The sequence below is a fragment of the Micropterus salmoides genome, unplaced genomic scaffold (genome assembly GCF_014851395.1).
Source record: "Micropterus salmoides isolate LMB-PRFRI ecotype aquatic unplaced genomic scaffold, ASM1485139v1 Ms_hic_scaffold_17, whole genome shotgun sequence".
Lineage (NCBI taxonomy): Eukaryota > Metazoa > Chordata > Actinopteri > Centrarchiformes > Centrarchidae > Micropterus > Micropterus salmoides.
The window spans coordinates 4,242,797-4,386,254 of record NW_024040817.1 but is presented as its reverse complement, the minus strand read 5'-3'; the positions used below and the strand labels follow the sequence as shown (position 1 = coordinate 4,386,254).

The following is a 143,458-nucleotide window of genomic DNA, read 5'->3' as shown; positions in this document are numbered from 1 at the left end:
GAGAAGTTCAGTAAAGCTGCTTTGAGTTCAGCTTCATGGTTAAACAGGAGAAACGAACAATAAGATTGAGTCTTTAAAGTGATTTAGATCAGTCCAGAGGAAATTTATATCTACTACAAATGTTCAGACACAGGAATTAAAACCTTCGCTGATGATACGATATTTAATATTTGTGTAGAAACTTACTTCCAACATCCAGTCTGGTTCCTCCACCGAACGTGTACCACAGTGATACAAACTGATTGAGTCGTCGTACAAAAACCTCTCACTGTAGAGAGACACGGCTCTCTGACTTTGAACACAACAAACTCAACAAAAACACTTGCTGTTTTTAAAAGAATGAACTATTTCATGTTATATTTTATCAAACAGTGACACAGTTGTTCAGAATGAATCCCATTTTTACATATATATATTGTTCCATTGGTGTGAAAGTCAAATTGATCCCTCTAGAATGAAATGAAAGCAGACAGAAGATGTTGTAAAAGAAAATCTTTCTGCAGTCATCAAAGCAAATGTCCATAAAAATGATCACTGACACATTCCTAATCAATCCTCTGGTAAACGTATTGATCCATTGAGAAGCAGCATCATCAGAGTAATCCAAGTCCCTGTTGGAGTCAGTCAGAGCATTTCCATAGAGAGCCACTTTGCATCAGCAGCACCATGCTCCAGTGCTCTGGGAGACTTTATAGTCCTGAGAGTTGAACACTGGATGACTGACAGCTGTCCTTCATGACAACAGAAGCCACAGAAATCCTCCTCATCAAAAACATGACTTTGGTCTCCGTCCTCATCTGGACTCTCCTCTGCTGCTGCTTCACAGGTAAAGTCCAGAGAATCAAACTCCTCTCCTCTATGAACATCCGTCCCTCTGAGATGAAGCCCACAAAACCATGACGCTGCTTTATGTGTTTGTCTCTGTATCCTCAGAGTCCAGAGGCCAGATCACAGTGACTCAGCCTGGAGCAGTGAGCTCTGCTCTGGGAGCCTCCGTCTCCATCACCTGTAGGGTCAGTCAGGAGGTTGATGGAGATTTATTAGCCTGGTACCAAAAAAGAGATGGAGAAGCTCCTAAACTCCTCATTTACTTTGCTAGCACTCGAGAATCAGGGATTCCAGATCGTTTTTCAGGCAGTGGATCTGGGACTGACTTCACTCTGACCATCAGTGGAGTTCAGGCTGAAGATGCAGCAGTTTACTACTGTCAGAGTTATCATGTTATCAACAGTCAGGATGTGTTCACACAGTGAAAAAGCATCGTACAAAAACCTCCCTCAGTCAGACTGAACAGAAACTGAACTGACTGCTGCAGCTGGAAGCTACTGCAGAGACTGATACAGTTCACTGAGGACACACACACACACACACACACACACACACACACACACACACGACTTGTGGACCCACAAACCACAGCTGACTGAAAACAGCAAGCAGAGGATCAAACTTGTCTGATGGCTCTTAAATTTCCTTCAGTATATTAATTAACTGCATTTTAAATTCACTTGTATCAACCACTGTCCACTCACCAAATATTCATTTCCAAACACATGCTTAGCCTGGTTCCCCTGTTCTCCTGCAAACATCCCTCTGACCTCCATCTGACACAGTTGACACAACATGAAGGTAGAAGTACATTACAAATTCACAGAATTGAAAACATAAACTATATGAACATATACTGATTAATGTGGCCGACCATAAGTCCAAAAAACAGATCCCTTTACTATCTTCTACCCCTACACTTTATACAGACAGACACAGACACTGATCTACAAACCTCTGACAGTTTGTCTAATATTATAAAACTAAAGGAAAATAATAACTTGTCTTATAGCGTTAAAGCTTTTTGAAGCACGATTTGAGTGATCTTAGGAAGAAGCATCCAAAAGCTGTCTGCCTGAACAATTCTACAATGTTTTACTGCTGGAATGAACCAAATGGGACACATTTTGCTGCCTCTCCCACTGCTGGCTGTTTCATTTGTCTTAGCTAGTAGGACATCATCTGTGAGCGCTGGATCATCCAGATCATTCTTAAGCTGGTATTTCACATTATCACACATCAGTCCTGTCCCCACAGCTCTTAGACATTTCCGCTGGATCAGTTCAGGGCCGTATTGGTCATCTGTACCAGGCTCCCTGGATGAAGCTAAGAGTCTCTGTTTCAGTTCTATTGCCCTAAATGGGACATTTTGTGGAGACTCATTACTGTCTTGTGTAATACACGCCTTTATATCATCACGCCTGGATTACTGCAACAGCCTTTTTACTTGCTTGATTAAAAAAAATAAAAAATGATCAACTCCAGATTGTCCAGAACTCAGCTGCCAGGCTTTTAACCAGAACAAAGAAATATGAGCACATCACCCCTGTTTTAGCTTCATTACACTGGCTCCCAGAATATTTTAGAATAGACTTTAAAGTTTTATTGATTACCTTTAAAGCTCTTCATGGCCTCTCTCACTGTTATATCCCTGACCTTTTAGTCCCATACCCACCTGCACATATCTTGAGATCCTCGGGCAGAGGTCTTTTGTCCGTTCCAGAGTCTCGACTGAAAACTAAAGGGGACAGTTTGCAGTCAGGGCCCCGAGGCTCTGGGACAGCCTGCCTGAGGAAATCAGGGCGGCTGAGTCAGAGAACTCTTCTTCTTCTTTGTTACGTTTTATGGCGAGTGGCCCCAGCGTTAAGGTGCATTACTGCCACCTACTATGTATGAGTGTGGACCAGACTTTCTATCCCTTGATAAAAAAATAAAATAAATAAACAAAACAAAGTTAGAGTTATTTCACAGTTCACTAAACTCTATTGATCAATCCAGTTTCTTTCAAATAATGAAATAGTTTCCCTACCTCAATGGCAAATACATTTTTTTGACTCAATTCTTCCTGTCCAAGCTGTCTGATTTCCCTCCTTAATGTTTCTCGTTCCCAAGAGAATTTTTGACAGTGAAGAATTACATGTTCTACTGATTCCTCCATTTGACAGTGTTCGCATAATCCTGAAGGGTTCTTGTTTCTTAAGTGCAGTGTTTTATTAAGTCTAGAACGCCCTACCCTCAGCCTTGTCAAGATGTTCTCCTCTTTATTGATTCTTCTAGCGGTCCTTCTTGTGCCCACATCCTGCTGTAGTGTATAGAGATGTCGCCCTGTATTTCCTGTATCACTCCTTAATGATGTTTCTTTTGATTATTCCTTTGGCTTCAGATTTACTGAGTGCTACGCACAAGATCTCCTCGTGTTTCAGAGCCTGTTTTGCTAATGCATCCACACCTTCATTTCCCTTAATCCCTCTGTGAGCTGGGGTCCACATAAATGTTATCAGCGTGTTCATATTTTTAATTCTGTACAACGTCTCGTAAATCTCATTAACCATATCTTGCCTGCTGTCAGATGTAAATGACTGCAGTGACATTAATGCAGAGCAGGAGTCTGTACAAAGAATAACTTTTTTAATTTGTAATTCTTCTATCCGCTGTAATGCTGTTACAATTGCCAACATCTCGACTGTATATACGGATAAATGATCTGATGTTCTTCTTTTAACAGAAACATGTAAGGCAGGAATACTGAAAGCAAAACCGGTTCTGCCTGTATCAGGATCCTTGGATCCATCTGTATATACCTGGACAAATGTTTGATATAGTGTCTGTAACCTATCTTCAACCAATACTGTAATATTCCCACAACCCTTTTCAACCTGCATTATCCCCAGAAAATATAAGTCAGCTGACACTGAAGGAAACATCCAGGGTGGTGTTACGGATAATGGCACTGTGGGATATATCTTCCTTGACTTAATGTCATGTCTCCAGCTATTTCCTCACATTTCCATGCAAAACACCCTTGCTTGGTCCTTTCTCTCTCCCAACATGGGAGAAGTATCTTTGTTGTAGGATGTCGGTCCTCAGGCTGCCCTTGCAGATTTACCCAGTAGTGCATCATTAACTGTTTATATCTAATATTCAGCGGCATTTCCCCACCTCAACCTGAAGAGCAGACACAGGAGTTGTTTTTACAGCCCCACAACAGAGTCTCAAGGCTTGAGCTTGCACCACCTCCAACTTCTTTAATTAAGTTTTTGCTGCCGATCCATAAGCGATACACCCATAGTCTAATACTGATCTAATCAGCGCTATGTTAACATTTTTGATAGCAGCCCTACTTGCTCCCCACTCTGACCCTGTTAAGCATCTCATCACATTCAGTATCTTTTTACACTTGGTGTTTATCTTACTGATATGTTCATTCCATGTTAACTTATCATCAAACCACATACCCAAAAATCTAAAGACTTTTACTTGCTCTATCTTTTGCCCATACATCTTTAACTGAACATCGACCCCTCTCTTTTTAGTGAAGACTACGGTCTTAGTTTTCCCAATTGCAAACTTGAATCCCCATGCAAATGACCATCTTTCCACCACATTAACTGCCTCTTTTATTTTACCCTTAATATGGTTAATGTTCTTTCCCCTTTTCCACAAGGCTCCATCGTCAGCAAACAGCGACTGTCCAATGTCACCCTGAACTTGAGAAAAAACATCATTAATCATAAAGGAAAAGAGTGTAGGGCCAATGACACTGCCCTGAGGAGTACCGTTCTCTACCATATACCTTCCTGATACAGCTGTTCCGATTCTGACTTGTATACTTCTCTCAAATAAGAATTCTTTAATCCAGTTATATGTCCTACCTGTTATTCCGATCATTTTTAATTTTATCATTAATCCCTCCTTCCAAACCATATCATATGCCTTCTCTGCATCAAAGAACGCTGCCATTACAGATTCTTTATTAACTTTCCTTATCTCTGTTTCTAAGTCCATAACAGGATCCATAGTTCCTCTACTCCTCCTAAATCCACTCTGATGAGGTGATAAAATTCCTCTGCTTTCCATGTAAAATGATACTCTTTCTGTAATGATTCTTTCCATTATCTTTCCTATATGTGACGTAAGTGCTATTGGCCTGTAGTTCACTGGACTTGACGAATCCTTCCCTGGTTTCCTGATAGGAATAAGTATTGATTCTTTCCACCCAGCTGGCAATTTCCCCATTTCCCATACTTTATTATAAAAACCTAGCAATTTAGTAGATGCTAAAACACCTAAATGTTCTAACATTACACAGCAGATATCATCCTTCCCCGGAGATGTTAGTCCAGATCTTGCTATTGCCCTCCTCATTTCCTCCATAGTAATTGGAGCATCCATTGTACTGTTAGTATCAAACCTATTTTCAAGTAAGTCACCATGCGCTGATCTTGTCATTGCCCTTGCTCTTTTACCTTCCTCCGTCAAGATATCGGAACTATGGATAAGAGTAAGTGCCTTCGCTATCATCTCTGCCTTCTCTTCATCAGACACTGCTGCTTCCTCCCCCATCTTCAGTACTGGATACCGCCATTCCCTTCTGATTCCTCGCATGTTCTTAATCATGTTCCACACATCTCCGACAGGTGTTGCTCTACCAATTTTACCACAAAAGGCCTGCCAGCTTTGTTTCTTTATATTTAATTAAATTGTGAAAATTATGGGTTCTTCTTAATAACCTGAGGGCTTTATTCCTTTCTTTCACTACTTTCCCACACTCATCTGTCCACCAGGGAACTGCCTTTCTCTTCATTTTCCATTTACTTTTAGAAATTGATTCTTTGGCAGCTTGTAGTATTACTTTTTTAAGCTTTTTATCAGTCTCCTCTATTTCCTCATTTAGGTCAATTTTATCCATTTCTATCTCACATATATATTTAAACCTTTCCCATTTTGCACTGCTAAATACCCACTTCCCCACTAATTCCCCTTGCTTCTTATTTTTTTGTAATAAAACACTACACCATACTGGAAAATGATCACTACCTACTGATGTTTCTTCTGATCGATCCCACTCACACATTCCCGCTAAATTCCTAGAAACTAAAGTTAAATCTAATACCGACGTGTTCCCTGTGTGCACATCTACTCTAGTCCCTCTCCCATCATTTAAGCAAACCATGTTCCTCTCTTCTAGCAGTTCTTCTATTACCTCACCATTTGCATCTGTTACTCCTCCCCATAACGTGCCATGTGCATTAAAGTCCCCACATACGACCATCCAGCCCCACCATTTGTGTCAGCCGCCCCAACTCTAATTTCCTACAAGGATTATAATAGTTTATAATTACAAGCTCTCCCTCACTTGTCCATATCTCTACAGTAACATATTCTTGCTCTTTCCCCCTACACTCATTTCTCTAAATGGAATATCATTCCCAATAAATGTTGCACATCCTCCCCCTACTCTATCCCCCCTATCACACCTAACAGAGGCATATCCTACTATACTAAAATCTAAATTTGGTCTCAACCATGTTTCCTGTACACAAATGACATCTGGTTTATTGGGGAGATTATCAATGTACTTTTTAAATTCCTGTCCATTGGCCAACAAACTTCTAGTATTCCATTGTAGCAAGAGGACCATTATTAATATTATCCAACCCATGCTTGCTCCTGGCTTGCTTGACTGCTAAGCTCATTCCTCACCTCCTCCCATGTTAACCCTATAAGCTGATATTTAGGTGATGAGCTGCTGCCTTTACGATTATCTGTATTCTCTCTGTTTTAGAGTTTAACCTCTGCTGTGAAAGTGACTAGCTTCTTTAAATCCACCATTAATATTCCCTCCTTTGCCTGATCTGGTTCTGTAATGGGTTGTCTTTCATCTCTGTTTCTTTCCTCACTCCCCCTACTCTTACTGACCATCTTCACTGCCTCTGCATATGTGACCTTATTCTGAATTTCCCTTTTCATCACCTCACATCCCCCATAAGCCACACTATGATTTCCCCCACAGTTACAACATTTTGGTTGCTCATGATTACAGTGACCATACTCATGATCTTCTCCACATCTAGCACACCTTCTTCTGCCTTTACATGCATTTGCTGTATGTCTAAACCTTTGACAGTTGTAACACCTCATTGGTTTCGGTACATACTCTCTTACGCTAGAACTCAAAAAACCTAGTGTTACATTCTTTGGGAGCATTTCTTCCTCAAACTCCAGTACCACATGCTCACTGTCCTTCCTCACTCCCTCCCGAGTTACCTGCAACCTTTTAGACTTCCTCCTTTTAGATTTGATTTGATTTCCTCCATTGTAACTCCGACTGGCACCCCCCAAATCACTCCTTTACTCCACTTACTTCCTCTTTCAATTTGGCTTGTACTTATTACTTTGAATCTCCCAATTTCTTTAATCCTTCCAGCCCGCTCTCTCTGTTCTTTGTTTTTACAACCGATCATTAAATTGCCATCTCTCAACACCTTGGCTACTACAATGTCCCCGACCTGGTTTCTCAAGACAGTTGTCAATTTCACCGGACCCATTGACGAAATTCCCCCTCCTCTCACCAAATCTCAGTATGATTTTAAACTCCAGCCCTTCTTGACCTTTTTGCTTTAATCTTTTCTTGTACTCTTCATTACTCCTGATCCTCTTTGTACTGGTCCCAGCAAAAGTATTTTCTCTTTTGTCCCTCATTTTCCCACCATCTTGACTTATCTCCATGCTTCCGTCACTATCGGCTATGTCAGAATCTCCCCACGCTGGCCCATTCTCAACATAGTTGTGCCTACCTGCTGTTTTCTTCAGCTTCTCCATTCTTTTTAGTTCTCCTCTTTTCCGACCTCCAGCTGCCAACCGATCCATTTTCCCAGGATCATCTGTCGGATTTTGTTTAAACGTTTTAACCATTCATCGCCTCCCCGCTGTTTAGCAGCAACCAACAGTTTTCCTTCTAATGACATCAAATGTATTGGCTATAACGGTACACAGTGATAACTGTCCAGCGTCAGAGAACTCTTTTCTTAAAACATACTTTTATAGAAGAGCATATTCCTGATACAGACACACATTTAATGAGGCAAAATGTGACATTAGTGAGGCCGTCCATACAGAAGCTAATTAGCCTACTTTGAACGTCAACAGTTAGTTAAATACCCCATTAATCCATATTTTTCATCTGTGTCAAAGTGATAAGAAAAGGACAACATTTACCTGTCCACCCTGCTGCATGTCTGTAAGTGATCATTATTGATTGTATAGTGTAAATAGTGTGTTGATAGTTCTATAATACTGTTTCTGTTCGTTTATAATCCTTTATGCTGCTGTGTCGACTGAAATTTATTTAATAATGTTACATCTTATGTTATGTCTTGTACTGTGCCTAGCAGAAGTCACTATGGCTTTATACTAAAATCGTTTGCATCTTTTACGTGCATTGATTATAATTAACCTGTGTTATGCCAGTTTAAAATGCACTCTCCTTGTCAAGGGAGGAGTTGTGAACAGCTGTGGGATCAGCAGGTAAGATTGTTCAGGCAACCCTTCAGAGCTACTTATGCAAATGTATAACTCGTGAAAGACTCATGAACCGTAAGTCATGGATAAACTTCTGGGTCGTGATGCTGTCTGAGGGACGACACTGACTGACTGAACGTGCACACTCTGAGTTAATGTGCTTGACACCACTGGTCATCAAGCACGAATTGTAGTTTAGACTGCCTTCATACAGTTTGCTGTCACGGCAGATATTTATGATTAAGGAAACTTTTTTAAAAATAATTTATACATAGTGGCAGGTAGCAACACGTAGGTTTCAGTTCTTGCAGCACTTCACTAGCCCTGGGTGTGCAGTTGCCCACCTCTCTTATGCTTTCAAGAATGGGCGTCATCACACCCTGATTTACTAAAAGGAGAATCACCAAGCTGCTCTCAATCATTGTTGAGGAGTCAGTCCCCACACCCGGTGCAACAGGTGATCTGAATGATCCTTTAATCAACCCAGAGGAACGCTGACATTCAGTCAAAATTTATGGGAAAAAGGGAAATTGAATGGCAACAAATACATAAGAAGGGACTGCAACATTCCTGATCACCTGGGGATTCTCAGTTACATCTGTTCTGACTTGCCAGGAAGCTTTTTCATCTTCACTTTGATCTATAAATGACTGAACAGTCCCTGTGTGCCCTGACTGTCTAAGTCTGAATCCTCCTCCCTCTGCTGAATGAATTCAACCCAAAGACAGTTTGAGGTCAATTTGAAACCTTCTAATTTGGTTCTTTCATGTCACAAATATAGCCTGTTTGTGAGCCAGCTGTCCCAGCAGTGAGGAGGAAACAGCATGATATGTTGAGGACAGCTACAGTTCACTGACTCTGTGTGTTTGCATATCTGTCCTGCCTCTCTGCTCCCAGCCGTTAAGAGGCCAGTGTTGATCAGTGGCTGTCCAGGCCTTTCAGAGCCACTGACACGCCGGCAGCACAATGATGATGTCACTGATTCTACTGCTGGCCACCCTGGGGCTCCTTGTTCAGGGTGAGACTCTCTTCTGAAAACTTTGCTTCAGGATGCAACCAGCTTCACCACAATGATGTTCTGCTGTGATGGAGAAACACTGAAACAAGCAGCATTTACCTTCTTCCATCTGTTCTCCATCTTAAAGAAATGAGACTCTTCTGTTTGGATGCTGATCATCTTTCTCCAAGCTGGATTTGTCTCAATAACCCTTCTCCTCTTTTTCATCTTTTCCAGGTTCATCAGGACAAATCATCCTGACTCAGTCTCCTGGATCTCAGTCTGTTGTTCCAGGACAGGCTGTCTCTCTCAAATGTAAAACCAGTGCAAGTGTTACTAGTTCTGGTTACAGCTACCTCAGCTGGTACCTTCAGAAACCTGGAGAAGCTCCTAAACTCCTGATTTATGCAGCTACAACTCGTCAGTCTGGAGTTCCAGATCGTTTTAGTGGAAGTGGATCTGGGACTGACTTCACTCTGACCATCAGTGGAGTTCAGGCTGAAGATTCAGGAGTTTACTACTGTCAGCAATATCAAAGCTATCCACTCACACAGTGATACAACGTCGTACAAAAACCTCCCTCAGCTGGAGAGGAACTGATCTGACTCAACAGCTGCACTGAAACTAAAACAGAGGTTTATAAAAATGCACATTTAGCCAATAATTATTCACATTAATGATTGCAACACTAAATATTCTTTAATATATAATATTCTAGAAGTTATACTTCTAATATGTTTATTAAAACAGATTTTGAACCATTCTTCTGAACATTAAAGCTAACCTCTGTTGAATTATGATGTGTGTGATATTCATGAAAACACAAGGACACACAGATTGTAAATATTATTTATTATTTCATATCTTACCATTTTTTCCGTGAATCTCAAATATACTTTGATGCAAAAATTAATTTCATTAATTGCAGTTAAATGACTAGTCATGTTTATAACAACGTGTATTTATAAATTAAATTGTGTTTTTTATTCCAGCAAACAAATTCATTTTAGTATGAAAGTAGTAAATCATTAATATTTGAATTGTTTCCTTTGGTCAACTTTTACGTATCTTTCTTCAGCTTGTATAACAGTGTAAATTTGCTGTCCCCTCAAAATAACACATCACACAGCCATTAATGTCTAAACCGCTGGTGACAAAAGTAAGTAGCCCTACACTCCTAAGTGAAAATGTGCAAATTGGGCCGCCATGGCGCTCAGCGGTCCCGTTGTGACACCAAAATGTGTGACCTATCAGATTCTGTCACCCAAATGAGAAGTTAAGCGCCAGAGGCTTTGTTGACGATGTGAAGGGGTTGCAGTTTGGTTGGGTTTAGGCAACAAAAGTACTTGGTTATGGTTAGGAGAACATCATCGTTTGATGTAGTCACAGAATCTGATAGGTCACACATTTTGGTTTTACACCGTTATGCTAATTGTTTAAACGTGTGTTGATAAGCAGGCTGTCATTTCATGAGCTACAGCTATGTATTTCAAAGATAGAAGCAGCAGAAGAAGGATAAATGCCCAAGAAGTTCTGCTGAGTGAGGGAGGATCAGATGGGGGAGAGATAACAGCCGGCATGGGTGCTTCTGTCTGTGTGTGCGCGTGAGAGAGAGAGAGAAAAAGAGAGAGAGAGAGAGAGAGAGAGAGAGAGAGAGAGAGAGAGAGAGAGCTCAGTTAATTTATTCTCATATAGGCTAACTAATGGATTGCTACCAAATATTTGATTTTTAACTTTGTTATGGCAAGGCTAGCAGACCCAAGTGCAGGACTAAGAGAGAGAGGATTTAAATAAAAGAGGAATATTTATTGCAGGGTAAAGGGATGCCGAACCGGGTTGATCGCTGCTGTACAGAGCAGGGGGGGAACCATAAGTGAGAGTCAAGAGTGAGAGAGTCTGATCCGAGCAGGTCCAGAGCAGAATCCGGGAATAGTTTAGACAGACTGGGGTCCAGGCAGAGAGCAGACGGGATGAGCTTATTTTCGGTAGCGGAACTAAATCTAACACGTTATAATGCAAAATTCACTTTTGACTTTTATTATAGCGACTAAATGCTCTTCTTCTACAATCGCCTAATATCATTTTAAAAGTGCTCATTATGTTGTTGTTTGTTTGTGGTAGCCTGGAGTTTAGGCCTACTTATTAATTTTAAAATGTAGGAAATTTGACTGTTTTGATCTGTAATTAAGCAATTGTAAAATTAATAAACGCCATAACTTCCACAGTACTGCTGTCCTCACTCAGTTTAAAGTGTTCTCACACAACTCAGGGCTTCGTTTTGTTTTCCCTTTGATGTGAACTGGAGCGTTGGATTATGTTCACTGCTGTCGGCGGAGTTCAGGAGCGTGAAAAAACCCACTCAATAATCAAATCTCGACATTGAAAATCAAATGTGTACCCAACAGTCGAATATTTGAATATTCACATATTCAGATCCAGCCCTAATGAATTTACATGACATTATGTTACATATTCTTTGTAAAATCATCCCGGAGAAAGATTTCTCTCAGTGTTTCTCTGGATGTAATATCCCTTGGGTGTGAGAGACTCAGGTTCGAATCCACTGTGAGACACCAATGTGTCCAAAGCAAGACACTTAACCCCCTCATTGCTCCAGAGGTGTACGACCTCTGACATATTGTAAGTCACTTTGAAAGCGTCAGCTAAATTTATGTATTTTGTATTCCAACAAAAAATGTGTTTTATGATTGAAACCAAAAAGGGTTTATGGAGTAAGTAAATCACTAAAATTTGAATTCTTTCCTTTTGTCATCTTTAATTTGTCTTTGAAGTTCTTCAGCAGGAGAAGAATGTTAATAGTTCCTGCTTAGAATAGCAGATTACTCATTTTATTTCTCACTATGCTGATGATATGGTGCTTTATATTTCAGGTTTGTAAATTCTATGACAGACATGTAGTTTTATATAAATAACACAATAAGTATCATTAAAGCATCTGTATTAACAGATGATAGGATGATAAATGATTGAGGGGTTTCTACATTGGGTTTTGTTCCAAAGGTTTATTATTACAGACAAATCTCTAACGACTACAGTAGCAAGTGTTTGACAGCCATTAGGCATTCATATTAATTCTGACCAAATGATTATTTGTATAGTATTATTGATAATTGGCCTTATACTGCTAACATCACTGGTTTGTACAAATCCAACTGTACTGTGACATTTTTAAAAATTTACTGTGGAGATATTACCATTATGTCAGCCCAGTTTCTCTGGATGTAATACATTCACCGATACCATCAAGAGAACATTTATTAAGACACTTTGATAATAATAAACATGAAAACAGCTGATTAGATGAAAAGGTCTTTATTATCTGGAAACACTGAAATAATATTGAAACAGTGCAACAAGCTAGTAAATCTTGCTGTTGAAAGATGTCAAATAAAAGAGAGAGACAGTTGCAGAGTGCAGAGTGAGAGCAGGAGCAGAGGAAAACCAGTAGCAGAGTCCCAGTGAGTCAGGTCAGGACTGGGAACACTGGTCTCTCCTCAGTGTCTCTGAGAGCGGAGTCTGGGAGCCCTGGGTGGCCTCACAGGTCACAGAGCCCACCTTCCTCCACTGGTCTGCAGAGAGCCTCAGGGTGCTGCTCCAGCTGTAGTGGCCGTCCTTCTGCAGCACCCCGGGGCTCCTGCTCTCCTCCCAGCTGCTGCTGCTGCTGCTGCTGCTGCTGCTGCTGCTGCCGTCCACCTTCCAGGCCAGACTCCAGTCTGAGGGGAAGCCCTTGTTGGCCAGGCACATGAGCGTGGCCTTCCCCTGCTGCAGCTCCTCGCTGGAGGGGGGCAGCACCGTCAGGGTGGGACGGGCATCACCTAGGAGAAGAACCAATCGGCTTAGAGGACGGGGACCACACAGCTGGTTTCTGCTCCACCAGTCACTCACTCACACATTGTTTCACTTCCTTTAAGAAACCTCTCATGCATATCAGCACAGAAAGAGTCCTCATATGAGCTGAAAGATATCAAACTGCACTGGAAATAAAACAACCAGGTTTTAAATTTGGAAATACAAAAAACATATTTACTGTCAAAACTCTCAAAAGGCAAAAGTTAATGAGATCCACTGTTAAAGGACATTATCAGCCCAAAATAAGAGACGACCACAGGTAACCTGTTCCTCAGACAGATTTAAAAACAGCATCAGAGAACTGTCAACATTATTTCAAACCGAGGTTAAAAGACAATTTGAGCCATTTTAGAAGATCAGAGATTTGGAAACATTTTTATCTTCATTCACACTATTCAAAATAATTTTAACTCAACTTCTAAACAGTTTAAAATGCAGAATTAAAGGCTGAATCATTTTTAAAGTACGAGTGTTGTTCTTTAATCTTTGCTGCAGTTCAAGCTGTTCACATTTCACAAATTAAATGGAACGTTTAAAGAGAAGTTCAGTAAAGCTGCTTTGAGTTCAGCTTCATGGTTAAACAGGAGAAACTAACAATAAGATTGAGTCTTTAAAGTGATTTAAATCAGTCCAGAGGAAATTTATATCTACTACAAATGTTCAGACACAGAAATTAAAACCTTCGCTGATGATACGATATTTAATATTTGTGCAGAAACTTACTTCCAAACCTCTCACTGTAGAGAGACACGGCTCTCTGACTTTGAACACAACAAACTCAACAAAAACACTTGCTGTTTTTAAAAGAATGAACTATTTCATGTTATATTTATCAAACAGTGACACAGTTGTTGAGAATGAATCCCATTTTTACGTATATATTGTTCCATTGGTCTGAAAGTCAAATTGATCCCTCTAGAATGAAATGAAAGCAGACAGAAGATGTTGTAAAAGAAAATCTTTCTGCAGTCATCAAAGCAGATGTCCATAAAAATGATCACTGACACATTCCTAATCAATCCTCTGGTAAACGTATTGATCCATTGAGAAGCAGCATCATCAGAGTAATCCAAGTCCCTGTTGGAGTCAGTCAGAGCATTTCCATAGAGAGCCACTTTGCATCAGCAGCACCATGCTCCAGTGCTCTGGGAGACTTTATAGTCCTGAGAGTTGAACACTGGATGACTGACAGCTGTCCTTCATGACAACAGAAGCCACAGAAATCCTCCTCATCAAAAACATGACTTTGGTCTCCGTCCTCATCTGGACTCTCCTCTGCTTCACTCAGGGTGAGGAAAATCATTTTTCTGTGATGTGAAAATCATTTGGAGTGTAGCTGAGTTTCACCTCACCATCTCATGTCCAGTGTTTCTTCTCTCTCCTCAGGGTCTGTTGGACAAAATCTTGTCGTGACTCAGCCAGCAGCCAAATCAGTGCAGCTGGGTCAGACTGTCTCTATTGACTGTAAGTCCAGTCCAGCAGCTGGTCACTACACTGGTTCACAATACTACCTGTCCTGGTACCAACAGAAAACTGGTGAAGCTCCTAAACCTCTTATCTATGCAACAACAAGCAGAGCTTCTGGAATCTCCTCCAGATTCAGTGGAAGTGGAGCAGGGAATGGAGTTGACTTCACTCTGACCATCAGTGGAGTTCAGGCTGAAGATGCAGCAGTTTACTACTGTCAGAGTCATAAATGGATCAACAGTCAACCTGTGTTCCCACAGTGAAAAAGTGTCGTACAAAAACCTCCCTCAGTCAGACTGAACAGAAACTGAACTGACTGCTGCAGCTGGAAGTTACTGCAGAGACTGATACAGTTCACTGAGGACACACACACACACACACACACACACACACACACACACACGCACACACACACACACACACCATGGTCTTGGGGGCAAGTCTTTCACATAATGCATTCCCTAGCCCCTTACCATAACCTTAACTAATACAACTAACCAAAAAACAAAACATTATATATCTCTTGCAAAACCCTTTTTAAAGTTCTGTTGTTGTTTTTCCAGTACACACAAACATCTCTGAGTGAGCACACAAAGCAGTAATTACATACTGATACTAAAATTGAAAATACACTTGCGATTTTTTTGCGATTAAGTTTTGTCATGCATGTAGCAAAACTCTCAAACACACAGGTGCCCAAATGTGTAAAGATGTTTGTTCCTCAGTTGTTTTACACAAAATAAGTTTATTTTGAAAGGGACTCTGTACTGCAGCCTCACCCATTGTAGAGACACTCAAGCTGATGATACAAGGGGCAACTTTTTGAGCAATATTGCTGGGCAATCTTGCTCGTGGCAAGTCTGACTATGTTTTGAACGGATAGCGGCAGTGCGGGCAGGTGGCAGAGTGGTGGGGGAAGGGGATTACGGTAGTAATCTTGCAATGACCATATTTACAATGTGGGTCTCCTGCTCTGGGGCTCTGAACAGTCGACCTGTTCCACCAGATACTGGTTTCCTTGACATTGTAAAAAACATTTGTCAGACAGATTGACAGATCCATGTCATCACAGTACATATTACTGAACCAGTACCAGAGCTGAACATCACCTACGATTAATAACTGCTTCTCATTTCAAAATAATTTCAGATGATACCTGCAACAGTAAAGCAGCTCAGATTTGGGGGAATCTGCTGCCCAGCCTCCCTCAAGCTCATCCCATGGTTGACAGCATGGTCAATCACAGTTGCTCTGATTTCATCAGTTGTTATGTTCCTGACTGCGCTTTCTCTTCCTGGTCCTCTTCTTCTCCCCCTATCCTACTTGATCTCGCCCTCTCCTCCTCTTCTTTCTTCACATCCTAGTCCATGTCCTCCTCTTCCTCCTCTAATTCTCACCCCTATAAAGCCTCCATTGTTAGCCAAACCAAATGTTTACCTGTGGCCTTTTTACGTGTAGTGCTCATTCTCAGATTTTATTTTCACGTGCTAATGTGGAATAATGTCACAAAACATTGTAATGTTTACGGTTTTGATATAAGTGTGATATGAGTGTGAAGCAGAAAACGTGCTTCAGTCTGGCACACTTGGTAAACGATTTAAATATAAATGTTGATGGTTTCACAAATGGAGCTTAAAGAATGACTGTTTAAGTGTTTAAGTACTCAGAGAAAACTGTAAGAGATGTATTCACTTAAATACTCAAAAAGGTCACACAGGTTTGCACTGTGAGTGGACTAGAAAGGCCATTTAATCCCAAACTGAATGAAGGGCTGTTTGTTATTGATCACATCACTCTGACCAAAACTCTTTTCAGCTGGGTCAGACTGTCTCTATTGACTGTAAGTCCAGTCCAGCAGCTGGTCACTACACTGGTTCACAATACTACCTGTCCTGGTACCAACAGAAAACTGGTGAAGCTCCTAAACCTCTTATCTATGCAACAACAAGCAGAGCTTCTGGAATCTCCTCCAGATTCAGTGGAAGTGGAGCAGGGAATGGAGTTGACTTCACTCTGACCATCAGTGGAGTTCAGGCTGAAGATGCAGCAGTTTACTACTGTCAGAGTCATAAATGGATCAACAGTCAACCTGTGTTCCCACAGTGAAAAAGTGTCGTACAAAAACCTCCCTCAGTCAGACTGAACAGAAACTGAACTGACTGCTGCAGCTGGAAGTTACTGCAGAGACTGATACAGTTCACTGAGGACACACACACACACACACACACACACACACACACACACACACACACACGCACACACACACACACACACCATGGTCTTGGGGGCAAGTCTTTCACATAATGCATTCCCTAGCCCCTTACCATAACCTTAACTAATACAACTAACCAAAAAACAAAACATTATATATCTCTTGCAAAACCCTTTTTAAAGTTCTGTTGTTGTTTTTCCAGTACACACAAACATCTCTGAGTGAGCACACAAAGCAGTAATTACATACTGATACTAAAATTGAAAATACACTTGCGATTTTTTTGCGATTAAGTTTTGTCATGCATGTAGCAAAACTCTCAAACACACAGGTGCCCAAATGTGTAAAGATGTTTGTTCCTCAGTTGTTTTACACAAAATAAGTTTATTTTGAAAGGGACTCTGTACTGCAGCCTCACCCAGTGTAGAGACACTCAAGCTGATGATACAAGGGGCAACTTTTTGAGCAATATTGCTGGGCAATCTTGCTCGTGGCAAGTCTGACTATGTTTTGAACGGATAGCGGCAGTGCGGGCAGGTGGCAGAGGGATTCCCAGTGCGTCACAAACTGACGACTATGGCTCTTGACCATACGTTCATGTGTGACGACTTGAGAGTGAGAACGGGTTGGAGGGGGAGAGTTTGGGTGAAGTATAGGAGAAGGTCCTAGCACCCATGGTACTGAGGTTCAGGGCTTGACATTAACTTTTTTTGCTCACTAGCCAATGTGGCTAGTGGTTTTTCAAAGTTACTAGTCACGCAGCATTTTCACTAGCCACATTTTCGTTGTTGGGAAATTACTTTTTATACGATTAAAGTTGACAGTGGCACGCTTAAACTGGCGTGCTAAAATGTACTAATATTGTCATTAGCTCTGATAAGGTTGTGTAAAGCTCCTTTTGTTAAAAAAATTGTCTATTAAGATAAACACATTAAAATAGCAGCTTCTTAAAGATAAAAACTAAAAACAAAATTCACCAGAAACATTGATTAAATCCTAGGCTAATTACTGTAATACAGAGTAGAAAAGTTATCTGCATTAGAAACAAAAAATGAAAAAAAATCACACACAATTAAGGCAATAGGATTTAAATGTTATGTATAGGCCTATATTATTTTTGTGCACTTTTGGAGTGTTTGTTTTTCCTCAGAGCTCTGACTGTATTTATGTTTATCATCATGAAGCTCTGCAGTAGCTCTGAGTAACTGGAGATATGAATTGAGTATACAGGTATTTATTTTCCAGATTATTCCCCTGCAAATACATCTTCTGCTTTCAGACATGGCATGAAAACTTTTTATTAAAACACAGAATCAACTCTAGAAAGGTAGTTGTGATATGACGATCTGGGGCTGTCCTGCTAGTAGGAGTCTGTTTTCTTTTATAAACACTAGCATGACGGTAATCATGAAGATATCTAGATTTTACAGCATTTAATGGCACTTTCTTCCTGCTTTTCTCCGCCTCTGCTCTGCCTTTTCTCTTTCCTTCGTTCTCCTGTGCATTTTCAACGTCTTGTTTACAGTGTTGTTCGTCAGTAGCGCGCAAGACAATAGGCTTCACTAATGGACCAATGAGCAAACACTATGTGCAGCAAGTACTCATGGGAGTTTGCTATTATGCCTTTTGACAAGACTACAATTTTTCAACACGCCAAAGTGGCTAGTGGGAGTGACTGTGTTACCCGCCACGGCCGAAATTCACCCGCATTTGGCGGGTATGCGGGTGTTAATGTCAGGCCCTGCTGAGGTCGATGGTTGGTAGTGCCAAAGACTTGTTGCAGAAGACCTCAACGAACGAGATGGAGTGTAGGTCTGAATGAGGTCAGACTGTGGAGGGCTTGAATGTTAGTAATAATGTTTTAAAGTTAATCCTTTTGTGATACAGGGAGCAAGTGTAGTTGAATCAGCAGAGGAGTGATATGTTCTGTGGACTTGGAACGTGTTATGATCCTTGCTGCAGTCGGTGAATAAGTATGCTAGGAATACCTGCTAAAATTGCACTGCAGTAATCAATGCGTGATGTGACCAAGGCATATCCTAGGACTTCCGTTGAGTGTTGAGTTAGAGCAGGACATGGTTTGGAGATGTTTCGTACGTGGAAAAAGGCAGTCCGGGATACGTTATGCATATGGCTGGAGTAAGACAGGGTACTGTCCAATATTACATCAAGGCTCTTAACCTGTTTCCAAAGTTCCTGTGTTTCCTTGCTGATGTTGGTTTTTGAACCAATGAGTAGTAGCTCAGTCTTACTATTGTTGAGTTGCAGGTAATTAGTTGTCATCCATGTCTGTATGTCATGTAGACAGGCAGTGAGTGTACTGGAGGGGAGTGTGGAGCTGGGGTTAGTGGACAGATAAGGTTGTATATCGTCAGCGTAACAGTAAAAATGGATATTGTAGCCCCGGAAGATGTTGCCAAGAGGGAGGAGGTAGATGATGAATAGTAGTGGTCCAAGCACTGAACCCTGCGGTACTCAGTAATGGACGCTGGAGGTTTCCGACCTGTAGTTTTGTATTTTTACATATTGTGACCTTTCTGAGAGGTAGGAAGAAAACCATTTCTCACTTCTCTATCAAAATGAAACTCTACAGTCAAAACCTTTTCAATCCTTTTTCAAAACAGCATTTTTGCGACAAAAGGATGCACACACTCTTTCAGGCAGGTAACAACACACTGATGTGCTTTATACAAAACACTGCTGTCTTTAGTACTTTGTATACCTATTTTCTCATACAGGCTTCTGTAAAATGTTATCATCTACTAACATTTCAATGAATACAAAAAATAGAAAGGGAAAAAAAACATTTATAGATTTGTTCTCCTTTGCAGGTTTTTACATTAGCAAAAACACAAAGAAAAGTAGAATTAGAGTACAGTAGTCAATACAATGTTACTGTAAACTACCGAAAACAACGGCAATGATATACAAAATTATTATTTTACAGTAAGGGATGGTTTATGGATCCTGCCTTCTGTTAGGGTCTGACCACATCACCTCATTCACATCACACGCAATTTCATCCCTCGGTAGACAATGGGGAATATTTCGTCTTGTGTGCTGTATCCAAAGCAAACCCGTGTCTCTGCATGCCACTTTCATTGTTTGCAGAAGAGGCATGTGGGCATGTAGTTGGTGGTCGTATGCCAACACCAAGCCAAAAAAGATTTCCTCAATTGGATAAAGGAATGGGGAGTAAGGGGGGAAATATACAACTTTGAAGCTATCGTGTTTTGTGAACCAGTCCTGGACCAGAGCAGCCCGGTGGAAACTAACGTTATCCCAGATTACAACAAACCTTGGCTGCTCTGTAAATACTGTAATGCTGAAATAGTCATTAGATAGTTGTGTACCTGTTCTCATTTCTGAAAGTTCAAATTATGAACACCACTGTAAAGTTACTCAAGTTGGGCTGGACGCTCAGTCCTGCTTCTCACATGATCAATAACTGTGTGTCTGAACTCTTCCTCCTTGAACTTGTCATCGTTTGTCGTCACCTGCCTTTCCCTCCTAATCCCCTTGCTCTCTGTCCATTGTTGGCTTCCATTGTTCAAAACAGGTAATCTGACCTTTGACCTATTTATAGGCTAGACTAAAGCAGTGATTGGTTAGTGATCTGTTAAGCAGTTAGTTGTTGCACGTGTGAGGAGTGGCTGTGTGACCTGGTGAATAAGTGCAGCATGTTGATTGGTTGTGTTTGGAAAAGGAAAGCAAGTGACTTCCTGTTGAAAGGCAGAGAAATAGCTTAATAGTTTGTCGTTTTGAGTGAGAGGTTTCAAAAATTGTGTGATATGTAAAGATTTTGTGTGTAAGCTGATGTAAAAAACTGTAAGCAGGCAGCAGTGAGGAGGAAACAGCATGATATGTTGAGGACAGCTACAGTTCACTGACTCTGTGTGTTTGCATATCTGTCCTGCCTCTCTGCTCCCAGCCGTTAAGAGGCCAGTGTTGATCAGTGGCTGTCCAGGCCTTTCAGAGCCACTGACACGCCGGCAGCACAATGATGATGTCACTGATTCTACTGCTGGCCACCCTGGGGCTCCTTGTTCAGGGTGAGACTCTCTTCTGAAAACTTTGCTTCAGGATGCAACCAGCTTCACCACAATGATGTTCTGCTGTGATGGAGAAACACTGAAACAAGCAGCATTTACCTTCTTCCATCTGTTCTCCATCTTAAAGAAATGAGACTCTTCTGTTTGGATGCTGATCATCTTTCTCCAAGCTGGATTTGTCTCAATAACCCTTCTCCTCTTTTTCATCTTTTCCAGGTTCATCAGGACAAATCACGGTGACTCAGTCTCCTGGATCTCAGTCTGCTGTTCCAGGACAGGCTGTCTCTCTCAAATGTAAAACCAGTACAAGTGTTAGTAGCTGGCTCAACTGGTACCTTCAGAAACCTGGAGAAGCTCCTAAACTCCTGATTTATTCAGCTACAACCCGTCAGTCTGGAGTTCCAGATCGTTTTAGTGGAAGTGGATCTGGGACTGACTTCACTCTGACCATCAGTGGAGTTCAGGCTGAAGATTCAGGAGTTTACTACTGTCAGCAGGGTGGCAGCATCCCGTTCACACAGTGATACAACGTCGTACAAAAACCTCCCTCAGCTGGAGAGGAACTGATCTGACTCAACAGCTGCACTGAAACTAAAACAGAGGTTTATAAAAAAACATTTAGACAATAATAATAACACTTTAAACAAAAAAGAAGCTTAAAATTAATTAATTACATCACATAATATTTTGGATTTGATCTAAACATTCATACTTTTAATACTTTTATTAAAACAGCTTTTTAAAAATGTATTTAATAAGTAATTGTATATGTATGATTTGAATCAATGTAACATCTGAAGTATAAGACATGAACACTACAATTGTGTGTGTATATATATATATATATATTTCACTTCATCTCAATTTTTCATAGAAACTTGAACATACTCATTTTGGAAATAATGGGGTGCACACTATACCGACTTTAAGATTTAAGTAATATTTTAGAATTCCGTAGTCTCATTTACAATGTCAAAGTCGTTAATATTATGACTATTTAGTTTAAACAGATGTGATTTATGATTGAAATGTTTCTACCATGTGTTTTGTTCCAAAGGTTTATTATTTCAGACAAATCTGTTATGACAACAGCAGAAAAAGTTTTACAGTCAAGAAGTCTTTCAGACTGACTGAACTAATGGCCTTTAAACTCCTACCATCACTGGTTTGTACTAATCAAACTGAAATCTTCATGGGGGAACATTTGTGTCAGCTCAGAGTTTCTCTGGATGTAATACAGTCACTGACACCATCAAGAGAACATTTATTAAGACACTTTGATAATAATAAACATGAAAACAGCTGATTGGATGAAAAGGTCTTTATTATCTGGAAACACTGAAATAATATTGAAACAGTGCAACAAGCTAGTAAATCTTGCTGTTGAAAGATGTCAAATAAAAGAGAGAGACAGTTCCAGAGTGCAGAGTGAGAGCAGGAGCAGAGGAAAACCAGTAGCAGAGTCCCAGTGAGTCAGGTCAGGACTGGGAACACTGGTCTCTCCTCAGTGTCTCTGAGAGCGGAGTCTGGGAGCCCTGGGTGGCCTCACAGGTCACAGAGCCCACCTTCCTCCACTGGTCTGCAGAGAGCCTCAGGGTGCTGCTCCAGCTGTAGTGGCCGTCCTTCTGCAGCACCCCGGGGCTCCTGCTCTCCTCCCAGCTGCTGCTGCTGCTGCTGCTGCTGCTGCTGCCGTCCACCTTCCAGGCCAGACTCCAGTCTGAGGGGAAGCCCTTGTTGGCCAGGCACATGAGCGTGGCCTTCCCCTGCTGCAGCTCCTCGCTGGAGGGGGGCAGCACCGTCAGGGTGGGACGGACATCACCCACTGGAGGAGGAGACAGAGAGACAACATGAAGAAAGTTCATGCACAGAGAAAATAAACTCCACCCTGTTGGTTGCAGCAGAGGAGGCTGCTGGTTCTGTTGGTCTTCCTCAGACTGGATGAAACTGGTCTTCAAGGTTTCACTTCCCTCTCTCAGCTCAGTAACCATGGCAACAGACAGGCATCACTGCTGAACCATGAAGATAAAGTTTCAGGCGGGAAACTCTCTCTTTATCTGAATTACCGTTAAACTTCAACATTTAAAGACTTTTATTTGTTCTTCAGATTTTTCAGCTCAAATCATCACTCATCAGAGACGGTGTGTGTTTGCTCTCTTCATTTACGCAGACATCACTAGTGAACCACGACAACAGACGGACTGAACTATATATTATAGTATATATTGTTCCATTGGTCTGAAAGGGTGGCAGTGGCGCAATGAATGAGACTATGCCTTTGGTGTGAGAGACCCAGGTTAAATCCCCCACTGTGACCCATCCACCATTGTGTCCCTGAGCAAGACAATGAACCCTAGTTGCTCCAGAGGTGTGTGACCTCTGACATGTATAGCAATTGTAAGTTACTTTGGATAAAAGCGTCAGCTAAATGAATAAATGTAAATGTAATGAAAGTCAAATTGAACCCTCTAGAATGAAATGAAAGCAGACAGAAGATGTTGTAAAAGAAAATCTTTCTGCAGTCATCAAAGCAAATGTCCATAAAAATGATCACTGACACATTCCTAATCAATCCTCTGGTAAACGTATTGATCCATTGAGAAGCAGCATCATCAGAGTAATCCAAGTCCCTGTTGGAGTCAGTCAGAGCATTTCCATAGAGAGCCACTTTGCATCAGCAGCACCATGCTCCAGTGCTCTGGGAGACTTTATAGTCCTGAGAGTTGAACACTGGATGACTGACAGCTGTCCTTCATGACAACAGAAGCCACAGAAATCCTCCTCATCAAAAACATGACTTTGGTCTCCGTCCTCATCTGGACTCTCCTCTGCTGCTGCTTCACAGGTAAAGTCCAGAGAATCAAACTCCTCTCCTCTATGAACATCCGTCCCTCTGAAATGAAGCCCACAAAACCATGACGCTGCTTTATGTGTTTGTCTCTGTATCCTCAGAGTCCAGAGGCCAGATCACAGTGACTCAGTCTGGAGCAGTGAGCTCTGCTCTGGGAGCCTCCGTCTCCATCAGCTGTAGGGTCAGTCAGCAGGTTCAGAGCTGTAGCAGTGCTTACTGTTTACACTGGTACCAACAGAAAGATGGAGAAACTACTAAACTACTCATTCGCTACACCAACGAGAGAATGTCGGGGATTCCAGGTCGTTTTAGTGGAAGTGGATCTGGGACTGATTTCACTCTGACCATCAGTGGAGTTCAGGCTGAAGATGCAGCAGTTTACTACTGTCAGAGTTATCATAACATCAACAGTCAGCTTGTGTTCACACAGTGAAAAAGCGTCGTACAAAAACCTACCTCAGTCAGACTGAACAGAAACTGAACTGACTGCTGCAGCTGGAAGCTACTGCAGAGACTGATACAGTTCACTGAGGACACACACGCACACACACACACCATGGTCTTGGGGGCCGTCATTCACATAATGCATTCCCTAGCCCGTCACCCTAACCTTAACTAAGAAAACTAACCATAGAAACAAGTCCTAACCTCAAACAGCCCTTTAAATTGTGGAGTCCAGCACCACACGTCTGTATGTGTGGGCTTTTATCCTCCAAGAGTCAAAATACTCTCAGTTAATATTGTTTAAGATGAAGAAGAACTGTCAAAACATCAACACTATTATAATATTTAATAATAATAATAATAATAATAATATTACTCTTGAAAATCCTCTGGTACAAGTAAAAGTCCTGTTTTTAAATGTTCACTCCAGCATCATCAGCTAAATCTAGTTAATCCAAAAGTACTAATTTGGGCAGAATGGCTCCTTCCAGAGTGTTGAAATATTGTTACTGCAGCATTTTAGTGTCACAACTGGTGGAAGTGGAGCAAGTTTAACAAGTTAATATGCTGTGTAAGGTATTTTAATTTGTGCAGTTAATCATACAAAATCTAATGAAAATGAACTGTGACTGTCAGATAAATCTAAAGTTAAAAGAACCATATTTGCCTCCCAAGATAAATCTGAGGGGTCGTGAGATGATTAATGGAAGATGAAAGAAGAAGAATCAAAGTTGTGGAACACAAAGCTTTGATTTTTCTGTTCTCCTCAGGGCTCAAACAGTTTTTGAAATTAAACCATGTGTGAAGTTATGAGGCGAAATGTCTTTTGTGGAACTGCTAACAACTCACAGACGTCTGAAACACGGGGCCCAACAACCAGGTCACAGACCACAAACAGGCCAAATCATTGTTTATTATGAGCTCGTCATATGTTTTATGTAAAATGTTCATCAAAGTAGCAATAAAGTATAAAACTATAAAATAGCAGAATATTTCTCTCTGAGAGGGAAAGTACAAGTACTTCAAAACTGAACTTAGGTTAAAATAAGTAAAGAAAACAATGTTTAAACTTAATTCAAAACAAGATAACAAAAATAATAAATATATCACCAGATAAAATTGTATCATTAAACATAGAAACGTTAGGTATACAGGGGGGCAATGCAGGCAGCGCTTCATATTCAGTAAGTTAAATTAAAAGGAGGTGGTCCAATAGAAAAAGGCAAATCAGAAACAATTTCAGGAATATTTTAAAGTTAGAGATTTGTATTAGCTCACAACTATAGTGCAAATTCTAGTATTACCAGAGCCGGCCCGTCCTAAACGCTCACTACGCACGTCGCATAGGGCCCCGCATATTAAGCAGGGCCCCGCCTTACTCTCGTGTCAAAGGTGAAAGCGAGTGTCAATGTGTTGATGGGAGGATGAAAAGGGAATCGATGTCCTTCTGGGCACAAGAAGAGGAAAACATCAAGGAGAGTGAATTGTGGGAACAGCAGTCCGGTAAACTGGTGTTCTCTCCTCTCAAAGTCTGATGTCAGCAGATCACAGTAAGTTAATGTGTTGGCTGCAGTGCATCTCTCTAGACCGTCTGTCTTGCTGTCCCAGCAGGGCAGCGCCCGGCAAATATTCATAACGTTTGATAAACGGCAACATGCAACGGTGTTTATAAACTGCAGCTTGGAAAAGAAAACCGCGCCACGCGTGAACATGCGTTTATATGAACGTAAGAAAACTTGCGCCTTCCTGCTGAGACCTCTATGAGGACCAGTTCAAACAATACCTGGATGTGCTGGCACTCCTCAGAGGCGCACATCATTTTAAAACAAGACAATAATAAAGGAAATGTGGGGAGCCAGTTTGAATGGGCCTGATGTAGCTGATGACATTTATCGTTATCTATAATTTACAGGGTCGATGCTGAAGTTTGTCAGTAGAACAGATGCTGGATTGTCAGCCGGTACTAGCACAGACCCAGTCCAGATGTCTTTACACACAGACCCAGGTGAAATATACAGTCAGCCTCAGGCAGTACAAGCAGCCACAGATGTACAGCCATCGACCAAATGAACCTGCAGATTGGCCCCCGGTCTTGGGAGACTTTAAGAGGACTGAGTTTGTGCGCAGAGGTCCATTCAAACCAGCACTGGTTTCCATTCAGGCTTATTACAGAGACAGACTGTTTTAAAGGAGGGAGGGTTGTAGTGAGAGCACTGCAGTGTCATTAGTGACTGTGCAGCAATGGCAAACTGTTTACATTGCTCATGATTCAGGTAGAAGGGCCCCATGGCAGGATTTCGCATAGGGCCCAAGGGAGGTCAGGACCGGCTCTGAGTACTGCTGGTAATAACTGTTGTTAGGAAGTCTGGCTGAAGTCTCTAACTCAACCACTGAGGGGCAGTAAAGTAAAGTCAGTGTCAACAACCTGAAAGGTTCCCTCTGTTAGAACGCTGCCTCAGTTTTATCAGCTTTAAAAAGACAAATGTTTGTGCTTTTGGAGTTCACCTGTTGAAGAGCTTCAGAGTCTACAGCAAAAAATTCCACCTGACTGTCGTGGAAATTGCATCTTGCTGGTGAGGAATTAAGCAAATAACTGAGTAACAACCAACCGTTGTCTTTGAAGCATTTATTAACCAAAGAGAATAAACAGAGATCCAGAGACCTGCTGCCTCGGGCAGCTTCGGGCGTCTGGCCCCGAGGTATGCACGAGGTGCAGCAGCATAACGTCACTGATTATTGGAATCTCCCGACGCTCCGACAGGATCGGTCAAGATGAACCGACAACAGCCTCTCTGATCAGGAAAGTAATTCATTAAAGCACAAACACGTGGCCTATAGAAAATCTATTTAGCATGATCCATCAGGGGAGCTGCCGTCTTGTTAAGAGGAGCCGAGCTCCCCCGTAGTTTGCACCCGGCCTACAATCTCGACCATCGGATAGCTGCAACAGGAAATCACATTTGGATACTCTTTTACTTATGGATTTGTTTTTCTGGTGCTGAAATGTTTCACCTCTTAACTGAAGTTAAAGTGCACTTTAACGCGCCTTACTGAGATTGTAATGGGTATAATATTACCGTTTGTTTATGCGTTATATTACAGCCTTACAGCAAAAAGCATTGTATCACAGAGTAATATTTATTTGTGTAGCAGAATAAGGATAACAGATACACTTTTTTCTCCAGGCTTATTTGACAGGGACACAATGATAACACATAATGGCTGTTTCCATCTGCTGTCCCTGGACTGGTTGTCACTCTAAAAACACAAAAGGATTAAGATTTACATGTTACATATAGATCATCAGCTCACTCATAGGCCTACACACAAGCTGACTGAATCTCAATCAGTATGTTTGCCTGCAGCATGGACATACACACAAGCATACATACAAGTAACAGGAGTTTATAGCCTGTCTAATACTGTAACAGCAGTGGGTTGGAATACTTAAAACAATCTTTCTACCAGATTGCTGGAATACAATAATGATGATCTAAGAGGGGATCTTTAGTCTGGATTCATCTTACAGACGCACAGAAGTTGAATGGATTTTTATTCATTAGCGTGATTGCAGTGACAGTTCAGTTCAAAAACACTAAAGAACGAGGAAGATGGAACCAGACGCGAGCTTTTATTTTGCAGAAGGTTGCGGATGGCACCAGAGGACAGGGCATGAGACAGGAGGCTCCAGGCTGCAGCCATACAGTCTTGGCACTATAGGCCCTACTGCTACGGGACACTGCTTCGTAAGCTTGTTCCACGCGGTTGGAGATTATCTACTGTGCATGCGCAAAACAGAAGTGGGAAATGAGAAAACAAATAAGGAAAACGTAAATTCCACCTATTATTTCCTTTTGGTTTCCTGGTTTATTCGAGCTGAAAGCACGGAAACAAACGTCAGTTTTCTCATTTGGTTCATACAGAAAAACCAAATATTGATTAGTATTTTCCTTTACAAGATTAAATGGAGTAACTGAATGATGGGATGATCCACGGACCATTCAGCTCGTCCATTTGTTTTCTTTTATTTCTTGCCAGTCTGTTTTAGAAATTGTGCAGAATCTCTTTTCCTTTGTCCACTTGTGCCCTTTACTTCGCCCTCTCCCCCTGTACTGTCCGTATCCTCGTACCAGGATGGATTTATACAGCACCAATCATTTTCTTTTGACAGTTGTCTCCGTGTTGATCTCCTGTATGTTAAGCATGCTCCTTCATGCTGTCTGTCTTCAATGATGTGACATGCTGTGAAATACAACTCTTCCTTACTCCAATTTCTCTTTATCTGACTTTTACTGGACCGGAGCACATTTTCTTCTTGCACCAGCAGTGGTGGTTAAGTTTCGGTTTCTCATCAGTTTAATCAGATCCTTAATTAATCTATTCTAATTTTCAGTTCTGAGCTTTCCTTGGCCTCACTTCTTGTCTTCATATAACCTACCGATCTGAATAGCAGTTTTTTACTTTTCTTTCCTCTGGACAGGGCTGAACGCTCTATTGCATTTCTGCTCTCCTTTCTCTCCAAACATGTCTTTAGCTGCTTCAATAGTTTTAGACTAAAGCTTCCATTTTGCAGGAAACCCACCAAAAATACCAAATTTTTCCATTAATGTTTAGGCTAATATTTTTTTAGTCATCAACTTCAGAACTGGGGAAGGTAATCTTGGAGTGGATTCAGACTCAGTCCTCGCTTTACTCTGACACTTGCCATAGTCTACTCTCCCTGGTCAGTCTCTACTCAGGTCCATAGCACTATTTGGGTCCACTGAGTTCGATTAAGTCTGAGGCGCTGCAAACCTAACTTATCAGCTGGAAACCCCCAAAACTCTCAGACACTACAGAGAAAACCAGGACACTTCTGTCTGCGGCCACTTTGATCCAGTTATACTCTGGACCCACTTGTGCATTTACAGGTGGAAAGAGGATCCTGCAATCTCTCAGGCACAAGATTTAAGACTCTTCCTTCACTCTGTTCAGTCTCACTTTCTTTATCTTTTAACTCAATTATCAACTCATTTCTCAGCGTATAAGTTCTTTTCCTTTCTTTCGTGGAAGGGCGCGAAGGTCAGGGCTCCACTGAACACAGCTTCTCCCTACTGGGAGGATTTTCCAAAAATAAGCCGACTTCTGTCCTTCAACGGAGTCCGAATCCCTCGTCTGTCCTCTCTGGGGTGCCAAATTGTCAAGGAAATTGCATGTTGCTGGTGAGGGATTAAGCAAATAATTGAGTAACAACCAACCGTTGTCTTTGAAGAATTTATTAATAAAAGGGAATAAACAGAAATATATATAATATAGATATAAAGATGTTTGTCCTCTGATGTCTGCAGATATTGAGACACATTTTGGACAACAGGGACTGAGCCTGATTAAAACAATGTGAAGATGGAAAACGTCCTGCTGGTTGCAGCAGAGGAGGCTGCTGGTTCTGTTGGTCTTCCTCTAATTGGATGAAACTGGACTTGAAACTGGTTTCACTTCCCTCTCTGAGCACAGTAACCATGGCAACAGACAGGCATCACTGATGAACCATGGCAACAGGCAGGTTTCAGTACTAAAGATAAAAGTGTGATGTTTTACTGTAGTGTAAATTCTGATCACCAAAACCATCAGATGTTGGTGGTTAACTGTGAACAGGAGAACCAGTTAGAACAGGTCAGCTGATAGTTAGTTAGTTATAACTTCTATTGTTAGTTTGTGTTAATCTGCATGAGGATGTTTTAAACAGCAGCTGTCCCAGCAGTGAGGAGGAAACAGCATGATATGTTGAGGACAGCTACAGTTCACTGACTCTGTGTGTTTGCATATCTGTCCTGCCTCTCTGCTCCCAGCCGTTAAGAGGCCAGTGTTGATCAGTGGCTGTCCAGGCCTTTCAGAGCCACTGACACGCCGGCAGCACAATGATGATGTCACTGATTCTACTGCTGGCCACCCTGGGGCTCCTTGTTCAGGGTGAGACTCTCTTCTGAAAACTTTGCTTCAGGATGCAACCAGCTTCACCACAATGATGTTCTGCTGTGATGGAGAAACACTGAAACAAGCAGCATTTACCTTCTTCCATCTGTTCTCCATCTTAAAGAAATGAGACTCTTCTGTTTGGATGCTGATCATCTTTCTCCAAGCTGGATTTGTCTCAATAACCCTTCTCTCTTTTTCATCTTTTCCAGGTTCATCAGGACAAATCATCCTGACTCAGTCTCCTGGATCTCAGTCTGCTGTTCCAGGACAGGCTGTCTCTCTCAAATGTAAAACCAGTACAGGTGTTTATAGTTATGGTTACAACTTTTGATAACTTTATTAATATAGGATTTAAATCATTTATCAAAGCTGTACTTTAATATTTAAATTAATATAATCTATGAAGATAAACAAGACAAGAACACTAGTTGTATATATTTTGGGTAATTTGATCGCACAATTTTTCATAGAAATGTGAACATATTCATTATTGAAATTAAATAACTAATAAATCTCAACATCAAGTATTTCACCAAACACGTATTATGATCGACCGATCAGTAACATTTTAATTATTTCCTTTTGTCATCTTTGGTTTCTGTGGTTCTTATTTATCTTTATTTTGATGATGTTTTTTAAGATTATAAGAGATTATTTAGACTTTAAACGTTTTATTACATCAAAAGCAATTACAATATTACAGTTATTACTATTTACACAGTTTAGAATGAACAGATATGATTTATCTTTGAAATGGCTCAAAATGTTGGGCCATAAAATGTTTTTTTATTACAGATAAATCTGTGACTATAACAGAAAAGATACTACAGTCATGAAGGCATTCATAATACTGTGATAATAATAAACATGAAAACAGCTGATTGGATGAAAAGGTCTTTATTATCTGGAAACACTGAAATAATATTGAAACAGTGCAACAAGCTAGTAAATCTTGCTGTTGAAAGATGTCAAATAAAAGAGAGAGACAGTTCCAGAGTGCAGAGTGAGAGCAGGAGCAGAGGAAAACCAGTAGCAGAGTCCCAGTGAGTCAGGTCAGGACTGGGAACACTGGTCTCTCCTCAGTGTCTCTGAGAGCGGAGTCTGGGAGCCCTGGGTGGCCTCACAGGTCACAGAGCCCACCTTCCTCCACTGGTCTGCAGAGAGCCTCAGGGTGCTGCTCCAGCTGTAGTGGCCGTCCTTCTGCAGCACCCCGGGGCTCCTGCTCTCCTCCCAGCTGCTGCTGCTGCTGCTGCTGCTGCTGCTGCTGCTGCCGTCCACCTTCCAGGCCAGACTCCAGTCTGAGGGGAAGCCCTTGTTGGCCAGGCACATGAGCGTGGCCTTCCCCTGCTGCAGCTCCTCGCTGGAGGGGGGCAGCACCATCAGGGTGGGACGGACATCACCCACTGGAGGAGGAGACAGAGAGACAACATGATGAAAGTTCATGCACAGAGAAAATAAACTCCACCCTGTTGGTTGCAGCAGAGGAGGCTGCTGGTTCTGTTGGTCTTCCTCAGACTGGATGAAACTGGTCTTCAGGGTTTCACTTCCCTCTCTCAGCTCAGTAACCATGGCAACAGACAGGCATCACTGCTGAACCATGAAGATAAAGTTTCAGGCGGGAAACTCTTTCTTTAGCTGAATTAACATCTTAAACTTCAGAGTTCAACAATTAAAGACTTTTATTTGTTCTTCAGATTTTTCAGCTCAAATCCAAACTCATCAGAGACGGTGTGTGTTTGCTCTCTTCATTTACGCAGACATCACTACTGAACCACGACAACAGACGGACTGAACTACTTAAAACAGTTTGAAGTGCTACAAATGCTTTTTCCAGATCAAACAAATATTCTACCAATACAGCATGTGATTAAACTAACTGCAGTGATATTATGATATTCATTGGTTATAGTGAGGATGTGACATGTCGTTAAATTCATCAATCTGGGAGGAAGACTGAGTAAAACACATTCAATGTTTCCAGATAAAACACTCACTAAATAAATTCTTGATAGATTTCTTCAGCTGAAATTGGAGATTATTACATTTAAATCAATTCAGTATATTTTGTTTCAGTCAAAGTGTTTCAACATAATTTCTTTTCAGAGGACAAAATTACAAATCAATATATTTTATTTAATAACTGTAGTTTTTAAGAACAATGAAATTATAAGAATGTACAAACTGTGTAAATGAACATTTTAGAGAGTTGAGTTTGAGTTTCTTGATCAGACAGAATTTTATCTGTATCACAGTGAAGTAATGGTCACTGCAATAATATTAAATTTCAACTATCAACCAACATCTTTAACTAAAGCTTGTTTTTATTCAATATAAAAAGAAAATATTAAATCTGAGTTCATGTAGAAGTCAAAAGTACTTACAGTTAACATCCAGTCTGGTTCCTCCACCGAACGTGTACCACAGTGATACAAACTGATTGAGTCGTCGTACAAAAACCTCTCACTGTAGAGAGACACGGCTCTCTGACTTTGAACACAACAAACTCAACAAAAACACTTCCTGTTTTTAAAAGAATGAACTATTTCATGTTATATTTATCAAACAGTGACACAGTTGTTGAGAATGAATCCCATTTTTACGTATATATTGTTCCATTGGTGTGAAAGTCAAATTGATCCCTCTAGAATGAAATGAAAGCAGACAGAAGATGTTGTAAAAGAAAATCTTTCTGCAGTCATCAAAGCAAATGTCCATAAAAATGATCACTGACACATTCCTAATCAATCCTCTGGTAAACGTATTGATCCATTGAGAAGCAGCATCATCAGAGTAATCCAAGTCCCTGTTGGAGTCAGTCAGAGCATTTCCATAGAGAGCCACTTTGCATCAGCAGCACCATGCTCCAGTGCTCTGGGAGACTTTATAGTCCTGAGAGTTGAACACTGGATGACTGACAGCTGTCCTTCATGACAACAGAAGCCACAGAAATCCTCCTCATCAAAAACATGACTTTGGTCTCCGTCCTCATCTGGACTCTCCTCTGCTTCACTCAGGGTGAGGAAAATCATTTTTCTGTGATGTGAAAATCATTTGGAGTGTAGCTGAGTTTCACCTCACCATCTCATGTCCAGTGTTTCTTCTCTCTCCTCAGGGTCTGTTGGACAAAATGTTGTCTTGACTCAGCCAGCAGCCAAATCAGTGCAGCTGGGTCAAACTGTCTCTATTGACTGTAAGGCCAGTCCAACAGTGCATCACTACACTGGTTCACAATACTACCTGTCCTGGTACCATCAGAAAACTGGAGAAGCTCCAAAACTTCTGATCTATTTAACATCAAAAAGATATTCTGGAATCTCCTCCAGATTCAATGGAAGTGGAGCAGGGAATGGAGTTGACTTCACTCTGACCATCAGTAGAGTCCAGACTGAGGATGCAGCAGTTTACTACTGTCAGAGTTTTCATAGGATCACACATTGGTTCTCTGTGACCGACGAGTTCACACAGTGAAAAAGCGTCGTACAAAAACCTCCCTCAGTCAGACTGAACAGAAACTGAACTGACTGCTGCAGCTGGAAGTTACTGCAGAGACTGATACAGTTCACTGAGGACACACACACACACACACACACACACACACACACACACACACTTTTTCTGATGCTCATTGTGTCTCCACCAGTTTTCCTCTTGAAGTTTAATTTCAGAATTTAATTTAAATTCTAATTTATTGATTTAAAAGGGACAGTGCACATCAATGAATGTCAAGGAAGTAAACATGCCAGATTTAGCCAAAAGGCTATTTTATATCTGTAGTCCTGTCAGTGCAAGTCAATATATACTAGACAACATAATGAAAATTTTACTGGCGCCAGACCCAGGGGTAATCTGGACCAGCAGCAAAGGTTACACAGGCTGGGAAGCAGTGTGTAGCCACTGTGGATTAATAGAGAGACGACCAAAGTTAGCGTCTTGCTCAAGCCAGAGCTCATTTATTTCTGACTACAATCACATACAGTCCCAGTCACATTATCTTTAAATCTCAGCTTAAAGTGTATCTTAAACTAATACTAAACATTTCACAAAATAAACAACAAATGACAATATAAAATGCATTTTATCTTGGGGAAAATAACCACTCATGACATCAAAATAATTGAACAGACATTCCACTTGACTTAACACATTACATTTCTGCTATAATGTTAACACTAGCATGAAATACACACACCTTTGTACACATTTCTTGAACATCACTCTCCTACACTTGCACTTAACCGCATTGCGTAACAATATGGCGGTACCGCGACATGCTAGTGTGTGATCAGCGAGGTGAAGTAGTTTGAATATGGTATCTTTCCCCTGACCATTTACTCACTACTGGCTGGCTAAGACTCTTAACAACGTCTAGAACACATTTTTGTCTGTTACAGAATGTTAATGTTAGTTACTCACACTTACAAAACTACCGTGAGACTGAAGTTCATGAAAATAACTACTGAACATGACGACGCTCGTCGGAGCTACAAAACGAAGCTTACTACACTTTACACACATCTCGAAATCATCTTAGAACACTACAGAGCTTTTTATACTGCATTCAAATTACATACTGATCCAAGCTAAAACATAGAAAAACGAGTTTTACTGTAATTGTGGATTAATAGAGAGATGACCAAAGTTAGCGTCTTGCTCAAGCCAGAGCTCATTTATTTCTGAGTAGCGCATGAGCGGAGTGTACTCCTCAAACCACAGGAGAACGAAAACAAAAAAGCAAACAACAATTTAGTCCTTTTATGTACTCACAAGGTTATTTCAACCATAAAATAAGAGTGTTAACTCTCTGAGTAATCACAATCTATTTTCCCTATCTTTTTGACATACCTACATTCACATTCAAGCTAAGGAACATAGGTGTCATTTACACTGGGGACGCTGGGGACACGTCCCTACCACTCTTATTTAAAGCATAATCTGTTAACAAATGTTCTGAAATATAGCTTGCGGTTAAATACCAAATGAAAACGCCTTTCGGGAGCTTGTAGCTGCAGTCTCTCTACTTGATCCAGAGCAATCCCAGCGCACAATCTACTGACGAGTAAGTGCATTACCTTAATGTTATGACTAGAGTATTAAAATAGATTATAACAAAAAATGCGGGGTGTCTGTTTATAGAAAACTAAACATGTAGCATTTCCAACCTACTACAAAAACAATAAACAAAATAGTACACTGCACAACAATATACAAAACAGTCCTTATGTTACAGTATTCATGGTTACCAAAGGAAACATAAGGAGACAGTAATCTGTTGTAGAGTTTGAGAAGTTATTCTTATGTGATGTTTTTAAAGTGCAGTTTATGTAGTAAAGTGCCATTTGATGCAATGAAGTCTTATCAAAAGTGCTAAAGAGGTGGTATTATGCTTTTTGGCTTTTCCCCTCTCCTTTATTGAGTTATATCTCTTTTTGTGCATGTAACAGGTTTGCAAAGTGAGGAAGCCCAAAGTCCAGCCCAAAGGGAGTTCCCATCTCCCACAGAAAACTCTGCTCTGAACCGCTCAAAAACTGCTCGTTTGTAGTCCAGCCCTTCACTTCCTTTACTTGTGACATCACAATGAAAACGCCTTTATATTTTACAGTTTTCGTATGGAAGTTGCTCACTAAATCCACTTCTGAGAAGTTTTGAGGTGAGAAATTTTGAATAGTGACAGTTTCATGAGAAGTGATGGCGGAACAAAAATATGCTTGCTCACAGAGCCCTCTGCTCCCGCCGTCACACAGACCGCTGCAGCAACAACAGCAGAGGAAAACACAGCTGGAAGCTTTTCATACCGCTAGAGAAAGTTGTGTGGATCGCTGGTGTGTGTGAACATTACGTTGCGGCAGTTGCGTGTGGCGTCGCTATAACGACAAGCTACGTACTATCTCTGGGTTCTATCTGCAATGGAAAATGGAGCAGAAATGTGGTGATTTCTGTAGTGGTTTATGGTAAGATGTGGAACAATGATGTTGGTGTGGTTGTGAGTAACTTATACCACCTGCTAGGTTACGGTCGCAGTCTGAAGCGGCTTTGATTTGGATCACACTACCTTGTTTCTTACAACCTGTCCTTCTCTGATTGGCTAGTAGTCCTTACCTGGGAACTGCGCATGTGCAACTCCCAACAAAGATTTTGTACAAGTAAGATGCATCACTCTGTAGCTCAAGAGCGGAGCGTACAACACACAGGGTGAAAAGAGGAGCTGCAGCAATGTGCAGTATGAGAAAAATATGGTGTTTTTTGAAAAATTAAACCATGTAAACCTGTTCTGGTACAACCCCTAAATAAGATTTTGAACCTGAAAATGAGCATAATACCACCTCTTTAAAGTGCTTAATCACTGTATACACGAACACACACATAGACACACACTGAAACAAGGTCAGTTAGAGACCACAGACTTGATGTGTCTTAAGCCATTGTTTGAGATGAGCCTTAAATGTGGGGTAGATGGGAAATGACTGACAGTACAGAATGTCCAAATGTTGTACGTCTGTAAGGCACCACAAAGTCTCCTCATGGAAGCCCTAGTTACAGTTCTGCCACCACCAGTTAATTTCAATTCAATGTATTCAGTTAATGGGGGTGGAGCAAGTCCATGTAGAATCTTTTATTTATATATATACACATACATACATACATACATACACGCACACAGTGTAGCAGGCAAATTTAAACTTTAAAAAAAATTCTAAATTAGCAAGTTATGTTTCTGCAGGATTAAGCAGTAATGAAAAGAAAATGGTTTTCTATCAAAGAGGTTTAAGGTTGTGACTGTATTAGTTTGAGTGGTAGAGGTTGAGTGGTTGAGTGGTATTTGTAAAATTACCAGTTTGTAAAACAATATTCAATATGAGAAAAGATCATTGAATGAGGAAACATTCTGGCTGCTGTTTCTGGAAGTGATGGTCTGATGTGCCTTAAATTGGAAAGATTGAAAATAACAGTTTTTGATTTTCAATTCATATGATTTTCAAAAGATGTTGTTTGATCCAGTGGAACACCAAGGTACTTGAATTCATTTACAATTTCAAGTTCTTCATTCAAGAACACATCTGAGTGTGTCCTTACAGTCAGACGTTTCAAAAATATCATGCAGTTTTTTTTGAGTTCAGAAGCAGACAAGACTTAGTGAGCCAATCCTGCAAACGTGTCAGTACAGACAGGCAATCACATCCTCAATACAACTCTATGGGGAAAGCCCGTAACGGCAAAGATGGCAGTTATCCCGCCCCTCCCGCTAGAAAGCCAATCATCTTGTTTTGGGGTGTGGTGTGTGGACAGAGAGGACCCAAATGCAGCACTCAGAGGGAAGGAGGTTTATTGGAGGAAAAAGGGTGAGAGGGACGTCGGGGAAGTACAGGCACGGGGAACCAAGGAGACAGGCGGCCAGAGAGCCGGGGAACACAGGGGCCGGGGAAGCGAGGAGAGGCGGGGGAACAGGGAGGACGCCGTGAGGGAAGTCCAAAGAGGAGTGGGCCAGTGGATGAGCCCAGCCGAACGGAGGACGAGGGTGAGTGTACCTGGGAGGGAAACAGACAGAGAGACAAGGTTAGGGAAGACAGCAACAAGGTACAGGGTAAACGTGAAAAAACAAGAAACATGAAAGCCTGAACGTGGGGATGGCACCGGGTATGGAGCAACGACGATCAAGCGAGGATGGTGTGGAAAACCGGGGTTGAAATACAGGCAGTCATGAGGTGATTACTGGCAGGTGTGGCAGGCTGACGAGGTGGCTGATGAGATGCAGGTGCGGGTAGTTGGCTGGGCTCAGGAGCAGAGGGAGAGAGAGAGAGAGAGAGGGAGAGAGAGCACACAGGGGAGAAAACACAGGGAGGCGGGCAGAGAACAGGAAACCAAGGAAAAAAGCGGAAAAACTGATAAAAAAGGAGGAGAAAAAACCAGGACACTCGCCGTCAGCCGGGCTGCCACCACAACACGTCTGCTTTTAAAAGCCAAAGCAGGAATCATATTTGAGCTAATCGTGTGGTTCCACTGATGTAAGCGTCTGTTATTCTTCTACTGCGCATGCGCAGAATTGGTGACACATGCGTAATAGAAGTATAACCGGTCGGGAAAAATGCTTTTTAAACCTTATTTTGGGGCAAAGTTGTCAAAATCTTACAGCGATTTTCATCAGATTTTACTGCAGATTCTATTCATGTAGTTTTTATGTCCCGTGACCTGTAAAAGTGCAGTTCTGGCTCTCTCCCCATTCATTCAGATAGGAGCCTGGTCTTGTTAGTCCAAAATAGCTGCCCAGAGGCGTTGCCAAGATGGCGGCCGAGTGGCATGACTTGCCTATAAGGACTTACAGATATCAGAGTTTGTGAGGCTTCCTGAGCAGTCTTTACTTGTGTAAAGATCAGTGTCGTTGCGTACATTAAGATGTTGATGTTTTCACATACAGTAGGTAGGTCATTTATATATAAAGAGAAGAGAAAAGGTCCAAGTATGAAGCCTTGGAGGACTCCTACTGGAAATTCAAGGTGAGGAGATTTAATATTATGTACAGATACACAGTGCGTTCTGTTTCAGATCGTTCGGAGAAGTTGAAGTTTGTTAATTTGGACAGTAGAATTTGATGATCGACAAGATCAAATGCCCTTTTCAGATCCAGAAAAACTGCACCAACAACAGCATGACTCTCTGTGGAAAGCTGGACTTCTTGTATTTTAACTCTAGTGAGGCTTCAGAGGAGGGATAGTCGTGGAGGTAAATATATAACTTTTCAAGGAGGAGAAAGTACTATTTAATAACATTGTAAACTTGGAAAGGACTACAGATTAGATGAGAAAAATAAAATTAAAATGTTTGAAATTATAGGCAGCAATAATTCTGATTAACTGTCAGGTTGATAAAACAGGCAGGTTAGAATGTGACTTCAGGGAGCAGGCAGGTGGGTGGGGCTGTTGTTTTGGGTGAAGGTCCAGAGTTTCATGAGTCAAGGTGAGCTGGCAGATTAATCAGGCAGATGTCAGGGAGAGATGATCCAGAGCGAATTGTGGCTGAGTGTGAAGGCCGGCTGGCAGGTCTGGTGTTAGACAACAGCAGAGGTTAGTAAAGGCTGGCAAGCAAATGAGGCAGACAGAAAAGCTCACAGAGTTACTGGTGTCTAGCAAGTAAGTTGGTAATAGTAAGTTGTGGTAGACATACAAGTATGACTTAACGATACAGCAGGGACTGGATGTGATGCCTGGGTCTTTGAAGGGAGGCTGAATGAGTAGATGATGGTCAGGTGTGTTGAAAGTGCTTGCAGTCAGGTGAGGAGACACACCAAACCAGGAAGGCCAAAAGCAACGGAGCGAGATGATCAGACAGACAAAAACCAAAACACACCACATTCACCCAAAGATTAAAACTAACTAAAAGCACACTCACTCCCACACCAGCTGTCACTTGCAGGAGTCATAGCAGGGAGGTGGTGTCATTATTAACTTGCTGTGTGAACACTTGTTAGTTTGCATTTGTTGACAGTTTACATGCAAGCCAAGCAAACAACATCTAACACCAACAGTGTTAGCCAAGGTAATAGGAGAAAGACCACACGCGATGGAAGACCATGGAATCTTCAACCTTCAAATTAACAGTAGCCATTGCTAAATGGAGAGCCACAACATGCAGGCCGAATGACACATTGGAGGACAAAGGTCTCTGCAACATAAGATCGCAGATCACATCCAACAACCTAACTTATGAGCTGCCCTCCAGAACCGCAGTCATACACAAGCTTTATGAAGCAGAGAGGGCAAAACATGCTGAGGAGTTAGAGATGACAGCGATGGTCGCACTTACTGGTGACCACTGGACATCACTAGGGAATAACAGCTACCTCTGGGTTACTGCCTATTCTATTGATGAACAATTTAAACAGCATTCAAATGCTTTGACCATCTTGAAAGAGGGGAGAGACATCATGCCGGACATTTTATGGATGAAGTAAAGCAGTGGAACATTGAAAATAAAAAAAGCACTCTCCTTTCACTTAAACATCTTTCAGTGGGTTAAAATTTCAACAAATTAGGAAATAAGAGAAATTTACAATTAATCGCAATGACCAAGTCCATACTATATATAAACTCCACCTGATTACACAAAATCAATTACATCAGCACTTCTACATCAAATGATTTAAAATATTCACAAAATAAAAAGCTGAGGCATCATTTTATATCAGTTTATGTGTATGCAGCCCAACACGTCAACACAGAGACCTGATGTAAAGTTGAAATAGTTGGAGTTCTTTCATGTTCTGACACAAATATAGCCTGTTTGTGAGGCATCTGTCCCAGCAGTGAGGAGGAAACAGCATGATATGTTGAGGACAGCTACAGTTCACTGACTCTGTGTGTTTGCATATCTGTCCTGCCTCTCTGCTCCCAGCCGTTAAGAGGCCAGTGTTGATCAGTGGCTGTCCAGGCCTTTCAGAGCCACTGACACGCCGGCAGCACAATGATGATGTCACTGATTCTACTGCTGGCCACCCTGGGGCTCCTTGTTCAGGGTGAGACTCTCTTCTGAAAACTTTGCTTCAGGATGCAACCAGCTTCACCACAATGATGTTCTGCTGTGATGGAGAAACACTGAAACAAGCAGCATTTACCTTCTTCCATCTGTTCTCCATCTTAAAGAAATGAGACTCTTCTGTTTGGATGCTGATCATCTTTCTCCAAGCTGGATTTGTCTCAATAACCCTTCTCCTCTTTTTTCATCTTTTCCAGGTTCATCAGGACAAATCATCCTGACTCAGTCTCCTGGATCTCAGTCTGTTGTTCCAGGACAGGCTGTGTCTCTCAAATGTAAAGCCAGTACAAGTGTTTATAACAACCTCCAGTGGTACCTTCAGAAACCTGGAGAAGCTCCTAAACTCCTGATTTATGCAGCTACAACTCGTCAGTCTGGAGTTCCAGATCGTTTTAGTGGAAGTGGATCTGGGACTGACTACACTCTGACCATCAGTGGAGTTCAGGCTGAAGATTCAGGAGTTTACTACTGTCAGCAGGGTTACAGCTTCCCGTTCACACAGTGATACAACGTCGTACAAAAACCTCCCTCAGCTGGAGAGGAACTGATCTGACTCAACAGCTGCACTGAAACTAAAACAGAGGTTTATAAAAAAAAAAAACATTTAGACAATAATAACAACACTTTAAACATTTCAACACTAAATATTCTGTATTTAAGCCAAACATTTATAATCTAATTGAACTATTCTTCTGAAATTCACAGAGTATCATAACACTAAAATTGTAAATTGTTATGATTTTATATCTTACAATTTTTCATAGGAACTTCAACATACTTAACGAAATATCATCTCAATAAATCTAATTTCATTCATGTAGTCAAAATGACCAATCATGTCTATAACAACATGTATAAATAACTTAGTTTGTGTTTTTTATTCCAGCAAACACATTTATTTCATAATGGAACCAAAAGGTTCATGGAGTAAATAAATCAGCAACATTTGAATTATTTCCTTTTATCATCTTTAGTTTTATTCAAGTGAAAAGGTTCTTTGGATACACAAACAATTACAAGATTAAAATTATTACCATTAAGACAGTTTTACCAGGGATTTTGTTCCAAAAAGGTTTATTATTACAGAAAAATCTGTAACGACAGCAGGAAAGGTTTTACAGTCATGAATGAATTCAAATTGATTGTGAAAAAATATGGAATTCTACGACCATCACTGGTTTGTACTAATCAAAATATAATGAGGAGTTATGTCTGACTTTAAAATCTCTCTCAATATTCTGTAACTTTAGAAATATATTTATGTTAAACTGTTGTTCTCTGGATGTGAAACAGTCACTGACACCATCAAGAGAACATTTATTAAGACACTTTGATGATAATAAACATGAAAACAGCTGATTGGATGAAAAGGTCTTTATTATCTGGAAACACTGAAATAATATTGAAACAGTGCAACAAGCTAGTAAATCTTGCTGTTGAAAGATGTCAAATAAAAGAGAGAGACAGTTCCAGAGTGCAGAGTGAGAGCAGGAGCAGAGGAAAACCAGTAGCAGAGTCCCAGTGAGTCAGGTCAGGACTGGGAACACTGGTCTCTCCTCAGTGTCTCTGAGAGCGGAGTCTGGGAGCCCTGGGTGGCCTCACAGGTCACAGAGCCCACCTTCCTCCACTGGTCTGCAGAGAGCCTCAGGGTGCTGCTCCAGCTGTAGTGGCCGTCCTTCTGCAGCACCCCGGGGCTCCTGCTCTCCTCCCAGCTGCTGCTGCTGCTGCTGCTGCCGTCCACCTTCCAGGCCAGACTCCAGTCTGAGGGGAAGCCCTTGTTGGCCAGGCACATGAGCGTGGCCTTCCCCTGCTGCAGCTCCTCGCTGGAGGGGGGCAGCACCGTCAGGGTGGGACGGGCATCACCTAGGAGAAGAACCAATCAGCTTAGAGGACGGGGACCACACAGCTGGTTTCTGCTCCACCAGTCACTCACTCACACATTGTTTCACTTCCTTTAAGAAACCTCTCATGCATATCAGCACAGAAAGAGTCCTCATATGAGCTGAAAGATATCAAACTGCACTGGAAATAAAACAACCAGGTTTTAAATTTGGAAATACAAAAAACATATTTACTGTCAAAACTCTCAAAAGGGCAAAAGTTACTGAGATCCACTGTTAAAGGACATTATCAGCCCAAAATACCTGACGACCACAGGTAACCTGTTCCTCAGACAGATTTAAAAACAGCATCAGAGAACTGTCAACATTATTTCAAACTGAGGTTAAAAGACAATTTGAGCCATTTTAGAAGATCAGAGATTTGGAAACATTTTTATCTTCATTCACACTATTCAAAATAATTTTAACTCAACTTCTAAACAGTTTAAAATGCAGAATTAAAGGCTGAATGATTTTTAAAGTACGAGTGTTGTTCTTTAATCTTTATGCAGTTCAAGCTGTTCACATTTCACAAATTAAATGGAACGTTTAAAGAGAAGTTCAGTAAGCTGCTTTGAGTTCAGCTTCATGGTTAAACAGGAGAAACGAACAATAAGATTGAGTCTTTAAAGTGATTTAGATCAGTCCAGAGGAAATTTATATCTACTACAAATGTTCAGACACAGAAATTAAAACCTTCGCTGATGATACGATATTTAATATTTGTGCAGAAACTTACTTCCAACATCCAGTCTGGTTCCTCCACCGAACGTGTACCACAGTGATACAAACTGATTGAGTCGTCGTACAAAAACCTCTCACTGTAGAGAGACACGGCTCTCTGACTTTGAACACAACAAACTCAACAAAAACACTTGCTGTTTTTAAAAGAATGAACTATTTCATGTTATATTTATCAAACAGTGACACAGTTGTTCAGAATGAATCCCATTTTTACGTATATATTGTTCCATTGGTCTGAAAGTCAAATTGATCCCTCTAGAATGAAATGAAAGCAGACAGAAGATGTTGTAAAAGAAAATCTTTCTGCAGTCATCAAAGCAAATGTCCATAAAAATGATCACTGACACATTCCTAATCAATCCTCTGGTAAACGTATTGATCCATTGAGAAGCAGCATCATCAGAGTAATCCAAGTCCCTGTTGGAGTCAGTCAGAGCATTTCCATAGAGAGCCACTTTGCATCAGCAGCACCATGCTCCAGTGCTCTGGGAGACTTTATAGTCCTGAGAGTTGAACACTGGATGACTGACAGCTGTCCTTCATGACAACAGAAGCCACAGAAATCCTCCTCATCAAAAACATGACTTTGGTCTCCGTCCTCATCTGGACTCTCCTCTGCTTCACTCAGGGTGAGGAAAATCATTTTTCTGTGATGTGAAAATCATTTGGCGTATAGCTGAGTTTCACCTCACCATCTCATGTCCAGTGTTTCTTCTCTCTCCTCAGGGTCTGTTGGACAAAATGTTGTCTTGACTCAGCCAGCAGCCAAATCAGTGCAGCTGGGTCAGACTGTCTCTATTGACTGTAAGGCCAGTCCAGCAGTTGCTCACCGCTCTGGTTCACAATACTACCTGGCCTGGTACCATCAGAAAACTGGAGAAGCTCCTAAACTTCTGATCTACTATACATCAAGTAGATTTTCTGGAATCTCCTCCAGATTCAGTGGAAGTGGAGCAGGGAATGGAGTTGACTTCACTCTGACCATCAGTGGAGTTCAGGCTGAAGATGCAGCAGTTTACTACTGTCAGAGTTATCATTATATCAACAGTCAGCATGTGTTCACACAGTGAAAATGCGTCGTACAAAAACCTCCCTCAGTCAGACTGAACAGAAACTGAACTGACTGCTGCAGCTGGAAGCTACTGCAGAGACTGATACAGTTCACTGAGGACACACACACACACACACACACACACACAGACAGATGATTTGTGATGCTCATTGCGTCTCCACCAGTTTTCCTCCTGAAGTTCAAACAGTCCTCCTCAACAAGCTGAAAGTTTCCTCAGATGAAGAGAACAGTTCCAGTGAAGAAGCCCAGTCAGACCATTAAAACCACAACAGCAGCAGAGTCAGCTCCACTGATGTAGAGACACAAAACAAATTCACAATATATCAAACATCAACGTCCACACATCACACTGAAATCTCAGGACACTGAAGCTCCATATCTGCAATGCAACAAATGTTTTCTGTGGCAGAAACACTGACGCTATTCTGGGTCACAGTTCACACTGTACATGTCACTGAACAACCTGTGATTGTCTAAAGGCAGAATTACATTTTGGTTTGGACACATTATTAGGCTAAAAATACAAATTACCAACAAAGAAAAACTAATGACAAAAAATATATATTCAAAACCCTGTTTTCACCTCCTGGACAAACAGATTGACAGATCTGACAGATAATGATATTTGAAGCAATTCAATGTGAATCAGATTCATTCTCTTCACACTGAGCTCTTCCTTAAAGGAGCTACGCTGCTCTTATTACACCGTCTCGATTCATGCAGATCCACTCGGGTATTAGACACACAGACCTGAACCATTTGGCAGTAAAACATGACACTACCTGACCTGATAAGACCAAATTAGTATAAAAGAGGAACCCAGTATGACTTGGGCTCCGGGTCAGGTCTCAGTTCTTCAGGATCTGTGAAGACCTCACATCATATCAAGATCGTCAGCACTGGTCTTTATATTTAGTGTCTGAGAATGTAAGGTGCTCCAACAATCAGGCCTTTAGTCTGTTAGATCCCAAGTTACCCCTGTCCAGGAGGTACTGCTCCAGATCACTGGTAAAAGGGTCAGATCCTCAGGCCTAGGGGTATTAACCTTTAGGTATAACTGGGAAGTGTTTAAGCTGGTTGTGAGGAGACTAGCCTAGCTTCTCACTGTCTTCATCTGGACGCCTTTCCTGTTTAATCTGAAACAGCACCTGACCAAATATCCCTAAAGCCAAATACCCATGCCCATTAATGGTAGCTCTCTTGTCATTGTTCAGTGTACTTGGTATGGTTGCTATGACAATATTTAATGGCCAGGAAAATAGGCCACGAGGATATGTTAATTTATGTGGCTGGAGCAACTCATAAGAAACTTTAAAGATGTTGAATACACTATACCTAGTAAAGTATTGCCTTGATGAAGAAACAATCTAAGTGTCTACAACTTGTACTTTAAATTAGGTTTCAGGATTTCACTCTTAAATTAAGAAAGAAAAATTGATTTAGTCACTTCTAATGTTCAGTATCAATATCATCATAACATTAGTTAATCAGATAATGTTTTACTTCAAAACCATCTTTCATATTCAATCATTTTACAGCTCATACATGTATTAAGTTTTGTGTCTCTAGATGGAAAGTATTTTACACTTCCCTTTACTCACTCACTGTTACTCACACCTGATAAAAAGTCCCATTTCCCATCATGCTGGTTTATGCATATAGAGGAATCTCAACTTTCTCAGTCTCATCTCTGTTCAGCTGCTGGAATTTGTGCCAAATATGTATTAACATAGAAATGTACATGTTTATTGACCAGGCACAGGTAATTTTGTGATAAAAAATGCACAGGTGTTTATCATCTACATACATATACAAATGAATTCCATGTCCCTTGCTATTAAGCAAATGCAGCATGTAAAGTCAGCAGAGATTGAGTCTTGCGGGACACCTAGAATTTAACTGACAGTAGATGATGAATGTGACCAAGTGAGACAACATCATGTCTGCCTGACAGATAAGGACTGAACCAGTTTAACACTGTGACAGTGAGGGCAACATATCTCTGCAGTCTACTTAGACGTGTCCCTTATTTTCCATCTTATTGAGGTAATAATTAGCAGTTCCTTAACCAAGGGTGTCACTTCCTCCAGTTTCAAACTTGCAATTCTGCAACCCCTTTTAAGGAAACCTAGCCTTGACTCCAATGACAAAAACTACAGGCTCATCTCCAAGCTACCATTTATTTCCAGCGTTTTAGAAAAATTGGTCCTCCTCGTACTTGAACACGTCAAACATCTTTGACAAATTCCAGTCTGGTTTTAGAGAACTTCATAGTACTGAATCTGCCCTGTTAAGGTACATAATGATATCCTTCTCTCCGTCATCTCTGATTCTAGTGCCATTTTAGTCCTGCTTGATCTTAGCTTAGGACAGAGTCGAAGATGGAATTCTATTCAAACGCCTGGAGGACAAAGTTGGTCTATAGGGCGCTGTGTTAAAATGGTTTACCTCCTACCTGAGAGAAATCATTTTTACTGCTATTAAATGTGGCATCCCTTAAGGCTCAGTTTTAGGCCCTCTCTTATTCTGGCTATACATGCTTCCCCTTGGCACTATCTTTCAGAAAAACAATGTTTTGTATCACTGTTATGCGGATGACACACAGTTTTACATACCAGATGCACACAAAATGTTATTATTTGTTCTTAAAGCCCTCTATAGTTTAGCTCCACAATACATTGTCAGGACTGGCCGCGTGCAGAGGCAGGTTAGGAACCAAATGCAGGACACAGACGAGCAGTAAGCAGTTCTTGACATGTTAATGTTTCAGGTCAAAACTGAAGATAAATTGATCTGAATATTTAAGAAATATAGATATTTTATGAACTTGTAACTTACTATTTGTTCCCATTCCCATTGTCATGACAAAAACTGCTAGCTGTTCATAACAAAGCTCTTGTTTAAACCATAAACCTCTTGGGCCAGTCCCTCTATGTATGCTTTAAAAAAAAATGTACATTATGTTTTAATGTGTTTTAAAGGTTTAAGGTTTGGCCACTCCCGCTGTATAATGTGCCTCATACATTTATTATCCACTCACTCTCTATATTAATGAGCCCATATTCCTGAGTGCCTTTTGTAGAACCCAGGTGCATGTAGGAGTTGAGGCAGTGTTAGCATCATCATGACTGTAAAAAGTGTAGAAAACATCAGCAAAAGTTTAAATAGTGCAAAAATAAGTGAATTAATGAGCGTTTGGTGCCATGAAAAATCAGTTTGATCCAGTTTTAGTTGGAACATCACAGAAACCTCACTGCAGGAAAACACCTGATTGTATGAAATGTATTGTATAAGAGAAAGTTGGGTTTTGGAGCATTAAAGAGGTGGTATTATGCTCACTTTCTGGTTCAAAATTTTATTTAGGGGTTGTACCAGAACAGGTTTACGTGGTTTGATTTTCAAAAAACACCATATTGTTTGTCATACTGCACATTGCTGCAGCTCCTCTTTTTACCCTGTGTTGGAGGCTTCGTTCTAGTCTCTAAATGATCTTTATTGAGAGTTGCACATGCACAGTTCCTAGTTAAGCACTACTAGCCAATCAGAAACAAAGAAGGGCGGGTCAGCGTGAAGCCGGTAAACAGCTTCGGTTCAGCTATACATGTTGCTGACCAGCTTTGCAACATGGACTGGAGCAAGAGTTTCAGAGTGGTGAGTTATTAATCTGTAACAAAAGTATCTTTTATCTATAAAGTTTTAACTGAGCTCTGTCTCTACATCACAGGAACAACATTATATCCACTGACTGCCTGGAGGGTAGCTAGTGTTTGGAAGGGAGAGGAGAGGTGTGTGCTGCAGCTCATTGTTTTCCACCGCTGTTTTTGAGGGCATGTCGGAGTAGCTGCTTATATGAGGCGCATTTGGCTTTCATCCCTGTGACTTCACAGCAGAGATTTCTGTGGGAGATGGGAACTCCCTTTGGGCTGGACTTTGGGCTTTTTTACATTGCAAACCTGTTATATGAACAAAAAAGATATATAACTCAATAAAGGAGAGGGGAAAAGCCAAAAAGCATAATATCATCTCTTTAAGTGTATGTAATGTAATTTCATTTCAAGTTGTAAGGGTGCAAAAATGTAGTTGAAATGTAACTGTAATGTCCAAACAATTAAATGAATATTAAACAAGTGAGACAACATCATATCTACCTGACATATAAAGACGGAACCAGTTTAACACTGTGACACAGAGGGCAACATATCTCTGCAGCCTATGTAGACGCTTATTAATTTATTCGACTAATGGAAACACTTAATGTCTAAAGTGAAATTAATAATGTTTGGTCTTGTGTTTTGCTAATGCTGTTTTCATGCTGCCCTCTTGGCCAGATCTTTAATTTAAAAAAGGCTTTAATTAGTTAGGTTACTTTGGTTAGAAGATTTTTACTTAAAAAAGTTAATTTTCAGTTACAGTCGGATGGTTTAAACAGGCAGCTGTCCCAGCAGTGAGGAGGAAACAGCATGATATGTTGAGGACAGCTACAGTTCACTGACTCTGTGTGTTTGCATATCTGTCCTGCCTCTCTGCTCCCAGCCGTTAAGAGGCCAGTGTTGATCAGTGGCTGTCCAGGCCTTTCAGAGCCACTGACACGCCGGCAGCACAATGATGATGTCACTGATTCTACTGCTGGCCACCCTGGGGCTCCTTGTTCAGGGTGAGACTCTCTTCTGAAAACTTTGCTTCAGGATGCAACCAGGTTCACCACAATGATGTTCTGCTGTGATGGAGAAACACTGAAACAAGCAGCATTTAACTTCTTCCATCTGTTCTCCATCTTAAAGAAATGAGACTCTTCTGTTTGGATGCTGATCATCTTTCTCCAAGCTGGATTTGTCTCAATAACCCTTCTCCTCTTTTTCATCTTTTCCAGGTTCATCAGGACAAATCATCCTGACTCAGTCTCCTGGATCTCAGTCTGCTGTTGCAGGACAGGCTGTCTCTCTCAAATGTAAAACCAGTACAAGTGTTAGTAGCTACCTGCACTGGTACCTTCAGAAACCTGGAGAAGCTCCTAAACTCCTGATTTATGATGCTACAACTCGTCAGTCTGGAGTTCCAGATCGTTTTAGTGGAAGTGGATCTGGGACTGACTTCACTCTGACCATCAGTGGAGTTCAGGCTGAAGATTCAGGAGTTTACTACTGTCAGCAGGGTTCCAACTGGCCGTTCACACAGTGATACAACGTCGTACAAAAACCTCCCTCAGCTGGAGAGGAACTGATCTGACTCAACAGCTGCACTGAAACTAAAACAGAGGTTTATAAAAATGCACATTTAGCCAATAATCATTCACATTAATGATTGCAACACTAAATATTCTTTAATATATAATATTCTTGAAGTTATACTTCTAATGTGTTTATTAAAACAGATTTAGAACCATTCTTCTGAACATTAAAGCTAACCTCACTTGAAGTATGATTTCAAATTTTTTTTTGTGTGATATTCATGAAAACACAAGGACACACAGATTATAAATATTATTTATTATTATATCTTACCAATTTTTCATTAAATGTCAATGACGCAAAAATTATTATTTTGTATTCCAGCAAACAAATTAATTTTAATATTAAAGTAGTAAATCAGTAATATTTGAATTATTTCCTTTGGTCAACTTTTACTTGTCTTTCTTCAGCAGAAGCAGTATGTAAAGCATGTGAAAAAAGTGATTACACCCCTATCATGTTATAAATATTTGATTATATTTGAATGTAAAGCTTGTATAACGGTGTAAATTTGCTGTCCCCTCAAAATAACACATCACACAGCCTTTAATGTCTAAACCGCTGGTGACAAAAGTAAGTAGGCCTACACTCCCAAGTGAAAATGTACAAATTGGGCCGCCATGGCACTCAGCGGTCCCGTTGTGACACCAAAATGTGTGACCTATCAGATTCTGTCACCCAAATGAGAAGTTAAGCGCCAGAGGCTTTGTTGACGATGTGAAGCGGTTGCAGTTTGGTTGGGTTTAGGCAACAAAAGTACTTGGTTATGGTTAGGAGAACATCATCGTTTGGATGTAGTCACAGAATCTGATAGGTCACACATTTTGGTTTTACACCGTTATGCCAATTGTTTAAACGTGTGTTGATAAGCAGGCTGTCATTTCATGAGCTACAGCTATGTATTTCAAAGATAGAAGCAGAACAGCAGAAGAAGGATAAAGTGCAGGACTAAGAGAGAGAGGATTTAAATAAAAGAGGAATATTTATTGCAGGGTAAAGGGATGCTGAACCGGGTTGATCGCTTCTGTACAGAGCAGGGGGGAACCGGAGCTGAGAGTCCAGAGTGAGAGAGTCTGATCCGAGCAGGTCCAGAGCAGAATCCGGGAATAGTATCGCCGGACTGGGGTCCAGGCAGAGAGCAGACGGGATGAGCTTATTTTCGGTAGCGGAACTAAATAATTATAATGCAAAATTCACTTTTAACTTTTATTATAGCGACTAAATGCTCTTCTTCTACAATCGCCTAATATAATTTTAAAAGTGTTCATTATGTTGTTGTTTATTTGTGGTAGCCTGGAGTTTAGGCCTACTTATTAATTTTAAAATGTAGGAAATTTGACTGTTTTGATCTGTAATTAAGCAATTGTAAAATTAATAAACGCCATAACTTCCACAGTACTGCTGTCCTCACTCAGTTTAAAGTGTTCTCACACAACTCAGGGCTTCGTTTTGTTTTCCCTTTGATGTGAACTGGAGCGTTGGATTATGTTCACTGCTGTCGGCGGAGTTCAGGAACGTGAAAAAACCCCCTCAATAATCAAATCTCAACATTGAAAATCAAATGTGTACCCAACAGTCGAATATTCGAATATTCACATATTCGGGTCCAGCCCTAATGAATTTACATTACATAATGTCACACACTCTTTGTAAAATCATCCTGGAGAAAGATTTCTCTCAGTGTTTCTCTGGATGTAATATCCCTTGGGTGTGAGAGACTCAGGTTCGAATCCACTGTGAGACACCAATGTGTCCAAAGCAAGACACTTAACCCCTCATTGCTCCAGGGGTGTATGACCTCTGACATATTGTAAGTCACTTTGAAAGCGTCAGCTAAATTTGTGTATTTTGTATTCCAACAAAAAATGTTTTATGATTGAAACCAAAAAGGGTTTATGGAGTAAGTAAATCACTAAAATTTGATTTGTCATTTGTCATCTTTAATTTGCCTTTGAAGTTCAGGAGAAGAATGTTAATAGTTCCTGCTTAGAATAGCAGATTGCTCATTTTATTTCTCACTATGCTGATGATATGGTGCTTTATATTTCAGGTTTGTAAATTCTAGGACAGACATGTAGTTTTATATAAATAACACAATAAGTATCATTAAAGCATCTGTATTAACAGATGATAGGATGATAAATAATTGAGGGGTTTCTACATTGGGTTTTGTTCCAAAGGTTTATTATTACAGACAAATCTCTAACGACTACAGTAGCAAGTGTTTGACAGCCATTAGGCATTCATATTAATTCTGACCAAATGATTTTTTGTATAGTATTATTGATAATTGGCCTTATACTGCTAACATCACTGGTTTGTACAAATCCAACTGTACTGTGACATTTTTTAAAATTTACTGTGGAGATATATCCATTATGTCAGCCCAGTTTCTCTGGATGTAATACATTCACCGATACCATCAAGAGAACATTTATTAAGACACTTTGATAATAATAAACATGAAAACAGCTGATTGGATGAAAAGGTCTTTATTATCTGGAAACACTGAAATAATATTGAAAGCTCTTATAGCGCAGGGTACAAAACGTTTTCCAAAGCGTGTCTTTTTGTAGAGCAGCCGTCTGTATCTACGGCCAGATGGGAGAAGGGTTAAGCTCGAGTTTAGAGGGTGGCTCGGATTTTGTACTATGGTAGTTGCTCTACGAGTAGTGGCAGTATTAATGAGGCCTGGCAGGTTGGGAGCGGGAAGACTTATTGTTTTGTAGGAGTTGTTAGTGATTTTAAGAAACTTATTCCTATTGGTGAGAGAGAGCACGGTGAAGTAGCAGGTAGCACAGTACAAGAGGATGGGTTCAATGATACTACGGAACAGTACACTCCCTCATACTGGCAACTCTGAGCAACTGATGGCTTTATCCTGCAACCATCACTGGTTTTACCAATGAAACTAAAATGGCCGGTTTTCGCTGAGTATATATACTCTCCTAAAATATAGTATATATGGCAATACACTACATAATGTTACACATTCATTTAAAAATCTTCATGGAGGAAAATTTGTGTCAGCTCAGAGTTTCTCTGGATGTAATACAGTCACTGACACCATCAAGAGAACATTTATTAAGACACTTTGATAATAATAAACATGAAAACAGCTGATTGGATGAAAAGGTCTTTATTATCTGGAAACACTGAAATAATATTGAAACAGTGCAACAAGCTAGTAAATCTTGCTGTTGAAAGATGTCAAATAAAAGAGAGAGACAGTTCCAGAGTGCAGAGTGAGAGCAGGAGCAGAGGAAAACCAGTAGCAGAGTCCCAGTGAGTCAGGTCAGGACTGGGAACACTGGTCTCTCCTCAGTGTCTCTGAGAGCGGAGTCTGGGAGCCCTGGGTGGCCTCACAGGTCACAGAGCCCACCTTCCTCCACTGGTCTGCAGAGAGCCTCAGGGTGCTGCTCCAGCTGTAGTGGCCGTCCTTCTGCAGCACCCCGTGGCTCCTGCTCTCCTCCCAGCTGCTGCTGCTGCTGCTGCTGCTGCTGCTGCCGTCCACCTTCCAGGCCAGACTCCAGTCTGAGGGGAAGCCCTTGTTGGCCAGGCACATGAGCGTGGCCTTCCCCTGCTGCAGCTCCTCGCTGGAGGGGGGCAGCACCGTCAGGGTGGGACGGACATCACCTAGGAGAAGAACCAATCGGCTTAGAGGACGGGGACCACACAGCTGGTTTCTGCTCCACCAGTCACTCACTCACACATTGTTTCACTTCCTTTAAGAAACCTCTCATGCATATCAGCACAGAAAGAGTCCTCATATGAGCTGAAAGATATCAAACTGCACTGGAAATAAAACAACCAGGTTTTAAATTTGGAAATAAAAAAACATATTTACTGTCAAAACTCTCAAAAGTGCAAAAGTTACTGAGATCCACTGTTAAAGGACATTATCAGCCCAAAATACCTGACGACCACAGGTAACCTGTTCCTCAGACAGATTTAAAAACAGCATCAGAGAACTGTCAACATTATTTCAAACCGAGGTTAAAAGACAATTTGAGCCATTTTAGAAGATCAGAGATTTGGAAACATTTTTATCTTCATTCACACTATTCAACTTCTAAACAGTTTAAAATGCAGAATTAAAGGCTGAATGATTTTTAAAGTACGAGTGTTGTTCTTTAATCTTTGCTGCAGTTCAAGCTGTTCACATTTCACAAATTAAATGGAACGTTTAAAGGGAAGTTCAGTAAAGCTGCTTTGAGTTCAGCTTCATGGTTAAACAGGAGAAACGAACAATAAGATTGAGTCTTTAAAGTGATTTAGATCAGTCCAGAGGAAATTTATATCTACTACAAATGTTCAGACACAGAAATTAAAACCTTCGCTGATGATACGATATTTAATATTTGTACAGAAACTTACTTCCAAACTCCAGTCTGGTTCCTCCACCGAACGTGTACCACAGTGATACAAACTGATTGAGTCGTCGTACAAAAACCTCTCACTGTAGAGAGACACGACTCTCTGACTTTGAACACAACAAACTCAACAAAAACACTTGCTGTTTTTAAAAGAATGAACTATTTCATGTTATATTAATCAAACAGTGACACAGTTGTTCAGAATGAATCCCATTTTTACGTATATATTGTTCCATTGGTGTGAAAGTCAAATTGATCCCTCTAGAATGAAATGAAAGCAGACAGAAGATGTTGTAAAAGAAAATCTTTCTGCAGTCATCAAAGCAAATGTCCATAAAAATGATCACTGACACATTCCTAATCAATCCTCTGGTAAACGTATTGATCCATTGAGAAGCAGCATCATCAGAGTAATCCAAGTCCCTGTTGGAGTCAGTCAGAGCATTTCCATAGAGAGCCACTTTGCATCAGCAGCACCATGCTCCAGTGCTCTGGGAGACTTTATAGTCCTGAGAGTTGAACACTGGATGACTGACAGCTGTCCTTCATGACAACAGAAGCCACAGAAATCCTCCTCATCAAAAACATGACTTTGGTCTCCGTCCTCATCTGGACTCTCCTCTGCTTCACTCAGGGTGAGGAAAATCATTTTTCTGTGATGTGAAAATCATTTGGAGTGTAGCTGAGTTTCACCTCACCATCTCATGTCCAGTGTTTCTTCTCTCTCCTCAGGGTCTGTTGGACAAAATGTTGTTGTGACTCAGCCAGCAGCCAAATCAGTGCAGCTGGGTCAGACTGTCACTATTGACTGTAAGTCCAGTCCAAAGGTTGCTCAGTACTCTGGTTCACAATACTACCTGTCCTGGTACCATCAGAAAACTGGAGAAGATCCTAAACTTCTGATCTATGTAACAACAAGCAGATATTCTGGAATTTCCTCCAGATTCAGTGGAAGTGGAGCAGGGAATGGAGTTGACTTTACTCTGACCATCAGTGGAGTTCAGGCTGAAGATGCAGCAGTTTACTACTGTCAGAGTTATCATTATATCAACAGTCAGCATGTGTTCACACAGTGAAAAAGCGTCGTACAAAAACCTCCCTCAGTCAGACTGAACAGAAACTGAACTGACTGCTGCAGCTGGAAGCTACTGCAGAGACTGATACAGTTCACTGAGGACACACACACACACACACACACACACACTGACTGAAAACAGCAAGCAGAGGATCAAATTTGTCTGATGACTCTTAAATTTCCTTCAGTATATTAATTAACTGCATTTTAAATTCACTTGTATCAAACACTGTCCACTCACCAAATATTCATTTCCAAACACATGCTTAGCCTGGTTCCCCTGTTCTCCTGCAAACATCCCTCTGACCTCCATCTGACACAGTTGACACAACATGAAGGTAGAAGTACATTAAAAATTCACAGAATTGAAAACATAAGTCCAAAAAACAGATCCCTTTACTATCTTCTACCCCTACACTTTATACAGACAGACGCTTCAGACACTGATCCACAAACCTCTGACAGTTTGTCTAATATTATAAAACTAAAGGAAAATAATAACTCGTCTTTTAGCGTTAAAGCTTTTTGAAGCACGATTTGAGCGATCTTAGGAAGAAGCATCCAAAAGCTGTCTGCCTGAACAATTCTACAATGTTTTACTGCTGGAATGAACCAAATGGGACACATTTTTGCTGCCTCTCCCACTGCTGGCTGTTTCATTTGTCTTAGCTAGTAGGACATCATCTGTGAGCGCTGGATCATCCAGATCATTCTTAAGCTGGTATTTCACATTATCACACATCAGTCCTGTCCCCACAGCTCTTAGACATTTCCGCTGGATCAGTTCAGGGCCGTATTGGTCATCTGTACCAGGCTCCCTGGATGAAGCCAAGAGTCTCTGTTTCAGTTCTATTGCCCTAAATAGGACATTTTGTGGAGACTATTTACTGTCTTGTGTAATACACGCCTTTATATCAGAACTAGAATAGACTTAATAAGTTTTATTAATTACCTTTAAAGCTCTTCATGGCCTCTCTCACTGTTATATCCCTGACCTTTTAGTCCCATACCCACCTGCACATATCTTGAGATCCTCGGGCAGAGGTCTTTTGTCCGTTCCAGAGTCTCGACTGAAAACTAAAGGGGACAGTTTGCAGTCAGTCTTCTTAAAACATACTTTTATAGAAGAGCATATTCCTGATACAGACAAGCCCATTTAATGAGGCAAAATGTGACATTAGTGAGGCCGTCCATACAGAAGCTAATTAGCCTACTTTGAACGTCAACAGTTAGTTAAATACCCCAATAATCCATATTTTTCATTCAAGAAATTTTTTTTTTTTAGACTGCTCACAGTTTGTATATTTATGATTTAAGGAAACCTTTTTAAAACATCGTTTAGACATAGTGGCAGGTAGCAACACGTAGGTTTCAGTTCTTGCAGCACTTCACTAGCCCTGGGTGTGCAGTTGCTCACCTCTCTTTTGCTTTCAAGAATGGACGTCATCACACCCTGATTTACTGAAAGGAGAATCACCAAGCTGCTCCCAGTCATTGTTGAGGAGTCAGTCCCCACACCCTGTGCAACAGGTGATCTGAATGATCCTTTAATCAACCCAGAGGAACGCTGACATTCAGCCAAAATTTATGGGAAAAAGGGAAATTAAATGGCAACAAATACATAAGAAGGGACTGCAACATTCCTGATCACCTGGGGATTCTCAGTTACATCTGTTCTGACTTGCCAGGAAGCTTTTTCATCTTCACTTTGATCTATAAATGACTGAACAGTCCCTGTGTGCCCTGACTGTCTAAGTCTGAATCCTCCTCCCTCTGCTGTATGAATTCAACCCAAAGATAGTTTTAGGTCAATTTGAAACCTTCAGAAAAAATAAAAAGCATTTTTTAAACAACCAGAGTGAAACTAACAGAAGCTCAGATTTGAAAATAGAAATTGATTTTCTATTATTTTAGTGTAGTATGTGATAGTTGTCTTTACTTATGTTTTCTGTATTTCTGTCAAGATCACACTTATAAAACAACAATCACAATAAGACCGATGTGGTAAACTAAATTTCAGAGGGAAACATTTGTTATTACTCATCCCAATCTCAATGAGGATGTGTTAAACAGCAGCAGAGTCAGCTCCACTGATGTAGAGACACAAACCAAATTCACAATATATCAAACATCAGTGTCCACACATCACACTGAAATCTCAGGACACTGAAGCTCCATATCTGCAATGCAACAAATGTTTTCTGTGGCAGAAACACTGAGAAACACTCAGAAACATAATGGATTCTGGGCCACAGTTCATACAGTACATGTCACTGAACAACCTGTTTGTGGACCAAATGCCTCAGATGTCACCTCACACTTCACAAGCCCATCACAACAGCTTTCTGTAAGGGAGGAGTTCATTGAATCAGCCGACCTGATTTCCTTGGACAGGCTGTTCCAGAGCCTTGAAGCCGGGGAGCCACGAGCGAGGATACACAAGAGCAGCCTTCAGGGAAGTCTTTTACTGGTCGACACACCCGCTTATTATCAACAACAATTAAAGTCAGAGAGGCTTCCTGTCAGCAAGAAACACGTTTTACATATTTTATCACTTCCTTTCAGTCACATGTGAGGCTGATATAGGATAGGGGCAGTATTAATTCACTCCATGGGAACTTGGCTTGGGAACTGGAGGGTTGCAGGTTCAAGTCCACATAGTCAAAGGTGCCCCTGAGTAAGGCCCTGAACCCTAAACTGCTCCCTGGCTGTCTGCCCACTGGTCCTAAGAGTTTCCCTTCATGGATTAAGACAGATTAGATATAAAAATGATCCTAAACATCGGCTTTGATACGAGTTACATCATTTCAGTTTCCCCTGATACATCTGACCTAGTAAATCAAAAGTCAGCACATGTTCATATGTGGGTTAATCAATAATGAATTTACAATCAGAATATCAATAAATAACAAATACATCATATAAAGACATTCTGCCAATAGAAATGATCCTGTGCCTCTGAGCAGGACGCAGTAGGCCGCTACAGTAGCTATAACAACATGTTCTCATCTCAGGTCATCAAATAGGCCTGACAAAATGATCAGCTGCCGCCGGCATCAGAAACAGAGGTCGCTGTAGAGGCCTGTACTACGAAGCAGGGTTTGAGCTTAGCGAGGGAACTTCAGGAGTAACCCTGGGTTTTCACTCCTAAAATGCTGCTTCAATTCTTACCGCAGTACATCACCATGGTTACTTTTGCCAAACATCTGGACACTGCAGCTGTGTTGCTTTTAGCCTGGAGGATGTGTTTGACTTCTTTGTATTTGTCTAATATTATACTTTGCTCTTCGTTGGTAAAATTTGCCTCTCTGCTGCCAGTGGGCTTTTCTAAGTTTGCGATTGGTCATCAGCTGCAAAAACTGCCCTTTTTTATGTGATCTGATTGTTTGGTTTAGTGAAGCCAGATAATGAAACGATATCCTGGGTATGTTGAACTACCTGAAGATTCAGAGGAAAGGACATTTCATTTCTCTAAAAAAACATATGTGCTCTTATCTTCTCTTCTTGCATGGTTTCTGTCTGAATTTACATACAATATATTGACAAGTTTTGGGACCCCCCTCCGAATCACTGAATTCAGGTGATCCAATCACTTCCATGGCCACAGCTGTATAAAATCAAGCACCTAGACTGCTTCCACAAATGTGTGAAAGAATGAGTCACTCTCAGGAGCTCAGTGAATTCAAACGTGCTACCGTGATAGGTTGCCACCTGTGCAATAAGTCCATTTGTGAAATTTCTTCAAAGCCAAATATTCCACAGTCAGTTGTTAGTGGTATTATAACAAAGTGGAAGCGATTAGGAGCAACAGAAACTCAGCAATGAAGTGGTAGGCCACATAAAATCAGCGCATGCTGAGGCGCACAGTGCGCAGATGTCGCCAACTTTCTGCAGAGTCAATAGCTATAGACCTACAAACGTCGTGTGGCCTTCGGATTAGCTCAAGTACAGTGCGTAGAAAGCTTCATGGAATGATTTTCCCTGGCCGAGCAGCTGCATCCAAGCCTTACATCTCCAGTGCAATGCAAAGTGTCGGATGCAGCGGTATAAAGCACGACGCCATTGGACACTAGAGCGGTGGAGACGTGTTCTCTGGGGGGACGAATCACACTTCTCTGTCTGGCAATCTGATGCACGAGTCTGGGTTTGGCGGTTGCCAGGAGGTCGGTACTTGCTGACTGCAGTGTAAAGTTGGATGGAGGGGGGATTATGGTGTGGAGTTGTTTTCAGGGGTTGGCTTGGCCCCTTAGTTCCAGTGAAAGGAACTGTTAATACTTCAGCCTACCAAGACAGTGTGGACAGTTTTATCCCTTTGGAAACACTTTGGGATGGCCCCTTCCTGTTCCAACATGACTGCGCACCAGTGCACCCCAACCAGTCCTGACCCCAACCCAATACAGCAACTTTGGGATGAATTAGAGTGGAGACTGCGAGCCAGGCCTTCTAGTCCAACATCTGTGCCTGACCTCACAAATGTGCTTCTAGAAGTACGGTCACAAATTCCCATAAACACACTCCTAAACCTTGTGGACAGCCTTCCCAGAAGAGTTGAGGCTGTTATAGCTGCAAAAGGTGGGCCAACTCCATATTAAACCCTACGGATTGAAACCAAATGGGATGTCATTAACATTCATGTGCATGTAAAGGCAGGCGACCCAAAACTTCTGGCAATATGGTGTACCATCCCTACGATGCAAGGAAAAGACGCAAGTGTGGGAAACACGTGTGCCATTAAAAATGTAAATGCACCCAGGGTATTTGAAGTGTTTGCTGATTTAGTAGATGAGGGTCAGGTGTGCAGTCAGATGAGGAAATGACACCAAACTAGGAAGGTCAACAGAAACGGCCACAGCCGCCTGCTGAGAGAGGGAGAAAAAGAGAGAGCCAAAAACCAAAACACAGCAATCACACCACATTCACCCTAACAAAAACACACTCAGTCCCACACCAGCTGTCACTTGCAGGAGTCATAGCAGGAGGTGGTGACATTAATAATTAACGTGCTGAGTGAACACTTGTTAGTTTGCAGACAGTTTAACTTTTGATATGCTGTCACAAATTGTAAATATGTGTTGTACAGCTAAAATCATAGTAAAGTTTAACATTTTCATCCTGAAATGTGTTTTTCAACTGGCCACAAAAATAGTGTTTGTACCACTATTTTATCATGAGCACTGGCATCAAGAAGCTCACTGATTTAATGCTCTTAAATGTTTGGACATTATGTCCTCATCAGGTAATACTCAGCATGAGACCAAGATTGACCATATATAAACCACCTGATTCAACAAAACACTCTTTCCAATTAATTAGGTCAGCACTTCTACATCAAACTATTTAAAATATAATATATACACAAAATAAAAACCTGAGGTATCACTTCATATCAGTTTATATGGATGCAGCCCAACACGTCACACAGAGAACCGACATTACGTGGAAATAGTTTTTTCATGTTCTGACACAAATATAGCCTGTTTGTGAGGCATCTGTCCCAGCAGTGAGGAGGAAACAGCATGATATGTTGAGGACAGCTACAGTTCACTGACTCTGTGTGTTTGCATATCTGTCCTGCCTCTCTGCTCCCAGCCGTTAAGAGGCCAGTGTTGATCAGTGGCTGTCCAGGCCTTTCAGAGCCACTGACACGCCGGCAGCACAATGATGATGTCACTGATTCTACTGCTGGCCACCCTGGGGCTCCTTGTTCAGGGTGAGACTCTCTTCTGAAAACTTTGCTTCAGGATGCAACCAGGTTCACCAAAATGATGTTCTGCTGTGATGGAGAAACACTGAAACAAGCAGCATTTACCTTCTTCCATCTGTTCTCCATCTTAAAGAAATGAGACTCTTCTGTTTGGATGCTGATCATCTTTCTCCAAGCTGGATTTGTCTCAATAACCCTTCTCCTCTTTTTCATCTTTTCCAGGTTCATCAGGACAAATCACGGTTACTCAGTCTCCTGGATCTCAGTCTGCTGTTCCAGGACAGGCTGTCTCTCTCAAATGTAAAACCAGTACAAGTGTTAGTAGCTGGCTCAGCTGGTACCTTCAGAAACCTGGAGAAGCTCCTAAACTCCTGATTTATACAGCTACAACCCGTCAGTCTGGAGTTCCAGATCGTTTTAGTGGAAGTGGATCTGGGACTGACTTCACTCTGACCATCAGTGGAGTTCAGGCTGAAGATTCAGGAGTTTACTACTGTCAGCAGGGTGACAGCAGACCGTTCACACAGTGATACAACGTCGTACAAAAACCTCCCTCAGCTGGAGAGGAACTGATCTGACTCAACAGCTGCACTGAAACTAAAACAGAGGTTTATAAAGAAGAAGAATATACTTTGAACATTTCAACACTAAATATATCAAATAAAACACAAGTATTTATAATACTTTTCTAAAAGAATTTCAACCATTCTTCTGACCATCAAAGCTAACCTCTGATGAATTATAATTTCAATTCTTTGATAAGTGAAATTCATGCATGTTCACACATGAACACTCAAATTGTAAATATTTATTCAGTTTATGTCTTATCATTTTTAAGAGAAACTCAAACACACAAATTGTTGAAACAGTTAATAAAATTTCATTTAGTTCAAGTTGTAAAATTACTAATCATGTCTATTACATATGTTTATAACTTTAGTATTACAGCAAAACCAATTTATTTTAGAATTGATCCATGAAGGATTGATGAATAAGTACATTTGAATATTTTTGTAGTATGTAAATAGTTCTTGGTTAGAATAGCAGTTTACACTGATTTTATTTCTTTATGCTGATATTCTGCTCTCTCTTAAAATTTGGAATATATTGTTCTATTAAAATAATTATTTAGAAAATACCTGTATAACAATAATATTACATAGTCCTTGTTATAACCCAAATTCATTACTGCCAATGGTTTATTACATACAAAACTCTAATGAATAGAGCAGAACAGGTTGTACTGAAAGCATTCTTATCAATTCTCACCAATTGATGGCTTATAGTGTTACCATCACTGGATTGTACTAATTAGACAAATAATTCAAATTTTCTCTCAATTTATATATTGCTATACATAATATGAACAGCAATGCGTTATATAACACAATCTCTATAAAATTGGCATAAAGGAACATTTTAGTCAGCTCAGTTTCTCTGGATGTAACACAGTCACTGACACCATCAAGAGAACATTCTTTAAGACACTTTGATGATAATAAACATGAAAACAGCTGATTGGATGAAAAGGTCTTTATTATCTGGAAACACTGAAATAATATTGAAACAGTGCAACAAGCTAGTAAATCTTGCTGTTGAAAGATGTCAAATAAAAGAGAGAGACAGTTCCAGAGTGCAGAGTGAGAGCAGGAGCAGAGGAAAACCAGTAGCAGAGTCCCAGTGAGTCAGGTCAGGACTGGGAACACTGGTCTCTCCTCAGTGTCTCTGAGAGCGGAGTCTGGGAGCCCTGGGTGGCCTCACAGGTCACAGAGCCCACCTTCCTCCACTGGTCTGCAGAGAGCCTCAGGGTGCTGCTCCAGCTGTAGTGGCCGTCCTTCTGCAGCACCCCGGGGCTCCTGCTCTCCTCCCAGCTGCTGCTGCTGCTGCTGCTGCTGCTGCCGTCCACCTTCCAGGCCAGACTCCAGTCTGAGGGGAAGCCCTTGTTGGCCAGGCACATGAGCGTGGCCTTCCCCTGCTGCAGCTCCTCGCTGGAGGGGGGCAGCACCGTCAGGGTGGGACGGACATCACCCACTGGAGGAGGAGACAGAGAGACAACATGAAGAAAGTTCATGCACAGAGAAAATAAACTCCACCCTGTTGGTTGCAGCAGAGGAGGCTGCTGGTTCTGTTGGTCTTCCTCAGACTGGATGAAACTGGTCTTCAAGGTTTCACTTCCCTCTCTCAGCTCAGTAACCATGGCAACAGACAGGCATCACTGCTGAACCATGAAGATAAAGTTTCAGGCGGGAAACTCTCTCTTTATCTGAATTAACATCTTAAACTTCAACATTTAAAGACTTTTATTTGTTCTTCAGATTTTTCAGCTCAAATCATCACTCATCAGAGACGGTGTGTGTTTACTCTCTTCATTTACGCAGACATCACTAGTGAACCACGACAACAGACGGACTGAACTATATATTATATAGTATATATTGTTCCATTGGTCTGAAAGGGTGGCAGTGGCGCAATGAATGAGACTATGCCTTTGGTGTGAGAGACCCAGGTTAAATCCCCCACTGTGACCCATCCACCATTGTGTCCCTGAGCAAGACAATGAACCCTAGTTGCTCCAGAGGTGTGTGACCTCTGACATGTATAGCAATTGTAAGTCGCTTTGGATAAAAGCGTCAACTAAATGAATAAATGTAAATGTAATGAAAGTCAAATTGAACCCTCTAGAATGAAATGAAAGCAGACAGAAGATGTTGTAAAAGAAAATCTTTCTGCAGTCATCAAAGCAAATGTCCATAAAAATGATCACTGACACATTCCTAATCAATCCTCTGGTAAACGTATTGATCCATTGAGAAGCAGCATCATCAGAGTAATCCAAGTTTTGCACATTTTCACCTTAATGATAATCACCTCATCTCTCTTCATACAGTGCTGCTGACGTATTGCGGTAAGCGTGTCGACTCATTTCCGTTTCCGGTGCTTGTGTGTTGGTACCGTGTTGTTGCTCTTGTTACATTTGTTTGATTACAGCGGCCAACTGTTCGCTAAACACTTATTCTTTACAGTAATTTTGCCTAAGCACTCACAGTTCTTTCCATCTTTTAGTGACTGCTGTTCAATCTCATAGTTGTTCTAAAGTTTTGGTAGCTGACGCTACAGTACTTTAGCTTAGCCGTTAGCGACTTTAGCTTAGCAGGTAGCGATGGCTTCTCCTTCTCCCTCTCTCTCTCCTACTTTCTCCTGCTCGGTGTGTCAGATGTTTAGTTACTCCTCTGCCTCCTTTAGCGGTAATGGTACATGTAATAAGTGTAGTTTATTTATAGACATGGAGGCGAGGCTCAGTGATTTAGAAGTCCGGCTCCGCACCTTGGTAGATCAGTCTTTAGCTACTGTAGCTAGCCAGTCCCCGGTAGTCGGTGCGGAACGGCCTGAGTTAGCCTCTGGTAGCCGTCCTCCGGCATCCCCTGTGCAGCCAGGAAAGGGGGGCTGGGTGACTGTCCGAAGGAGGAATAGTCGTAAGCATTCAAAGTCCACGGGGCATCATCAACCTGTTCACGTTTCTAACAGATTTTCCCCACTCAGCGACACACCCGCTGAGAAACCAACTCTGATCATTGGCAGCTCCATTTTGAGAAACGTGAAGTTAGCGAAGCCAGCGGCCATAGTTAAGTGCATCCCTGGGGCCAGAGCGGGCGACATTGAGTCTTATTTGAAACTGCTGGCTAAGGATAAACGTAAATACAGTAAGATTGTTATTCACATCGGCGGTAATGACTCCCGGTTAGGCCAATCGGAGGTCACTAAGATTAATGTTGAGTCGGTGTGTACATATGCAAAAACAATGTCGGACACCGTAGTTTTCTCTGGACCCCTGCCAAATCTGACCAGTGATGACATGTATAGCCGCATGTCGTCCTTCCGCCGCTGGTTGTCGAGGTGGTGTCCAGCAAACGATGTGGGCTTTGTTGATCATTGGCAGACTTTCTGGGGAAGACCTGGTCTGATCCGGAGAGACGGCATCCATCCCACTTGGGAAGGAGCAGCTCTCATTTCTAGAAATCTGGCCAAGTTTATTAGTGGACCAAATCCATGACAACCCAGAGTTGAGACCAGGAGGCAGAGTCGCAGTTTAACACACTTCTCTGCCCTTCTTTTTCAGCAGTTACCCACCCAAAACCCTACGCAGAGTCGCAGTCTAACACACTTCTCTGCTCCTCCATTTCAGGAGTTACTTAGTGAAAATCCTATAGTGACGGTGTCTGCCCCCCGACCATCGAAATTATTTAAAAAGGTAAACAGAAGAGGAGCTGTGCATAAAAACCTCATAAAAATTAAAACCACAAGAGCAATAGTGCAAACGAATAGGAGAGTTAAATGTGGACTCTTAAACATCAGATCTCTCTCTTCTAAAGGTGTACTAGTAAATGAACTAATATCAGATTATGATATTGATTTATTTGGTCTTACTGAAACCTGGCTGGGTGATGGAGAATATTTTAGCCTAAATGAATCCACCCCTCCCAGTCATATTAATACTCACATTCCTCGAGGCACAGGCCGAGGAGGTGGAGTTGCAGCTATCTTCGACTCTAGCCTACTAATCAGCTCTAAACCTAAACTAAACTATAACTCATTTGAAAGTCTTGTTCTTAGTCTTTCGCACCCAAGTTGGAAATCACTGCAACCAATTCTTTTTGTTATAGTGTACCGAGCACCTGGCCCGTACTCTGAATTCTTATCTGAATTTGCAGAGTTTTTGTCAACTTTAGTCCTTAAAACGGACAAAGTTATTATTGTAGGAGATTTTAATATTCATGTGGATGTTGAGAATGACAGCTTTAGTACTGCGTTTATCTCTCTGTTAGATTCCATCGGCTTCTCTCAGAGTGTTCATGAACCGACTCACTGTTTTAACCACACCCTCGACCTTGTTTTGGTGTATGGTATTGAAATTGAACATTTAGTGGTGTTCCCACAGAATCCCTCTTTATCCGACCACTGTTTGATAACTTTTGAGTTTGTAATGCTGAACTACTCGCCATTGGGCAAAAATTTCTATACAAGATGTCTGTCTGATAGTGCTGTAGCTAAATTTAAGGATGCGATTCCATCAGCTCTAAATACATTATCTAGTCACAAAGTAACGGAGGACTCCTATGCTAATTTCAGTCCCTCCCAAATCGATCATCTTGTTGATAGTGCTGCAGGCTCGCTGCGAATGACACTCGACTCTGTAGCCCCTCTAAAAAAGAAAATACTAAAACAAAGACGGTTAGCTCCATGGTATAATACTGAAACTCGCAAATTAAAGCAAATATCACGGAAACTTGAGAGGAATTGGCGTTCTACCAAAGTGGAAAATTCTCGTTTAATTTGGCAAGATAGTCTTAAAACTTATAGGAAGGCCCTCCGTAATGCCAGAGCAGCGTACTACTCGTCATTAATAGAGGAAAATAGGAACAACCCAAAGTTTCTTTTCAGCACTGTAGCCAGGCTGACAGAGAGTCACAGCTCTATTGAGCCAAGTATTCCCATAGCTCACAGTAGTTACGATTTCATGAGCTTCTTTAATAATAAAATTCTAGCTATTAGAGACAAAATTCACCAAGACCTGCCCTCAATTGGCACCGACTTATCTCTTAACTCAGGAACCTTAGAAACAGCTGTAGAACCAGATACATGTTTAGACTGTTTTGCTTCCCTCAATCTTTACCAACTAACTTCAATAATTTCTTCATCTAAACCATCAACCTGCCTCTTAGACCCCATCCCGACTAGGCTGCTTAAAGATGTTCTACCCTTAGTCAGCACCTCTATACTAGATATGATCAATCTATCTTTATCAACAGGCTATGTACCACAGTACTTTAAAGTAGCTGTAATTAAACCCTTCTGAAAAAGCCCAAACTTGATCCGGATGTTTTAGCCAACTATAGACCTATATCTAACCTTCCATTTCTCTCTAAGGTTCTGGAGAAAGCAGTTGCTAAACAGCTGTGTGACTTTCTACAGAGCAATAGTTTATTTGAGGATTTTCAGTCAGGATTTAGAGCTCATCATAGCACAGAGACAGCACTGGTGAAAATTACTAATGACCTCCTTATTGCATCAGACAAAGGACTTGTCTCTGTACTGGTTTTATTAGATCTTAGTGCTGCATTTGATACCATTGACCATCAGATCCTATTGCAGAGACTGGAATATTTCATTGGCATTAAAGGAACCGCTCTAAGCTGGTTTAAGTCCTATTTATCAGATCGATTTCAGTTTGTACATGTTAACGATGAGTCCTCCATGCACGCCAAAGTTACTCATGGAGTTCCTCAAGGATCTGTCCTTGGACCAATCCTCTTCACTTTATATATGCTTCCTTTAGGCAATATTATCAGGAAACATTCCATAAGCTTTCATTGTTATGCAGATGATACTCAGTTATATCTATCGATCAAGCCAGATGAAACTCATCAGTTAGCTAAACTTCAAATGTGCCTTCAGGATGTTAAAACCTGGATGACCTGTAATTTTCTAATGTTAAACTCAGATAAAACTGAAATTATTGCTCTGGGGCCTAAGCACCTCCGTGACGCATTATCTAAAGATATAGTTTCCCTGGATGGCATCGCCTTGGCCTCCAGCACCACTGTGAGGAATCTTGGAGTTATCTTTGATCAGGACATGTCGTTTAAGTCTCACATTAAGCAAATTTCAAGGACCGCCTTTTTTCACCTACGTAATATTGCGAAAATCAGGAACATCCTGTCTAAAAATGATGCAGAAAAACTAGTCCATGCATTTGTTACTTCTAGGCTGGATTACTGCAATTCCTTATTATCAGGCTGCTCGAAAAAGTCCATTAAGACTCTTCAGCTGATCCAGAATGCTGCAGCACGTGTTCTGACAGGAACCAGGAAAAGAGATCACATTTCTCCTGTTTTAGCTTCTTTGCATTGGCTTCCAGTAAAATCCAGAATAGAATTTAAAATCATTCTTCTTACCTACAAAGCTCTTAATGGTCAGGCACCATCTTATCTTAAAGAGCTCATAGTACCTTACTACCCCACCAGAGCACTGCGCTCCCAGAATGCAGGGTTACTTGTGGTTCCTAGAGTCTCCAAAAGTAGACTAGGAGCCAGAGCGTTCAGCTATCAAGCTCCTCTCCTGTGGAACCAGGTTCCAGTTTGGGTTCAGGAGGCAGACACCATCTCCACATTTAAGAGTAGGCTTAAGACTTTCCTCTTTGATAAAGCTTATAGTTAGGGCTGGCTCAGGTAGTCCTGAACCATCCCTTAGTTATGCTGCTATAGGCCTAGACTGCCGGGGGATTTCCCATGATGCACTGAGCTCCTCTCTCCTCTACTTTCTCTCCCTCTGTATGCAACCTTATCCCATTATTGCATGTTACTAACACAACTTCTCCCCTTTCTGGTAGTCTTGTGCTTTCTCGTCTCTCTCCTCTCTCCTATCACTTCCTGCAGGTTTTCTGGCTCTGGAGCTATGGAGTCTGGATCTGTGGTTGCGGGTCACCTGCTGCCCCTGTGTTCCTGCTCGACACCCTCTGCTGCAACGACTATTGTTGCTAGTCTTATTGTTATTATTGTTATTATAATCATTAACATTACGATGGTTACCATTAACACTATTATAAATATCTGTACCATTTTTCATTTAGTCTATAGCAACATTACCTTCACTGTGTGTACCTCTGTGTGTATATTGTGTAGGCTGCCTCCCTCCCCTCTCTCTCTCCTTACATCTCTCTCTCCTTACATCTCTCTCTCTCTCCTTACATCTCTCTCTCTCTCTCTCTCTCTCTCTCTCTCACCCCAACCAGTCGAGGCAGATGGCCGCCCACCCTGAGCCATGGTTCTGCTCGAGGTTTCTGCCTCTTAAAAGGAAGTTTTTCCTTGCCTCTGTCGCCTAGTGCTTGCTCTTGGTGGGAACTGTTGGGCTTCTGTAAATAACATCACAGAGTACGGTCTAGACCTGCTCTTTTATGAAAAGCGCTGTGAGATAACTGTTGTTGTGATTTGGCGCTATATAAATAAAATTGAATTGAATTGTTGGAGTCAGTCAGAGCATTTCCATAGAGAGCCACTTTGCATCAGCAGCACCATGCTCCAGTGCTCTGGGAGACTTTATAGTCCTGAGAGTTGAACACTGGATGACTGACAGCTGTCCTTCATGACAACAGAAGCCACAGAAATCCTCCTCATCAAAAACATGACTTTGGTCTCCGTCCTCATCTGGACTCTCCTCTGCTGCTGCTTCACAGGTAAAGTCCAGAGAATCAAACTCCTCTCCTCTATGAACATCCGTCCCTCTGAAATGAAGCCCACAAAACCATGACGCTGCTTTATGTGTTTGTCTCTGTATCCTCAGAGTCCAGAGGCCAGATCACAGTGACTCAGCCTGGAGCAGTGAGCTCTGCTCTGGGAGCCTCCGTCTCCATCAGCTGTAGGGTCAGTCAGCAGGTTCAGAGCTGTAGCAGTGCTTACTGTTTACACTGGTACCAACAGAAAGATGGAGAAACTACTAAACTACTCATTTGCTACACCAATGAGAGAATGTCGGGGATTCCAGGTCGTTTTAGTGGAAGTGGATCTGGGACTGATTTCACTCTGACCATCAGTGGAGTTCAGGCTGAAGATGCAGCAGTTTACTACTGTCAGAGTTATCATAACATCAACAGTCAGCTTGTGTTCACACAGTGAAAAAGCGTCGTTCAAAAACCTCCCTCAGTCAGACTGAACAGAAACTGAACTGACTGCTGCAGCTGGAAGCTACTGCAGAGACTGATACAGTTCACTGAGGACACACACACACACACACACACACACACACACACACACACACACCATGGTGTTGGGGGCAAGTCATTCACATAATGCATTCCCTAGCCCGTTACCCTAACCTTAACTAAGACAACTAACCATAGAAACAAGTCCTAACCTCAAACAGCCCTTTAAATTGTGGAGTCCAGCACCACACGTCTGTATGTGTGGGCTTTTATCCTCCAAGAGTCAAAATACTCTCAGTTAATATTGTTTAAGATGAAGAAGAACTGTCAAAACATCAACACTATTATAATATTTAATAATAATAATACTAATATTACTCTTGAAAATCCTCTGGTACAAGTAAAAGTCCTGTTTTTAAATGTTCACTCCAGCATCATCAGCTAAATCTAGTTAATCCAAAAGTACTAATTTGGCCAGAATGGCTCCTTCCAGAGTGTTGAAATATTGTTACTGCAGCATTTTAGTGTCACAACTGGTGGAAGTGGAGCAAGTTTAACAAGTTAATATGCTGTGTAAGGTATTTTAATTTGTGCAGTTAATCATACAAAATCTAATGAAAATGAACTGTGACTGTCAGATAAATCTAAAGTTAAAAGAACCATATTTGCCTCCCAAGATAAATCTGAGGGGTCGTGAGATGATTAATGGAAGATGTGAGAAGAAGAATCAAAGTTGTTGTACACAAAGCTTTGATTTTTCTGTTCTCCTTAGGGCTCAAACAGTTTTTGAAATTAAACCATGTGTGAAGTTATGAGGCGAAATGTCTTTTGTGGAACTGCTAACAACTCACAGACGTCTGAAACACGGGGCCCAACAACCAGGTCACAGACCACAAACAGGCCAAATCATTGTTTATTATGAGCTCATCATATGTTTTTATGTAAAATGTTCAGCAAAGTAGCAATGAAGTATAAAACTATAAAATAGCAGAATATTTCTCTCTGAGAGGGAAAGTACAAGTACTTCAAAACTGAACTTAGGTTAAAATAAGTAAAGAAAACAATGTTTAAACTTAATTCAAAACAAGATAACAAAAATAATAAATATATCACCAGATAAAATTGTATCATTAAACAGGGGGGCAATGCAGGCAGGGGGGCAATGCAGGCAGCGCTTCATATTCAGTAAGTTAAATTAAAAGGAGGTGGTCCAATAGAAAAAGGCAAATCAGAAACAATTTCAGGAATATTTTAAAGTTAGAGATTTGTATTAGCTCACAACTATAGTGCAAATTCTAGTATTACCAGAGCCGGCCCGTCCTAAACGCTCACTACGCACGTCGCGTAGGGCCCCGCATAATAAGCAGGGCCCCGCCTTACTCTCGTGTCAAAGGTGAAAGCGAGTGTCAATGTTTTGATGGAAGGATGAAAAGGGAATCGATGTCCTTCTGGGCACAAGAAGAGGAAAACATCAAGGAGAGTGAATTGTGGGAACAGCAGTCCGGTAAACTGGTGTTCTCACCTCTCAAAGTCTGATGTCAGCAGATCACAGTAAGTTAATGTGTTGGCTGCAGTGCATCTCTCTAGACCGTCTGTCTTGCTGACCCAGCAGACAACATGCATTTATATGCACGTAAGAAAACTTGCGCCTTCCAGCTGAGACCTATGAGGACCAGTCCAAACAATACCTGGATGTGCTGGCACTCCTCAGAGGTGCACATGATTTTAAAACAAGACAATAATAAAGGAAATGTGGGGAGCCAGTTTGAATGGGCCTGATGTAGCTGATGACATTTATCGTTATCTATAATTTACAGGGTCGATGCTGAAGTTTGTCAGTAGAACAGATGCTGGATTGTCAGCCGGTACTAGCACAGACCCAGTCCAGATGTCTTTACACACAGACCCAGGTGAAATATACAGTCAGCCTCAGGCAGTACAAGCAGCCACAGATGTACAGCCATCCACCAAATGACCCAGCAGATTGGCCCCCGGTCTTGGGAGACTTTAAGAGGACTGAGTTTGTGCGCAGAGGTCCATTCAAACCAGCACTGGTTTCCATTCAGGCTTATTACAGAGACAGACTGTTTTAAAGGAGGGAGGGTTGTAGTGAGAGCACTGTAGTGTCATTAGTGACTGTGCAGCAATGGCAAACTGTTTACATTGCTCATGATTCAGGTAGAAGGGCCCCATGGCAGGATTTCGCATAGGGCCCAAGGGAGGTCAGGACCGGCTCTGAGTACTGCTGGTAATAACTGTTGTTAGGAAGTCTGGCTGAAGTCTCTAACTCAACCACTGAGGGGCAGTAAAGTAAAGTCAGTGTCAACAACCTGAAAGGTTCCCTCTGTTAGAACGCTGCCTCAGTTTTATCAGCTTTAAAAAGACAAATGTTTGTGCTTTTGGAGTTCACCTGTTGAAGAGCTTCAGAGTCTACAGGAAAAAATTCCACCTGACTGTCGTGGAAATTGCATCTTGCTGGTGAGGGATTAAGTAAATAATTGAGTAACAACCAACCGTTGTCTTTGAAGCATTTATTAACCAAAGAGAATAAACAGAGATCCAGAGACCTGCTGCCTCGGGCAGCTTCGGGCGTCTGGCCCCGAGGTATGCACGAGGTGCAGCAGCATAACGTCACTGATTATTGGAATCTCCCGACGCTCCGACAGATCGGTCAAGATGAACCGACAACAGCCTCTCTGATCAGGAAAGTGATTCATTAAAGCACAAACACGTGGCCTATAGAAAATCTATTTAGCATGATCCATCAGGGGAGCTGCCGTCTTGTTAAGAGGAGCCGAGCTCCCCCGTAGTTTGCACCCTGCCTACAATCTCGACCATCGGATAGCTGCAACAGGAAATCACGTTTGGATACTCTTTTACTCATGGATTTGTTTTTCTGGTGCTGAAATGTTTCGCCTCTTAACTGAAGTTAAAGTGCACTGTAACACGCCTTACTGAGATTGTAATGGGTATAATATTACCGTTACCGTTTATGCTTTATATTACAGCGTTACAGCAAAAAGCAATGTATTACTGTAGCCTAATTGCGTTACTTTTGTAACGCATTACTCCCAACACTGCACAGGATATAAGCAGCAGCCCTAGGCAGAAGTCCACAAAGCCTGCCTACACACAAGCTGACTGAATCTCAATCAGTATGTATGCCTGCAGCATGGACATACACACAAGCATACATACAAGTAACAGGAGTTTATAGCCTGTCTAATACTGTAACAGCAGTGGGTTGGAATACTTCAAACAATCTTTCTACCAGATTGCTGGAATACAATAATGATGATCTCAGAGGGGATCTTTAGTCTGTATTCATCTTACAGACGGACAGATGTTGAATGGATTTTTATTCATTAGCGTGATTGCAGTGACAGTTCAGTTCAAAAACACTAAAGAACGAGGAAGATGGAACCAGACGCGAGCTTTTATTTTGCAACGTAGAAGGTTGCGGATGGCACCAGAGGACAGGGCACGAGACAGGAGGCTCCAGGCTGCAGCCATACAGTCTTGGCACTATAGGCCCTACTGCTACGGGACACTGCTTCGTAAGCTTGTTCCACGCGGTTGGAGATTATCCACTGTGCATGCATTTCCATTGTCCACTTTTGCCCTTTACTTCGCCTTCTCCCCCTGTACTGTCCGTATCCTCGTACCAGGATGGATTTATACAGCACGTTTCAGACCACTGTAGTCCTAAGGTGATGGGCATGCAGACTAGAACTGGTCTTGCTGTTCAGCTACTGGCCGGCATCATGTGGGCAGAACTTAGTCCAGAGGTAATATGTATTGTCCATTGTTGTATCGAGCATACTTCAAACTGCTTTCCTTCTCATCTGTCTGGAGTGACGTATGATGCTAATTATAGTGATTAAGAAAGGAACATCTTATCTTAATACTGATCTCGTGGGAGTCCAGCTTGATCAGTCTTTGTGGGCCGTACTCTTGGACAACCTTATCCAAACTGCTCCAGCTGTGTCTGTGGCACTGTCGAAGGTTTCAGTCAGGCTCATCACGTGAGCCGTGGCTTCAACAATGTCCTAAATGTCAATATTCCTTTTTTTCCTGTCATTTCTTTCTGTGGGCAACTGGAGGGAGAGCCAATGTGTCTTTATCTGACTTTTACTGGACCGGAAAACATTTTCTTCTTGCACCAGCAGTGGGTCGTTAAGTTTTGGTTTCTCATCAGTTTAATCAGATCCTTAATGAATCTATTCTAATTTTCAGTTCTGAGCTTTCCTTGGCCTCACTTCTTGTCTTCATATAGCCTACCCATCTGAATAGCAGTTTTTTACTCTTTTTTTTTTGCATTTCTGCTCTCCTTTCTCTCCAAACATATCTTTAGCTGCTTCAATAGTTTTAGACAAAAATACCAAATTGTTCCATTAATGTTTAGGCTAATATTTTTTTAGTCATCAACTTCAGAACTAGGGAAGGTAATCTTGGACTCAGTCCTCACTTTACTCTGACACTTGCCATAGTCTACTCTGCCTGGTCAGTCTCTACTCAGGTCCATAGCACTATTTGGGTCCACTGAGTTCGATTAAGTCTGAAAAATGTGTCAAAATGTGTCTCAAACCTATTGAGACACATTTTGGACAAACAGGGACTGAGTCTGATTAAAACAACGTGAAGATGGACAACGTCCTGCTGGTTGCAGAAGAGGAGGCTGCTGGTTCTATTGGTCTTCCTCTAACTGGATGAAACTGAACTTAAAACTGGTTTCACTTCCCTCCCTGAGCTAAGTTACCATGGCAACAGACAGGCATCACTGATGAACCATGGCAACAGGCAGGTTTCAGTACTAAAGATAAAAGTGTGATGTTTTACTGCAGTGTAAATTCTGATCACCAAAACCACCAGATGTTGGTGGTTAACTGTGAACAGGAGAACCAGTTAGAACAGGTCAGCTGATAGAAAAGTTAGTTAGTTATAACTTCTATTGTTAGTTTGTGTTAATCTGCATGAGGATGTTTTAAACAGGCAGCTGTCCCAGCAGTGAGGAGGAAACAGCATGATATGTTGAGGACAGCTACAGTTCACTGACTCTGTGTGTTTGCATATCTGTCCTGCCTCTCTGCTCCCAGCCGTTAAGAGGCCAGTGTTGATCAGTGGCTGTCCAGGCCTTTCAGAGCCACTGACACGCCGGCAGCACAATGATGATGTCACTGATTCTACTGCTGGCCACCCTGGGGCTCCTTGTTCAGGGTGAGACTCTCTTCTGAAAACTTTGCTTCAGGATGCAACCAGCTTCACCACAATGATGTTCTGCTGTGATGGAGAAACACTGAAACAAGCAGCATTTACCTTCTTCCATCTGTTCTCCATCTTAAAGAAATGAGACTCTTCTGTTTGGATGCTGATCATCTTTCTCCAAGCTGGATTTGTCTCAATAACCCTTCTCCTCTTTTTCATCTTTTCCAGGTTCATCAGGACAAATCATCCTGACTCAGTCTCCTGGATCTCAGTCTGCTGTTGCAGGACAGGCTGTCTCTCTCAAATGTAAAACCAGTACAAGTGTTAGTAGCTACCTGCACTGGTACCTTCAGAAACCTGGAGAAGCTCCTAAACTCCTGATTTATGATGCTACAACTCGTCAGTCTGGAGTTCCAGATCGTTTTAGTGGAAGTGGATCTGGGACTGACTTCACTCTGACCATCAGTGGAGTTCAGGCTGAAGATTCAGGAGTTTACTACTGTCAGCAGGGTTCCAACTGGCCGTTCACACAGTGATACAACGTCGTACAAAAACCTCCCTCAGCTGGAGAGGAACTGATCTGACTCAACAGCTGCACTGAAACTAAAACAGAGGTTTATAAAAAAACATTTAGACAATAATAACAACACTTTAAACATTTCAACACTAAATATTCTGTATTTAAGCCAAACATTTATAATCTAATTGAACTATTCTTCTGAAATTCAGAGTAATAACACTAAAATTGTAAATTTTTATGATTTTATATCTTACAATTTTTCATAGGAACTTCAACATACTTAACGAAATATCATCTCAATAAAATCTAATTTCATTCTTGTAGTCATAATGACCAATCATGTCTATAACAACATGTATAAATAACTTAATTTGTGTTTTTTATTCCAGCAAACACATTTATTTCATAATGGAACCAAAAGGTTCATGGAGTAAATAAATCAGCAACATTTGAATTATTTCCTTTTATCATCTTTAGTTTTATTCAAGTGAAAAGGTTCTTTGGATACACAAACAATTACAAGATTAAAGTTATTACCATTAAGACAGTTTTACCAGGGATTTTGTTCCAAAAAGGTTTATTATTACAGAAAAATCTGTAACGACATCAGGAAAGGTTTTACAGTCAGGAATGAATTCAAATTGATTGTGAAAAAATATGGAATTCTACGACCATCACTGGTTTGTACTAATCAAAATATAATGAGGAGTTATGTCTGACTTTAAAATCTCTCTCAATATACTGTAACTTTAGAAATATATTATGACGTTAAACTGTTGATCTGTGGATGTGAAACAGTCACTGACACCATCAAGAGAACATTTATTAAGAAACTTTGATAATAAACATGAAAACAGCTGATTGGATGAAAAGGTCTTTATTATCTGGAAACACTGAAATAATATTGAAACAGTGCAACAAGCTAGTAAATCTTGCTGTTGAAAGATGTCAAATAAAAGAGAGAGACAGTTCCAGAGTGCAGAGTGAGAGCAGGAGCAGAGGAAAACCAGTAGCAGAGTCCCAGTGAGTCAGGTCAGGACTGGGAACACTGGTCTCTCCTCAGTGTCTCTGAGAGCGGAGTCTGGGAGCCCTGGGTGGCCTCACAGGTCACAGAGCCCACCTTCCTCCACTGGTCTGCAGAGAGCCTCAGGGTGCTGCTCCAGCTGTAGTGGCCGTCCTTCTGCAGCACCCCGGGGCTCCTGCTCTCCTCCCAGCTGCTGCTGCTGCTGCTGCTGCTGCTGCTGCTGCTGCCGTCCACCTTCCAGGCCAGACTCCAGTCTGAGGGGAAGCCCTTGTTGGCCAGGCACATGAGCGTGGCCTTCCCCTGCTGCAGCTCCTCGCTGGAGGGGGGCAGCACCGTCAGGGTGGGACGGACATCACCTAGGAGAAGAACCAATCGGCTTAGAGGATGGGGCCCACACAGCTGGTTTCTGCTCCACCAGTCACTCACTCACACATTGTTTCACTTCCTTTAAGAAACCTCTCATGCAGTTCAGCACAGAAAGAGTCCTCATATGAGCTGAAAGATATCAAACTGCACTGGAAATAAAAAAACCAGGTTTTAAATTTGGAAATACAAAAAACATTTACTGTCAAAACTCTCAAAAGGGCAAAAGTTACTGAGATCCACTGTTAAAGGACATTATCAGCCCAAAATAACAGACGACCACAGGTAACCTGTTCCTCAGACAGATTTATAAACAGCATCAGAGAACTGTCAACATTATTTCAAACTGAGGTTAAAATACAATTTGAGCCATTTTAGAAGATCAGAGATTTGGAAACATTTTTATCTTCATTCACACTATTCAAAATAATTTTAACTCAACTTCTAAACAGTTTAAAATGCAGAATTAAAGGCTGAATCATTTTTAAAGTACGCGTGTTGTTCTTTAATCTTTGCTGCAGTTCAAGCTGTTCACATTTCACAAATTAAATGGAACGTTTAAAGAGAAGTTCAGTAAAGCTGCTTTGAGTTCAGCTTCATGGTTAAACAGGAGAAACGAACAATAAGATTGTCTTTAAAGTGATTTAGATCAGTCCAGAGGAAATTTATATCTACTACAAATGTTCAGACACAGAAATTAAAACCTTCGCTGATGATACGATATTTAATATTTGTGCAGAAACTTACTTCCAACATCCAGTCTGGTTCCTCCACCGAACGTGTACCACAGTGATACAAACTGATTGAGTCGTCGTACAAAAACCTCTCACTGTAGAGAGACACGGCTCTCTGACTTTGAACACAACAAACTCAACAAAAACACTTGCTGTTTTTAAAAGAATTCACTATTTCATGTTATATTTATCAAACAGTGACACAGTTGTTCAGAATGAATCCCATTTTTACGTATATATTGTTCCATTGGTCTGAAAGTCAAATTGATCCCTCTAGAATGAAATGAAAGCAGACAGAAGATGTTGTAAAAGAAAATCTTTCTGCAGTCATCAAAGCAAATGTCCATAAAAATGATCACTGACACATTCCTAATCAATCCTCTGGTAAACGTATTGATCCGTTGAGAAGCAGCATCATCAGAGTAATCCAAGTCCCTGTTGGAGTCAGTCAGAGCATTTCCATAGAGAGCCACTTTGCATCAGCAGCACCATGCTCCAGTGCTCTGGGAGACTTTATAGTCCTGAGAGTTGAACACTGGATGACTGACAGCTGTCCTTCATGACAACAGAAGCCACAGAAATCCTCCTCATCAAAAACATGACTTTGGTCTCCGTCCTCATCTGGACTCTCCTCTGCTGCTGCTTGACAGGTAAAGTCCAGAGAATCAAACTCCTCTCCTCTATGAACATCCGTCCCTCTGAAATGAAGCCCACAAAACCATGACGCTGCTTTATGTGTTTGTCTCTGTATCCTCAGAGTCCAGAGGCCAGATCACAGTGACTCAGCCTGGAGCAGTGAGCTCTGCTCTGGGAGCCTCCGTCTCCATCAGCTGTAGCGTCAGTCCTGCTGCGTACTTTGGGGGTTCTGACCACGCTTTAGCCTGGTACCAGCAAAAAGAAAGAGAAACTCCTAAATTGCTCATTACCTGGACACGACATAGACAATCGGGGATTTCAAGTCGTTTTACAGGCAGTGGATCAAGCACTGACTTCACTCTGACCATCAGTGGAGTTCAGGCTGAAGATGCAGCAGTTTACTACTGTCAGAGTTATCATGAAATCAACAGTCAGCGTGTGTTCACACAGTGAAAAAGCGTCGTACAAAAACCTCCCTCAGTCAGACTGAACAGAAACTGAACTGACTGCTGCAGCTGGAAGCTACTGCAGAGACTGATACAGTTCACTGAGGACACACACACACACACACACACACATTAAACGTTAATATCCAACATGTCAGCTTCATTGATGTCGACCAACAAACCACAGCTGACTGAAAACAGCAAGCAGAGGATCAAACTCAGATGATGTCTCTTACTTTTCATTTCAGTGTATTAATTAATTTGGTTTTAATCCCTTTTATCCAACACAGTCCACTCACCAAATATACATTTTTCAAAAGGTGGTTCCCCTGTGCTCCTGCAAACATCACCCTGACCTCCATCAGACACAGTATACAAAGCTGAGACAGGAGACAGAAATCGACATCATGGAGCTGGAAGAAAATTACAAATTCACAGAACTGAAAACATAAAATATGAGCATATGTTGATCAATGTGGTTGCACCATGAGTCCAAAAACCAGATAAGTTCTTTGTAGGGGTGTGATTTACATGTATTCATGTAGATGACGTTTTCATCCAAAGCGACTTACTATTGCTATAAATGTCAGAGGTCACATACCTCTGGAGCAACGAGGGGTTAAGTGCCTTGTTCAGGGACACATTGGTGTGTTTTCGATGATGCATGAGGCGGTTTGAAGCACAACTTGAGGGATCTTCAGAAGAAGTTTCAAAAGCTGTCTGACCAAACAATGCTGAATGTTTTGGGGATGGAATGCACCATGTGAAGTGAGGTTTGGACAGTGGACATCATGCGGTGCATGAGGTCAGTGAACCGCTTGATATTTAGCACAGAGATTTCAAGTTGTTCTAAATATAATAAATTCTGTTTTGTCTTTCATTAACAGTGTGGAATTTGTCACATTCAGTAATGATTCTGATGAAAAAATAAGCACATTTTTATCAACAGAAATCATTTGGTGAAAAATGTACGACTGTGTATTATCTGTATTATGTGTATCATCTGTGTAGTGGCACTCATGTTTTCCAAAGTACCACAACTTTGAGTTTTAATTGGAACAAATAACTTCAGAAACCATCAGTTCTGTTTCACATGTTCACAATTAAAAGATAAAGTTATTAACTTCCTCTTGACTGTTTTGCTCCCAAAATGTATATAGTTTTCAGCGGTGCAGGTTTTAGATTGCGACCGTGTGCGCTCGTGCTTGAACTCATGAGCGAGCAGAATCTGACACATTGGGAGACAGCGTCACACAACATGCTGAAACTCACATAAACTCCCGCTCCACATTTGCTTTGTACCGTTCCATCATTTGTTGGAGTCTCAAATCAACACTTTGAAATAATACCGGTTGTACACAGGATAGTAAGATGGGTCACGTTAGCTGGTGATGTGGAAAGCCATGAAACTACAGTATTTAGCAAAGGATAACATTAGCAACTGGTCAGTGTTAGCCGGCGAGCTAACATTATATAACATGAGCCAACTAAAGCACAAAATCACAATTTATTTAATGTGCCTTGCTGTAATATTAGTTTACCTGTCCAACAGGAAGAAAGCCAACTCTGGGTCAGTTTTGTTGGTTCCAAAACAAGGTGGATGTCTGAAGCCTTTCTGATGTTGACTGCCCTTTCAACCGATGTCGATATGATTCTCGTTTGGCCTGACGGGCTCCAGCACAGAAATTTTATTCTTGTTTTTTATCCTGACTTGGAGTTTGTGTTGTGCTGGGACCTGGTTGTGTTTTTGTTTTAGGGAACTTCATGTCAGTAGCTGCAGTGTCGTAGCGCAGGGTCAGTAGACAAGGCAAGAGTGCATCAAAGCAAGGGATTTCCGTAAAATCCAACCCTGAGTCTTCCTCCAGATTTCCTCCATATAGGAACTACAATAAAACCCAGTAAGTGGATCGTTTGTGTGTGAGGTTACAACATCTTCACCCACAGGCAATAAAAAAGTGATTTGTTAATTTTTTTAAAACTACGTATAGCCCCTTTAAATCCAACTGAAACCTATTGTGCAGGACATCAACTTTAGCAGTAAAGGAGCATTTTCAAAAATGGAAGAATTATAACTAGCTACTATAACTATAACATGTCTGTGAAGGTTCTCAGTCATCCAGGTCATAGTTATCGAAAGAAGGTTAAAGTCAAGGCAACTGGACTTGGTTGAAGATAATGGAAGATGTTTTGTCTCTCATCCAAGAGACTTCTTGATCAAGCTATTTAACCTCTGTGGGGTTGTTAGCTAGGATCATCGATACCGCTGGTTCATTTGTGCTCATGGCAGTGGTAACAACATCATTGGTATCTTCACCTGAGGCCAATAGGTTACGTTTGTTGAGTTTCCTGGGAAGTGATGAAAGGACAGCATTGTAAGTGGGGGATAAGTGGTGGCGTACACCCCCTCCTCTGTTCAGCGACAGCTTCTCCACCCTGGTGTAAATGGCTTCCTTGACACCTCTTTCAAACCATCCATCCTCTCTGTCTAAAATGTGCACCTGGTGGTCCTCAAATGAGTGTCCTCTGTCCTTCAGATGTAAGTAGACTGCAGAGTCTTGACCTGAGGAGTTGGCCCTTCTGTGTTGAGCCATGCGTTTGTGTAGTGGTTGTTTAGTCTCCCCAATGAACAGTTCTGTGCATTTCACTTTGTGTTGAAAAGTGGGGGGACACAAGTGCTCAAATTTGGGGCGTGATGATACATTTTGGGTCATGAGACACGATGATGCACAACAACAAGACGAGAAGATTTTTAACACCATTTTGAAGAAATCTGAAATATATGAGTGGGGGTCTGGGGGTCTTCCCCCCCAAAAATTGAAGCATTAAACACTTAATTTCCTGCATTCTGGAGACATTTTCTGCTCCAATTTATGGTGGAAATGTCTTTATTTATATAAAGGGAAACAAAAAAATTCAGCTGACGGGACAATTCGTGAATATAAAATAGAATCCAATCCACTTTACTCAAGGTTCCCAAAGTGCTTTACAGAGATGATATAAAATATGCTCATGATAAATAAAAACAAAACAAATAACAGCAACACTGACAGCGACAATGAAGACCACAGCAGCTTGCATGGTGAATTAAAAGCCAGGGAATAAATGTTGACAGCCATCTGTATGCACAGCAGCATGTGTCAAATGCAACAGCCAGTGCCACTGCAGAGGTCCAGAGGTGAAGTATTTAACAGTGTGCTTTCTTTATTGTAGCTTAGACTGCCTGGTTTACTATTATAGCAGATAATGATGATTTAAGGAAACTTTTTTAAACCTTATTTAGACATAGTGGCAGGTAGCAACATGTAGGTGTGGTGTCCGAACAATAATGCTGCGATGATGTGTTGAGAAGAAACCCGCTTGACACTGTTCTTGATTATAAAAGTTTATTACATCAAGGAGTTCAGCATCAATTACAAGTTCTGCAGCAGCTTGGAGAGAGACCCAGCCCGATGACCATTCTGTCTCTCTGTACATCAAACATAGCTTATATAGGACATGTTTAGGTCTCTGTTAGATATCTGATACCATAGAAGGGGTTAAGTCTGCAAACTAAGGCACCAATCCATATAAGGGCACAGTTCTATAGGATTTGTGTAGGCATCTGTTAGACACCATAGAAGGGTTCAGTACTATTCTGAGGTAACAAAACACGGGGTCAGAGGTCAAATTCTATAGAAGGGTTCACTCCCTACATAATCATCAATCACTGCTCTCCCCTTAAGAGGTCACTGACCCTCTGTCCAGCTGCTACAGTGCTATTTTAAACTGTAATGAGTCAAATGCACATATATTATACACCACATAGGCTACAGTTCTTGCAGCACTTACAATCAGAAAAAAAGCCTATAAATCTTCACGAGGCTTTGTCACTAGCCCTGGCTGTGCTGTTGCCCACCTCTCTTATGCCTTCAAGAATGGGCGTCATCACACCCTGATTTGCCAAGAAGAGAATCACCAAGCTGCTCTCAATCATTGTTAAGGAGTCAGTTCCCACACCCTGTGCAACAGGTGATCTCAATGATCCCAGAAGACCCAATGTCAACTCAAAGGAATGTTGACATTGAGCCAAAATGTATTGGAAACAGGGGATTTAAATTAGTGATGGGAAAAGCGAGGCTTTGTGAAACATTGAAACGTTTGAAGCAATTGTGCCGGAATTGTGTCGAGGCTTCAAAAAACTTCGACACCCGTCTCCACGGTGACACCTACTGGTCACTTTTGATATCGACACATCTTGGTCGGGGTTTCATTGAAACAATGACTGACCCGGGTTTACTATTCTAAACGTCTTATCAATACATGACCAACAGGATTTCGGAAAAATCACCATACAACAAAGAAACTAACGCTTTCAGATTGTCAGAGACAGCAGATGGGGATTGCAATAAAAGTGTGTTTAAATAGGCTAAAACACATCTGTGTTGTTTCGTAAGTAATCACTCATTTAGCCGACGCTTTTCTCAAAAGCATGTCAGAGGACGCACCTTGGGAGCAACTAGAGGTTAAGTGTCTTGCTCAGGTACACATGTATCACGGTGGGAATCAAACCCAGGTCTCTCACACCAAACGCATGTGTCTTAACCACTAACCCATAGAGACAACTTGTTCGTGTTCTGAATCGGAATACTTTATTGATCTACCACGGTGAAGTCTTTGTTGCAGATACTCGCAAGGCATAAAAGGAATAAAAATACTAGGTAGAATTTAGTGAGTAGAGAATATAATAAAGTATACAAATCTAAGAATATAGCCTAATGATAAATGATAATAAATGTGGATATCTACGGTATTATACAGTAGCTTATTAACAAAGGTGGAATGATAATTAGCAGAAAAGATATTGGCCCTAGTGTAATAATAATTAATAATAATAATGAGTGCTGGCAGTGATGAGGTGTAATGGATTAAAAATCCGTAACTGAGTAAAGTTGAAGTTGTTTCAAGAAAAGTGGAACAATGTCTCATATTTGTTATATGTCAAGAATAGTATTCAGAAATATTCAGTTGTTTTGGGGCTGAGTCGGGTTTTTCCCCAGCCTTGGAAAAATTTGGTCACATGGAACATTTGTTGCTGTCAAAGATAAATATTTTTTTTGCCATCATAGGCCTACAGGTGCGGATATACTACAGCACGCTCCAATAAATCAAATGATTGTGTGTCCTTGGAACAAATCTGTCAAATGAGTTAGAGGCTGATGTGTGGTTTGTTCCAAACACTGCGAATCAAGCGTAGAAACGGCAGGTGTGCCACCTGTCGAAACAGGGGTGAGACACTCTGAAGCCTCGCTTCACTGCGGTCACGTGACATTGACGTTTTGAACCACGGTTTGGAGCAGTGTTGCGAAACGTCTGTGCTTCGGGATCTCGACACAGCGTCGATACGTCAGTATCGAGCGTCCCATCCCTAATTTAAATACCACCAAATACGTAAGAAGAGACTGCTTGTTACGACCCTACGGTTCATGTTTGGGTTGTGTTGTGTTCTCTCTCTCTCTCTCTCTCTCTCTCTCTCTCTCTCTCTCTCTCTCTCTCTCTCTCTCTCAGGTAGGGCCCCCCCCCATGCCTCGGCTCCATGAGTGAGTGGCAGCAGGTGTGCCTGATCACATGATGTTTTTTCACAGCACTCGGTCTGTTTCCCTTTCTACCTGTTGCGACCACACTGCAGACCAACACCCGTGAACAGACCACTGCCAGCCCGTCAACCCAGCGGACAGAGGCAGCCCATTCAACCAGTGGGTTGAACACCGGCTTAGATCTTCTGTGAGTCCAGAACAGTGTCTGGTCACCTCCTCAGTGGAGAGCAGGAAAGGTTAACAACTGTTACATCCTATCTACCTGTACCCCTTACCTGCAACATTTCTTTTTACATTGATTTAAATCTGTTCTGACTTGCTAACCTGCCAGGAAGCCGTTTCATCTTCACTTCGATCTATAAATTACTGTGCTTGTGTGCCTTGATTGTCTAACTTTGAATTGTCGTCCCTCTGCTGCATGAATTCAACCCAAAGACAGTTTGAGGTCAATTTGAAACTTTACAATGAAAAGACATCTCTTTTTTAAATCAAAGTTAAACTAACATAAGCGTACATTTGAAAAATTTCTAATTTGGTTCTTTCATGTCACAAATATAGCCTGTTTGTGAGCCAGCTGTCCCAGCAGTGAGGAGGAAACAGCATGATATGTTGAGGACAGCTACAGTTCACTGACTCTGTGTGTTTGCATATCTGTCCTGCCTCTCTGCTCCCAGCCGTTAAGAGGCCAGTGTTGATCAGTGGCTGTCCAGGCCTTTCAGAGCCACTGACACGCCGGCAGCACAATGATGATGTCACTGATTCTACTGCTGGCCACCCTGGGGCTCCTTGTTCAGGGTGAGACTCTCTTCTGAAAACTTTGCTTCAGGATGCAACCAGCTTCACCACAATGATGTTCTGCTGTGATGGAGAAACACTGAAACAAGCAGCATTTACCTTCTTCCATCTGTTCTCCATCTTAAAGAAATGAGACTCTTCTGTTTGGATGCTGATCATCTTTCTCCAAGCTGGATTTGTCTCAATAACCCTTCTCCTCTTTTTCATCTTTTCCAGGTTCATCAGGACAAATCATCCTGACTCAGTCTCCTGGATCTCAGTCTGCTGTTCCAGGACAGGCTGTCTCTCTCAAATGTAAAACCAGTACAAGTGTTAGTAGCTACCTCCACTGGTACCTTCAGAAACCTGGAGAAGCTCCTAAACTCCTGATTAGGTATGCTACAACTCGTCAGTCTGGAATTCCAGATCGTTTTAGTGGAAGTGGATCTGGGACTGACTTCACTCTGACCATCAGTGGAGTTCAGGCTGAAGATTCAGGAGTTTACTACTGTCAGCAGAGTGGCAGCTTCCCGTTCACACAGTGATACAACGTCGTACAAAAACCTCCCTCAGCTGGAGAGGAACTGATCTGACTCAACAGCTGCACTGAAACTAAAACAGAGGTTTATAAAAAAACTTTTAGACAATAATAACAACACTTTAAACATTTTAACACTAAATATTCTGTATTTAAGCCAAACATTTATAATCTAATTGAACTATTCTTCTGAAATTCACAGAGTATCATAACACTAAAATTGTAAATTCTTATGATTTTATATCTTACAATTTTTCATAGGAACTTCAACATACTTAACGAAATATCATCTCAATAAAATCTAATTACATTCATCTAGTCAAAATGACCAATCATGTCTATAACAACATGTATAAATAACTTAATTTGTGTTTTTATTCCAGCAAACACATTTATTTCATAATGGAACCAAAAGGTTCATGGAGTAAATAAATCAGCAACATTTGAATTATTTCCTTTTATCATCTTTAGTTTTATTCAAATGAAAAGGTTCTTTGGATAAACAAACAATTACAAGATTAAAGTTATTACCATTAAGACAGTTTTACCAGGGATTTTGTTCCAAAAAGGTTTATTATTACAGAAAAATCTGTAACGACATCAGGAAAGGTTTTACAGTCATGAATGAATTCAAATTGATTGTGAAAAAATATGGAATTCTACGACCATCACTGGTTTGTACTAATCAAAATATAATGAGGAGCTTTGTCTGACTTTAAAATCTCTCAATATTCTGTAACTTTAGAAATATATCATGACGTTAAACTGTTGTTCTCTGGATGTAATACAGTCACTGACACCATCAAGAGAACATTTATTAAGACACTTTGATGATAATAAACATGAAAACAGCTGATTGGATGAAAAGGTCTTTATTATCTGGAAACACTGAAATAATATTGAAACAGTGCAACAAGCTAGTAAATCTTGCTGTTGAAAGATGTCAAATAAAAGAGAGAGACAGTTCCAGAGTGCAGAGTGAGAGCAGGAGCAGAGGAAAACCAGTAGCAGAGTCCCAGTGAGTCAGGTCAGGACTGGGAACACTGGTCTCTCCTCAGTGTCTCTGAGAGCGGAGTCTGGGAGCCCTGGGTGGCCTCACAGGTCACAGAGCCCACCTTCCTCCACTGGTCTGCAGAGAGCCTCAGGGTGCTGCTCCAGCTGTAGTGGCCGTCCTTCTGCAGCACCCCGGGGCTCCTGCTCTCCTCCCAGCTGCTGCTGCTGCTGCTGCTGCTGCCGTCCACCTTCCAGGCCAGACTCCAGTCTGAGGGGAAGCCCTTGTTGGCCAGGCACATGAGCGTGGCCTTCCCCTGCTGCAGCTCCTCGCTGGAGGGGGGCAGCACCGTCAGGGTGGGACGGGCATCACCTAGGAGAAGAACCAATCGGCTTAGAGGACGGGGACCACACAGCTGGTTTCTGCTCCACCAGTCACTCACTCACACATTGTTTCACTTCCTTTAAGAAACCTCTCATGCATATCAGCACAGAAAGAGTCCTCATATGAGCTGAAAGATATCAAACTGCACTGGAAATAAAAATACCAGGTTTTAAATTTGGAAATACAAAAAACATTTACTGTCAAAACTCTCAAAAGGGCAAAAGTTACTGAGATCCACTGTTAAAGGACATTATCAGCCCAAAATAACAGACGACCACAGGTAACCTGTTCCTCAGACAGATTTAAAAACAGCATCAGAGAACTGTCAACATTATTTCAAACTGAGGTTAAAAGACAATTTGAGCCATTTTAGAAGATCAGAGATTTGGAAACATTTTTATCTTCATTCACACTATTCAAAATAATTTTAACTCAACTTCTAAACAGTTTAAAATGCAGAATTAAAGGCTGAATCATTTTTAAAGTACGAGTGTTGTTCTTTAATCTTTGCTGCAGTTCAAGCTGTTCACATTTCACAAATTAAATGGAACGTTTAAAGAGAAGTTCAGTAAAGCTGCTTTGAGTTCAGCTTCATGGTTAAACAGGAGAAACGAACAATAAGATTGAGTCTTTAAAGTGATTTAGATCAGTCCAGAGGAAATTTATATCTACTGCAAATGTTCAGACACAGAAATTAAAACCTTCGCTGATGATACGATATTTAATATTTGTGCAGAAACTTACTTCCAACATCCAGTCTGGTTCCTCCACCAAAAGTCCACCACAGTGATACAAACTGATTGAGTCGTCGTACAAAAACCTCTCACTGTAGAGAGACACGGCTCTCTGACTTTGAACACAATAAACTCAACAAAAACACTTGCTGTTTTTAAAAGAATGAACTATTTCATGTTATATTTATCAAACAGTGACACAGTTGTTCAGAATGAATCCCATTTTTACGTATATATTGTTCCATTGGTCTGAAAGTCAAATTGATCCCTCTAGAATGAAATGAAAGCAGACAGAAGATGTTGTAAAAGAAAATCTTTCTGCAGTCATCAAAGCAAATGTCCATAAAAATGATCACTGACACATTCCTAATCAATCCTCTGGTAAACGTATTGATCCATTGAGAAGCAGCATCATCAGAGTAATCCAAGTCCCTGTTGGAGTCAGTCAGAGCATTTCCATAGAGAGCCACTTTGCATCAGCAGCACCATGCTCCAGTGCTCTGGGAGACTTTATAGTCCTGAGAGTTGAACACTGGATGACTGACAGCTGTCCTTCATGACAACAGAAGCCACAGAAATCCTCCTCATCAAAAACATGACTTTGGTCTCCGTCCTCATCTGGACTCTCCTCTGCTTCACTCAGGGTGAGGAAAATCATTTTTCTGTGATGTGAAAATCATTTGGCGTGTAGCTGAGTTTCACCTCACCATCTCATGTCCAGTGTTTCTTCTCTCTCCTCAGGGTCTGTTGGACAAAATGTTGTCTTGACTCAGCCAGCAGCCAAATCAGTGCAGCTGGGTCAGACTGTCTCTATTGACTGTAAGGCCAGTCCGAAAGTGCATCACTACTCTGGTTCACAATATTTCCTGGCCTGGTACCATCAGAAAACTGGAGAAGCTCCTAAACTTCTGATCTACAGAACATCAGACAGATATTCTGGAATCTCCTCCAGATTCAGTGGAAGTGGAGCAGGGAATGGAGTTGACTTCACTCTGACCATCAGTGGAGTTCAAACTGAAGATGCAGCAGTTTACTACTGTCAGAGTTATCATGAAATCAACAGTCAGTATGTGTTCACACAGTGAAAAAACGTCGTACAAAAACCTCCCTCAGTCAGACTGAACAGAAACTGAACTGACTGCCGCAGCTGGAAGCTACTGCAGAGACTGATACAGTTCACTGAGGACACACACACACACACACACACACACACGCACACACACACCATGGTCTTGGGGGCAAGTCATTCACATAATGCATTCCCTAGCCCGTTACCATAACCTTAACTAAGACAACTAACCATAGAAACAAGTCCTAACCTCAAACAGCCCTTTAAATTGTGGAGTCCAGCACCACACATCTGTATGTGTGGGCTTTTTTCCTCCAAGAGTCAAAATACTCTCAGTTAATATTGCTTAAGATGAAGAAGAACTGTCAAAACATCAACACTATTATAATATTTAATAATAATAATACTAATATTACTCTTGAAAATCCTCTGGTACAAGTAAAAGTCCTGTTTTTAAATGTTCACTCCAGCATCATCAGCTAAATCAAAAGTACTAATTTGGGCAGAATGGCCAGTGTTGAAATATTGTTACCGCTGCATTTTAGTGTCACAACTGGTGGAAGTGGAGCAAAGTTTAACAATATGCTGTGTAAGGTATTTTAATTTGTGCAGTTAATCATACAAAATCTAATGAAAATGAACTGTGACTGTCAGATAAATCTAAAGTTAAAAGAACCATATTTGCCTCCCAAGATAAATCTGAGGGGTCGTGAGATGATTAATGGAAGATGAGAGAAGAAGAATCAAAGTTGTGGTACACAAAGCTTTGATTTTTCTGTTCTCCTCAGGGCTCGAACAGTTTTTGAAATTAAACCATGTGTGAAGTTATGAGGCGAAATGTCTTTTGTGGAACTGCTAACAACTCACAGACGTCTGAAACACGGGGCCCAACAACCAGGTCACAAAGCACAAACAGGCCAAATCATTGTTTATTATGAGCTCATCATATGTTTTATGTAAAATGTTCATCAAAGTAGCAATGAAGTATAAAACAATTTTTTAAAAAGCAGAATATTTCCTTCTGAGAGGGAAAGTACAAGTACTTCAAAACTGAACTTAAGTTAAAAAAAGTAAAGAAAACAATGTTTAAACTTAATTCAAAACAAGATAACAAAAATAATAAATATATCACCAGATAAAATTGTATCATTAAACATAGAAACGTTAGGTATACAGGGGGGCAATGCAGGCAGCGCTTCATATTCAGTAAGTTAAATTAAAAGGAGGTGGTCCAATAGAAAAAGGCAAATCAGAAACAATTTCAGGAATATTTTAAAGTTAGAGATTTTGTGGAACTGCTAACAACTCACAGACGTCTGAAACACGGGGCCCAACAACCTGTTTCAGAAAGCAGGATTAGTGAAAATATGTTGACCCTGAGATGAGGGAAACTCTGGGTTTTCTGTTTCAGAGAGTGAGCTCAGATAAACCCTGGATCAGTAACTCCGGCACCTGATGCTGTGAACCTGACCTCCTGCTGAGGAGGTCAGGTTCACAAGATAAGTTGGAAAACAGTCAGTTTCTCTCTTCACACACCATTAATAATAATAATAATAATCCTTATTTGTAGAGCACTTTTCAAAAACAAGTTACAAAATGCTTTAACAAGTGTAAAGAATAATACAATCAAAAAAAAAAAAAAAAAACAAGATAAGAGCATGAAAAATTAATATAAAATTAGTAAAATACAATAAAATAAAAGGGATAAAATAAAGTCAAATAAGATTGGGAAAAGCTCTCCTATAAAAGTATGTTTTAAGAAGGGACTTAAAAGAGTTCACTGACTCAGCCGACCTGATTTCCTCGGGCAGGCTGTTCCAGAGCCTCGGGGCCCTGACAGCAAACGCTCTGTCCCCTTTAGTTTTCAGTCGAGACTCTGGAACAGACAACAGTCCTCTGCCCGAGGATCTCAAGGTACGTGCTGGTGTGTATGGGACTAAAAGTTCAGAAATATAACAAGGCGAGAGGCCATGAAGAGCTTTAAAAGTGATCAATAGAATTTTAAAGTCAATTCTAAAACATACTGGGAGCCAGTGTAATGAAGCTAAAATAGGAGTAATGTGGTCATATTTCTTTGTTCTGGTTAAAAGCCTGGCAGCTGAGTTCTGGACAGTCTGGAGTCGATCAATAGATTTTTGGGTTAAACAGGTGAAAAGGCTGTTGCGATAATCCAGGCGTGATGAGATGAAGGCGTGTAAAATGGTCTCGGTGTCCTTAAAAGTTAACATAGATTGAATTTTAGCTATATTTCTAAGTTGATAAAAACATGATTGAACAAGCTTTGTGGTGTGCTGCTCGAAATTTAAATTACTATCAAACCAAACACCAAGGTTCTTTGCCACAGGCTTAATGTGATTTACTAGGGAACCAGCAGATGGCAGTATTTGATTTGCCATCTGCTGAGACCCGATGACCAGGATTTCTGTTTTGTCTGAGTTCAGCTGGAGGAAATTATTTGACATCCATTTTTTAACTTCACAAAGGCAGTTGTTAAGTGAACTCAGCATTCCAGGGTCTGTGGATCTGACGGGCAAGTATATTTGTGTGTCATCAGCATAAATATGAAAAGAAATGCCATGTTTATGGATAATATGTCCAAGGGGAAGCAGATACAAGGAAAACAAAATGGGTCCTAAGACCGGCCCCTGAGGCACACCATATTTAACTGGACAGAATGAGGAGATATAGTTGTTTACAGACACACAAAACTTCCTTTTTGACAGGTAGGATGAAAACCATTCTAGGGCAGTACCAGAGATCCCCACCCAGTGCCTCAGTCTGTCTAACATGATGTTGTGATCAATGGTGTCAAAAGCAGCGCTAAGGTCCAGGAGTACAAGAACTGAGCACATGCCTTCATCAGCAGACATTAAAAGGTCATTGGTGACTTTAAGCAGGGCAGTCTCAGTGCTGTGGAACTTCCTAAAACCAGACTGAAACTTTTCAAATAATTTGTTATTTTCCAGTACAGTGAGCAGCTGTTTGGACACAATTCTTTCTAGAATCTTTGCAATAAAAGGCAGTTTTGAAATTGGCCTAAAATTATGTGGGAGGGAGGTATCTAAACCAGGTTTCTTTAAAAGTGGGTTCACGCAAGCCGTTTTAAAACAATCAGGGACACAACCAGTAGATAGGGAGCTGTTGAAAACAGAGATCAAATGGGGCCCAACAGAATCCATTACTTTCAGTAAAAACTTTGTAGGTATTACATCAAGTGGGCTGGAGGACACTCTCATTTGTGATACTGTTTTTAAAAGCTCAGACAAGTCGATGGGATAAAACTGGTTAAAACTCTCTTGTTGCTGGTGAGGAACCTCTGAGTAAGAGGCCACGGGGGTAATAGAGGCTCTGATTGACACCACCTTATTGGTAAAATAAGATAAAAACAATTCACAGTCATCATTACTTCCAGCTGAGGCACAAGGAGGGGTTGGGTTTACCAGCTGATCCACAGTCTTAAACAGAAACCTGGGATTGTGTTTATGTGTAGTAATCAGTTCAGAAAAATAGTGTGTTCTCGCATCCTTAACCATGTTATTGTAGTTAATTAATAAATCCTTCAGACTGAGGTAATGGACTTGGAGACTGGATTTTTTCCATCTGCGCTCTGCTTTCCTGCATTCCCTTTTGAGGCTGCGAATGCTGTCATTTATCCAGGGTTGCTTACTAGCTTTAGACGTAGGCCTAACCTTTAGAGGAGCAGTAATATTTAGTGACGACAAGCAGATATGATTGAAGTGATTGACCAGATTGTTGGTGTTGGAATCAGACAGGTGTTGGCTTTGGCTCTGAAAGAATGCGCAAAACTTTGAAACACTTTGTTCACTGAAGATGCGAGAACACACGGAGCTTGGTAGCCGCAGGTGAATCCGCTGGATGGACCGGAGTGTCGTTAGACAAGGCTGCATAGCGGTTGGAGAGGCCGATGTGCGGAGGAGAGGCAGCCCCATCCGAGGCTCTCTTGCTGCCACGGACCACCACTTCAGCCCAGGTTGACTGATGCTTTGGAGTCGAGCAGGATGAAAGCCTGGGAAGGCTAGAGGGGTCCCAAAACACGGCGTCCTGGATGTTAGCGGTTGCGCTAAGAGAAACAATTTGTTTGGCTTGTACTGAAGCCACATCCATAAAGCCAGTCAGCAGGGAATCTTTCTCTTTGAGTTCCTCTGAAAGTCGTCGGATGTCTTCCATAAGGTCAGCAGTCTTTTTGTTCGCTTTCTTAAGGAGTGAGCAGTCCTCATGGGGCAGAGTTATCTCGGCTTGCATAGTCACCGGAGCTTTGTTGCGATCAGTAGCGTTGATCGCGTTTTTACGGTCATCTAGCTTAAAATCCATGTCGGATGGCTAAAATCCTTAACCCACGTAAAACTTAAGTTAAATAAAAAGGATATTAAATAAAAATGTAACGAAAAAGAGTGGATTAAAACTGGATAAGAGTTCCGTTAAAGACGGAGTTTCCGACAGGTGGCTACAGACGCCAACGCATGCGTACATTACTGATGGTGACATTGTCAGGATTTCCTAAACAGGACCCAGAAGCAGACAATGTTTATTAGTGTGAACAGAGGTGGATGGTAAGCACAGTCGGGAAGGGCAGCATGCAGGCAGAGAACTTGAGCTTAGATCTGAGAGGTGGGGGCTGAAGGGCAGGCAGGGGGACGAGGATTGGGTCCAGAGATCACAACCCGATGGCTGGTGCAGGTGACTAGAGACAGAGACAAATGAAGTTACAAAGGAGCCAAAATAACAAACTAACTTCAACAAGTTAGTCAATATGAAGCTGGCTGGTGTGAGCGCATACACAGAATGACACAAGGGTCCGGCGGAGACTGGATGGCTGGAGGCAGTATAAGACAGATGAGCAGATGTCTTGATGAAGAGCAGGTGCATGATCAGGGATGGGAAGCAGGTGAGTGAGTGACCGAGATCCGTGGACACGCCTCCCCTTTGCTGACTGTACAAGGAGAGAGACGAACACAGACAGACAACACAAAAACCAAAACACACCAAGCATCCTGCAGTCACACCAAAGGGAAAATAATCTAAACTCTCTCATTCGCATACCAGGAGCCTCGGGCAGGGGGTCAAGGCCTGGGCATCGTGACAGACATGGACTTAGTTTAACATTTGAGGGAGAGCTGTCTGTATCATGTAAAGATCTATCAGCATACAACAAACTAATAGAATGGATAGTTATTAAATGTGGAGCCCACCATCAAAACTATGAAGTTACTGTTAAAGGCAGGACACTTTTTTCTTTGGTCTATTTTGCTTTCATGTCTTCTTTTACTCTAATGGAAAGAAAACACATTCAATAATACACCTTTAGAAAGTGTTTATTTTAAGGCTACTACCCTCTGTCTGTTTGCACCTATGTATTTATTCTACATTAACCAAAACCAGCTAATCTGCATATTTACACAGAGCATTTCAGAGGAGAAAACTCTTGAGGTAAGTCACTAACTGGGGAGTTTCTTCGGTGATTTGCTTTTAGTTAGTTTAGTTCACTGCAGTGATTTGGCAAATGCCTGATGAAATTGTGGATGTGATGGCAGCCATCCAGCAAATGATCCAGCAGATTGTCCCCCAGACTTAACAGACTTCATGAGGACTGAGTTTGTGCGCAGATATCCATTCAAACCTGCACTGGATTTTTCTTGAGCTTATTACAGAGACCGACTGTTTTAAAGGAGGGAGGATTGTAGTGAGAGCACTTCAGCGTCATTAGTGACTGTGAAGCAATGGCAAATTTTTTACATTGCTCATGATTCAGGTAGAAGGGCCCCATGGCAGGATTTTGCAGAGGACATTCAGGACTGGCTCCGAGTATTGCTGGTAATAACACGGTCTCACTCCCAAGTCGTCACATATGGACGCAAGGTCAAGAGCCATAGTCGTCAGTTTTGAACGCTCTGGGATCCCTTTACTGTTCTAGTTCAACGTAGTGGCAGAAGCCCTGTAGCGTCGTTTGTTGATGACAGGTAGGAATATGATATTTAACAAAAACCAAAAAGGGTGGTTGGGAGGGCCAGAAACCAGACTTTGAACCAGGAGGCCGGGGTTTGTCCATCCATCAGATGACCGGGGTTTGTCCATCCATCGGGGGGCTGGAGCTAATCCCAGCTGACATCAGGCGAAAGGCAGGGTACAGGTCGCCAATCCATCGCAGGTCCACACATAGACAAACAACCAGTCACACTCAGTCACACTGTCCCGTGTAAACATTAAATTAAGTTAACTCACGCAAGTGACATGTTAACTGACGTACGTAGTTTTGTTAACCTAAACCATGATCTTTTCCTAACCTTAACCAAGTAGCTTTGTTGCCTAAACCCAACCAAGTAGTTTTTGTACCTAAACCCAACCAAGTAGTTTTTGTGCCTAAACCTAACCAACTGTTTCACGACTTTAATAACGCACCGTATCAAAATGGCGATGTTTCGAAACGCTGGGTTTTTTTTTTAAAAGTGTAACGGGACATTGCATATTAATGGTTGCTAACTGTATCTGGTTGTTGTTATTGCTAAGCGTTGCTAACTTGACTGCAGTTCCCTAAACGTTAATAAATGACGCAAAAGGGCCCTGACCAAGCGTCAATATGTGACGAGTCAGGAGTGAGAACGCGTTGATAATAACTGTTGTTAGGAAGTCTGGCTGAAGTCTCCAGCTCAGCCACTGAGGGGCAGTAAAGTCAGTGTCAATAACCTCAAAGGTTCCCTCTGTGAGAACGGCGCCTCAATTTTGTCAGCTTTAAAAAGACAATTGTTTGTGCTTGTGGATTTCACTTGTTAAATGCAGAGCTTCAGAATCTACAGAAAACTGTTTTAACCTGACAAACTAAATTTTTTTAGTGGCAGTGGTAAAGATAGCAAAGACACTAACTGTTATACAGATAAATAAATATATAAATATAAATATAAAGATGTTTGTCCTCTGATGTCTGCAGATATTGCAGACATTACATTTTGGACAACAGGGACTGAGCCTGATTAAAACAACGTGAAGATGGAAAATGTCCTGCTGGTTACAGCAGAGAAGGCTGCTGGTTCTGTTGGTCTTCCTCTGATTGGATGAAATTGGACTTGAAACTGGTTTCACTTCCCTCTCTGAGCTAAGTTACCAACAGACAGGCATCACTGATGAACCATGGCAACAGGCAGGTTTCAGTACTAAAGATAAAAGTGTGATGTTTTACTGCAAATTCTGATAATAAAATTTTTTATAGGCACCTTTCTGAACACTCAAGGTCACCTCACAAAACATAATAAAACAGTACAGCAATAAATCGATAAAATTAACAACTATAATTACAGTGCATAAAATCAGGGTACATAATAACTGGAAACAAAGTTTAGGAAAGAGCGATCACGTGGGATATGCAGTTTAAAAAGACGTATTTTCAGGCAGGCTTTAAAAATGGAAAGCGAGTTGATGTTGTGGATGTCTGGTGGAAGAGAGTTCCAGAGACGAGGGGCAGAGCGGCTGAAGGCTCTGAACCCCATGGTGGTCAGACGAGCAGGAGGTACAGTGAGGTGAATAGAAGAAGAAGACCTAAGAGTACAGGTGTTAATATGAAGGGGGTCAGTGAGGTACCAAGGAGCGAAGTTATGAATGGCCTTGAAGGTCAGGAGCAGAATCGTGAAATCAATGCGGTAGTTAACTAGAAGCCAATGAAGCTGCTGAAGGACAGGAGTTCGTTAGTTAAAATTAATAGAAAAGAAAGAAAGATGTGTTGTACTGTGAGAGGTAGCAGTCAGTTGCTGGTGAATCTTGTGTAGTAGTTATAACTTCTATTGTTAGTTTGTGTTAATCTGCATGAGGATGTTTTAAACAGGCAGCTGTCCCAGCAGTGAGGAGGAAACAGCATGATATGTTGAGGACAGCTACAGTTCACTGACTCTGTGTGTTTGCATATCTGTCCTGCCTCTCTGCTCCCAGCCGTTAAGAGGCCAGTGTTGATCAGTGGCTGTCCAGGCCTTTCAGAGCCACTGACACGCCGGCAGCACAATGATGATGTCACTGATTCTACTGCTGGCCACCCTGGGGCTCCTTGTTCAGGGTGAGACTCTCTTCTGAAAACTTTGCTTCAGGATGCAACCAGCTTCACCACAATGATGTTCTGCTGTGATGGAGAAACACTGAAACAAGCAGCATTTACCTTCTTCCATCTGTTCTCCATCTTAAAGAAATGAGACTCTTCTGTTTGGATGCTGATCATCTTTCTCCAAGCTGGATTTGTCTCAATAACCCTTCTCCTCTTTTTCATCTTTTCCAGGTTCATCAGGACAAATCATCCTGACTCAGTCTCCTGGATCTCAGTCTGTTGTTCCAGGACAGGCTGTCTCTCTCAAATGTAAAGCCAGTTCAAGTGTTAGTAACTGGCTCCAGTGGTACCTTCAGAAACCTGGAGAAGCTCCTAAACTCCTGATTTATACAGCTACAACTCGTCAGTCTGGAGTTCCAGATCGTTTTAGTGGAAGTGGATCTGGGACTGACTTCACTCTGACCATCAGTGGAGTTCAGACTGAAGATTCAGGAGTTTACTACTGTCAGCAGAGTGCTAACTCGTTCACACAGTGATACAACGTCGTACAAAAACCTCCCTCAGCTGGAGAGGAACTGATCTGACTCAACAGCTGCACTGAAACTAAAACAACAGAGTTATCCAACGAAGGTTAAAATCAACGGCAACTGAACTTGGTTGAAGATATTGGAAGACATTTCGTCGTTCTCCTCGTCCTTTGGATGAGGGACGAAACGTCTTCCAGTATCTTCAACCAAGTCCAGTTGCCCTTGATTTTAACCTTCGTTGGATAACTATGACCTGGATGACTGAGAATCTTCATAGACATAAAACAACAGAGGTTTATAAAAATGCACATTTAGACAATAATTATTCACAATGAACATTGCAACACTAAATATTCTTTAATATATAATATTTTAGAAGTTGTACTGTACGGTAATGTGTTTATTAAAACAGAGTTTGGACCATTCTGAACATTAAAGCTAACCTCTGTTGAATTATGATTTAAATTTTTTTTTTTAATAATTGATATTCATGGAGTATAAAAACACAACACACAGACTGTAAATATTATTTATTATTACATATCTTACCATTTTTTCATTGAATCTCAAATATACTTTGATGCAAAAAGTAATTTCATTAATTGCAGTTAAATTACTTAAATTGTGTGTTTTATTCCAGCAAACAAATTCATTTTAATATTGAAATAGTAAATCAGTAATATTTGAATTATTTCCTTTGGTCAACTTTTACTTGTCTTTGTGTTTCTTCAGCAGAAGCAGAATGTACAGTATCTCACAAAAGTGAGTACACCCCTCACATTTAGAGTGTACAGCTTGTATAACAGTGTAAATTTGCTGTCCCCTCAAAATAACACATCACACAGCCATTAATGTCTAAACCGCTGGCAACTGAGTTGAGTAGGCCTACACCTAAGTGAAAATGTCCAAATTGGGCCGCCATGGCGCTCAGCAATCCCGTTGTGGCAATTGTTTAAACCAGTGGTGGCTCCTGTCAAATCTCTCAGGGGGGGCAATTGTTGCGATGATGGCTAAGGTGACCAGTTCATTGGTCTTAGTCTGCTATAAGACAAGGATTGTTCCATAGGCTACATACTGTACAGTATTTGTGAACAGCTACATCCTGAAGCTCATTGTCAATGTCTACAATGAATGAACAGTCCACAGTTAAGATCAACAGATCTTTAGGCCTTTGGATGTAAAGGCAACTACTTTAGCAATAATGAAAAAAAGCATGACTCTCACAATCATTTGATTTAGCTGTGACAAACCTTTTATTTAGGAACAATAAATCCAGAATAAAGCGCAGTGGCACTAGGTTGATGTGCAATGAATAAAATTATTTACAGTTAATCTTGCGTTGCAGCTAAGGGACCCATCTCAAGTAATAGGCTACAGTTATGTAATAATGTCACGTGCTGTATATAAAGGTGGATCAAACATAGCTAATCTAAAATGTTTAATGGGGTACAGAGGAGCACATTATTTATTTTCATTCTTTAAGTTGCACACATTACACAAGACTAATATGGTAAGTAGAGAGGAGTAAAAAAACACTTGTTATCCTGTAGATACACAGTATTATTTAGGGGTGTGGGCTGTATTAAAGTATCCACTGTTCTCCTGTACTCTATAATCACACAGTAACAACGAGCTATGTGTTGTTCTCCCATTCTCACTCTGTATTTACACATAAACATCAAGGCGTGTAAGGGGAAATATAAAAGGTATATTCTATTATTTTTGGTTTGCTTTCTGTTTTGCTTTCCTTGTTCTTCTTCTTCTTCTTCTTTTTACCCTCCTCTGACAAGATGCCAGTGGTGGCCACATCATGCTACCTCCTCTTTCTTCTTCGGTTTCTGGCAATAAAAGAAAAAAACAACACATCAAATAATTGTTACTGGTTAAGTGCAGCTAACTTTAAATTGACTCCACCACCACACATAAAACATGGCTTAATAACAATCACATTTAACACAAGCATAAAATTTGGCTTAATAATAACTATCAAGATTATTAGCTTAGCCTATGGCATTTTACAGAGCATAAATTAGCCTAGCGGCTAGCGGACGTTTCCTCTCCTCATAGCTTAACAAATGGCATGTATTATTTATTTTTTTGCATGGGTGCTTCTGTCTGTGTGTGCGCGTGAGAGAGAGAGAGAAAAAGAGAGAGAGAAAGTGATTAAAACCAATTATTTGATTTTAACTTTGTTATGGCAAGGCTAGCAGAACCAAGTGCAGGACTAAGAGAGAGAGGATTTAAATAAAAGAGGAATATTTATTGCAGGTTAAAAGGATCGGATATTGAGCAGGTGAAGAGCGAGGCAGAGTGAAAATCGATGCGGGAATAGTTTAGCCGGACTGGGGTCCAGGCAGAGGATGAGCTAAATAATTTTCGTTAGCGGAACTAAATCCAACACGTCATTATGCAAAATTCACTTTTAACTTTTATTATAGCGACTAAATGCTCTTCTTCTACAATCGCCCAATATAATTTAAAAGTGCTCATTATGTTGTTGTTTGTTTGTGGTAGCCTGGAGTTTAGACCTACTTATTAATTTTAAAATGTAGGAAATTTGACTGTTTTGATCTGTAATTAAGCAATTGTAAAATTAATAAACGCCATAACTTCCACAGTACTGCTGTCCTCACTCAGTTTAAAGTGTTCTCACACAACTCAGGGCTTCGTTTTGTTTTCCCTTTGATGTGAACTGGAGCGTTGGATTATGTTCACTGCTGTCGGCAGAGGTCAGGCACGCGAAAAAAAAACTCAATAATCAAATTTTGAAATTGAAAATCAAATGTGTATCCAACAGTCGAATATTCGAACATTCACATATTCGGGTCCAGCCCTAATGGATATACATTACATAATGTCACACATTCTTTGTAAAATCATCCTGGAGAAAGATTTCTCTCAGCTCAGTGTTTCTCTGGATGTAATATCCCTTTGATGTGAGAGACCCAGGTTTGAATCCACTGTGAGACACCAATGTGTCCCTGAGCAAGACACTTCGCTCCAGAGGTGTGCGACCTCTGACATATATTGCAATTGTAAGTCGCTTTGGATAAAAGCGTCAGCTAAATGAATAAATGTAAAAAAATGTGTTTTATGATTGAAACCAAAAAGGGTTTATGAAGTAAATCACTAAAATTTGAATTCTTTCCTTTTGTCATCTTTAATTTGTCTTTGAGGTTCTTCAGCAGGAGAAGAATGTAAATAGTTCCTGGTTAGAATAGCAGATTGCTCGTTTTATTTCTCACTATGCTGATGATATGGTGCTTTATATTTCAGGTTTGTAAAATATATAACAGACGTGTAGTTTTATATAAATAACACAATAATTATCATTAAAGCACATCTGTATTAACAGATAATAGGATGATAAACGACTGACGGGCTTCTATATTGGGTTTTGTTCCAAAGGTTTATTATTACAGACAAATCACTAATGACTACAGTAGCAAGTGTTTGACAGCCATTAGGCATTCATATTAATTCTGACCAAATGATTATTTGTATAGCATTATTGATAATTGGCCTTATACTGCTAACATCACTGGTTTGTACTAATCCAACTATACTGACAAGCTGATGTTCACTCTCAATATACAGCATATATGGCTATACATTATTATTACTGTGACATTTTTTTTAAATTCACTGTGAAGACATTACCATTATGTCAGCCCAGTTTCTCTGGATGAAATACATACATACAATAACATCGTCAAGAGAACATTTATTAAGACACTTAATATATAAATAAATGTAGAAATAAATAAATAAATGTAGAAATGCAGAAATAACATTTTTTATTACAAAATACATTTAATTTCTGCATTTATTTATTTATTTATTTATTCATTTATTATATAATTTTTAGTCCTTCATATTCCCTGACACCATGAAGAGAACATTTATTAAGAAACTTTGATAATAATAAACATGAAAACAGCTGATTGGATGAAAAGGTCTTTATTATCTGGAAACACTGAAATAATATTGAAACAGTGCAACAAGCTAGTAAATCTTGCTGTTGAAAGATGTCAAATAAAAGAGAGAGACAGTTCCAGAGTGCAGAGTGAGAGCAGGAGCAGAGGAAAACCAGTAGCAGAGTCCCAGTGAGTCAGGTCAGGACTGGGAACACTGGTCTCTCCTCAGTGTCTCTGAGAGCGGAGTCTGGGAGCCCTGGGTGACCTCACAGGTCACAGAGCCCACCTTCCCAGTGCTCTGGGAGACTTTATAGTCCTGAGAGTTGAACACTGGATGACTGACAGCTGTCCTTCATGACAACAGAAGCCACAGAAATCCTCCTCATCAAAAACATGACTTTGGTCTCCGTCCTCATCTGGACTCTCCTCTGCTTCACTCAGGGTGAGGAAAATCATTTTTCTGTGATGTGAAAATCATTTGGAGTGTAGCTGAGTTTCACCTCACCATCTCATGTCCAGTGTTTCTTCTCTCTCCTCAGGGTCTGTTGGACAAAATGTTGTCTTGACTCAGCCAGCAGCCAAATCAGTGCAGCTGGGTCAAACTGTCTCTATTGACTGTAAGGCCAGTCCAACAGTAACTCGCTACTCTGGTTCACAATACTACCTGGCCTGGTACCATCAGAAAAGTGGAGAAGCTCCCAAACTTCTGATCTACCAAACATCAGAAAGATTTTCTGGAATCTCCTCCAGATTCAGTGGAAGTGGAGCAGGGAATGGAGTTGACTTCACTCTGACCATCAGTGGAGTTCAGGCTGAAGATGCAGCAATTTACTACTGTCAGAGTTATCATAACATCAACAGTCAGGGTGTGTGATAAAGCTTCGTACCAAAACCTCCTTCAGTCAGACTGAACAGAAACTGAACTGACTGCTGCAGCTGGAAGCTACTGTGGATGTATGAAGGAGATCCTGGATATGAACCCACTGGGCTGAACTGCTGGTCTGATCTATGTTCATGTGCTGCCCTCTAGTGTTAAACTTCAGCAACAAGTAAGTTTGCTGGCTGGTTTCTGGAGGAACGCGGAGACAGACCCATGTGCTGATTAATTTGGATTCAAGGCATTTAAACAGATTATATTTAATGCAAAAATGTATTTACAGAATGATGCAGTGGGTCAATCATCAAACAATCATAAAGATGTTTTCAAATAAAAATAATAAATAAAATAATAAAAATAATTTCCAAACCATTTGGTCTTCCAAATGTTTCTTCAAAATTAATCTGAAATTTCATTGTCTATCACTCATGTAGTTTAGACATGTTTTAAGTTAAGCAATTTAACATGCTGTGAATATAATTTTTTTAAAGTATTCGTAAAAACACTGTAATATAGTTAAAAACAGCTGTAAGATCTTCAAGTTATTCTCCTGACAACTATCCGTAACTATGCTGGTATATAAACAAAAAATAAAATAATTATATAATATGGAATTATATAAAATATGTTTAGTGAGAAAACAATGAGGAGTCTAGACTATATCATGCCTACATATGTGTTGCCTCAGCAGGGATGATATTACATGAGAAAAGTTGATCTACAGGAGAAACAGATCTGAAAGCAGCACAGAATGACTGAGAGTCACGTGCTACCTGAATTTTGTGTTTCCTTTTACATCAATAAAAACATTTCCATCATAAATTGGTGCAGAAACCTTCAACAGAATGCAGGAAATTAAGTGTCTGAAGATCTAAATAACCCTAACCCCGCTCATATTATTGATGATATCTTTAAACACTATTTAAGGATCTTTTTGTCTCGTTCTCATGCAACTAATATTGCAGTGTCTCGCAAGCTAAGTGTCTCTTCACACACCTGATCTCATGTCCCCAAAACTTTTCAAGACAAAGTGACACCTTCAAATGCCGCAGAAAGGTTTGTTTTTCTGAAACAAGCGGTCAAAGTGACAGCCTATGACCCGTCAGTTGCTGTGATGCTGCAGCGAGAGGACTGATGGGTAGTGAAGTAGTAAGTACTCAAGTGCTGCACAGTTCTGAGGTTCTCATACTCCACAATTCAGAGGCTGATTTTGTACTTTGTATTTACATCAATTTGACAGCAGGAGTTATTAGTTACTTTTCAATTTAAGATTTTGCAAACAGTATAAATGTATATATAAAACACATAACCTTATAAAATATAATGCATTGCTCAAAGATTAAATCAGAGGTTTCTAAAACAGTTGTTTAAACAGCCCCACCTCAAGCTACAACAGTGAAATGCTGACACCGCATTAAACACTAAATTCTGAGGGGTCGCACTTTTTAAGATTAGCCTTTATTCATCACCAAATAAATCACTTTAATAATACATGCAACAAAACAATAAAGGAAAAGTCACTGAAAAGTTGTATACAAGATGCATTACAACACATAGGCCATAAAGATGATATTTGCAAATAGCTGTGCATTCCACTGCCAGTTTATTAATAATTAGGACTGGCTAAAACTAATGCAGTCAATACAACTTATAATAAATCATGAAGGTTATGATGTTCCACTTTGTTGAAACTGTTTTAGAGAGGAAATTATTATTACGTTACACTGACACCCAATTTCTATCAGTGAGGGTAGGCCGAGTTACACAGTAAACCACAGTAATCCTATTCAGTGATAAATATATAATATATAAAAATAAACGAAAGATTATGAACAGCTCCAGACACTTGCAACAGTGCAGTCTGTTATATAAGCAATAAAAGAAAATGTTAACAAGAATATAGGAGAGGAAGAAGTCATGTTCTGATTAAGTAGGGAGTCTGACCAAGAGCCTAGTTTATTCTCAATCTACTTTTTGAGAAAGAAAGATCCCCTAATTAGCTTTCTTTTAATTCAAATATGTTTAACATAAAGGCATTAACAAGGCAAAGGTATTTGTCATAATCACAAAAACATTTCTCTGAATGTATTTAATGGAATAAAATGTCTTTCTGCACATCACTGTTCTCAGCAACATTAAATATAGCATTAATGCCAACACAAACTGATTTTTCATAATGTTTGTCTGCAGACACCCAGCAGCTGTTGGTGAGTAAAGAAGAGGTTCCCCCTGAGCAGCAGCAGCAGCAGCAGTGGAGCCCCAGGCTGGACCAGGAGGACCCACCAGAGCCGTCGCACATTAAAGAGGAACAGGAGGAACTCAGGACTTGTCAGGAGCGAGAGCAGCTTCCAGGTATGTAGGAGGCTGAGATCACCAAGTTCCCATTCACTCTTGTCCGTGTGAAGAGTGAAGAAGATGATGACAAGAAACTCATACAGCTGTTCAGATTGTGGTAGAATATTTGGCCAGAGGGCAGAGACACGTGAGACGTCACACAAGAGAGAAAATGAATTAGTTTGCCAAATAGGTTCTGTGCCCTTGTATTATTTCATTTGTCTCTATAGTTTGCTTAGAGGAAATATAAATAGTTATTTTATATGTCTCATTGTCAACAAATCCACAAAATACATTAGTATGTCTCACAATACTTCCTGACTTCCTGTTTGTGGCTCTCAGCTTCAAGCCCATTGGTTCCTTCTGAAGATGTTAATCTCTAAAAACACTTAAAGGCTCACTAATTTCACTGTAGTTTTTAATCAAACAAAGAGGAGGAAATGGTAAATTTGTTGGGGGCTACTTTCAGCGGTGGATGAATCCACATGCTGTGCTTTGGTGAGCATTTGGGGCAGCAGTACAGTTTTTGTGGGACTGAGTCAGAATAAACTACAGTGTGTGTTCATGGTGATGAAGAAACATGTGACCCAGTGCAGCAGTGAGGCTCACTGATGGGGTTTAATAGTTTCTGGATGAGACTTCAGGCTGTGAGACACATAGGACTCGTTAGGAGACACATTCACTGCTGGTTTCAGTCTGAACATGAGATTTGTTGATTCTGTAAGGTGTATTATTAGAAATTTGTGGACACAAGTCTGTAATATGTGTGCACAGAGTTTCTCAGGGGACTAATTATCAACGTTTAAGCCTTTAAACCGGCTGTGCTCTAGAATTCTGCTCCACCAGGAGTATGGAGTAATAATCAGTGCTTCTGTTCTTTCAAATGCAGTGTCGTTTCATTCAGCTACTCCACCCAACAGAAGCCTTCTGTAGTTTATGGCTGACTGCTGAAAACCTTTGTTAAAAATAAAAGGTTATTTGTTTTGAGAAATGGGTTTGTCTCATTTCTTTGCAGATTGTTACCATATTTGTGTCTTTGTTACGCATGGCAACACGACCAGCATTCATCATGGAGTCAAACCAACAACCTTCTGCACAAGTTCACTACTGACTGCTCTTATCAGCGCTCAGCGAGTTGCTTCTCCCAATACACAGCAGAACACATGCAATATTCTGCAAATGCATTTAACCTTACATTCGTATTCAGATATGTTTAGGTACTGATTGTGGTGGGTCCTCCTGGTCCAGACTGTGAATCCACTGCTGCTGCTCTTCTTTACACACCAACAGCAGCTGCACGGAAACATAGATCTAGAGAGGTTTTCTTGTAATTGATTAATTAATAACTTAATGTTATAATAGGTTAATGTCCTCAAAACAAAAAGTCTTAATGTGTCCTCTTCCCCGCTGTAGACAGTATGACTAGTTATAAAATTTTTAGCAAGTGGTTTTCAAGGTTCTACATCTATAAAGTAAATGTGGTTTTGTGCTGCAGGAGGCTATTTAATCCTTTTATATTGACTTTCCGTCAAACTCTGTCACTACTGCAACCAGGAAGGTCACCAGCTCAGAATGGGCAAGTATTGATTTTAACAGACTTAAAAAACTGGGTTAATCTATACATCACTTCATTAAATTTGGTGAACACTGCAGACACACTACATTGTTTCATTCACGGAAAAATAACTATCAAATCCTATTAGAGTCTGGGCAGAATCAGCAGCAAATCACAGCTTCTTGTACTTTCTTTTCCATTTCATGCAACTTTATACCACTTCTGCACTTTATCTCAGAGGCAGATATTGTACTTTTGCTCCACTACATTTCTGGCAGCTTTAGTTACTGGTTGCTGTGTGCTGAGAAAATCCTTCTCCGCCTTAAGCTAAATAAACTATTGTGTCCAAAGGACAAGGATCGGGAAGCTCTGGGTGTGCAGTTCCCCACCTGTTTTATGCCTTGACGGATGGGCATCGTCACCCTGATTGGCAAAGAGGGGATTCACCAAGCTGCTCTCAATCATTGTTGAGGAGTCAGTCCCCTTACCCTGTGCAACAGGTGATGTCAATGATCCTCTAATCTACCAAGAAGGATGTTGACATGGAGCCAAAATAAATGGAAAAAGGACAATTAAAAAATACGTATTAATGAATGAAGGGTTGCTACATCCGTGGCACGTGCAAACTGGCATATTGAGGCATAGATAGATAGAAGTGTTTCATTGCTATGAATAAATCTCTGTTTTTCCTACAAAGACAGAGGTGATACGAATAACCCATTACACAGATTAGCTATAGCCTAACAATGGGCCTGTGTCCACAAAAGCGTTCATTACCAGCTGAAAACACCTGGCTGGGGGCACTAAGGTGCGCTTTGGAGGTGCACCGGCTTTTTTTCGAGACGCTGTGGTTGCCATGATAAATAATTTCCGTGGAGGTGATGTGTTGCAAGTAGGCTACCAAATTTTACTGTGTAAAAAAATGTCACCACAAAGTAGGGTAGGCCTACTTGCTTTGGCTCTCGCTTTGCATGAAGTGAAGGCTGAAACATGAGAGGACAGACTCTCGTACGTACGTGGGTTCTTGAGATTTTGCGGACGAGGAAACAACTCGCAGAGTAGGCACATCGTTTCGTTCAAGATCGGATGTGCTCGCTGTGGTGTTGTCCCGCCCCTCCCGCACTTTGATTGGACAGCTGGGTAAAAAGTGTCAGTAACGAGCACTGTGTTTTTCCCCAAAGTTGAACATTTTTCAACTGTTGGCGACTGGAAAAAACGCACAGGCCTCGTCACACTGCTGCCGTTTGTACCATGTTGTAAAAACGCGGCGCTCCCGTTGCAATGACTAGAAAAAAAGATGCTGGCCTCAGGAAAAAAACGCTTTGGTGGACACGGGGCCTAAAGCTTATTTATATAACACAAACATCAGGATAAATGAAATACTCAGCCCAATTTCAAAAACTTTGAGCAAATATCACGCTTTTGAGCCACCCTAAATCACAACAGGGTAAAGATCTTCACCATGACATCACTACTCATCTCTGTCACTAGAAACTGGTTCTGCAGAACCTGGATCATCTATTACTGGATCTTTCAGTAAAAACCTGCACATAATCTAAATTCCTCATTTACACTGCTTTCTCGCATGAACTTGAAGTAACTCCAAATCTAGCACCAGTATAGAGAACAGCATTGTTGTAGGACTGTGAGGAACCAGTCATGTTAATCCCTGCTTTCCACATGGAGGGCCAGAACACTAGTGTGGGGATGCTTTTCTGAAGAACAAGCAAAGGCACAGACAAGAACTGAGAATGAGAGTCGAGAATGAAAAACAGTTCAGTATGACTGTATTCAGGAGATGTGTGTGTGGTTTTCTGTCAATGAACAAACCAATTTAAACAAAGATTGAAACATTTATCAAAATTTAAACAATGCGGTTCAAAATAAGAACATAGAATAAATATTAAACAAAGGTTTAGTCTTTTGTACAACCAGAGTTTATAGTAACCGCACACAGACCACATCCCAGCTGGACAAACAAACTAACTATCTCCATGACCTCCCAGATGTATCCAATAACAAACACAGAGCGGTTTTCTGCATAAACACGGTTGCATTTCTCCGGTCATGGCTTGTAGGCCGCGCACTGGTGAAGCTCTTATTGCTCCCATATATAATCTGAGAGCCCGGATCACATCTAATCCTCCAAGCTGTTTTTGACGTAGGTCCATACACTCCCATAATCCAAACCTGATCTAATTATATATAGTACATATACACAGCTCCCCAATCCAGCCACACAATGATCTCATCACATTTCTAACCTTTTAAAAAAATGTAATTTCTCATAACAGACGTCAAATAACTACACTTGATAATAATACATTTTATTTCTATAGTTCAGGACACTTTACAGTAAAACCAGAAATTATGTGCATTTATAACAGATAGAAACATAAATAGAAAATTATAAATTATATGAACAGTAGGTAAAAACTTGTGGTGCATAAATACATAAGAGCGAAGGGGCGTCCATATAAATAACAAAATAACAAACAGCAGCAGGTGCAATATAACATTATTTGAGGTTAAAAGCTAAGTCTAAAGATGTGGGGTTTGATAAGTGATTTGAAAGAATCCATGTCGCTGCAGTCTCGGATGTGTATGGGTACTTAGTAATTTTTTCTGAAAGCGTTGGTATTGGACGCCCTGAGATGAGAACGGTCTGGCCGAGGAGATACAACATGTGAACACGTCAAATTGTGACAGTTTGACTTTCAGGCGTTTTTGGGGTGCCACCAAGTTTTGACCCACCAACTGTCACAAAGGATATTATTATGATATGGACCACCACATTGAATGCAAATAACCAGTGTACCATAAAACTCTAAAATGCGACAAAGGCAACTTCTATTAATAAAAATGTATCACATAAACAAAACAATAAACACAATTCACATTTCCACTCAGGGTTCAGTTCAATTCAGTCCAAAAAAAACAGTTCAGTTAATTTAAAGAAGCAAATTAAATTCAGTCCATAAATCAATTGTTGTTGGTTCAAAAAACAAAAGGAGTCTTTTTTCTTCGTCAAATGTTCATCCAATACAAAAATATAGGCACACTGCTCAAAACATACTTTAGGGTCAGCTAAGGACTCCAAGCTAGACCTCCCTGAGAATATTCTATACCAGAGAATAGTATAAGACTTTCTACTAACACTCAAATACTTTTACCTGAGTGAAGTTTTGAATGCAGGATCTCTCTAAAGTAGCTTAATTTATTTCTACTGCTCTCACCAACAAACTTGTGTTTGTTGACACCACAGAGCTCAGTGAATCTTTTATCACAAACCCTGCCACTAGGTGAACAGTCAAGTGTCGTCTCACAGTTCCAAGTTGAGCAAATCTTTTACCAAAAACGAAATGGTTTCTTGTCTCAGACGATCCTTTCGTGCAAATATCTTACCACACACTGAACAACTACATGGTTTCTCCCCTGTATGAAATCTCATGTGTTTGATCAAACTGTCTCCAAGAGTGACAGTTACATTAAGTTTCTCCTCCAGTAGGAAATCTTAAGTGTGAACTCAAAGTTGAGCTAATTCCAAATCTTTTACCAGACTGCATATTTGAAGGGTTTCTCTCCGGTGTGAATTCTCATGTGCCTCACCAAATCTCTTCTCCATAGAAAGATTTTTTTACAAACTGAGCAGCTGAAAAGTCCATCCATCCAATTTCATATGAGCCATTAAGCATTTCTTCCTGGGGTATATTTTACCACAAACTGTGCAACTAAATGGTTTCACTTGTATTTGGGTTCCTTTGCGTTTCAGCAACCGTTGAAGCTGCTCTCCCTCCTGACTGTTCCAGAGCTCCTCCTGTTCCTCTTTAATGTGCGACGGCTCTGGTGGGTCCTCCTGGTCCAGCCTGGGGCTCCACTGCTGCTGCTCAGGGTGAAACTCTTCTTTACTCACCAACAGCTGCTAGAGATCTGGGGAGAATAAAAAAAATTTGCCCATGTTTTAGGAAACTGTAATTTCCTGTTAGCACAGATATAACTACTTTATTAAACATGGGGAGAAACGTTGCACATTTTCTATAACATATTTGGAAATCATTTAAACTAAAACACACTACAAGCATATTGTGTGCTTTGCCTTTTGTCAGAGCAGAAATGCCATAAAATGACTGCGATCAAGGCCGCTGTGACTCCATGCTCATGTTATGTGCACATGTAAACCCAATGGTCCTGCATTCAGATAAACCTCTCAGCTGAAGACATGATGATGTCACAATATGACCCACACTCTGCACTGAATGAAGGTAACCAATGTGATATCTGTCACATAATTCAGGCAAAATGACATCACTGCTCTTCTGAATCTCTCTTCTACTCTACCACCTAGTGACAATCCCGTCTGTGACTGTAATCCATTGCAGTATGAAGTTATCATCAGGGCATTTGAGAGGGGAGTGAAAAGAAAGACTGCCTGTATTATCTAAAAGATCTTCTTAATGAACATTTCGGTAATGTGTGCAACATAAATCATTCTGAAAATACCTCACATTGATCAAAAGGACAAAGAAAAAAACAGAACAGAATGAGGACCCAATAGGGAGCAATGCTGTTGCTCTCACCTCATAGTAGAAGAAACCAGCACCTTCTCCATTGTACAGGAGAATTCATCTACCTTTCGGCACCGAAAGCTTGATGAGAAGGCCGAATATAACAGGACAAAAGGTCAATATTCGTCTGCGTACCATGAACCAAGTGAAGCCTGTGACCAGTCATCTTATCAGGTTTGGAAATATCAGGTCTTTACAAAAACAATTTCATTAATACGAGTTCACACATAAGACCATGCCAGTTTCCAAACTCAAGATTCTCAGAGAAGAAGAGCTGATACAATGGCCTTACACGAAGGATATCAAGATTCGTGAAATAACCTGGCATTGACCTTCTCACCAGCACAAAAGCTCACAAGGCACAGGAACCTTGGGAGATATTCAACAATGAAGGGGATGGACAATACACTGTGAGGACCCTACTGGGGAGGGTCATCTATGGTCCCCTGAGAGGAGACTGACATCAGGGATCAGATTGGCTGAAAATATATATTGTAAACCTACAGTCTGCTGGTAAAACAGTATAATCATGACTTCAGAAAAAGACCCAGAAAGGAATTAGAGGAAATGTCCAGAGAAGAGATAATATTCCTGGATATTTTGAATCACTCAGCAAAAATGACAGATGGACACTACTGCCTAGCTTTCAAACAAATAGCCAAATAGCCTGAGCCGCTACTTTCCAAGAAAGAGAAATTTCATGATGAACATAAAACTTTCCTCAAAGAAATGATTGACAACGGATTTGCTGAAATGGTATTAGTGGACCCGCTGAGTCTAGTTCTAGAGCCCGAGCAATATGGGAATTTTAAGTCTGATACTGATTTCGATATTTGAGGATTTCTTTTTGCCCCACTTCTTTTCAGAAGCACAACATAAACAACACACATTAGGCACAATCTTTGTGTGTTGAGACCTTACCAACATAATACTGAACAAAACAACAACAAAAATATAGTAAAGTTTTGATAAATAAGAGTCAAATGTTAAAAACTACAAAACAGATCCATTATAAACTATTAAGTACTACTAAAAATGAAAATTAAAGGAATTAGTGTATTATGCAGTACAAAGTATCTGGACTGCATATAGAACTGTATATTTACCTACAACAGAAGAACACAAGTTAAATGCTCATCTGCAGACTGGAATGCTTTTAGGGGTGCAACAACTAATCGACTATCGATTATTTAATTTGTCGCCAACGAATTTAATAATCGATTCGTTCATGACGTTATCGGGCCGTAGCGACACCGTCAGCTTAACAGAGTAAAGTGATGTGAACGTTAAAGTTACTAAAACAACATCAGAGCTGCAGTAAAACCTTCACACCCTAAAACCTCCAGAGTGTGGCAGCATTTCACTCTTCACTGAGCCAGAAAGGTCGTGACCTGCAGCAAAGCCAAGCTCTCCTGGAAACACCGGAGCATCTGAAGAGGAGGCGCGTAACGTCGTGTCTCTGTGGATGATGAAGACTCGTCTTGGTAAGCTAGTTAGCGAGCTAGCTTCACATTAAAGCCGTGTTACTTCACGTTATGAGCTGAAACGTTTTCTATACAGTTGGTCAATTTGATTGATTGTTACAGTAATGGTGCTGCGAGTAGCACATAATTATTATACACAACGGCCGCGTTATCAGAACGTGATTTCAGTGGAAATTTCTGTTGCTGCAGCAGAAACGTTCATTAAAAGATGCATTTTTGAAAGCAATATTTATTTTTATTGTCTTGACTGTTAATTAGCACATGCCTAAAACATCCTCAGGTATAATTTAAAGGCTAATAGCTAAATGAGAGGCATTGTGTCATTTTGCGATTATTCGTTTCAGTAATCAACAGATAAATCGACTATCAAAAGTCAGTTGCAGCCCTAAATGCTTTTAATATGAAAACACTTATATACACACACATTCACAAATACATAGTCTGCAAATAATCATTAACCACATTAACATAGGAAATTAACACTAACAATGGCTACTGAACTTTTTTGGTACAAAATACTAAACATTGTCTGGACATGATTGAAATATAAGTGTCAAATGGAAATGAGTTTATAAAAAAAGAAATATTCTCTGCGCTGTACCAACCCTGTAACTCAATACAAGCCACAACCTTTTACATCTGGTTATCTAAACCGACCTGACAAATGAATCAGCTTCCCTCAAAAACAATTTCAACCAAAACTGAATATGGTAGGATTAGGACTGCAAGACAGGTAAGACTGCATTAGTTTTAGGTAGGTGTCCCTAATAAACTGTACAGTGTACATATCCTATTGTGAAGTTTCTCACCTAATCTAAGCTCTTCACTCCAACTCTGTTAGCTGGCGGATGAAGGATGACACTCTGTTGTTGACGACTGCCATCTTCCTCTTTACAATTTCTCCTGTCTTACGACTCACTCCGGTTTTTGCGGTGCACTTTGTTCCGTTCTCTGGGTTTAACCTAACAAAGTATCTTTAGGGAAGAGGGAAGAAATTTCATCACATAGGAACTACAAAAAGTAAATGTTTGTGATTCAGGTAAACGTAACAACTCAACATGTGAGAAAAACCTTTGAATCAACAGAAGTGTGAGGAGAAAAAAAAAAGACTCACCGTTGTATGAGTTCCAGGGTCGCACACGCAGGCTCCTGGTATTCTATGTTGAAAACATAGAAGCATCCAAAAAACACAGACAAGGCGTCTGCAAAACCCAGGTGCTCCTCCAAGACAAAGGCCACCTTTCCCTCGATGCTCACCATCCACTTTGTTGCTGAGAGAAACGTTTTCCCTGAAAGATAACAAAGACGAAGTGAACACTTAAAAATAGGTGTGCGAGATTTCTCATCAGGTAAAAAAAAAAAGCTGTCTCACGAGACTCACTGACATTTCTGACATGCTGTCAAGCCACACATTAATTTTCTCACGCAGTGAAATACAAATGTATAACTGATAAAATAGGAGGAGCTGATCAACTCCAGCCCAGCTGATGCCACAACAGCGTACGCCCTGATAGTTATCAACTGCACTGTGAGTCAAGACAGCTGTGACGAGTGGTCACTGACTGGTAGAGTTTTGCAACATAAACATCTTAAAAACTGAAGAGCAGCCTGCTCTGTTTGAGACTGTGAGCTGCACTTTATCAGAGCTGCTGAAGTTATCATGTGCAGATTTGTGGATTTCTGTCTGATCAGTGTTGCAGGTACTTTCAGTTTCACTTGCAATATGCAGTCCCAAACGGAGTCGGTCAAACGGCCTGAAGGGGAAAACGTTACTACCAGCGGATCAATGACGTAACGCACAGCAGAGTAAAGGGCAGGTAGACTTCTCATCAAATTATGACATTAGTCTGGTTATGACTTTTCTCTGGACCTGTCAGGGAACACAGACCAGGTTTTGACCATGAAGAGAAAATCTGAAACACAGGAGCTATTAAAGTCCAGGAGTTTATCACTGAATTAATTTTTCATGGAGGTGAAAAGGTGCAACATGCACATTTAAAGAAGTTACTTCCCCAAACAAAGACACAAAGATGAGGGAAGACTAAATCATGACACAGCAGGGATGATATTACAGGAGAAATGTTGATCTACAGGAGAAACAAATCTGAGAGCTGCATAGAGTGCCTCAGAGCTGCACTGCATTTATTCTGTTATTGATAGGCTTTAGATTTTGAATTGTCACCTGCCACCTGAATCGTATGTTCCTCTTTCCATAAATAAAAATCACCATAAACCGGTGCAAAAAAATTCTTCAGAATGCAGGAAATAAAGTGTTTAATGCTCAAAATTTTGCATCAAAGATTTCTTAAAAATAGTGTTAAAATCTCGTCTCGTCACACGCCTACTTGAAAGCATACTCCAAAATGGACATTTTAACCTGTCTCCAAATCATCAGTTAAGTCTTGTCTTACCAAGCAATATCAGTCTTGGTGTGGCTGGTAGGGTCGTGTCTTTCTCAATGGATGCCTTTGTTGCAGTTGGCTTTAAAACACAAAAAAACCCAAGAGATTACAACATGTCTAAAATACAGTTTAAAAATATATGTATCATGTAATTCACAGTACTTACATCAACCAGAATGAAGATGGAGTCTTCTTTCTCATGAAAGTGCTTCATTAAAAGAAGCACTGCCGCTATGCCGGTCCGGTTCGGCTGCATGGTCGTTGTGTCTCCGCTCTCACTCTGCACGTCTCCGCTCTCACTCTGCACGTCTCCGCTCTCACTCTGCACGTCTCCGCTCTCACTCTGCACGTCTCCGCTCTCACTCTGCCTTTGGAAGAAGTATATGATCCTCTTCCCCTTGCTTTGAAGAGCCTCTGCTACTCGATCACAGATATCAATGCCTGTGAGGGTTTTGAAATGGGCGCAGAGTCCTCTTTTAGTAAAGAGGAAAGGCCATTGTTCTTCAATCACACTGACGCTCGGAGGAGGGCAGGAGTTTATCGTGTGTCGTTGATAAATGTACGTTAAACTCATTGAGTCGTCGATATCTGGCGTGTCTGCAGCTCTGGGGCCAGCGGCCCGAAATATGGCTGTCAGAGTTTTTCTCCTGTCCTCTAAAGATTTAAAAGTCTCTCCTTCTGGTAAAGATTTTGGCTGCCAGTTTATGCAACCGTAGCTGTCGACTTTGCACCGCACTGTTTTTGTGGCAGCGCTGCTTTGAGTCGTTGTCCTTGGTCGCCTTATCCTGTGAGATAAATTGTTTCGGTTCACGTGTTCAACTCTTGTCTTAAGTTGATTGACGAGTGAATAGTAACCTACTCCCAGCTGTTCACCTTCACCAGTTGTGTCTGCAAAGGTCAAAGGATATCTGGACACGATCGTTTTGGCTATCTCTACACAGGCAGCCCTGTTGGGGTTTGGGCAGTGTTCCTGCATGACCCCCACCACGGCTCTCACCATGGCTCTTCTGTCTGCAGGGCTAGCTCTCTGACCTCCTATAACTGCCTTTGAGAGTGAAGCTGGCATCTTGTCCCAAGGAATCTCAACCCGGCTGGTCCACGAGTTCTGTGTTTGTGTCAAAGATAATCCAGGATAGTCGGAGGGTGCACACGGAGGAGTTAGACAGCTTGCATGTCCATCTGTCTGCTGTGTTTCCAAGCATGAGAAGGCCATGGTCTGTTCATTTGGCACGCAGTTGAAGTCGGTGTCCGCTCTACCGTTCAGTGCTATGAAGATAAGGAAAAAATGAACATATTTACAAGTTCAGGTTATTCACAGTATGTACAGTTAACAGAGAATTTAAATTTAATCAATCTGTAGTGCGTTCCATTTACCTCGGAAGTCGGAGCTGGGAATGATGTCACACCCGGAAAACTTCGCTCGGACAGCCAGTGTTTACAAGTTGCCAGGTTAGTTATCGTTACGCCGGTTGTGCGGAGTTTACTCACACCAAACACAGCCGGACAGCACTTTGTGTACGAAAATTTATATGAGACACAAGAACACAGAAGTGTTAATCAACAGTATAAACTACAGCTTTCAGTAACTGTTGATACTCGGGGCAGCCGTCTTGGATCAAAAAGTCCGGGGAGTGCGGTTCTCCCGACTTTCAAAGTCGCAAAGTGGTCGTTCCCTTTGAAATTCCCGACTTCCCGTGTCAAATGGAACGCACCAGCAGACCGGGTTCTTTCTGCTCACATAGTGAAGCATCGTGTTGTTGTGGTAATCCTCTAGTAAAACTTTCAGATATACAACTTCATTCATGACTTTTTGGAGCACAGATGATTTCAACTATTTCTTTTAGTTAAAGCACAACTTTGTCACTACTTCCTCAAAAAGTTCTTGCCCAAGATATGGAGGAAGACCGGAGCAGACGTGAAAAGACCTCAGTGAACTGAAACTGAATAAAATTTGATGCAATCTTTTATAGCCTGGTCAGAGGTCAGTTGTTATACACTGTCATAATAATTTGCAGGTGTTCGTTGTGGGCCAAATAACAAAAGGCAATCCGTCACCATCTACAAAGGTTTTTGCTGCTACTGAAATATTCTGTTAATCCACCAGCAAAATGAAAACCAAGGTTATCACCACATATGGCAGTCAGGTTGTTTCCATCATCCAACAGTAAGCCTAAATCCAAGTATTTTAGTCCTGACCAAACAACTTGAAATCCAGCTCTCTGCAAAGCAAACGGTGCTGGGTCTACAGTGGATCAATTACGTGGCAATATTTCCCCAAGTGTCATGTACACTGCCATGACTTTGTGTGCCATGTTTGTTTGTTTTTTGCCAAAGCAAAGGGAGTTTGTCCAGCTGGGGTTCGAACCCGGGACCTTTTTGCTGTGAGGCCACAGTGCTACAACACAAATACATCAACTTATAGAAAACACTTACACTACGTGCATGTGCTCCTTCTCCTTGTGTGTAATTATGATGTGAAACCAGTAGAGGACTATGGAGGTGAAGACTCTGGACAAGCAGCGAGGGCCAATTGTAAAAGCTTGTTTAAGCTTTAAACAGCTTTTAAAACACTGATCACTCCTGTTTTTGTAAACTGCTCAAGTGGCCACAGATCAACCCGCCCACCAGGTTTTCTCCTGGTGTTGCTGGTGGCTAGTCCGCCTATGTTTTGAACTGATAGCAGTAAGGGTGCAAGAAATAATTGAAGTAGTCAACAAAAATCGATTATTAAATCTAATTAATATCTAAAATGCTTGTTTCCTAAAAGGCGTTCAGATCAGGGATTTGCTATGCATATTTCCTGAATTTAACGTGTAGTTCAACTTCCTTGCTTACTTTTCTTCAAGCAATCTCCTGTTTTGTTTTGTTTTGTTCGGTTTCTGTATAAATACAGAAACCGAACAAAACAAAAAAAGAGAACAAAACAAAAAAGTTGTATAGTACTATATAGTATATAGTGAGTGTAGTTAAATCAGGTGCAGTGAAACCTCTACTTGAGGTTCAGAACGAAGCAGCGCGTCTGGTTTTTGATCAGCCCAAAAGGCCTGATGTCACTCCATTACTCAGCGACCTCCACTGGCTCCCCGTGGCCTCCACAATCAAATTCAAGTCACTAATGCTGCATACAGAGTGACTACTGGGTCTGCACCATCTACCTAAACTCCATAATACAAACTTACGTTCCTTCTCGCCCGCTACGCTCCTCCAACGAACGCCGCCTGGCTCTGCCATCCCTTCACACAAAGCGATCCCAGTCCCGGCTATTCTCATCTGTGACACCACGATGGTGGAACGAGCTACCACACGCCATCAGAGCAGGGGCGTCCCTCTCTAACTTCAAGAACCTCCTGAAAACTCATCTCTTCTTAGAACACTCTGATAACACCTCTAACCTCTAAAATGCACTTCCTGTGCTCTTCTTCAATCTCCTTACAATTATCTTGTATTGACTGCACTATTTGTTAACTCTTACTTCCTTCCCTAGATATTTACCCCATTTATGCCATACGTGCTATTAGCTCTTAGTATATATTGCTGCTCTTACTAGTATGTATTGTCAGTTGTAGATCTCATGCTTTGTTGATACTTGTATGTTGTTCCTCAAATTAAAGTCCCTTTGGATTAAAGCATCTGCCAAATGAGTAAATGTAATCCACTATTTGTAAATCCACTTTTTAAATCCCAAAAATTTTAATTAAAAAGTTAATGTAATAAAAGAAATGAACCCTGAGCTCCTCTCGCCTTTTACTACCGCCAACTACGAAATGCTCACATTGCAAGTGGCTGATGTACCGCTTTTGTTTTCCAATTTAAAATATTTCCACACGGCTGACATTTTATCTGTGTCTTTCCACAAACTGCTCTCTGTTTAAGACACTTGTTGTGCTCAATTAAGCCGATACAGAACAGTTCAACATCCCTTCTCCTGCAGAAATTAATAGAAATTTATCTTATTTTCTAAAAATGTCTACGTGTAGACACAGGTAGGAGGAGCGCACACACTTCTCACCAGACCAGAAAAGAACAACAGGTGACAACTTGCTACAATAGAATTATAATAAATAAAAATAAATATATAAATAAAATAAAACAAATCGGTATGTTCATCTCTTTGAACAACTGCTTGCTGCTGCAATAAACAACAAACTCAACCGCAAATAATAATTGGAAAATCTATTGTGTCTGCATAAGATTTTAGTCCTATAAACAGCTGTATAAACAGTAAAGGAAAAGGACATTGGAATAGTGAATAGTGCTATTACAGTCACAACTAACTTTGATGGTAGAAAGTTGAACATCTTAGGACTTAAGTCCACTTAAAGTTTATGTGTTACAATTTTCATTGTTTCAACTTCAGAGTTTTTCTTCTATTGTTTAGGCAGTTTCAGACAAAAATGCATTCCCAAGATGCCAAAGCCTGATGGTCTGGGTGAATTCAATCCAGCTTTATAGAGACTGTCCAGCCTTCAAAACACTGAGAAAACAAACACTATTCTTGTGCTCATAACACTAATTATCAGGAACATTAGACAGCTCAGATGTTATCTTACCCTGTGATGAGGCCCTGAATAAGAATTCTGTGATCTCAGCCTCCTCCAGCTCTGGAAGCTGCTCTCCCTCCTGACTGGTCCAGAGTTCCTCCTGTTCCTCTTTAATGTGTGGGGGCTCTGGTGGGTCCTCCTGGTCCAGCCTGGGGCTCCACTGCTGCTGCTGCTCAGGGGGAACCTCTTCTTTACTCACCAACAGCTGCTGGACAGCTGTGGAGAATTATGAAACACATGCACTGTAACTTCCCAGTGTTTCCCCTACCACTGATTTGGACTATAGGACCAACGTTTAGCAGCAGCAGGTTTGCAGCAGTCTGCAGTGAGAATAAGCAGTAAAGAGGACAAACCTGCTCTGTGTAACCGGACTTCAGGCTGGAAAACAGCGTCCAGTAGTTTCCTGTGTCTCTGGTTCTCCTCTTTGGAACGACAGAGTTCCTCCTCGTACTCTGATATCGTTCTTTCAAACAGCCCAAATATCTCTTCAGCAGCCGCAGTTAGTCGCTGGTTGATAAAACCTCTCAGCATCTGGACTTTAGACATTTTAAACAAATGAAAAACACAGTCTGGTGTGCTCGAGTTCTCTCTCCAGCTAGCAAGCTAAGCTAACTTCATTTAGCATTCTTGGCTAACGTTAACAGTAGAGAAGTCTGAGGTGAAACTTCCTGAAATGTTTCCACAAAGTCCACGTTTATCGTTGTTTTTATCCATGCATACAGGCTCTGGTTTTACTCTGGGTGCATTTTATGGCAACACACAGTTCGGATGTTTCTCGATCAGTCAGTAAAACTGCTTCCGGTGTCACATCTTCTTCTTCTCTTTGTTAATGGCGGGTTGCAAACAACTCTCAGGTGTACACCGCCTCCTACTGTACTGGAGTGTGTGACAATAAATAATGCCTTCCTGGTGATCCTTTTCTTCTGTTCCCAGCATTCATTTTAACATTTTAGAGACTGTTTTAAGTGCAATGTATGTACTGTCACATGTTTTGTTTTATTCTGATAATTCCCTTTTTATCTAATGCCCAAATTGCAAGTCAAGTTTTAATTAAATTAACTGAACTTATAAATTAAATAAAATTTAACAGGAGCACAGCAAAAACAGTTGACATTAAAGAGGAAACCCACACACACAGATCAATATTTACTCTTTAATTGCCACCAACATTTGGAGCACAAGCTACAGCTCATCAGAACCCTGCACCAACATGTGCCCAAGGCCAAGAGAATAAGCATAACCACCGGAAGTTAGTAGACTTACTGCTTCGTACTTCTGTCTTGGATACAGTATCTGTCATCAATCTTGGTACCAGAGGAGAGAGACGCACTGTTTGCAGCTGGTATCCTCGCCAGCATTATTAATCTACATTTCCCTGGCGGCTAGTTTATGACGCAAGCCGGTCACAAGTCAAACTAACTGCCACAGGTAACTGACATAGACACAATGCACCAAGAGCGCAGGATATGTGGCAATGTCTCAAAGGAGCTTTCTATACATGTAGAAATATCTTTTGTAGCCCAATGACTAATCGATTGATGTCCAACTTCGGCATTAGTCAAAGGTTAGATTGGTAGAGGACAAAAAAGCTGGAAAATAAACATAACATGGCGCAACACTGAATTATTTGTTACTATAATTCATCATCATTTCATAATAAGTATACTGTATAGTTTACTACTATATAATATTAATTCCAATTAGAGTAGTTTCATTTTTGTGGTTTGTTTTTATTGATTAGATTCAGATTCATTCTTTATAGTCCTCTGTGGAGGAAATTTGTTTTCACAGACTGTACAAAGAGCATCTTCATCACAAATAATACACACAAATTACAGATAATACACACACTGTACACATATTAAATCTTTGCGCAAGAAAATGGTCTCTAATGTGTTAATGCTAATTTCTAACTCGTCAATAATAACCCCATCAAGGCAGAACAATGAGTTCAACATTGAAAGTTTGCATAGCACCTCGAAGTTTTTATATTATTCAGCCCCTCCCAGGCTGCGATTGGTCTAAAACTGACATTGACGAGCACATAAACTTTGTGAGAAGTTGAGCAGGATTCGAAAAAAGGCATCTGATAAAGCTTAATAGTAGGGGTGTGACGAGACTCACATTCATTTTCTCAAGCAGTGAAATACAAATGTATAACTAATAAGACTCAAGGAGCAAATCAACTCCGCCCAGCTGATTGACACCGGCGTGTGCTGTGATCAGCTGGACCCGCACGCACTGTGAGTCCAGACCTTTTTAGATGCTCTGTTTAGGACTGTGAGCTGCACTGGAAGTTGATGTGTGTGGATCTGTGATGAGATTTCTGCCTGTTCAGAAGTGTTTCATTTACTTTTGGTTTCAAATGCAACCCCAAACTGTGTCAGTCTGAAGGGAAAACGTTACTACCAGCGGATCAATGACGTAATGCACAGCAGAGTAAAGGGCAGGTAGACTTCTCATTAAATGATGACGTTAGTCTGGCATTATTCTGCCTTTATTCTGTACCTGTTAGAGAACACAGATCTGTGGGAGAGACTCTAAATGTGCAGTAAGTTTTGAACATGAGCAGAAAATGTGCTGAAACACAGGAGCTACTAAAGTCCAGGAGTTTATCACTGAATAAAAATTTATTTATTTATTATTAAGGTGAAAAAGAGCCACAGTCACATTTAAAGAGGTTACTTCCCCAAACAAAGACACAAAGATGATGTTAAATAAGAGAGCAGCCCAGAATGACTGAGAGTTGCACTGACTTATATTCTATGGCTACAGATTTTGAATCATCAGCTGCCACTTGAATTTTGTTTTTCTCTTTATATAAATAAATCAATCACCATAAACTGGTGCAGAAAAATTCATCAGAACGCAGGAATTGAAGTGTTTAATGCTCAAGATTTTGAGTACTTCTTCCACCACTGTGTCTCTCTCTCAACAAGTAGCTTCATTTATTCCTGATGCGTTTACCAACACACTCGTGGTTTTTGACTATATAGAGCCGAGTGAATGTTTTACCACAAATATTGCATCTAAACGGTCTCTCCCCTGTGTGGACAGTCAAGTGTTGTCTCAGGCGATCCTTTCGTGCAAATCTGTTTCCACAAACTGAGCAACTAAATGGTTTCTCCCCTGTGTGGACTCTCATGTGCCTCACAGCATCAGCTCTCCATTGAAATGTTTTTTTACAAACTGAGCAACTAAATGCTTTCAGTACTGTTTGAATTCCATTGCGTTTTGGCAAATGTTCCTCCAAATTCTCCTCCCAATCACTGATGTCTTTAGTTTCATGAGTAGCTGGTTGTAAAAGACTATCTGGGTTAAAGTTCCTGGCTGGTTCTTGTGCTCCACAGTCCTCTCCATCAGTTTCTGTTTTCAAATGCTCTGCACCTCTGTTCTCTTCAGTCTGGTTTTGATGAAGCTGTGAGGACTGAGGTTTCTCTTCATAATTTTCTTCACTCTTCACAGGGACAGGAGTGAATGGGAACTTGGTGATATCAGCCTCCTCCAGTCCTGGAAGCTGCTCTCCCTCCTGACTGCTCCAGAGCTCCTCCTGTTCCTCTTTAATATGTGGCGGCTCTGGTGGGTCCTCCTGGTCCAGCCTGGGGCTCCACTGCTGCTGCTCAGGGGGAACCTCTTCTTTACTAAACAGCACTGAGCAACTAACTAATGTTTGGGTTCCCTTATGTTTCTGCAGAGGTTCCTCCCAATTCTCCTCCCAATCACAACACTCATTATTCTCACGTTCAGAGGAGAGTGAGGTCTTGTCATGAATAACTGGTTGTAAATTACTATCTGAATTAAAGTTCCGGGCTGGTTCTGGTCCCCCAGAGTCCTCTCCATCAGTTTCTGTAAAGAGTGGCGGCTCTGGTGGGTCCTCCTGGTCCAGCCTGGGGCTCCACTGCTGCTGCTCAGGGGGAACCTCTTCTTTACTTACCAACGGCTGCTGGACTTCTGGAGAATAATGAAATACATGCACATTTTAGGAAAGAGTAATATACAGTTAACACTCAACCCTCTGGTGCCTCTATAATAAACATGGCAAGAAACACTGCACATTTTCTACACCATATTTGGAAGTTATTCAAACTAAAATGGACTACAAGCGTGTTGTGTGCTTTGCATTTCGTCCGAGCAGAAATGCCATTATATGACTGCAATCAAAACAGCTGCGACTCCATGTTCATGTTATTTGCACATGTAAACCCACCAGTCCTGTAGTCCTGTTTTCAGATAAACCTCTCAGCTGAAGACATGAAAGTGTTTTACTGCTCAAGAATGTGAAGAAGCCATTTTGTTTCTGACCGCTTATAACATAGATATAGATACCACACTGGCAGTGCTGCCGTTCGTTGGTGCGATGTGTCAAAGTGGCCTCCATATTGGTGCAAGGAAGCCATGCCCTCTAATGCATGCATGTCTATGTAGGCAGTCCACAATTGAAATAATCCCAACTCCCAGAATATTTACAGCACTGCGTTACTTTTTACAAATGAGAGACAGAAACAGACCGTAAACGTTACCGTAGTGACCTATAAAGAAAAGTGGTTGTCTCGAGTCGGATGCCAAAGTGTGTGAGTGAGCGAGCTCACAGCAGCGCCCACAAAACACAGCGTTAGAGGTTTGAAACGTTATCATGAGATGTGTCAAAATATTTTCGGTACATTTTTAAACTATGGTGGAACAAATTAGACTGTGGAGGACAACACTTACTTTGGTTAGATGCAGGATATTTCTTCAAGATTTTGACAGTCTTTTATGACAATATTGACTGTAAAAAGAATACATATATTTTGTATATATAAACTTCTTTATCTTGTCTGGAAGATTTTACACGTACAAAAGCAAATGGTCTAAGAAAAAACCACAAATACATTTTTAAAAAGATATAAAGCATTATATTTAAAGAGGTTTTAGATGTTTGGAAAAGCAAAGCAATTAAAGTTATTAATGATTTAAATATTTTTCTTTAATGCCTTTGTTGCTTGTTACGTAATGACCCTATGAATATAGCTGTCATGTCAGATTCAACCACGGACCCCCTTTTGAGAAGATCTTGTCCCAGGACCGCCAAAATCTATGACCAAAGTAATCATGTGTTCAGTCAAAATGTTACTGTTACTTCCAGAAAGGCCCTTATGTGCGCTCCCTGGTTCAGTCTTGTCCACAAGCAGTTCGCAACAGCACGTCTACATTACACTTGATTTATCACCACTGTACACCTGCGACCTCAGAGTTATGTTTTATTTAATATATAATGTTATATACAAAACTCTCATTCTTACCTGCGTTTGTTTTCATACATATTGTCTGAACATTGCTGTTGGAGGGAGCAGAAAAACACGAGTTTTTTTTGCCACTGACTGCTTTGTTGCTGTTGTTGTTGTTCTTTTGACAATTAAAACCTTGAACTCTTTCAGTAGCAGCAGTTTGCAGTGAGAATAAGCAGTAAAGAGGACAAACCTGCTCTGTGTAACCGGACTTCAGGCTGGAAAACAGCGTCCAGTAGTTTCCTGTGTCTCTGGTTCTCCTCTTTGGAACGACAGAGTTCCTCCTCGTACTCTGATATCGTTCTTTCAAACAGCCCAAATATCTCTTCAGCAGCCGCAGTTAGTCGCTGGTTGATAAAACCTCTCAGCATCTGGACTTTAGACATTTTAAACAAATGAAAAACACAGTTTGGACTCAGAGTTCCTCCAACCAGCGCTGTGTGGCCGAGTTCCGTCTATTTCCAGCTAGCAAGCTAAGCTAACTTCAGTTAGCATTCGTGGCTAACAGGAGATGAAAGGTGAAACCAAAGTTTCCACTTTAACACGTTTATCCCACTGACTGTATAAAAGAAGGTTTATCCAGACATACAGGCTCTAGTTCACTCCGGGAACACACGAACACGTTGGCGTGCTGACAAAGGAAGGAAATGCGCTTCCGGTACCACGTCTTCCCACACCTTCAAAATAAAAGTTTGTGTAGAAAGAACAAAGTCCTATCTGATGAACTAAGAAGCAGAAAGAGCAGCACTCTCTTTATTTTAGACAACACAACACTGTTCATCCCAGAGGTAGTCAACATATACAAGTAAGTAAATAAACTAAATAAAAAATAAAAATTATGTATCATCTGTCCATCAGAAAATAATCAAACACAAAAGTGATTTTAATTGCAAATTATCATGAGAGAAGCTGAAACGATGAAATGTTTTTATACAATCAAAATAGTTGGCAATTAATTGACTAATCGTTTCAGCAGTACTTCATTTATATTTAAAACAAAACATTATATTTTATAAACACTTCATATGTAAAGTATATTTCCCTCCGAGATGTCGCGGAGTTTAAGTAGAAAGTGGCACGAAAATAAATGACGCAAGTAAAGTAAAAGTACCTCAAATTTGTAGTTAAGTACGGTTTTAAGGTTCTTGCACTGGAGGTACCTTTTAATACTTGAAATACATTTTAAAGACACTTTTACAGATGCATTGCTTTTACCTGTAATAGAGTACTTTTACTTCTGATCTGATGTAACTAGAAATCACCAGTATACAGTGAAAGGTGTGACTGCAGCTTCTAAATAAATTACATTATTAATAGACTAGTTTGATTCACTTTAGTCTGTACTACACTTCCCCAGGATTTTATTTTCTCTGGTGTCCATCCAACATTTTGGTGACTGACGGCAGGTCATGCTGCACTTTGCTGAACATGACATGTCAGTTCATGTTCTCTGGTGTCTTAAAGGTAAATTGCAGTTTTTCTTGAAGGCTTAAACAAAATAATCAGGCTTTTCAACTATAATAATAAAACCATAATGCCATTTGTCAAAAAGCACACCCATTTCCCTAAACTGCTTTAACACATGATTCAGGTTTGTTGAACTGTCTCTGCAAAACTCTACACACAAATCCCTTCATTTCTCATTGCCTACACCATGTGGTCATTTAGAAAGCACTAACATTCAATACTGTTCACTCAAGTCAGCACAGGTTGAGCTCAGTTAGCTCACAGCTACCCAGGTGGAAACACAAAGAGTCATAATTGGTCACAAACCAATCACAACCTTCAATAGATAAATAAAAGGGCTGAGTAAGTTCATTCAGTTTTGGAACAACGGATCCAGAGAGATGTGAAGAAGATGTCCAGGACACCAGAGAGGAGGAGGAGGAAGTGCGGTAGGGAGAGGAGGAAGAGGACGAGTTTCTCTGGCCTGTCCCAGACCAAAGACGGGATGCTGGGGCAGAATAATTTGAATGTGTATTTTTTCAATTTCCCTATGTTGCTTTTATGTTTTATGTAAAGCACTTTGAATTACCTTGTTGTTGAAATGGGCTATACAAATAAACTTGCCTTGGTGTATTGTGGAAGCAAATATTCATAATTGGTCACAAACCAATCACAACCTTCAATAGATAAATAAAAGGGCTGAGTCAGTCCATTCAGTTTTGGAACAACGGATCCAGAGAGATGTGAAGATGTTCAGGACACCAGAGAGGAGGAGGAGGAAGAGGAGGAAGAGGACGAAGAGGACGAGTTTCTCTGGCCTGTCCCAGACCAAAACAGGATGTTGGGGCAGAATCATTGTTTAGTTGTAGGGTGTATTGGACTGTACGGTACATTAAAGGTTTAATGTGTAAGTTTTAGTGGCATCTAGTGGTGAGGGTCGCAAATTGCAAGAGGCTCACTGTGCATTCAGGTGCTCCTCCTCAGTGTGTGTTCATGTGCTCTTAAGTCTGAATGTGGAATCAACATGGACGCTACTACAGAGATGTGTTGGATTATAATTATCAGAGCATATAATCAACACGCAGACATCTAGTTCACTCTACATGGACAGCAAACTAACATTTATAACAAATTATATGATAGCAAAATATCTATATGTAATATGTGATTTTGGAGGAATCAAAGTTTAGTATACTTCTCACACTGCAGCTGAATCTCCCGTAGGGTCAAAACGTGTTGTCAAAAACCCTTACTACAAACTGAGCAGATATAAGGACTCTCCTCAGATTGGATTCACGCGTCTATGCAACTTTTTCTACACTGGTGAAAATATCCTGTTTCTCACCTGTGTGGGTTCTCATGTGTATCACAAAATCTCTTTTCCTTGTACAACGTAAGCCTTTAGTCGGTCGCCACATGATAATACTTACTTAAGGTTTTCAATGCAGGACTTTTACTTGCATTGGAGTATTTTCAGTGTGGTATTTGTAATTTACAAACTTGGTATTTCTTCCACCACAGTATAATGCTATTTCTTGTATTTATATACAATATACACAAAAGTGAATCCAACCCTCACATTTTTTTAATATTTGATTCTATCTTTTCATGTGACAACACTGAAGAAATGACACTTTGCTGCAATGTAAAGTAGTGAGTGTTCAGCTTGTACAACAGTGTAAATTTGCTGTCCCCTCAAAATAACACATCACACAGCCATTAATGTCTAAACTGCTGGCAACTAAAGTGAGGACATTGCAGCAAAGTGTCATTTCTTCAGCGTCGTCACATGAAAAGATATGATCAGATATTTACAAAAATGTGAGGGGTGGACTCACTTTTGTACGAGACGCGCAGAGTAAATAAATGTGTTAAAAATTAGGGTGGTAAATTTCAACAATGAAACACCAGGATGGACGATGACCTTGATAAGCTACGTAATTAACAGCGCAGGAAGAAGAGAAGTTGAGGCAGGTGCAAAGCAAGTACATTTACAAATAATAATAATGTCCGTGGGGATTAAAACATGCTTTCACATGGTATTTATGTGCAGGGGGTTTGGTCGTCATCCCCCAAGAATTTTTTCCAGTACAGAAATATGCAATTCCACATAATTTTGGAACACTGTTATTACCACCACTGTGAATGACAAGTAGGAAAATCTAGAGCAGATCTGAATAAACTACACCCTAAAAGCTAAACTTGCTAAATAAGTCTACTGGATTTGAATTATAACCATTAGATCTGTGTGATTAGTTTTGTTGCTCTCCACAATGATTTTAAATTCATGGCGCAGCACCAAGCAGTTTTGAGCGTCATCGCCTTATAATGGCAGGAAAACACCGTTAACATGACCTCAGAATTATTACAGAGAGGATTATTCATGTTTGCCTTTTGTGTCTAAATTTACTGCTTTATACATTTGTAGAAATTAACATAAAAAACAGGCAACATGAGAACCACCTCTCTTCTGTATAATTACAAGCATTTCATGTGTACATTAAAACCCAAAAGAATAATCTGCTCATTAGCTTAAAAGGACCAGTTTACCTAATTAGCTTTAACGTTACTAACCTCAGCTCCTCCGTGGTCACCAACATCCTTTCTTATAATTTAACTATCGAGATGTGCAGTACAGGACTGAGCTGTAACCCGACAACTTAATGTTAATCTTATCCATCGCTCTAGTAATTAATGATAACAACTTTGGCTATAATGCTGTAAAATAATTCTCAACAAGGAAAAAAACATTCCAAAGCGCCTCGGGAGCATTTCAATGAGCATTAGTGTTACATGGATGTTGAAAATTTAAGACCCTTGTTAAATTATTTAAGACCTAGAACACAAACTTCACAATTTGGTCATATTGCGATTATTGTGGACAATATTGTCATTATAAGGGAACAAATGGTACCGAGTCTACTTGCTTGATTGTCAAGGTAAATGTTTTTCTCTACTTGGACAAAGTTAAATAACCAATATGTATAACAATAACTTTAGTAAAACAGAACAAGGGGTGCGTGATGTTTTACGGAGGAGACGACTAAAAGGAGCAAATACTGGCACACTGGATCTAAATCTACATCTGTCCACTGCACAGGCTCTATCCACAACCTGGAGGAGGAACTAGTATACATGACTGTATTAGCATAATATTATAACATTAAAGGAGACCTATTATACTGCATTTCCAGCCCTATATTGTAGTTCTGTGACTCCTCTATGGCAGCTTTGCTTGATTCAAAGTCTTATACTGGTTCTTCATGCAGGCCTTCATTTCAGCCTCTGTCTGAAACAAGCTGTAGATGCTCCTGTCTCTTTAAGGCCCCCCCTCCAAATCCCACTGTCTTCTGATTGGCCGTTGTTTTACGTGTTTACCAGGTTGCTGCAGAAATAGGGCTGTTAGTAGAAAAACTGTTTAAAACAGAGCATTCAGAGAACAGGGAGATATCTGAGGTTTTGGCTCAATGGGATTTCTTTTAAATACTTTGACACTATTTGAAGCTTTGGCCGTGTTTAACGTGAACATCTGACATTGTAACATTATAGTAATGACAGAAAATATGAAAAAGCATAATAGGTCCCCTTTAAATATAGAGTATAATGTTCAGTTAATTGTATACATTTAGAATAATATTACTATATTCATTATAATTTCATTTAATAGTTTACTATTTTACCACTAGTTGAATATTAAATCCAGTTACAGCTGATTCATTTCTGTGGGTTGTTTTTATTTATTTAATCCTTCTGCAAGCAAGATGATCTATATTGGTCTCTAATTTGTTAATGCAAAAGTATTAACTTGTCAATAATCATATTGTTCAACATTTAATGATTTGCTGTAGTACGATAAACTTTTCATAATGTCCCGCCCCGTCCAGGCTGTGATTGGTCGGTTGACGAGAAGTGACTTACATCAGCTTTATAGATTTAGGAAAAGTTGAAAATCAAAAGGCAGTAATACAGCTAACGTTAACTGGCCAGCGATCCAAAGCCAAATCTTCTTTATCTTATCCCTGTTTTCTTCTGTCGTGCCGCTTTAGCTGCCAACGACACGTAACGTTGCTGTAACTGTCTCTGTCACAGAGCAACAGGTGTTGTGCCGAATTCTTCCTGCCTGCTGAGAGTTGCATGCACCTCGCGGCTGATAACGCTCATTTATGCTGACAAGAGAGATGGATGCAAATCTCTGCAGGTAGCCTACAACATCTCTTCTGGCGAAATCTGCATCCACCTCTTAAAGTCCTTTTCAGACACTTTGCTGTGCTCATTGATCAAACGCGGTTATCACCACATATTTTAGCTGATTCTCAATGAATGTGTGTAACGAAATATTAACAACTCTAAACGTTCAAAAAAAAAAAAAAAGGTTATATAGGCCACTTCGAATCATTTGTCACCATTGATGAATCCCATGAAGGATAGTATAGCGTTTAAAAGCAGTAGCTGAGTTTTGCATGCAATTCTCGGCAGCCATGCAAAACTCGGCATAACTTTTTCTGCTTAAATCGCACACTTTTTGCAGTTATTTAATCGCACATGACCACATCGCGACTGCAATTAGGTTAATCGTGCAGCCCTAAATGTTGATTTTGAAATTTTTGACTCTGACCAACGTTCAAAAAGCAGCTTCATTTTTTACCATTTGCGTATCTTTTGACACTGTGGAGCCGAGTAAATATTTTACCACAAAACTAAACTAAACGGTTTCTCCCGTGTGAATTTTAGAGTGTCGTCTTAGATTTCCCTTTTCTGTGAATCTTTTACCACAAACTGAGCAGCTAAATGGTTTCTCCCCTGTGTGGACTTTAGCGTGTAGTCTCAGAGTTCCCTTTTGTGCAAATCTTTTACCACAAACTGAGCAGCTAAATGGTTTCTCCCCTGTGTGGACTTTAGCGTGTAGTCTCAGAGTTCCCTTTTCTGTGAATCCTTTACCACAAACTGAGCAGCTAAATGGTCTCTCCCCTGTGTGGACTGCAAAGTGTGGTCCAAGATTTCCCTTTCGTGCGAATCTTTTACCACAAACTGAGCAGCTAAATGGTTTCTCCCCTGTGTGGACTGTAGAGTGTCGTCGAAGATTTCCCTTTTCTGTGAATCTTTTACCACAAACTGAGCAGCTAAATGGTTTCTCCCCTGTGTGGACTGTAGAGTGTCGTCTCAGAGTTCCCTTGTCTTTGCATCTTTTACCACAAACTGAGCAGCTAAATGGTTTCTCCCCTGTGTGGACTGTAGTGTGTCGTTGCAGATTTCCCTTTTCTGTGAATCTTTTACCACAAACTGAGCAACTAAATGGTTTCACTCCTGTTTGGGTTCCATTGTGGTTCTGCAGATGATCCTTGTGGCCAAATCTTGCAGCACATTCAGAGGAGCTAACTGAGGTTTCTCCAGTGTTACATTCCTGATCACTTACAGGTACTTCATTGTTTTGCAGAGGGTTTAAACCTGGCTGAGGTTCCCTGGTCTCCTCCCAATCACAACTATCATCAGTCTCAGGTTCAGAGCAGAGTGAAGTCTGGTCATGAGTATCTGCTTGTAAAGGACTATCTGGATTAAAGTTCCTGGCTGGTTCTGGCCCTCCACAGTCCTCTCCATCAGTTTCTGTTTTCAAATGGTCTACATCTCTCTTCTCTTCAGTTTGGCTTTGATGAAGCTGTGAGGACTGAGGTTTCTCTTCATCATCTTCTTCACTCTTCACAGGGACAGGAGTGAATGAGAACTTGGTGATATCAGCCTCCTCCAGCTCTGGAAGCTGCTCTCCCTCCTGACTGTTCCAGAGCTCCTCCTGTTCCTCTTTAATGTGCGACGGCTCTGGTGGGTCCTCCTGGTCCAGCCTGGGGCTCCACTGTTGCTGCTGCTCAGGGGGAACCTCTTCTTTACTCACCAACAGCTGCTGGACGTCTGTGGAGAATAATGAAAAACATGTTCTATGTCCCTCAAAAAAACTGCGCTCAGCAGCCTCCCAGTAAACACGGCAGGAACAGGACCGAACACAGAGACCAACAGGGAATATAGTACTGAGGTGATTTACAGAGTTTCTTGATGAACAGATACATTTACTTTTTGCTAAACCCATTAATTACGGAGACCATGGTGGCCTAATTTGTCTCCGCCATAGTCTGAACCAAAAATATTTTTACACCTCAAAATAACGTTTCAGACCTCCAACGTTGTGTTTGTGGGAGCTGCTCCGCACTGCTGTAAGCTCACACGCTCACACACTTTGGCATCTGACTTCAGACAACCACCTTTCATTTGAAGTAACTACAGTAACCTTAACGGTCTGTTTCTGTCACTTTTTTCCCCCCACCACTAGTGACAACGTCCGTTTTTCAAAATAAGGTGTCTATACAGTTTGGAATTCATATTAATTGGATTATATCATATTCACAGAAAGTATAAAACATATTACATGTGTCCATTAAAAGTAAAAACAACAATAAAATGTTAGGAAAATTACTTGTTCTATTTTCTATTCTTTGATTTGGGGTTGCTGGAAAAATATTAAATACATTTGTTGACTTTTGTTGCTGTTTCATCACCATTTACAGCGATACAATGCGTTTATGATCAAATAGATTACAAGAGCACAACATTGTTTACAAGAGTGCAGAGTTATTTAGAGATAGCCTCTTAATTTTGCACCAAATTAATGCATTTAACTATTTGCACGCATTTAACTATTTGCACGCCTCTGGAGCAACGAGGGGTTAAGTGTCTTACTCAGGGACACAATGGTGGGTGGGTCACAGTGGGGGACTGAACCCGGGTCTCTCACTCCAAAGACAGGCGTCTTATCCACTGCACCATCACCGCACCAACAGCACATACCTTAACGGGAAAATTAAATCTAAAAAGGTATCTTCTTCTTCTTTAAAATGTTATAAGGACAAAATTAATCAGTTGTGTTGTTGTTTAAATGAATCATTAGGCTATATATGATTAATAAATTTGTGTTATTTTTCTCTTTTAAACCAATGACTTGCAAAATAGTCTTAAAAACCAACAGGAAAATGAATCGTGCAAAACATAAAAACATTTAAACAGGGATTTTGATTGTATGGGAATGGAAGATCAGAAACGCATCGTTGACACTCTCTTGGCTTCATTTGCCTTTTTGGCTTCAAAGTAATCCAAAAGTAACTCAAAGTAATCAGGTTACATTACTTTTATTTTGTGGTACTTGGATGACGTTACTCATTACATTTTTTAACAATTAGTACCTGATAACATTTTGAAGTAATCCTCCCAACCCTGGCTGTTGTTACCGTAAAGCTCAGATTATGGGTACAATAATCTTTCAGTGGCAGCAGGTTTGCAGCAGTTTGCAGTGAGAATACATTTTAAACAAATGAAAAACACAGTTTGGACAATTCCAGCTAGCGAGCTAAGCTAACTTCAGTTAGCATTCGTGGCTAACAGGAGATGAAAGGTGAAACCAAAGTTTCCACTTTAACACGTTTATCCCACTGACTGTATAAAAGAAGGTTTATCCAAACATACAGGCTCTAGTTCACTCCGGGAACACACGAACACGTTAGCGTGCTGACACAGGAAGTAAAAGCGCTTCCGGTACCACGTCTTCTTTTAGAGTTTAGCTGGCGGTTGGCAAACCAACTTAAGGTGCATTTACCGCCACCTACCGGACTGCAGTGTGGTCGTCGAGAATAGTCAGAGGGAATTATTCACCTATGCACACCTATACCTATGGTATAAATATGCTCATATTAAATACGGTAAAACAACCCCGTGTTTTTGAGAAACCTCATAACTTGATTTTTAACACTTTTAGATACATCTCCTAAGAGATTAACTAAAGTAAGCGCTTTCCCTTCCTTATGGAGGACTGATGTTAAACAATTACGCTCCTCCATGTAATTACTGCACTCTATTAGGACATGCTCAGCTGTTTCTGGCTGACCGCAATAATCACAGGCTCCTGTCTGATGTTTCCCTATACGGAACAAAGATCAATTGAGACCTGAATAGCCAATCCTCAAATGTGTCAGCACTGCCATCCCTAGACCTACCCCCTCCCACATTTCTTTGCACGCAGTAAAGATGTCTGCAACGCAGCTTGACTGTCTGAGGCAACTACAGCTCTGTTTATGCCTCCAATGTAATTCATATGCACCCAATTAAGAGCTAAAGCAATGGCAGTGAGTTCAACAGTATACACTGCAAGATCATCAGAAGTTCTTCTTTTTTGTTATGTTATATTGTGGAATACTCACTGCCGCTCCTGTTCTGCCATTGTTGGGATCTTTAGACCCATCAGTATACAGTACAAGGTGCTCCTCAAAATAATTTTGAACAACAAGCCATTCTGGGGTACCCCTACTTTTCTTTTTCAGTGCCAGTTGTAGCTGCAAGTCCACTACTGGCATAACAAACAACCATGGAGGTATAGATGAACATGGCACAGTCGAACTGAACTTAAACTGTGTCAGGTCTACATTCTGAGCTTTAATACCCCCAATCCACAGTAGACAAGACTCCTGATGTTCCCAACAATCCTGCAAAATAGCTTTTGCTGGGTGAACACAGCTATGACCCTGGAAATTGACCCAGTACGCACACATTAGCTTAACTCTCCTTAACCGTATTGGAAGTTCTTCAGACTCAACCTGCAATGCAGCAACAGGAGACGATGTAAAAGCTCCGCAACAAATACGCAACCCTTGTGACTGTTCTCTTCATCAAATGACTTTCAGCAGCTCCCATATAGGCTAAACAGCTATAATCAAGGGAAGACCTCATGAGAGCCTGGTAAATCCTCAACAACGCTCCTCTCGCAGCTCCCCAGTCCTGACCAGACAAACACGTCAACAAATTACCCTGTAACTTTGTTACATTTGTTTTGAACATACTCTATGTGCCGCTTCCAGCTAAGTTTCTCGTCAAATATAACTCCCAAAAACTTCACAGCACTCACTTGTTCCAGCTTTTGCTCGTAAAGTTTTAATATGATGTCTTTATGTCTTTAAAAAATCCAGTACCCAATTAGAAAGCTTACCTCCAATACCAAGCTTCTCAAGCTTCATCAACAATCCCTCCTTCCATCACATATTGAAAGCTTTCTCTGTATCAAAAAAGGCAGCCACCACTATTTCTTTGTTTGTTTGGGCTTTTCTCACTTCTGACTCCAAACATAGAATTGCGTCGTATTTCTTGCCCTACGAAAACCACTTTGAAAAGGGAAGAAGTTTTTACTTTCCATATAATAGGTCAGCCTATCTGTTACTATTCTCTCCATCGTTTTTTCCTAACTGCGAGGTAAGCGCAATGGGCCTGTAATTAGAAGGATCAGTTGCACTCTTACCAGGCTTCAGCACTGGCACTATGACTGCCTGTTTCCACCATGAATCCTTCCTGTTTCCCAAACCAAATTGAAAAGCTTCAGGACAGCATTTAGAGACCTGTCACTTAAATGTCCAAGCACAGAGTAGCAAATACCATCCTTGCCAGGCGTAGATTGCTTCACATTACAGACGGCTTTCTTTAATTCAAAAAGTGAAAAAGGCATATCAAGGTCCCGACTTCAGACTCTCTTCTGAACACTAACTCCTGGATTTTCAGCTAAAGCCTCCTCTCTACGGCACTTGGCAGTGTCTGACAAGTTCTCAGAACTGTGCACTTTAACTAAAGTCTCCACCAACAACTCTGCTTTTTCATTATTACTAACCTGCCCATTACAAAACAAAACAGGCATAGAATAATTCCTTTTTATACCATTCATTTTCCTAATAACTCCCCAGACATCTGACAGCTTAGTTTCTCTCCCAATAGTATTACAATACTCCCCCCAGCAAGCCCTTTTAGCAGCTCTAACAGTCCTTCTAACAACAGCCTGCGCTCTCTTTTACTGGACTAAAGCCTCAAGTGTATGATTCTTCCTTATCTGCTCAAATGCCTTACTTCTCTCTTTAATTGCAGCACTACACTGCTCACTCCACCATGGTATGGACTTTTTAAGTCCTCTTCCACCAGACTTTGGAACTGAGACCTCAGCTGCCTGCAGAATAGCAGACACAAGTTCAGAGTTAAGTAATTCCACATCATTCAAACACCTTTCATCTAATTCACCACACTGCCTATCAGCTAAAACTTGAAATAATTCCCAGTTGGCTTTATCTAACCTCCATCTTGGTACCTGCACTTCATCTTCTTTAGTTACATCAGTTCCAACTGTTGTAATTATGGGAAAGTGATCACTACCCATAGGTGAGTCACTTAACACCTCCCAGGATGTAATACCTGCCACTCCACTCCATACAAATGTTAAATCCAAAGAACTCTCTGTGTTTCTACAACAGTCATATCTTGTACCTCTACCATCATTAACGCAAACAAGCGAATTCAATTCAACAAACTCCTCAATAATCACAACATTTGCACCTGTATTCAGGCTTCCCCATAATACATTATGAGAATTAAAATCACCGCACCACACTACCTTTCCTTGAATCTGTCCACTCAGACCTGAGTTTAGAAATTAATGGCTGTGTGATGTGTTATTTTGAGGGGACAGCAAATTTACACTGTAGCACTCACTACTTTACATTGTAGCAAAGTGTCATTTCTTCAGCGTTGACACATGAAAAGATAAAACATTTACTAAAATGTGAGTGTACTCACTTTTGTCCGATACTGTACTACATCCACTCCAGCAAATTAATTAATGGCTGTGTGATGTGTTATTTTGGGACAGCAAATTTACACTGTTATACAAGCTGTACACTCACTATTTTACACTGTAGCAAAGTGTAATTTCTTCAGCGTCGTCACATGAAAAGATAAAATCAAAGGTTTACATAAATGTGAGGAGTGTACTCACTTTTGATACTGTACTACATGCCACTCCAGCAAACAGCAGATTAGGATGAATCAGATTTTTACATTTTCCATAACAATGGTACCACAAGAGAGCAACTGGAAATTCTACAGTATCTTAATTGCAGCATTATTAATGCCCTAACACTTTGGATGCCATAATACACACCATGTTTGGAGGAGAACTGGCACTGCACATCACCCTAAAAACTTATTCCCATTTTCCCTGTGTCATTTCACATTATTACACATAACTTTATTTCTGAACTTCTTTGTTTTGGTTTCTTTGTATATATGGATTACTTGGGTTGTTACCAACATCTGGTGAAAATTTCATGAGACAACATGTTGCAAACAAATGTGGGCGGGTGGGTATGGGGGTCCTAACCCCAGAAAATTGTGTTTTCCAGTAAATAAATATATATAATTTCGTGTAATTGTGGACCATTATTATTTTCCATATCTATACAAGAAGTTGGAAAAGCTAGAGCAGATTATAAATAAACAACAACCAAAAAGCTAAACTTGCTAAAGAAGTCTTCTGGGGAGGAGCTATAACCATTAGATCTGGGAAAAGCCAACTTGTTAGTTTTGATGCTCTCCACAATTATTTTACATTCATGGCACAGCCCCCGAGCTGTTTCGGGCCTTACTGCCATATAGCAGGAACAACCCTGTAGATATAATGTCAGAATCATTTTAAATAGGTTTATTCATGTTTGCCTTTTGTGTCTAAATTTACAACTTTTGACATTTATTAGTAGAAAGTATTATAAAAAATAGGCAACGTGTGAACCTCCCTTCTGTATAATTACCAAACATTTCAACTGTACTTTGAAATCCTAAAGAAACGTCTCCTCATTAGCATAAAATGACTAATTTGCATCATTCATTTGCTTAACTAACATCAGCTGCTCCATGGTCACCACCGTCCTTTCCTAACTAACAAGTTTTTCAGACTCATCTGAAAAGTAAATTATTATCTAACTATCAGGATGTGCAGTATGTATCCAGGACAGAGCCGTACACCAGTTTAGCCTAAGCTTTTACCTGATGCTCTCAACACTGGAGGCGAAGGTAGTAAAGAAATGTAGATAATTAATGTTACTTCCAGGCCACGGGTAGCCAGTGGAGGTCACTGAGTAATGGAGTGACATGACTCCTTTGGGGCTGATCAAAAACTAGACATGCTGCTGAGTTCTGAACCATTTATAGACCCACTAGGAGGGCATTGCAGTAGTCGAGTTGAGACATAATCCTGTCCTGTACCAGATCTTGGGTGGCATACTGTGTAAGGTAGGGCCTTATTTTTCTTATGTTGCATAGAGCAAACGGGCAACATGGTCTGAAAAGGACGTCTAGCGGGAAGGATACGTAGAGTTGCGTATCGTCTGCATAGCAGTGGTACGAGAAGGCATGTGAGCGAATGATCGGCCCCAGTGAGGTGGTGTCAATTGAGAAGAGAAGGGGCCCTAGCACTGAGCCCTGGGGCTCCCCTGTGGAGAGGCAGTGGGAGGAAGATAACTGTCCTTGCCAGAAAACATTGTAAGAACGCCCAGAGAGGTTGGATTCAAACCACAGGAGAGCTCTGCCCGAGATGCCCATTGCTAAGAGTGCGGATAGCAACATCCTGTGATTGAAAGGCAGCTGATAAGTCAAGCAGGATAAGAACTGAGGACTGGGCTGCAGCGTTAGCTGACCTTAGGGCTTCTGTTACACATAGAACAGCAGTTTCAATAGAGTGGCCAACCTTAAAACCAGACTGATGTGGATCTTGGAGGTCAATCCGTGAGAGGAATCCTGAGACTTGTTTGAAGACTTGGGACAGGTAAACTAACATTGCAGAAAAGCATGTGGAATATATTGTGATTTTGTGCTTAAATTAGAGACAGGCACTGTTTGCTTCGTAACGTTCAATTTAGATATATTGTCATTTTCCCAGAGACTCAGGTACACAGCGTCTTCAGTCTACAGCTTATTGACCCACATATTGGCAACATTTATGAAATATAACAAAAGAGGACAACAACATAGAGGAAGACCCATTCACTACAGTAACTTACTTGGGAAGTTGGCGATATCAGCCTCCTCCAGCTCTGGAAGCTGCTCTCCCTCCTGACTGGTCGTGAGTTCCTCCTGTTCTTCTTTAATGTGCGACGGCTCTGGTGGGTCCTCCTGGTCCAGCCTGGGGCTCCACTGCTGCTGCTCAGGTGGAACCTCTTCTTTACTCACCAACAGCTGCTGGACGTCTGTGGAGAATAAGAAAAAACATGTTTTATGTCCCTCAAAAAAAAAAATCAGCAGCCTCCCAGTGAACACAGCAGGAACAGGACCGAACACAGAGATCAACAGGGAATATAGTATCGAGGTGATTTACAGAGTTTCTTGATGAACAGATACATTTACTTTTTGCTAAACCCACTGTTTTCGATTAATTAACAAGACCGTGGTGGCCCACCACAGTCTAATTTGCTCCGGCATAGGCTGAACCAAAAATATTTTTACACCTCAAAATAACGTTTCAGACCTCTAACGTTGCGTTTGTGGGAGCTGCTCCGCACTGCTGTAAGCTCACACGCTCACACACTTTGGCATCCGACTTCAGACAACCGCCTTTCTTTTAAAGTAACTACAGTAACCTTAACAGTCTGTTTCTGTCACTCGTTTTTGAGAAGGAGATTAAGCTAGCTGCAAATAAATTTGGAGTGCACACATATGATAGCCTTTATGGTAACTGTAACGGACCAGCTCGAGCTGAAAGACAGGTTAGCAACTCCTGCCATATTCTCTCTTTACAAAGACCAGTGTTACAGTATGAGAGTCCAACCGGAAGAGAGGCTGTGAAGTCTTCATGTTACGTGACAGACAAACTGCATACAACATAATTTATGAAACTGGGTCGGACTTGATGAATTTAGCGCGAGGATACACATGTGACAACATCCGTTATTCAAAATAAGGTGTCTATACAGTATGGAACTAATTAATTGGATAAAATCATATTCACAGAAAGTATAAAACATATGACATGTGTTCATTAAAAGTAAAGAGGGTCCGAGGTCCACCCACCATAGTCTCTTAAAATCCTGTGGGAAACACTGTAAACCACTAACTGTATCTGTAGCTAGTTAGCTTGGTTAGCCGTGCTGCTAGCTGCCCTTTGTTAGATGAGTCAGTCCCGGATGTGCAAAGAGTCAAATCCGGCAAGAAAACCACCTCAGTCCTGTATTCCCTGTTGTCAAAATTGGCCTCTGTCGGTTTCGGAGGCCAAGTTCGGTTCCGGTTCGGCCGCAGAGTTTACTCACTGAGAGCTGAACCAGTCCGCGCAGTCTGCCTGACAGGCTGGGGGCAGAACGCATATTCAGTGCTATTGGATACTGAAAACCCCAATCAATATCTGCAACAAGTCCCTCCCTGTCTTTGTGCTTTTAAATACAGCAAAAGCATTACATTTATTCATTTCGCTTTTATCCAAAGCGACTTACAATTGCTATGCATGTCAGAGGTCGCACGCCTCTGGAGCAACTCAGGAACACAATGGTGGGTGTCTCACAGTGGGAATCGAACCCAGGTCTCCCAAACCAAAGGCAAGCATCTTATCTCTGCACTTTTATATTCACACATTCTACGCACTGAGCAATGTTTTCGCTTCACGTGAAGCTGCTACAACTCCATCCTAGGGGAAACACTGAGACCACGGATGGGCCAGATACTGCCATAGTGGTGACATAGTGCAAAGCATAAAAACATTTAAACAGGGATTTTGATTTCATGGGAATGATTTTGTACACATTTCTCTAAAAATACACTGAGCAGAAACGCATAGTTGACACTCTCTTGGCTTCATTTGCCTTTATGGCTTCAAAGTAATCCAAAAGTAATCAGGTTACATTACTTTTATTTTGTGGTACTTGGATGATGTTACTGATTACATTTTTTAACAATTAGTACCTGATAACATTTTGAAGTAATCCTCCCAACCCTGGCTGTCGTTACCGTAAAACTCAGATTATGGGCACAATAATCTTTCAGTGGCAGCAGGTTTGCAGCAGTCTGCAGTGAGAATAAGCAGTAAAGAGGACAAACCTGCTCTGTGTAACCGGACTTCAGGCTGGAAAACAGCGTCCAGTAGTTTCCTGTGTCTCTGGTTCTCCTCTTTGGAACGACAGAGTTCCTCCTCGTACTCTGATATCGTTCTTTCAAACAGCCCAAATATCTCTTCAGCAGCCGCAGTTAGTCGCTGGTTGATAAAACCTCTCAGCATCTGGGCTTTAGACATTTTAAACAAATGAAAAACACAGTTTGGACTCAGAGTTCCTCCAACCAGCGCTGTGTGGCCGAGTTCCGTCTATTTCCAGCTAGCAAGCTAAGCTAACTTCAGTTAGCATTCGTGGCTAACAGGAGATGAGTCTGAGGCGAAACCAAAGTTTCCACTTTAACACGTTTATCCCACTGACTGTATAAAAGAAGGTTTATCCAAACATACAGGCTCTAGTTCACTAAGGGAACACACGAACACGTTAGCGTGTTGACAAAGGAAGTTAAAGCGCTTCCGGTACCACGTCTTCTTCTTCTTCTTCTTCTTCTTCTTTAATGGCGGATTAAACAACTTTTAAGTGCATACCGTCCCCTGCTGTACTGGAGTCTGTAACATCATATCACTCAGCTATCAACCTCAATAAGGAGCTCTCATATTCTGTTCACCAACCCAGTGTCTCTAAGAAATTTAAACAATGCCTTCCTGGTGATTCTTACACCCTTTTCTTCTCCTTCTGTTCCCAACACCCCCATCAGATTCCATTCCCGCCCTGCTTCCTGAACCCTATCTTGAAATATCTGTCTTTCCAACTCAAATAATGTGCAGTGCAAAATGACATGTTCAACATTTTCTTTAACCCCACAGTTTTCACACTTTTCACTATTCCTTTTCCCCTATAAAAACAAGGTGCCATTCAGTTCTGTGTGATCTACTCTTAGTCTGGTCATAATAATTTCCTCCCGCCTGCTCCTTTCGCTATAATTTATATTACTGACAGACTTTTGTATTTTATAGTAACTCCTTCCTTTCCTGTCTTCCTCCCACCATTTCTGCCATATTTCAGTACCTTTCTTCTTAATGGCTGTTTTTCCTTCTCCTTTTCCTAGAGGTATTTGAACTGTTATTTCCTTTTGTAATGCCTCTTTTGCTATTTTGTCTGCAATCTCATTTCCATTTACTCCCTCATGAGCTGGCACCCAGCAAAACTGTACATCTATCCCTCCCCGATGTAATCTTAATAAGCTCTGAAACATTTCTATCAGTAGGTCTTCTCTGACAGATGTCATTGACTGAATGCTTTTAATAACTGCTAAGGAGTCTGTGCATAATATCACATCAGGTCTGACCTCTTCAACCCACTGTAATGCTATAATAACTGTATGCTGTATATACAGATAGCCTATCTGATAATCGTTTTGAGATATTTATTTTGAATTCTGGTATATGTATTCCAGTTCCCACACATTCCTGTTTGTTTTTAGATCCATCTGTATAGATTTTTAGATAATTATGGAAACTGTTTCTCAGATAGCTGCTAGTCCGTATTCCCACTTCCTCTTTTCTTTTCCAGTATACTAAGATCTGTTTTCACGTCTGGATAGAGCCAAGGTTGAATGTTACTGACTGGATTGGGTGTGGTGAAATCTAATGCTTCCATTCTGTATTCCCTGACTCTCTTTTCCCCCGTCCATCCAAACCCATGCCCCTGAAACTTGAAATATTCCCAACAATCCTTTGTTATCTCCTTTGCAGGGTTTTCTTTCCCACTTCCTTTCAATCTGACCCAATATGCTCGCGCTAGTTTCTCTCTTCTTCACTCCAGTGGTGTCTCTCCAGCTTCTATGAGTATTGTGTTAATGGGAGTTGTCTTAATGGCTCCAATGCATATCCGTAAGGCTCTGTATTGTAATTTATAAATTTTTTCCGATGTTGTTTTTGCTGCTGCATCATATACTATGCAACCATAATCTATTGATGACCTCATGCATGCTCTATATATGTCAATTAGTGACTGTTTATCTGCACCCCAGTCGCATCCCGCCACTGCTCTCAGTAAATTAATAACTTGTTTGCATTTAGTTTCCAATTGCTTTATGTGTGTTTTCCATGTGTATTTACTATCAAACCACAATCCCAAATACTTAAATTCATTTACTTTTTCCATTGGCTGCTGATATAGAAAAAGCTTTTCTACATGACACTTTCGCTTGTTTGTGAACACCATATAACAGGATTTGCTTGTTGATATTTTAAATCCCCACTTGAATGACCACTTCTCTACTTTCTCTATTGCTTTCCTGATGTTCTCTAACACATATGTCTCATTTCTTCCTCTCATCCATATGGCCCCATCATCTGCATATAACGCTGATTTGATGTGTCCATCTAAATCTGAAAATATATCATTAATCATAATGTTGAATAATATAGGGCTAATTGCGCTCCCTTGGGGAACGCCATTATTTACCTTAAACTCTGTAGAAATTTCTGATCCAACCTTTACTCTAATTTTCCTATCTGTTAAAAAGTCTAGTATCCAGTTATAAATCCTTCCTTCAAACCCCATTCTATTTAGTTTAATAAGTAGTCCTTCCCTCCACATAGTATCATATGCCTTCTCAATGTCAAAATACACTATTATCATCAGCTGTTTCATTTTCAGTGCCTTTTCTACCTCATTACTTACTCTAACGAGAGCATCTGTTGTGGAGCGCCCTTTCCGAAATCCATTTTGTATATTACTCAGTAGTCCTCTCTGTTCCATTACATGTGATAACCTACGAACTATTATCCTCTCCATCCATTTGCATAAGTGTGATGTCAGAGCTATGGGTCTATAATTACCACGATTGGTTGGGTCTTTACCAGGTTTGCTAAACGGTAGTATAACTGCACTTTTCCAACTTCTCGGTATTATTCCATCCTTCCATATTTTATTGAACAGTCTTAACACTAGCTTATTTGACCCTACTGGCAGCTGTCGGAACATGGCATAACATAACTGGTCTTGTCCTGGGGCTGTATATCCCGTGCCAAGCAGAGCTGTATTGAGTTCTGTTATTGTAAAATCCACATCTAAAGTTGTTGTACCATCCTCCCTCTTCAGCTTCACGTCCTTATTTTCTCTGAGTGCCAGGTCTTTCTGTT

The 143,458-nt window shown here is 40.8% G+C and overlaps 3 protein-coding genes and 25 gene segments (V, D, J or C); 17 read left to right on the top strand and 11 right to left on the bottom strand.

Annotated features, from left to right (window-relative positions):
* Nucleotides 1–769: 769 nt before the first annotated feature.
* On the top strand, nt 770–1,253 carry LOC119907693. The segment is given in 2 exon segments: nt 770–826; nt 934–1,253. Coding segments are annotated over 2 exon segments (372 nt in total).
* Nucleotides 1,254–9,312: 8,059 nt separating this feature from the next.
* LOC119907556 lies at nt 9,313–10,174 on the top strand. The segment is given in 2 exon segments: nt 9,313–9,367; nt 9,584–10,174. Coding segments are annotated over 2 exon segments (372 nt in total).
* A 2,489-nt stretch (nt 10,175–12,663) lies between these two features.
* On the bottom strand, nt 12,664–13,252 carry LOC119907581 (the record flags this gene model as incomplete). The annotated part of the segment is given in 1 exon segment: nt 12,664–13,252. A coding segment is annotated over 1 exon segment (417 nt), but the record flags the coding sequence as incomplete, so codon positions are not given.
* Nucleotides 13,253–14,441: 1,189 nt separating this feature from the next.
* On the top strand, nt 14,442–16,828 carry LOC119907539. The segment is given in 3 exon segments: nt 14,442–14,505; nt 14,603–14,701; nt 16,545–16,828. Coding segments are annotated over 3 exon segments (393 nt in total).
* A 4,064-nt stretch (nt 16,829–20,892) lies between these two features.
* LOC119907571 lies at nt 20,893–21,476 on the top strand. The segment is given in 2 exon segments: nt 20,893–20,947; nt 21,164–21,476. Coding segments are annotated over 2 exon segments (360 nt in total).
* A 777-nt stretch (nt 21,477–22,253) lies between these two features.
* LOC119907537 lies at nt 22,254–23,024 on the bottom strand. The segment is given in 1 exon segment: nt 22,254–23,024. A coding segment is annotated over 1 exon segment (510 nt).
* Nucleotides 23,025–23,735: 711 nt separating this feature from the next.
* LOC119907692 lies at nt 23,736–30,525 on the top strand. The segment is given in 3 exon segments: nt 23,736–23,789; nt 23,897–24,223; nt 30,404–30,525. Coding segments are annotated over 3 exon segments (501 nt in total).
* A 550-nt stretch (nt 30,526–31,075) lies between these two features.
* LOC119907691 lies at nt 31,076–32,788 on the bottom strand. The segment is given in 3 exon segments: nt 31,076–31,597; nt 32,576–32,627; nt 32,759–32,788. Coding segments are annotated over 3 exon segments (432 nt in total).
* A 7,855-nt stretch (nt 32,789–40,643) lies between these two features.
* On the top strand, nt 40,644–41,262 carry LOC119907565. The segment is given in 2 exon segments: nt 40,644–40,698; nt 40,916–41,262. Coding segments are annotated over 2 exon segments (360 nt in total).
* An 815-nt stretch (nt 41,263–42,077) lies between these two features.
* On the bottom strand, nt 42,078–43,550 carry LOC119907690. The segment is given in 3 exon segments: nt 42,078–42,581; nt 43,338–43,389; nt 43,521–43,550. Coding segments are annotated over 3 exon segments (414 nt in total).
* A 357-nt stretch (nt 43,551–43,907) lies between these two features.
* Nucleotides 43,908–44,412, top strand: LOC119907688. The segment is given in 2 exon segments: nt 43,908–43,971; nt 44,069–44,412. Coding segments are annotated over 2 exon segments (393 nt in total).
* A 4,601-nt stretch (nt 44,413–49,013) lies between these two features.
* On the top strand, nt 49,014–49,625 carry LOC119907573. The segment is given in 2 exon segments: nt 49,014–49,068; nt 49,285–49,625. Coding segments are annotated over 2 exon segments (360 nt in total).
* A 3,140-nt stretch (nt 49,626–52,765) lies between these two features.
* Nucleotides 52,766–54,373, bottom strand: LOC119907687. The segment is given in 2 exon segments: nt 52,766–53,347; nt 54,370–54,373. Coding segments are annotated over 2 exon segments (414 nt in total).
* Nucleotides 54,374–54,597: 224 nt separating this feature from the next.
* LOC119907544 lies at nt 54,598–55,145 on the top strand. The segment is given in 2 exon segments: nt 54,598–54,653; nt 54,751–55,145. Coding segments are annotated over 2 exon segments (393 nt in total).
* A 5,606-nt stretch (nt 55,146–60,751) lies between these two features.
* LOC119907569 lies at nt 60,752–61,403 on the top strand. The segment is given in 2 exon segments: nt 60,752–60,803; nt 61,020–61,403. Coding segments are annotated over 2 exon segments (360 nt in total).
* A 912-nt stretch (nt 61,404–62,315) lies between these two features.
* LOC119907538 lies at nt 62,316–63,267 on the bottom strand. The segment is given in 1 exon segment: nt 62,316–63,267. A coding segment is annotated over 1 exon segment (507 nt).
* Nucleotides 63,268–68,971: 5,704 nt separating this feature from the next.
* LOC119907558 lies at nt 68,972–69,454 on the top strand (the record flags this gene model as incomplete). The annotated part of the segment is given in 2 exon segments: nt 68,972–69,027; nt 69,135–69,454. Coding segments are annotated over 2 exon segments (372 nt in total), but the record flags the coding sequence as incomplete, so codon positions are not given.
* Nucleotides 69,455–74,654: 5,200 nt separating this feature from the next.
* LOC119907574 lies at nt 74,655–75,266 on the top strand. The segment is given in 2 exon segments: nt 74,655–74,709; nt 74,926–75,266. Coding segments are annotated over 2 exon segments (360 nt in total).
* An 812-nt stretch (nt 75,267–76,078) lies between these two features.
* Nucleotides 76,079–77,564, bottom strand: LOC119907686. The segment is given in 3 exon segments: nt 76,079–76,597; nt 77,352–77,403; nt 77,535–77,564. Coding segments are annotated over 3 exon segments (429 nt in total).
* Nucleotides 77,565–77,935: 371 nt separating this feature from the next.
* LOC119907554 lies at nt 77,936–79,543 on the top strand. The segment is given in 2 exon segments: nt 77,936–77,988; nt 78,096–79,543. Coding segments are annotated over 2 exon segments (384 nt in total).
* A 5,190-nt stretch (nt 79,544–84,733) lies between these two features.
* On the top strand, nt 84,734–85,312 carry LOC119907567. The segment is given in 2 exon segments: nt 84,734–84,788; nt 85,005–85,312. Coding segments are annotated over 2 exon segments (360 nt in total).
* Nucleotides 85,313–86,161: 849 nt separating this feature from the next.
* Nucleotides 86,162–87,637, bottom strand: LOC119907684. The segment is given in 3 exon segments: nt 86,162–86,668; nt 87,425–87,476; nt 87,608–87,637. Coding segments are annotated over 3 exon segments (417 nt in total).
* A 357-nt stretch (nt 87,638–87,994) lies between these two features.
* LOC119907683 lies at nt 87,995–88,499 on the top strand. The segment is given in 2 exon segments: nt 87,995–88,058; nt 88,156–88,499. Coding segments are annotated over 2 exon segments (393 nt in total).
* Nucleotides 88,500–96,484: 7,985 nt separating this feature from the next.
* On the top strand, nt 96,485–97,060 carry LOC119907578. The segment is given in 2 exon segments: nt 96,485–96,539; nt 96,756–97,060. Coding segments are annotated over 2 exon segments (357 nt in total).
* Nucleotides 97,061–101,361: 4,301 nt separating this feature from the next.
* LOC119907553 lies at nt 101,362–101,900 on the top strand. The segment is given in 2 exon segments: nt 101,362–101,410; nt 101,508–101,900. Coding segments are annotated over 2 exon segments (384 nt in total).
* Nucleotides 101,901–107,584: 5,684 nt separating this feature from the next.
* LOC119907525 lies at nt 107,585–140,806 on the bottom strand. 2 transcript variants are annotated; one of them, XM_038725289.1, is made up of 8 exons: nt 124,365–127,085; nt 119,080–119,257; nt 118,736–118,942; nt 114,352–115,451; nt 114,195–114,264; nt 112,898–113,072; nt 112,593–112,757; nt 107,585–109,664 (listed from the first exon to the last, which is right to left on the bottom strand). In XM_038725289.1, exons 1-7 carry the CDS (start codon nt 124,377–124,379, stop codon nt 112,607–112,609), a joined length of 1,896 nt encoding a protein of 631 aa, XP_038581217.1. In that variant the 5' UTR covers nt 124,380–127,085; the 3' UTR covers nt 107,585–109,664; nt 112,593–112,606. The 2 variants fall into 2 exon arrangements, with proteins under 2 accessions (XP_038581217.1, XP_038581216.1); XM_038725288.1 differs by lacking the exon at nt 124,365–127,085 and adding an exon at nt 140,552–140,806 and having other exon boundaries at nt 107,589–109,664; nt 119,080–119,272.
* On the bottom strand, nt 120,440–124,370 carry LOC119907536 (zinc finger protein 91-like). Its single transcript, XM_038725305.1, has 3 exons — nt 124,187–124,370; nt 124,009–124,043; nt 120,440–122,677 (listed from the first exon to the last, which is right to left on the bottom strand). The coding sequence occupies exons 2-3, from the start codon at nt 124,022–124,024 to the stop codon at nt 121,671–121,673; spliced, it is 1,023 nt and encodes a 340-aa protein (XP_038581233.1). The 5' UTR covers nt 124,025–124,043; nt 124,187–124,370; the 3' UTR covers nt 120,440–121,670.
* On the bottom strand, nt 127,455–140,545 carry LOC119907529 (gastrula zinc finger protein XlCGF57.1-like). Of its 2 annotated transcripts, XM_038725296.1 has the most exons (3): nt 140,359–140,545; nt 138,336–138,521; nt 127,455–131,340 (listed from the first exon to the last, which is right to left on the bottom strand). In XM_038725296.1, the coding sequence occupies exons 1-3, from the start codon at nt 140,534–140,536 to the stop codon at nt 130,142–130,144; spliced, it is 1,563 nt and encodes a 520-aa protein (XP_038581224.1). In that variant the 5' UTR covers nt 140,537–140,545; the 3' UTR covers nt 127,455–130,141. The 2 variants fall into 2 exon arrangements, with proteins under 2 accessions (XP_038581224.1, XP_038581225.1); XM_038725297.1 differs by lacking the exon at nt 138,336–138,521.
* Nucleotides 140,807–143,458: the final 2,652 nt, after the last annotated feature.

Bases quoted from the DNA above. Each gene is read 5' to 3' on its own strand.
- LOC119907525 (XM_038725288.1), bottom strand. From the start codon at position 119,272: ATGTCTAAAGTCCAGATGCTGAGAGGTTTTATCAACCAGCGACTAACT. The intron at 118,943-119,079 runs GTTTGTCCTCTT...AATTCTCCACAG, and splicing joins AGTCCGGTTACACAGAGCAG to CTGTCCAGCAGCTGTTGGTG. The intron at 112,758-112,897 runs GTGAGTCTTTTT...TCTTCCCTAAAG, and splicing joins ACCCTGGAACTCATACAACG to ATACTTTGTTAGGTTAAACC.
- LOC119907529 (XM_038725296.1), bottom strand. From the start codon at position 140,536: ATGCTGAGAGGTTTTATCAACCAGCGACTAACTGCGGCTGCTGAAGAG. The intron at 138,522-140,358 runs GTTTGTCCTCTT...TATTCTCCACAG, and splicing joins AGTCCGGTTACACAGAGCAG to ACGTCCAGCAGCTGTTGGTG. The intron at 131,341-138,335 runs GTAAGTTACTGT...TATTCTCCACAG, and splicing joins TGATATCGCCAACTTCCCAA to ACGTCCAGCAGCTGTTGGTG.